This window comes from Gambusia affinis, linkage group LG03 (genome assembly GCF_019740435.1).
Source record: "Gambusia affinis linkage group LG03, SWU_Gaff_1.0, whole genome shotgun sequence".
NCBI lineage: Eukaryota > Metazoa > Chordata > Actinopteri > Cyprinodontiformes > Poeciliidae > Gambusia > Gambusia affinis.
In genome coordinates this window covers 24,199,480-24,329,164 of record NC_057870.1, presented here as the reverse complement: position 1 = coordinate 24,329,164, position 129,685 = coordinate 24,199,480, and the positions used below count along the sequence as shown (strand labels likewise).

Genomic DNA, 129,685 nt, shown 5'->3' with positions numbered 1-129,685 from the left:
ACTCATGTGGTCTGTTCCTTACATTCCCTGCTATGGTCTTTAAAACGTAACATCCCAACTGAGGTTTGTTTTCTTCATTTTTCAATTAAACGTGAATTTGCAGGGGTGTGTACACCTGGGAAGATTGATCACTTGATCAACCTGATCACTATTTTCTTGTAAAAAAAACAAAAGAAAACAAAACAAAAAAACCCATCTGTTTTGTTGTTGAATTCATTCTACTTTGGAATTGTGTTGATACAAACCTGCATGTTTCTGAGAACAGGTGGTCAGACTCGATGATGACCAACTAATCTGTTGCATTTGCTGAGAACAGATGCTGCAAGCAGGACCTCCGATATTTCTCCTGTTTGAATTTCTGACTGTTTTATGATAAGAAATCCCATCACTGCCTCCTGCAGCTGAGCAGTGACTTTCTTCAACAAACTGCGGAGAGACAGAGAAACCAATGTCAGCTGAAAAGAAGCCACTAAGCTAAGTACAGTACTGACTTAGTGTTGGCCAAATCAGAGGCAGCATACATAAAATAACTTAACCTTTGCTGAAAGATCACCAGAAAAAAATTTAAAAATAAGGTCAGGTATGCTCTTGTACTGTTTTTCTTCTTTTTATGTGTGGTCTTAAAAACTTAATGGGGCACTGGTCATCCTGCTTCCAGTGCTTCTCATCTCTTTTCCCAACTTTACTGCACTAACTGAGGGTGGGATGGTTTTTAAAAACTGCTGGAGGCTTGTGTATTTGGAAAAAAAGGTTTGCTCATCCATCTTGAATTGTTTTTATTTACTTTAACAAATGAGACTCTGCAATTCTGCCACAAAAAACAGTCCTCTGGAAGTCGTACAGAGCATCATTAAACCCAGCACTCTGCTTCGACTCAGCAGCTGCTGGTGTCAAAAGTTTGAGTTTAAACGTTTCCTAGAAACTTAGTCGTTATCAGCACTCTAAATAACACACACACACACCCACACACACAGACACACACTTACTTTCATAGGCTACCTTTTTGTCACTCTTTGCAAATGTTTGAGGGTTTCAGAACGTTGTGAAAACTTGTGTTCAAGAGCAGAGATCATAGAATAAATATCAACTGTGGATCTTCTAAATAAAATCTAGTGACAAGTAACACCCAAAAATATTTGATCTAAAATGGATTGTTTTTTTACTCATCATTTTTTCATCACTGATTATTCTGCCTTACAAACATATTAATATTACTCAAATTCTTTTACATTTTGTCACAAAATTTGTTTAAAGAGTTAGGTTAGATTATAAAACAATGTCCCAAGCTGTTTTTATTTCACAGCACTCTGTTCAATCATAATCCAGTAATACATAATAAACTTGCTCTGATAAGGAAAATGTTAAGGAGCAAAGAAATAAAGATGTAATTCAGGAGGCGCTGTACCGGATAGTTGTGGATGAAAACTTAGAGGATGACAAATATGTGGCTGGGCTGGAGGTTCACCTTTGACCCTAAACATCCAGCTGAACTAAAACACATTTATGAGTTGGAATTACCAAGTCAAAATCCAAATCTAACTATTATTCAAAATCTGACAAGATATAAAACATTGATGCCAATTCACAACAAATATTGTCTTAAGATACTTAAAAATTGAATAAAAAGAATCTGTCACGCAGACAGATTCAATATCAATTATGGACATTTTATTTCTGACTCTTCACAAGAACAAAACAACCACATGAAAAGACAACAAAGCAGAATGAATAAACATAAATAAAAAAAAATCTTCAAGACATCCCTCTGCCCATCATCACTCAGTTTCTATAAAAAGGAGTGGACAGAAATAAGCAGTTATATTATCCCACCGCTTTATTCATTTTATGTTCTATTCAAATGAAATGCCAGTTAAAACAATAACAATAAACATCTAATGAATTCCATTGCAAAGTAAATAAAAACAATAAAGCAGAACCAATAAATGGTGGATTTTAAATCATGTATACTCCTGTTAACATTCATTTCATGTCCTAATTCCTATATTAATAAAAAACAATCCCTCTATGCATTATTTTAAACTAATTTATGTTTCCACGCTGCTTTAGCTCAACATTTAAGCTTATTAAGACCTGTCCTAAAAAAAATGTCAATTCAGAAAGACTTTGGCTCTGAGGTGAAGAGCTGAATATAAATGCATGCCATATTTTATGTATTTCTATTTCTAAACAGTTTTGAAACTCTTATTATGCTCCAAAGCAAAATCAAATCCTTTGAAAATATTCTACTTTTATTTTACAAGCTTTTGTTTTTTCTCCTATTTTTAGAAGAAATTTGTCACCTTGAAGACAGAACAATATGCTGCTTACAACATAAGATGAAGTGCTTCTCTCAGCAGATCTCTCAGGGTGTAAGGGGTTTATGTGAAAAAACGAATCTACAACATAGAGTTTATTTTAGTTTCTCATCACAGTGATGATGTTTCTGACTCCTCTGGTTTTTAATTTATTTAATCTGGCCCATAAAACACATTCCTGTCTGCGAAAGAACCTCCTTGATGGATTTTCCTGAAGCATTGCATTGTCATCATATACAGCGCTGGTGTAGACACCTAAAATATTCATCAAGTCACAGTATAAGGGAGGCTAAAATACTCACTCTGCAGCCTGAAGAAAAGCCAAAACATACAGCCAGAGGCATTAAAAAAAGATCCTCTACAAAAAGAAGAACAAGGAGTCCCGATCAGAACATCGTGCTGTCTATTTGGGATTACAGAGTGAGATCAAAGAATAACCTACCTGCCAGGATTCTTAAGAAAGAAGACATGAGTAAGTGCATGTCATGACGGGGACAGCAGAAACAGAAGTATTAAAACCTCTGACATGACAGGAGAAATCTCACACCTCATTTACATGTTGTCTTTTACATGTGATCTGTATGATTTATAAGCCAGACCGCAGCTGGAGCTGCCTGAGCGCGGATCATGACGGGACTTTCAGACAGGTGTAAAAGCAATCTGTGCAGCGCGAACACACTCTGAGAAGAAAAGTAAAACTTAATCCCACAAGTTGAGAGGTCAACTCTCAACTCCCTCAATGCTCCCCAAATCGGAGAAACCAGACCAAAGCAAGTAAAGCAAAACTCACCATGAAAGTTGATCGGTTCGTTTCTGTAGAAAATGCAAACAGAAAAAAGACAACAAAAGAAAAAGTAACTTGATAAGAAAGCTGATATAGACACTGAGTCTTTGCTAGATCCAGTAAAGACTTGAGAGATGTATTATCTTGCAAGTAATTTTTATCTTGTCCTCCTTGGTAGTTTATGCAAATTCAAATAAAGGAACAGTTGGTAATGAACAGTGCTATGAAAAAGTATTTACACCATGCTGATTTCTTCTTTTAATGCTTATTTGTCATACTTATATGATTCAGATCATTAAACAAATGCATATATTGGAAAAATATAAATAGGGAAGAGTTTCCATAATTCTGCTATTAAATCTTAAGGTTTAACTGCGTGTCCAAGATTTGCATTAACCAGCCAGACAGACTCTAGATGTTTTCAAAAAGTATTCTTATTTTATTTTCAAAAATGTCAAAAATAAGTAAATACATGTTTCAAAAAATTAAAAATTGGTCTCCAAAATAAAGTTAACCAAATGTGTGTAAGTAGTCAACTACAGAGTCAGCCTACTAAAAATGACAATGACTGTTTAGATACTCCACTCTGATTTTGGCAAAAATTGAATCTAATTTTGAAACACACCCTGCATGAAATCAACCTCTGGACAAAATTTAGTTAAAGGAGCTGAACTCGTTTTATTTTTCTAGAAGCTTTTTAAAAATCTAGCAGAATCTCAGTGTCTATGTCATTATTTTAAAACTGATTATAGGATCAAAATGTTAATGATGATATTTTTGTTGAGTGGTGAAGGCCTGTCAGTCTGTCAGTAACTACTGTAATTGTGCTACTGCCACTTGCCAGGACGGAGAGAAGGATTTTGTCACCATCCTTCATTTCTCCTGATTCTGTCTGACTCTAAGATGGTTGCCTGTCCAAAGCTTTCTTCAGGTGATCCTGAAGAATTACATCTCAACTCTAGTTTGGCTTTTTATATATTCATTTCCTTCTCATGAAGCTCCACTTATGTGACTAAGCTTGGGCTCACTGTGCTGATGAAAAATAAAATCCCTCCTCATCTTCAGCCTTAAAGCAGACCCCTGAAGATTTAGATTTGAAATTGGCTATTAATTAAAACTTTTCCCGATACACCCATCATAAAAAAAAATAATAATAATTGTAATTTATTTCAGGTTTTGGGACGTTTTGGATGTTGATTTTGGAAGAACAATCTTGTGTGTCACAACCATAGTAATATGACAATTGCAGAGGATTATTGTCGCAGTTGGAAAATAACAGGGAAATCTTGCTGATCCTTCAGTGTTGCTGTTGGCGGCTTCCCTGGCCATTTTTTTTTTTATATTACTCTGGAGAAACTTGTGGTTTCTGTAGCATTACTATTGCCTCATATTTTATCCAACTATTGATGACTGCAATTACTGTGCCATAAATAATGCTGATGAAATTTATAAGCCTGACTGATAACTTTGAATAATAAAATCATTTTGACTGTACATTCTCTGCAAACTGTGGATTCAGCTAAAGGATGCAAATGTATGAAAATTCAATAAATGCTTGAACACCTTGTTGCAGATTTGTATTGTTTCAGTTAAACTCTGTGGGGAAAATGTCACTTTACATAACAAAACAATTTTTGTCACAAATCCCTGATCTTTTAATATGGGTTTGTAGACTTTCAAGTCACTCTAAACACGATGCAACAGACTGTGCCCTTCACTCCAGCCTCATGGGAACAGGAAAATGCATTTCTGTAAATTTATTAAATATTATTGAAAAGTTAATTTAAACTTTTATTTCTCTTGATGTTTTTGCTCACAGTTAATGACAATAAAACATGTAATAAGGGAATATTACATGAGAAAAAAATTAATCAGACAGCTGCAGCTGATCCAGAACGCTGCTGCATGCATTCTCACTAAAACCAGGAAGATAGAGCACATCACACCCTGTAGCTCTGAGAATAGACTTTAAAATACTTTTGTTAGTTTATAAATCACTGAACAGCTTAGAACCATAATACATTAAAGATCTGCTGTTACTGTAACAACTTTCCAAACCACTCAGGTCTTCTGGACTTAATGAAAAGTAAGTTTTTATCCTGCTTAAAGAATCTCATCAAATATTTCTTTAATTTCTCAAACGAGTCTCATCATATTCCAATTTACTGAAATGTTCCGGCAGATTTCATTTCAATAGAATAGATGTGTGTTGTTGTAAAGTAGGAAATAGCTACCTAAAATACTAAAGAAAATAATAAAAAGGTTAAAATAATCACCAGAGAGACAAGATTGAGCAGATATTTATGTGGGATTTCATTTTTTTTAAAAAACTCCATCTTTGTGTTAATCATAAAAGTAGTATTTTTTTATGTTCTGAAATTTTCAGTGTTAGGTTTTATGAATCATTTCAAGACATAAGAAGAAGGTTTTAAATCAAACATTATTAAACTTGATCTCTGAACAATTTGTATTCTGAGACAGCATTTACAAAAACTGCTTCACTAAGACCAGGCAGAAACAATTTGATACACACTGCTGATATTAGCGTTGTTCTCTTCAAAGAACACCGCTAGCTGGTACATCGCCCCCACCCAGCTCTGCCTCTCAGGTCTCAGGCAGGAGAAAGATTGGGGTTAGGAAGCCCCTCTCCTGGGACTGAAGGCATCCGCACCATGACGCATTCATGTTCCGCCATTTACCGGGTTCTGTATTCACCTCCTCTGCTTTCCCATTCACACAACTATCAGGTTGGACACACAAACCAACGCAGAACAGAAGCCTCCTCCTGGAGGAGATCAAAGATGCTACAAGTAAGTCCTCTGAGTCTGTGTTAATGGCTCTCTGATGCTGAAGTCCACAGTTTGACGTTAATGGTCAGAACAGGCCAGTCAGATGCCTCTGCAGGCCTCTGAAGACAAGTAGCTGTCTTGCGCATAAATTACTTTAAATTCCATTTTTTAAACCTCAACGCTTGCTTTATGTGTCATTGAGGAAGCCTTTAGGTGCTTTAAGTATTAAACTAATGGCTACTTTAATGTCTTTGCTGCTAAATTAGGGAATAATTTGTAAAAATGTCTGGAAAAGCAATTCATTTAGCCCAGCGTTTGAAGGTGGCGGGTGGCGATGAATTGTCCCCCAAAGAGTTAATTGATGGAGAGGAGAAAAACCTTTGGGGAGGGAAAAGTTCACTTTTCTACCTCTGTCCCGTTTGAAGGAGATGTGAGTTGGCAGGGCAGGAGAGGCTCGAAGATTAATGCCGCCAAAGGGGGCTCTGACAGCCTTTCCGCTGGCTGCGGCTCTCTTGGGTGGCCCGATTGGTCTTGGATGTCACTTTTGCTACTTAATCTTGTGTATGTGAACCGGACTGATTCAGAAGGCAGGGGGTGCTGAGGTTTTGGGGAGGTTGGGGGTGTGTCTTCTACACAACAACACGAAAGACAAACTGTGAAGAATGCGGGAATGTCACTTTAACGTTTAGCAGATGATGCTCTTGCTTTTTTGTCCTGTGCAGGTTAAAGGAGCTTTGTGAACGTTTCATTCAGTTTTTGTATATCTTCTGTTTTGCTGCTCATTTATAAAAAGTAATTTTACATTTTTATTTTACAAGCTTATCTAACCATTTATAAGCATACAAGAAACTGAATAATGTGGATTATTTTGCAATAATTAATTGTAGTTCTTGCACTAGCTTCCATTTAATAATGCTAATAATTTACTTGCATGTGCTACAAAGTATTCTGCATTCCAAAAAGTCAACTAAAACAGCATCATAAATGATACAAGAAATACAAAATCTATACTAAATCAATTAAAAAACAAAAATTGAAGACAAATGAAATACTAATAATTTCAGATAAATTCAAATATTTAAAGCCTTATTATAAAAGTAAGTTTTAACCAGTGACTTAAAAGAAGATGTCTAGGGTTCATTTCAGTTTTTCTTAATTGCCTCCATGTCTATTAACGGTCGGACGTCTGTATATTCATCAGATCTTCTCGTTCTGTTTCGTTTGCGGTTCTCGCTTCTGAAAACCCGGCTGAATCTCAGGGCAGATCGTTGTTTCTCAGAGGTGTTTCAGATCTACAGAAATTACTTCTGCAAATTAGGCAAGCTACTTCAGTGGAGGTTTTTAAATCCCAGTTGAAAACTCGTTTTTATTAGTGGACTTTTAAAGAAGTGGGTGACTAACATTGCATGACTTATTGTTTTTTTTTTTTATGGCTTTAAATTACGTTGTGGTCATTGAGCTGTGACCGCACTGAGCAGCACCTTAGAGAGCAGTTTGGTATTTACAATGGATTTTAATTTTGGGTATCAGACTGAAAATTTTTAAATCATGAATCATTTCAGCAATTATGCACTAATTTGGACAGGGTTGTACATTTGTAGCTTGTGGTTGCCGTGCTAAAACCACAACCTTGCAACTCATTAAGGCTTCTCTCCTAAATTTATATCCATTAACATCTTGAAACTAAACCTTGATTCAGTTTAACAACTCATTAAAAGTAATCAATGGATAAAATCAAATATACGATGTGGTCGAATATATTTAAATGACCAAAACCAGCACCCCATGCTCTGTGGGATTCCTGTGACCACACAGTTGTTGGTGAAAGGGTTCAAAGAGCAGACATATTTCTTCCTTCTGCTGATGGTTAATCTTATTAGAGGATGTTTAGGCTATGTCTTCAGCACTGGAGTAAACAGATGGGAAACGCTGCCACATGACACCAAATACTGGACCCGACTGCTGGCACCTCAGAACTAGCAGAGCAACCAGCAAAGCAGAAAAAACTAGCACTGGGATACATCAGTGGCTATCTAATGGGCACTGATGTATAAGCTATATGCTAAATGAACATTAGCATATTTTCTTCATATTGAATGTGTTCCAGAATAATACTTTTAATGAGGTAATTTAAAAAGCTGTATTCCTTCTTGTTTCTGAAAAAAAAAAAAAAAAAAACAACTTAAAAACCTATAGATAATACATGATGCATCATGACCAAATCCTAAACAAGCTAGCTCTTTAAGCCAAACTAAACACAACCTTTTGACATTTAACCCTAATCCCCAACACTTTAAACACTATTTCAGGCTGCGTCTCTAATCTCATTCGCGCTGCCTGACCTGTGTTTGCATCCACGGCTCGCCGCCGAGCGGAGCTGATTCATCTCAGCACCTTCTCCTATTCCCATTGTTTACTCTGATCTTATTTGTGACTGACTCTGCAGTTTCCTGTGTGAGTCAGGGAGCGTTCTGTCACTGCTGTGGGCGCAACGTTAAATATGCAGTCCCACCAAATATGGCCCCCGGCAGTTATCGGGGACTCCTGGCCTGCCAAAAAGTTTGGCAAAACACAGGTGTTCCCTCTCTGCGAATCGACCTTGTTTACTGCAGCGTCCACACAAGCCAGAGACTCACTTTTTCTTCCCCTTTTTTTGTTTTCACATGGAAGGTTTGTGTTTTTGAGAGCTGCAAGCTGCCCACATAGTGTCGTCACTGGAGCCGCTTTCCTCATAAACTGTTTAGATTCAATGAGCTAATCCACCTACAGAGCTTGGCCGGCTGCCATGCTGCACACCAAACAGGCCTAATATATAAAGGTTGGTCACACCGATGGAAACTGTTAAATGTTTACTACAAATCATCAGCTGAAAAATGGCCTCCCCTGCTTCAGCTTGTTTGTTTTTCAAAGGATCAGATCTGTTGTCTTTGCATCAACCTTCCAGACCAATCAGCTCTGCTGCGCATGAACCTAACATGGAGAAGCAGCATTTAGTTTTTCTCCTCTAATTTGAAACAAACCTCCAGAAAAGTGTAAAACTGCCGAAACACTAACTAAAAACCCATTTGTTTGGACCTGCCTTTGATTAATAAAACAGGAACATCATAAATTGTGAAAACTGTTTTTGAAACTGTTATCACATTCCCCTGTTTTGCCGCTGCAATTCGGTGTTCTGGTTTTTTATTGTGTTCTTTTTAATCTTGGAAAGCACTTGAATTACCCTGTTACTAAAATGTGCTGTGCAAATACAATTACCTTGCAAGTGTTCAAAAAATAGCACCTAATTATTAAAAGTGAGGTTGTGTTAAAAGATTTATAATCAGTCCTCGTCTTACCATTATTGGACTTGAATCCAGTGTAGCAGGATCTGAAGTGAAAGCTGACCTTTGTAAACTTCCATGTCCACATGTTTCCTGCAAAACAACTACATAAAATCCACTACAACAACCTGCCTAATTGTAGTCACCTAATTAGACAATAGAGTCCAGACATGGAAGACCAGCAATAAGTGAACAAACATCATCATGTAGACCAAGAAACACAGCAAACAAGTCAGGGATGAACTTAAAGACTAAAAGCAAAGACGGATCAGTAGGAGTGGGTGATGCAGACTTAAAGTTTTATTATATTTTGTGGAAATACTGTGAAGTGATGATAAGAACTACTTATTATGTTTTTATAGGTAACTATATGACTGTGACCGCATGGCCCAGAAATCATAGTGCCACAAACACAAATGCTGCTCTTGAAAAACATTTCCTTCTTGTGGACACTACTCACATAAAGAATTTTGATTTTCCATCACTAAGCTGCACATAATACACTGCATTTAATCATATTTTCAAATTTATTGATATTTATCAATCCTGTCATTAAATAAATGGTAGAATAAAATTGTGAAAGTAACAATCCCAACAACATGGGCAGTTTTAGGGGTTTTTAAACATTAATTGGGTTTTACAGTGACAACAATAAAACAGAATTCTTAGCATGATAAGAAATTTATCACAATAAACAATCCAATAAATGTCCTGCCCTCCAGGGCAGCTATTATTCATAAATGCCTAAAAGCTGGCTCCTTTGGAAGAGAGGTAAAACAAAAGCCATTGTTAAAGAAAAAAAAGCCACAAATCCTATATTCATGTAGGGCATCAGAATTTGTTTTGGTCACACCATGCCCAACATAAATCATGAAACATAGTGGTGGCAGAATCATGCTGTGGGAATGAGGCTGGTCAGAGCTGAATACAGGACAATCCTGGAAGAAAACCTAGCAGAAAAACACTAAACATACTGGGACAGCCACAACAAGAAGGTTCAGGTTAGGTGTTTGAATTGCGCGACACACCCTAAAAGCCACAACTCTTGCAACTTTACCTGCAATAAGAGGAAGTACTACCCATTAATAAATCAGGGGTCCAATCATTTATGAACCGATTCCATCCATCCATTATCTTCCACTTAATCCAGGGTCGGATCTCAGAGGCAACAGGCTAAACACAGAAGTCCAGACGTCCCTCTCCCAGGCCACTTGGGTCAGTTCCTACTGGAGAATCCCAAAGGAGAGAAACCCAGTTCCTCCAGTTAGAAACTAGGCTACTTTATCTTGATTTATCAATTCAATTAAATCAACTTCTGTTTATTTGAATGGAGCTACTTTGAAAATAAATATAATCTGAAGGCACTTTATAGGAAAAATCCTTATATACGTAATTATTTAATACAACCATACAGACATAGTGAGTCTGCTGATATGGAGAGTTTCACTTTATTGTTACCATCTCTTTGCACTCTGAAGTTGTATTTTACGAGTTCTCAGTCAGAAAACCAACATGAACGCCTCCTGAGTTCAAACTGGGAAAATCAGAGTTTTCTGAGCAACCAAAAGCTTTGTACAAATTTTGGCTGTACCAAAACATAATGTAGTGAAACTCGTCCTAATATGCTGTTTATTGTAACTTCAGATAGTTTGTATCTCATTTAAACCAAAGCTACACAGATTGATGTGAAATACATTCTTGTGATCATGTTAATTTTATGTTTCAAAGTATAAAATTGGATTATTCTTCTGTGATTGATGACTGGCACTGTTTACAAAAATTTGCTGTACAACAAATAGCAAATCTCTTTATTTTTCAACTTGCAACCAGTTGTTCTCCCCTCCTGGATTTACAGTTAGCTCCAGCTTCAGTTATCAAATAATCTGCACTGATACAACATGAACATGAGAAATCCCACAGAGATATTTCTGAAGTATCCCCTTAAAGCCAACTTCATGTCACCAAGTCTTTATATCTGTCATCTGCTCTGCATGAGAGCTTTAGCACGCTCTCCTCATGCGCTCATCCCATCTCCTGCACAGAGGGACAGAGCAAGGCGCAGCGGCGAGGCGTCACATCTGTGCATGTTCAGAGTTATGACAACCGAGTCACTTGTAATGAGCTGAGAGTGTGATGGCTATCAGTGGAGCAGGGAAAACAGTCTACACAGCTTGAATCAGATTCAATTCTCCTTACAGACCAGGGGGGCAGGAGGCAGGGATCACCTGATGGATGCAGGAGCTGCTGCAGGACAAGTGGCTGCTGGGAATGACTTTCATATGGAGCAATTTGAAAATCCAAATTTGCCTTAAATCATTCACAGTCCGCTGCCAATCTGTGGCGTTTTATGTATTCGTAAAGAGAAGAGCAGTAAACATGGGCTCAAACGGAGGTGTCATGCTGAGGGATTCGGGATGAGCTGAAGTAATGTGACAGTTAAAACATTAAAGCTGCTCCTTAAAATCCCAAACACTTCCCGTATGCAACAGATCCTTCAGTGGCCACCACTAATTGACCTTTGTAAGGAATGCAACACCTTCTCCTTGACTGACATTTGCTTTTAGCAGCTCCTGTGGGATGGATGGGGCGGTGTGCTGGTGGAAGGCGATAGCGACAGGGGGCGGCGGGAGATCCTCTGGAGATAAACCGCCCCCCTCACCCCCCACTCACATCCCTCACACAACAAAGAAAGTGAGTGATGTTTGTCATGAAAACCAAGAGCCGCGCTCCCCTCTTGTTTTGATGTGTGGGCCACCTGGGATGTGGGTCTCCATCAGCACTCGGGCCGAGCCGCAGGGGAAGAGAAAAGCAGAGATCCCGTCTCCAGGACAAACAATCTGAGTGACGAGACCGCCGGAAGTCACCAAAACAGACGAGGCATTCAAACACGCAGGAAAAACAAGATGCGCCGAGGTGGCTTCAGACAGGCGGCTTGTTTTCTTCTGGTCTTACATGTATATAGTTCAAATAAATTTAAATTGAAATGAATTTAATCACTTTAATTAGCTAAACAAGCCATTATTGTTGACTAAAGAACTGATCTCCTTATAAGCCTTTGTAAGAACTCAAGTATTGATTTAGTTCTTAAAACATCTTTTTAAAAACCACTACAAAGACAGCATTAAGGGAAATCATTTTTATGGTTAATTTAAAAGGATTCCATTTTGTTTCATCCGCTGAAAAATATTAATTTATATGAATCATTCACCAAACATGGTGAAACAAAATTAAATTAAAATCTGAATTACATTCAGGATTGAACATTTCACACGTTTCATTCAGATAATTTCCTCCAAAACAGACAAACAGTTCCAGGTATGAATGAAATATCACATTTTTATTTTAATAGTTAATTTGTACCTAGAATGATAAAACAAATGTACTGATTTCTAAAAAGCTATTGCAAGTTTGAATTTACTGAATAGCATTCCGACTGTTTGTGTGCGTTTCTTTAAAAAAATTAAATGAAAAATGACCAGCTCGGTCGGGGACTGCAGGTGGAATTTAGCACCAGAGCTACAGCCAGGTACAATCCATATTGTTGCTGTTTTAAATAAATAAATTGTAAAAATTTTTAATTTGTTGCAGATTTTCCTTAATCTACACTGTCAATATACAAAGAAGCTCAGAGATACAGTTTGCACACACCGCACTCCACACAAGTATTTGATTCTTTAGCAACATGTGCAGGATGTTTGACTACTCTTTCAACTAGAACTGTTTGTGCTCATTTAAATCAGTTGGTTATTTGGTGTAGACCTCACTTTTAGCCACCATTAAGTCCACTAATTTTCAACAGGGAGAGGCTTTGGAAAGATTTGTTCCAGACGCATCGCCTCATTTATCCATCCCACATTCAGTTCAGATGAGTGTTTGAGATTATTGTCAAAGTGGAACAATTGTGTCAGAGATTTTACCGGCTCAACCTCAGATAAAATGTTAGGACTGGGATGATCAAGAACAATCCCAGAACCACCAAGGCTTAAGCATGGTGTTAAGTGAAATATGCTGGAAAAACTGTTGTCAGTCTACCTAAACAGACAGGGTGGGATAAATAAAAAAAAGCTTCTGCACCAAAATTAGCATCTTTAAGCTCAACAGATGAGAACTGGATGTTTTCTTGATGAAAGCTTTGCGGTCAGACAGATTAATTGGAAGAGCCGATGTAAAGCGTTCAGAGTTATGCCAGAAGTTTGTTACTACAAAAACTGAAACTTGCCAAGAAAAATGTATCCAAATATTATTGGCATTGAATGTATACACAAATTTGAGCCTGTGCATCATTTAGATGTTTGAAAAAAAATAAAAGAAACGTCCACTAAAAACATCAGATTTTTGTTTTTGAAATGTCCTTTTGCTATATAATCTTTCCACCTTAGAAAGGAACAATTTAGAGAAACCATGAAAGTCCAAGCTTAGAAACACATCTTCTCCGGCAGCTGTTTCAGTTTTGCATCACCTTAGAATTTAAATAGTAATTTAATTAAGGCTGAAGAGTTTTGTTGTGTTTAAAATGCTTTATTAAAAGGTTAAAGTCAAGTTCAAAAGAATAAAACAGCTAATCCAGTGACTCACAAAATACCATCAAGGCAAAAATAACATTAAGCAAACACAAATTAGAGGTAATAATAGCGATGGCGTATCACGCACTCACTGTTTAGCAGGGCTGGAAGTTGTTAAAGACGCTATCAGGGCTAAGTCGTTCATTAGTTTTACAGCTTCAACCACAAACCTACAGGATTATCTCCTGTTGCATGTCTGAAAACACGAAAACAGATTGAAGACAGACAGAACATCCCACCTTCAGTGAGCTGGTAACTCATCTGGCTCAACTAATGACAGCAGCAACACTTTTAAGTTTCTTTAAGAGATGGACGACGTCTCCGCAAGGACAATGGTAATTGCAAATTGCAGTATTGTCCTTAAATATGTATATTAGGAGAATTGACTTTTAATATTTTCAGCATGAAAATTTAATCTGTTCAAAAGCACATTTATCTTTAACACTTTCCTTTGTTAATAAACCTGAGTAAAAGACTTTATGCAGCAATATGCATTTTTAGAAGAAAATAGTTAAAAAGTGAACATTTTCCTGCCAAATAGAGATTTTGCTGCAAAGTTTGAAAAGCAGTTTGTCCTTACTCTTGATTTAGAAAGTAAAAACTATAAACACTTAATAGTGGCAGTCTTATCTGAATGTGATTCATGTTTTAAGCTTCAGTACCATTGATTAGGTTCACATGTGCATGTTATTTCATAAGTAAAACTAGATGAGGGCAAAAACTAAACACAGGAATATGAATCGCTGGAGATGGCTGATTTCAAAAAAGTTTTTGTTAAGAACAAAAGTCAGGAAAGTCTTGAAACCAAGAGACAACACCTTAAAAGAACCCAGAGGTCTCGTCTGATTGTGGTCGGGTGTCTAGTGGGAGTGAAATGTGCACCAGAGCTCCTTTCTGTTCAGCATCACGGCCAGAGCGGTTTCTTGTTTTTTGTCTATTGGGAGCAGACCCTTGCTAAACGGTGAGCGTCCCACCGCCCTTCGTGGAGCATCGGCAGTGGGAGGCAGTGCAGGGGTGCCAGGCCCAGATGGATGTCAGGGTAGCATCTGCTGCACCTCCTGACGGGCTCTTATCGGCAGAAAAATGCCACCACACACACAAATAGACACACAGTGGATGGGAGAGGACAGAGAGAAGAGGGGTCGTCTTTGTAGAGTTTAAGAAAACATGGCTGCTTTTTGTTTGTCGTGTAAACAGAGATGGGTTCCCCGTTGGGTCACTTGTTTGCATTTCACAAAGCATCACAGCATCAGCTTAGGTCATTATTGTGCATGTGAAACACATTGGTTCTTCTTCTAATCTTAAAACATCAAACATCATCCCACATAATTGCTTTCTAAATTGTCTCTAAATTAGTCCGTTTTTGTTTTATAAGATGTTTTTGTCTATTACTCTTCACTGAGAAATGCTTTCATTTTGAGAAACCAGGATAGTCCATTTGCTTTTCTTTTTTTTTTTTTGTTCATTGAGTTACCATTACTCTTTTACTACAGAAACTTAATCTTACACTTAGAAAAATAAAACTTAACTCAGCCTTACAATTAAGTGGCTTTATTTCCAAGCAAAGAAATTGTATTTTTGGGAAATTGTTGGCGGCTTTTTTTTTCCCCACCTGCAATAATTCAGATAAAACAAATGTAATTTAACTGTTCTTATAAATTCTTTTTTACTTGTTAAAACAAAACTGGGAACCTTTCGTTAATGAGCTGTGTTTTCCTGTTTTCCTGCTGTATAACTGTGCCGTGACAGAGAGATCTATTTCTTTCCTCCTCTCTTGAGCAGGACTAGAGAACATGCTGTCCAAGTAACATGGATTCAAAAAGCTCTAGAAAAATAGCTTCTCATCTTACCTTGCACCTATATACAATCAAGGAAATAAATTTAAGAGTTTAAACCAGGATTTACACTGTCAGGAAACAGCAGCAACATCCTTTTTCCATTACAATCATGTGGAGTTTGCTAAACTCCACAAACTGAAAGCATACCATACCATATTTTATTTGTAAAACTAAAACCGGAGTCGTGATTTCTTGTTTACTTGTGCCATTTAAAATCTTGCTCCAGCATTTTGAGCAAGCTGTAAGCGTGCAAGAGGAGAACGGAAAATAGCAATTGAAAACATAAAAAAATTGCTATAAAATTGCGATCTAAATCGTAGTTAATTTGAATCAACTGTGTTTGGGATGTTTGTCTATGGTTTACATTTGAACATCCAACTTTGAGTCTTCGCCAGTGTAGAATTGGGACATCTGTCTCACTTCAGTGACATAAAATCTGGATGAAATGCAATGTGACTATCCGAGCATTAAGAAAACATCAGACACGCATCAGATTTTGGACCACATGCTGCATAAAAATGGCCTGGCTCATTAAAATAAAACAAAAAAAAATAATTAGATATTGGTACCATATGGGCAATAAAAGTTGGATTTTGGCCACTTTTACCTGCAATGTGAACATAATCAAAGACTAATCTCATAATAAATAAACAGATCATTTAGATTAAGTGTAAAACACAAGATGAATATGTGGAAAAACAGCTTCCTAAGAACACCACAACATTTTAAGTTGTGTCTGCCAGACAAAACTATTTTGGATTACAACTAGAATCACAGGAGTTCGATTTTAGCTTTACCTAAGCATTCCTTTTGTTGAGTTAAAAAGTCAGAATGTTGTTACAGGAAACAACCTACTAAACTATCACCTTATCATCAGCTGCTACATAAAGCCACAGATTCCCTAAAGCGTTAGACGGAGTGCAGCCCGGGTAAAATCCGGGCCACACTTGACTTCCTGTTGTTGCTAAGTGTGTGACCTGTACACACTGTGTACAAACAGTAGGGAAAAAAAAGCAGAGATGGTGACGTGTGAAGCTTGAAACCAGAGAGACGGATGATAAACCACGATGAAGGCGGCAGAACCACACAGTTTGGAGGTTTGATCTCAGCTACGCAAGTTCTGTTTGCTTCTTTGTGGTTTTCTGACTCACTCGTTCTCTTAATGGCCCTTCGGAGCACTTACTTCCCTTATACCGGTGCCAACAATTAGTTCTCTGTATCCTTCTGCCCTACAGGTAGCTGTTAATTACCACTCATGTTTGTCATTTGTAAAAATGAGCACGTAGAGACTTGAATGTTCCTTTAGATACTGTATCCAGCGCGATAAACAGCACATCTCAGGTATTTAGACTCGGTAGAAAAATCTAAACTGCTTCATCACACAGGAGAACATCTTCCTGAGGGTGTGTGCAACCAGACGGCATCGCTGAACACCACATCCAGACACCAGCAATTAGAACATGCAGAGCAGGTAAGAGCTGTGAGTGGGAGGAGAGGACTGGCTGCATGTTCTTCAGGCAAATAAACAAATATGTTGTACACACAGACGTCTTTTCTTCCCTTGTTGTGGGAGGGCGGCTTCACCGAGATCCAGGCTGCTGCCCTTCCCTCGGGCATCCTGGATGCCCACGTTGAGGGAGAGCAGCGAGACAGAAGAACGGAGAGAACCTGTGTGTGCAAAAGCCAAAAAAAAAAAGAAAAAAAGAGAAAGTGAAGAAAAAGAGATGGGTGGGGGTGAGATGAACGCAGCAGCCCATGGTTTGTCTCAGGGCTGCAACAGCTTCCAGAACCAATGTGCAGCAGACTGAAGAGAGGCACGTCTGCCCCACAGGCAGAGACTGGAAAACAGGATCAAAGAGTCGCCAGGGCAACCTGCTTGACACACATTGTATTAAAGCCACACGGTTAATTTGAAAGAGAGGGAAGAAGGGCAAAAGGAGAAGAAAGGGGGAGTTGAGGCGGGGGGACAAAGACGCAGCACAGTCGAGTATATTTATCAGGAACTCCTGTCTTACTCGGTTAACTTTACACTCAAAACTCTCTTCAGCTGCTCCACTTTGATCGCTTTTACCTTCGAACTTTGGCTCGAACTCCCCTGGTTCATCTGTCTTTTTCTGATTGTCGTTCAGCGTCTCAGGTTTCCACAGGACACCTCGGTTCACAAATCGGTGGGAAATATCTGCAGGAATTCACGTAAATGGGAAACTCAGGATATAATCTGTGCTGATCCAGGAAAAGAAAATATTCTTTTGTAAACATATCCAGATGTATAAAAACATTGAAATAAATTCTCCTTTTCCTGCAGTGGCATAATCACTCGCCAAAAATATGTGAGCACATTTATTAAACATTGTGTGTTTTTCTACAAATCCTTACTTTTTGTGATTAAGACTTTATTTATTAGGTTGATCATTTTGTCTAGAAACTTGTAATAATAAATCCATAACCTTTTCTTTCCTTTTGTCGATTCTTCAAGATGAGAAAAATAAGAGAACATGGGATTTAGATGAGGTGAAAGCTACTGAATCATCACTTGCATGAACTGTAATTCAACACCACACATAGATGATTTCAAGAAACTTTGACAATTCAGGCCCGTGAATTACATAAAGTGAGGGAAGATTGGATACTACTTGTTAAATATATTTGAAAATAATTTTCTACTATTGTGCCACTTGTCTCACATTTTGGCCATGTTGCGTTAATTCTGATTCATTCTTTTCCGTAGACATCCTTCATGTGTTTTTGGTTGAGGCATTAGACGTTTGGACAACTTTTTCCTCCGGATTTGGATGATGTAATTTTTGCTCCTGCTTTTTAACTTTCAGATGATTGTGGTGATGTGTAATCGTGGAAACAAGCCGTTGTTGCTTTTTTGTTTTACAACTGGTAGCAGCCAATGAACATCTAAAAAGGTCGACTAATACCCTAACCACAGCTCCAAATTTCTCAGAGGAGTCGATAAAAAAAGAGGTTTTGTGGATGCAGAACCAAAATCAGAAAGAAACGATCATGTTCGCGACTACAGGTCTCTGCCTGGATCAACAATATAGACAGACAGAGTTAAAGAGAAGTGGCAAAAGCAAATGAGGAGGATTAGCAGTGCTTGCTAACAACTAATGGTATCGTCCAGGACATGTTACCGTGCAATATTATCTCTGTTGCCCACAAACCGAGCTCTTGGTATGTCATGATGACACTCATGAGATTGTCGTACAGTCAGTCAGAGGCATCTCCAGATTCCCTGCAAGCCTAACTGCTTCTGGATATCCATCCCGCAGCATCAATATCCACAACTATTTGGAAGATATTTGGATGAATCCCTTTGGAATAAATGAAGTATTCATGAATTGAATTAAATTTTATGTATGGCATAGTTTATTTATGCAAAAATAACATTGGTGTTATTTATGTTTAGATATCATTGATTTTCTAAAATACCCTAAAGTTACTTTTAATTCTCCAGCTAACTTCCCCTGTAAAGTTTTCCAGACATTTTCAGTAACTTAGCAACCCTGCTCTTCACACCATATTGTCTACAATATACTTTCATAAAGCTACAGCCATCATGTTACAAAAGTAATTCCTGCACCACAATGTGAATGCTTTAATATATTGATGTTAATAGTCATTTATCGTGTTTCTGGAGTGTTCTCGTTAAGTGTCTCTCATGGGGTAATAACTCCAGGAAAATCTGGGTAGGCCAGAGTTGAAGCTGGTGTGGGGCAGCACATATTTCCACTGTTATATTATTAATAATAAATCTGACTTGTTATTTGGTTTGAAAAAGCAAGGAACATGTTTTTATGGGTACACACGGACTGCGCATGAGGCCCCTGGAACTGTGACAGAGCCTGAATCATTGTGAAGCATTTTACTCAGTAATCAGCTGCTCTGCTTTAACCACATTTCTTTATTTTTTTTATTTTAAACTTTGGGTTAAACTCCTCTCATTCATCTGAACTTTTCTGATTATTGTTTAGGGTATTGGATTTCCACAAGGCGGTTTGGTGAATTAATAAGAGGAACAGACAGAAAAACATCCATTCAGGTAACCAGGTGTTTCAGTCAGACTACTTCTAAAGGTGTTTATGAAGGAATAGGTCGATCATCTTTAAGCCCTTAAAGATCATATTTGTAAAGACAAGGGATATTAATTTTATAGTGTTTCTTCTGGAATACCTGTACATGTAAATGGTAGACTCAACACATTACTAATCCACATTAACAGCTCAAAATGCAACATTTGCTTTCAATTTGAAAAGTTTAATTTCAACCTTGGACACGATGCACAGCTGAATGCCCATATTTGTGATTCTGGTGAGCAGACAACGTGAGAAGTCTGACTGGTTTAATCCTTAGTTAAGAAATCAGTTATTTGCATTGAAGCAAACAATTTCACTCAGTTCTCCATTTAGGTACAAAAAAGGAATCAACATTGAAAAAAAAAAAAAAGAAAAAGAAAAAGAAAAAAAACACATGACGACTAAACAACCTGCTGATTTTTTTTATCGTTATTCTTGGAGATAACAATGAAGGCGACTCTTCCTAAATGATACGCCGTTCACTTTAAATGACATCTGAGATAAAAAAGCTCGTCGAGCGGCAACGGGAATGTTGAGCAGAGTCGGGTTAGAGCTGTTCGGGACGAGGTGGGGGTGTGCGCGCGATAAACAGCAGACGGGGGTCGGGGGTCGGGGGAAATGTCCAGACAGTTGGAAGGCATTAGGGTGCCGGACAGGGACTTGTCAGATGCAGCTGTTGCTGCGGCTGATTGATAGTTTGTATTGGAGCATGATGAGTCACCAGCTAGTGGTTGAGAGGTTATGTCAAATAGGAAAAGGAAAGGAAAGAAGACAGTACAAATAAAATAAAAACAAATCTGACATTGTTCAACACTATAAAGACACATAATTCATTACATTGCTCCCCGTTGTGGCTATAACCAGCTCAGTCAATCAACTTTCTTTCTTTGATTTGGTCTTTGATTTCAGACATACAGACATTTAAAAAACAAATCAGAATTCTGCTTTACGAGATTAACATACATAAACTATAAAATATAACCTAAATCGCATATTTATAAAAGCCCTCAGACTTCCTCCCAGCGTTGCTTTCAGTCACTCGGTTAGTAGTTTGTACTCGTGTGCGGTTACACTGTAAATTGCTTGTTTGCATCTACATAATACTCCATGAGATACTACACTACTCGGATTACAGGTAACTACCGTACAGAACACAGGGCTTTAGGAAATGCACCCCGTTCACACAACAGCAATGTGTTGTTGAAGAATCAAAGGGAGAAGCAGACTTTACAGCATACAGTACTTCTCAGTGGAAAAGAACGTCAACTGTGCTCTCTCAAACATCTTGCAAAGCAATTAGTGGAGATGCTAAACATATCAATCTGGGCTCCACTTAGTTTCATGTCTCTGTGTGTGTATGTGTGTGTGTGCTTCAGAGTGTGTGTTAGTGTTTAATGCTGACTACAGACTTTCTAAATGTCCTAAACGCCTTTGATCACATAACAATGGCACAAACAGTAGTAAACAAGGTTTCCATTGTTGGCAGGCTTCAGGGACTTTTCTCTGAGCCTGGGTGGCTCTAAGGGTGGCTCTCTTCTGTCAGTCTGCCGGGGTTCGACTGATGCCCCGGTTCACTATTCCGATGTGAAAACTGAGACCGCGGCAGAGGGAGGACAACATACAATATTCATCACAAAGAGTGGCCGACATCTGTTGAGTTTTCCTGTGTGTTTGTGTCTTGCTCAGGTGTGTGGACATGGGCACCAGCAGGATGTGGCGGCTGGCAGCCGCTGACATGCGTTAACATCATATCCTCGCCGGCTCTGTTTCCTTGTCCTCCAGCAGGCTGATGAGCTGACCAAAACTCTCCTTCATTGACTCCATGTTGTCAACAGTGCAGCCCTCCAGGATCCATCGCTTCCCTCTCGCCAGCGGCTCCAACTCAAAGTATTTCTTTATCTGCAGAGAAATGCAAGGAGATCAAATTACACTGATCTGTCGCATTTATTTAAAAAAGAAAGAAAGAAAAAAAAAAGCCAAATAACTGATTTTTGGGGCTGGAATTTTGTAATCGATTATTCGGATGATTTTTAATTTAACCACTTAACCTCATTTAATAAAACATAAAATATATGTAAAAATGCAGATAGACTAAATTCTTTGTTTTCTTAATAAGAAAATGAACATGTAATTGTGAAAAACACAATAAGATAGCAAAGAATGCATATAATGTTAAAAAATGCTTAAACTCTTTCTGCTTCACTTAACACCAATGAAGTGTAGGGCTGATTTGTAGACTATTTTTTTTAAATTAACCATGTAATAATTTTGCAGAATTTGAGCTCCTGTCGGGCATATATTTACATGTAATGAAGGGTTTTCATCTAAAATATAAAATATATTTTTTGTTCAGTTTTGGCTTAATTACAGCTCTGAGAGTGTTTTTTTCCAGTGGGTTTATTTTAGAGCTACGAAATGCCAATTAACAATTATTGGATGACTAAATTAGTTGCCGATTATTTCAATAATTGACTAATCACAATTAATATGACTGTGTCAGCCCTAAATTGATTTTGCAATTAAGAGACATTAAGAATAAGCTGCTCATTGTTTCACTATGTTTTTATAGACAAATAATATTTTTGTAAATAATCTTCTAATAAAATGCATCAGAGGTACTTACGTTAAAACACATATTTCATGTCAAAATTTAATATTTTTCCAGACTTGCATTTCCAAAGCTCTGAATTTTTTTTTTTTTTTTTTTTTTTAAATAAAGAATTCACTGACTCATTGATAAATAGATGGATGAATAGACGGATGGCTGGACAGAGGGTCATACAGATGAATTTTAGACACAGTAAAAAATGAATGCCATTATTGAAATATCAACATTTTTTACTTTTCCAAACTAGAAGAGCTGTCTAAGAAACAGGATCTACGGTGAACATCATCAATTTTCTTCCTAAATATTTTACTTGGTTAAAAACAAATAACACAAGATTCCAACAATATTTTCCACGTGTTCGCCATGCATTTTTCAAGCAGTTTTTTTAATATTCTGGACTTTCACAAACAAAAATAATATAATTTGTTGGATTTTAATGTTTGTCTGTTTCGCAAGTCAATAAAAGAGTACAATGCTTTCAATTTAGCAGTGCAGTAAAAGAACCATTTTTATTTATTTAATTGCATCTAGACTAACTACAATGAGATTGGAGTCTACACCACATTCAAGTTAAGAACCATGGTTTTAGCTTAATACTGTGATCTGAGAAGTTGCAAAATGGCCATTTTCCCATTTTTGAATGAGTGCACCGGGAGCATTTATCTGTATGTTCTTGGAACAGCAAAACGTTTGACAAATTTTAAAAAATGTAAGCTATGCTGTTACAAATTACACAGATGTAAAATATAAATCAATAAAAAAAAAATCAATTTGTTTTTTTACACATCCTTTTAAGTCATCCTTATTCAGCCCCAGAAAATTATAAAAGCAATTTCCAGATTATTGAAGACTGTACAGGGACCCTGGGGGTAGTAACTGGTATGCGGTTTAATAAAGTTGAGCAAAATAAAGTTTGAATAAGACATCTAGATCAATGTCATCTCATCTCAGTCAATTAGGAGTTAAAATCAGCTTTGATTTCTGCAGACGTGTCTTGACGACAGTGTAAACTAACAAATAAAACCAACACAGTCAAACAGATGAGGACTAAATGAAACAAAGCAGCCGCTTCATGTGAAAAATATTTGGCATGTTGGCTTGGCACTGCTCTGTGTAACGGTTGATTATAAAGTTCATATGTTGGCTTTTGGCAGCTCTTGACAGCAGGGGAGCAGGAAGGTTTGTGAAGGAAGCAGAACCAGCTGTTAGGTAAAAACAAATCTCTGGCTGTCCTAGACCTCCACTGATTGTCCTGCAGGTTGTTAGTGAATTTGACATTTTCAAGCTGAGAGTAAAGGAAGGTTTTTGCTCAAGCTATCTCCTCCTGTTTACCTGATGACAGGTGACAAAATGAGCAAAGAAAAATGTTTGCATCAGAGGAAAACCCCTAAAAACTAATCTGAACAATTTAGCACTATGTTCAACTTTTCATGCATATTTTTATAACTATTTAGATAATACAGTAGTTTTGTATAATAATGTAGCAAAAACTGTTGTTTTTTTTGCTTTTATTATCACACCTAAATGTTTTAGATCATGAAAGACTTTTAAATATATTTTTAAGATAATTCAAATAAAGCTGTTTTCAAATGATGAGGCCATGCAGTGTTTGCGAATCTGTAACATTGCTGTGGATAAATTCTGGTCTCTTTGCCAAACTGTTTTAATTCAGTTGCACTGAAGCGGATTTGACCATTAACATTCTGTTTAAGGTTATGCCATATAATCTTAACCACAGACTTTGACTAGGACCCTGCAAAACTTCAATTGTTTTCCCTGAGCCATTCATTGGCAGACTTCATGGTGTGCTTTGGATCATTGTTCTGCTGCATAACCCAAGCGGAATTGAACAACCATAAATTGCTGAATCTTTGTTCTATTGGTTACGCCAAAGTAGCCAGATTCTGTAGAGGCAAAGCAGCTGCAAACAACCATTCTACCTTAACAACATTTTGGACTGGTTTCATGATGTTCTTTATCTGACAGGCTGCATTAGTTTTATGGCAATGGATTGGTGCAAAGCTTGTCTAGTCAGTCCACAGAATATTTATCCCAAAACAGTCAGGATTTATTGTTAAACCATAAACTCCTGGGGTTCGTTGTAACCCCAGGTTTTAAAAAGATGACCTGTAAGAGTTGTCAGTACGCTCTGAGTAACTGTGGTGTGCTCGGCATTCCTGAGAAGGTCTCCCGCTGTCCACGTTTTCCCCATCTGTACATAATTTGTCTTTCCAATTTATACTTGGATTTGTTTTGATTTTTTTGAATATGATATGTTGCTTTTATAAAATCTTCTGGCCTAGTTCATGAACTCAGATGGATTGTATTTTAGTAATTGTTTTTAATGTACATACCTGGTTACAACAGGTCTGTACCTGTTGTAACTTCTAATGAAGTTGAACTCGATTTTTATAAGAAAAAATATATTAATCATAATAAATTTATAATTTAACAAGGGAGCAATCAATTCTCATAGTTTTTCAGGCTGTCTTGTTTATTGCTTTTTAAATAAAAATAATTTTCTGGAAACTGTTCTTTGAATGTTATGGCAAAATTGGTTTGATAATTTTAAATATTTAATTTGTACAAAAAAGTAAAAAAAAAAAATAAAAAAAAAAAATATCAACAAATCGAACTCTGAGAGGAGTAAATACTTTTTCAAAAGTATCACAAGCAGGTACTTTTGTTCCACAATAGAAAGTGGAAAACCTATACCAGAGGAAGAAATTACGAAAGGAAAAAAAAAAACAACACACCAGCATATTCAAAAAAACATTGATGGAAAAAGCCACAAACGAACATTACTACATTTTTTAAGACCTGCTACATAATATCTCCCTGTATTTAAGACTCTTTAAAACTGAAATTTATTTAAGATTCATAAAAAAAATGTTTTTCTCATTTTCACAAATTGAAAGTAAATAGAATTCAAATCTGGTCCTTTAAAGCAAGCAATAAAATTTGAGTTTTATTTGTTTTTTGTTCAGCAGCATTACATTTTAAATTGAAGGAAAAAAAAAACATTTTTAACAGCACATTCTTCTGAAAAGCAGATGTATACCAGCAGAATACAGCAAAGACCAGGAAATCCACACGGACACCCATCACACAGCCAAATGACTTTTCAACTTCAAGTGAAATTGCTTTTGTCTAGACTGTGCAGTGCTGTCTAGCTGTGCCATGGTGTGTGGCATGAAGAGGATGGGAAGGAGGAGGAAGGGGGATGTATTCTTTGTGTCTGCCTAAACCCAGCCAGCCGTGCCAGCGAGTGGGAGAGTGAGTGCCGTCTCTGCCCCCCTGAGCAGAGTCTGTGTTCGGGTGTAATGTGAGTTTAATGACAGATTAAGTCACCTCAGCCGCGTTTGGCTCAGAAACCTGGCTAGAAAGCTGAGTGGACCCAAACAGTGTTAACAAATCTGTCTGGGTAACTTGAGCTGCCGTAGTCCAGCCTGTAGCCCCAGACCTAGACTGCAGACGGTGTGGCTGGCTGCCTGTCTGGCTGGCTGGTTGGTTGGTTGGTTGGTTGACTCGTCTGCCTGTAGCCAAGGCCCTCTTCTGGAAGACACTGGCCTCTGCACTGACAGACAGTCAAAAGGCCAAGAGTGACCTCTGTGTGCAGACAGGCTGGAGCTTCTCTAACTTCCCCTGCTTGACTAATTGGCTGGCTGTATATACTTGGGAGTATCTGCCAGCCTTCTACAGAACACAACTAATGATACAGTACAACTCAAGAAGCTGGAGTGTTAAATAATTACTAGTTTAGTTTAAGCTTACCAAGAGTGACTTTGCAAGGGCAGGATTTCAATGAGAACCCAAAGATTTAAATTCTACAACAGACTGAGAGGACACGCTGTTAAAATCAAGTCTCAGTTTTTACGTGTCTGAAGGAACCCCATGACCTAACAGCCGGTGTCTACCCACTCCGAAAGTCAACAAGTATGGCCCAAACCAGTTTCCCCGAGATTAAGTCCTCCTAAGCACACTTATGCTTGCTTAAGGAATTGCGTGAGGCAGCAGGATGGGTAAGCCAAACAAGACCTGGGTTGCCAGATGGCTTCGAGGATGACCACTGGGTCATCCAATCTAGCTTCTTCTAGGTCATACAGTCCATGTAGGGCCTTACAATGCACATGGAAGAAAGAGATTTATTCATATATAAGTGTCCAAAACTTTAAACTACGCTGATTGTAACAAATTGATTTTAGACATTAAAGTCAAGAAAATCCTCACAGAAGGTAATATAAGAGAAACTACTTTATTAAGTGAATGTTTAGAACTGGCAAAAGGTTTGAGATTTGACATATTGTAATTCTGTCTTAACCTCTTTTACATCAGAAGACTAGTAAAGTTTGGCATTGCAGAAAAAAGTTATCCACAATGGTAAGCCAGGTAAAACTACAAGTTAGTGTCACAAACGCCTGACTTCAAAGAATGGGGTAGAGGTGCCAGGCAACCTGACAAAGTATGTATCTAGGGTATCTGCAGGACAGCAACTGAAATAAACCTGGCTGAGGACTCTGTAAGCTTCTTCAAGAAACATTTAAAACTGTCATCATAAATTTTACAAGAGTATTAAAATAGTCAACCCAGAAATGACCATGGTGGAAAACGGGTCTGTGGAAAATGTCTCGTCATTAGATATGCATTGTTTGGTTCGATAGTTTGTGACCCAGTAACTGCATGATTAGTCAGCTAAGCTTAAGCTCCAACTCTGGCAGGCATACCTCAGACTTCTTAAGATGGCAAAGGGGCATGTATGGCACGTGCTTTCAATGGCTCCATTACTTATGCCAGATTACTTCATGTGACGGCCGCAGTCGGCGTCATGCCAAGTGAAGAGGATATCCTGGCAGAATTAAAAGAGCTTTAATAGTTCTCTACAGAGCTCTATTCTGGCCATCTGACTAACTAAGCCAACCAGAGACAGGGGACAAAAAAAGAAGTCAACAGTCAAGAAGCTCATTTATAGATTCAGAGCTTAGATGATGATGTCTGCTGAATATACTTGGGAAAAATAGACAAATCTCAGACCAAGAATGTGTTGCAGAGCCCATATGTCTCTGTTCTTGATTCAGACAAACAAAAACAACTTTCCTGAAACTCTCCAATGTGTTCCAAACCCTGCTTCTCCGTGCATCCCAGAACCAACTTCAAGCATTAAATTATCACAGAGCACTTTACACAGCATGCCTCCAATTCCATAATATAATATGGTACAAAGAAAGTCTAACAAGCTTACTCATGGTTGCATTCACATCTACAGAGTATTCATAACTATATTACATGGTCAACTGTCAAGTATTGTGTTTTAAGTCAAAGTTTGATGTACACCTTTGTATGAAACTAAAAACTTCACAAAGATCTAAACATGTAACCATAACATCTCAGCATTTAGCAAAACCTGTACCTCAGTGGTTAGGCTACGTGTCTCCCTCAAGTCGAGGGTTTGAAGTATCTTGGATTCTTGGTCAGGTGTGGTGGTAAGATGAACATTAAGATGGATATGTGGAATGGGACCTTGTCTTGTACTAATGAGTGTGATGCTACTTTCTGTGTAACCACAGAGCTAAGTTGAAAAGCAAATAACTAATTTACTGGTCCAACTATGTTTCTTCTTCCATGTTATGAGATATGGATCAAGAACTAAGGAACGAATGGCTGAAACAACTGTCTTCCACTGGTGATTGGTCACAGCTTTAGAGACAAAAAAATCTTGTAGCTTCCTTTTAAAATGGAGTCATCTGAGGAGATTCAGGCATTTGATCAGCTATACTCCTGAAAACCTTCCTTTGGAGTTTCCCCAGTAAGAGGGGTCCCGTTTGGTCTGGAAAAACCTAATATTTACCATGAATGAATTAGCTGGAGATTGTAACTAGGAAGAGAGAGGTCTAAGTTTTTATCCAGAACTTGTTACCTTCTTAAACAGATTTTAGACAAAATGACAACCTGGCAAACTGTGGTGCCACAAGGTGTTTTCTTATGAAGCCAAAACCCTAATAACACTGGAAGGGCCATGTATGTTTCCTAGTTAGATTTGCAAAGATATTTGTGATGAGTAAATTTAGAGAGTATTGTGAACCCTCTGTATAACACGGTTCACTTTTCACTGCCTCGCAGATTTTTTTGTGTATTTTTTTTTTCACAGTGCATTGTGTTCTGTGTCCTGATTGGCTAAACAATCTCCGCGCTTCTTCTCTAACTGTGTGCCAATAACGTTATGGTATTGAAATATACGTAGTACAGCTTGGCAAATTTTGCCAAATATTTTTGCCCAGAAGAAAAAAGAGCGACAATAACTATGTTTTTCTCTCGAAAAAACACACCTGCACCACAGGCTTCAGAAGAAAAAGACACTAGAGAGCAGAGTGAGGCCGCAGCGTCACAATAGAATGACATTAACATGCCATGTTCAGGTTTGTACTCATAAAAGCTCCTAAAATGGTTCAGTGGTTTTCTGTCATGTTCACAAACTTGGGAAATCTAGAGTCAGTTCTTGCAGAGTGTAACAGTGAAGCCAGTTGGAACAGATGCATATTAGCTGGACAAACTCCTACGGCAGAAAGATATTGTGAAAGAGACCTCAATGACGTCTACTGTCAGCTCTTAATTTCTCATTTGGGAAAAGCTGTTTGCTGAGTTGAGCTCTGCTAGACGCCTTCTGTTCCAAATGCCTAGAAAACCTACCAGGGCTAAACTGAATTATAATAACCAAAAATCCCTTTCTTTTAAAATTACAAGATTATAAAAGGAATTTTAGAAAATGTTTAGTGGTAAGAATTTTCTTTTTCAAACTTATTTAGAAGTTAAAACTAAGTAGAAATGTGACAAACATTCAAGATGTAACTTAAACCGAACTTGCCTGACAAAGTGAAGTACGCCAAATGATCCTCTAAAGCTTGACACCAGAGATTCAAAGAAATTCAAGAATAAATGAGAAAGAATTGAGATTGATTGATTTGGAAAGGGTTGCAAAACCATTTCTAAAGCTTTAGGACTCCAGTGAACCACAGTGAAAGTCTTTATCACAGTGGTGGAACCTCCCAGGCGCGCCAACTAAATTAACCCAAGAGAGCTGCAACAACTCATTCAAGAGGTCACAAATGATTCCACCACAAGATCCAAAAAACTGCAGGCCTCACTCACCTCAGTTAAGGTCAGAGGTCATGCCTCCACCATAAGAGGCTAGGCAAAATGGCCTACATGTCAAAGTTGAGCAAAAAGAATATTACAGCCACATCTCAATTTTTCTAAAATGAATTTTGATTATCCCCAAGCCTTTGGGAAAACATTCTTTGGACTGAAGAGACAAAGTTGAACTCTTTGGAAGGTATGTGTTCTGTTCAGTCTGTTGTAATAGTAACATGGCTTTCAGAAAAAGAATATCATACAAACAGTAAAATGCAGTGATGGTCATCCTGCTCTTGAACACGTCCACACCCCTGAGCAAACACAGAACCATAAATTGTGCTGTCAACCAAATCATCCTGAAGGCCATTAATACAACATGCTGCAAAGATGAGTTGGACAAAACTCCTCCACAGCTGGAAAAGACTCCATGAAAGTTATCTCAAACGTTTGATTGCTGTTGTTGATGTTCAGATTGGCTGAACCAGTGATTGGATTTATGAGGTGATTAGTTTTTTCCACACAGAGCCATGTGTGTTTGCATTTTTCCTCTCCCTCAACAATAAACACCTTTAAAAATGCAGTTCATTTAAATCTGCATTTTGGATTTACTTGTGTTGTCTTTGTAAACTGATTTGATGTTCTGAAATACTAATGTGCGACAAACATGCAGAAAAAAAAAGGAAATTAAGAAGTGGGCAAAACCTTTTTATACACCACTCTATGTCCAGTGATCACTTGTTTCCCAAGCTTTACCATTGTGTCAAAGCCTCACAGTACTAGGAAGCTATATGACTGGGGAAGAAAGCATTAGAGGGTCTCTCCACAAGGGAAAGTGGGATACTCAAATATCCAAGACAATCAATTACACCATCCCCTGACATGCTGGCCCCTGTGAAGATATCAGTCACTTGGAAAGTGGCCCACATTGGCGGCTACATTGAAATGGAAGGGTAATATGAGATCCCCTCACCTTATAATAATGTTCTTTTGTTTGCTTTTCCGGCTAACCTAAAGAGTCTTAAAGACATCAGAGGGTCTGGAGGTCCCCAGGAGAGGAACACTTAGGAAGCTCGTGAAAAAACAAACACTGCACCACAAACTGACAGAGGTGTCAAATGAAACGACCTACTGGCCAGTAAGTAAAACCTAAAGCCTATTTAAGCATGAGTGTAACACCTTCAATTATGGACCAAAGGTTTTGCATCTTAGGGGATTACTGTCACAGGTCTTACTCAACATAGATCACCTGTTCAGTGAAAGTGTTCCCTTTGGTGGAGGTACTGAAAGAAAGAGCACCACCTTTTGGTGTTTTCTCTAGTTTACTTACCTCTGATTAACTACTCTCATCACACAGCTAGCATTAATCAATCACGACATAAAAAATCTCAAACATTAAACTTTTCTAATTCTTTTTTTTAATCTTAAAAATTGTACTTCAAATGATGAGCAAACGTGAAAAAACACTAACTTTATTTTATGTAACATGATTATAATGTTATTCTATTTAAAGAAGTCTCCAACAGTCTCCAATAAAGTCTTTAGTTGATCCAAAATTTTTCTACATGTGTTTTGATAAAAAGAAAACAATTGAAGGCTAGATCATATTTATCAGATTTCATCTCCCCTTTGGTGGCTTCTTGCAGAATCTAAAACAGAATTCAAGATTCTTGGCCTACGATAAGACATGCAATGCATTTGTAAATGAACAAGCATGACCAGAGGAAGAGCATAAGTTTCATTTTTCATTGGCTGTGGAAATCAACTTGGAAGGCCTTGGAAGTATGTAAAAAGAGTTGGGGCTGCCCTGTAAGCCAAGTCCCTGTGTCACAGTAAAAAAAAAAAAAATCAAAAAAATCTGAGGAGCTTTTAGGATTTACTATTCTGTTCCACACAGGTGAGACCACGGGTTCTCCCTTGGGTTAACCTTGGTGCAGGTTCAAAGTCATTCACTTGCAGAATACTTTGCTTCAAAGGGAAATGATGACTGCCAGATCAGAGCCGATCTCCAAGGTGCTGTAAATCAAGGATACACAAGAGACACCAACAGTTTTCTATAGCAAGCTAAGTGGAACAATGCTACTGCATTTATTCTCCACAATGATGTTATCTAATTTTGCATAGCAAAGAAAAAAATTATGTTCAGAAGATGAGTAAGAAAATAGATTTTCATCCCTTCAAGAAAATGGAAGGGATGATATACACCACTCTATGTGGTGTATATCATAAAAATAATTTAGTAAAATAATTTAGTCAAAATTATTTTAGTGAATTTTGACTAAAATAACACTTCAGCTTCTGCATATTCTAGACTTTAATAGAAGAAGGAAGCAAGTGATGCATAATAACTTGTCATCATCAACAGATTCCAATAACTTTTCTATTTTTCTTCTGCATATTTCTGTTTTTTAAATTAGCAGTTTTGATTAATCTAGTAGCAAACAAAAATATTTGTAATATGTAAAATTAATATTTAGTTAATAAATATTATTTACTAAATATTTGGAACTGAATTAAATTAAACATTTTTGTGTTTATTTTCCTTGATAAACTGTGCATTGATACTGCAAATGAGCTTTACATGAAATAGTTCACATCTATAATATAAGACAAAGCTAACTCACAAGTATATTTTCAGCAAGGAGCTTGTTTCAACTAAAATAATTCCTTAATATTGATAAAAACTACTAGTTCCACTTACAAATTATTTCACTAACAATATGACATTTTTTTCAGTGTTATCAGTGAAATAATCTGCCGGTGGAAGTAGTACTTTTTCTCGACATTAAGAAATTATTGACTTGAAACAAAGTTATATATCTTGTTAAATAGTTACTTGTAAGTTAATTTTGTGTTATTTTAAGTGTACTCAGATATTTGCACAAGAAACCAGATGGAAATGCTTGGTATAATTCCGTGTTCTTGCAATGCAAGTTTCTGTTTAGAGAGTTGGGGGCAATAGAGAAAGATTTCATCCATTCGCTGACTTAGGATGAGCAGATTCAGTGTCTTGGCATTGCTGCTTCACCATTATTTGACCCATTACAATAAAAGATTTAAGGGAGTGGGGCATGTGCACAGTCGGAAACAAGGTGCCCATATTTGCCCTGCCGTATTACACATAAAGTAACTCAATTTATTAAAGGCCAACAGCTCCATGACAAGGAACATCTGGTCTATGGGACTTGAACGGGTGAGTTGGCACTCTGCCCGCGCTCCCTGCTGTAGGGGCCAATGTGCCGGCACCTTCACTTGAGCCCGCCTTTTCTGTCCTCTTCTTTTCAAGGAGCCTGCCGTGCTGTGGCAGCCCACACAGAGGGCCCTCAAAACCCAGGAGGTCTGTCACAAGCCACCCCTCCTCCTCAGCCTCCACCCCTTTCACTCCAAGGCCCCCCCTTTCACGTTCCAGTCCTGACAGTCGACCAGCTTGAAAGCTGCAGCAGGCTCTTGCTTTAGCACACAGCACGCAGCATTACAATCAAAGTCCTGCTCTTCTGCAGAGATTTAACCGTGCATTGGGTTGGACTCCGTAAACACATTCACACAAAACCATCCACTATCACAATAATATACAATGAGGGTCTCAGAAGTTTAAAATCAACGCTTCTGGGCTCTTTGACCTTGTTTTCTGTAAAATACTTTCTTATATTAGGTAATTCCTATATATATGGATTAGATTTTTAAATATTAATTTATGGCATTTTGACGAATCCTTTGCAATATTACTATTGTGAATGCTGATCCTATGATAAGGATATTTTCTTGAGCCGCTCTATTTAAGTAGCTCTCATAGCTCATAACAGATATAATGAGAAGCTTCCTTGTCTTTGTTAATATGTATATTCCCTGATGTGTTTCCTTCCCAGGTTCCATGCTTTGCTCTGTTTTTGTTTGTGCTCTAAATTAACAAATGAATTACGTAATTTGTGCAGTGATATGTTGATCCAATTATGGGATTTTATATTGCGGTTCACAGTTCATCATGATTTGGGTGATGGAAGCTGACATTTTCTGACTTAGATGGAAAGATAGCATTACCAATACTTCATCTTTAATTGAATTAACAAGAAGTACGAACAACTTAATTCCATTATTTCCACAAATTGTGCAGGACAAAAAGGCAAAAAACTTCTAAAACTTTTCTTTTGTTAAAGTTTACAGATCTGAGGAGCTTTTTGAATATAAAAAGCAAACTGGAGAGGGTAATTGAAATTCAAAGTTTCCCCACGCCGCAGCGAATGTTTGAACTACTAATAAAACGTGACAGCCCTAATGGGTGATCCGAGCGATATAATGAAACCGCTGCCTTTGTTCATAACCCTCAGCCCATGATAAATTCCAGCACTTTCAGCAAAGTCCAATAACTGATGCGGTCTTTGTATATGTGCATGTGTATAGTTCTCTATGGTCTGAGAATGAAAGGCAGAGATTAAATGTTGGGTTTTTTTCAGCAAAATGTTAATATTTATAAATGAATAATTTGGTCCTATTAATTGCCACCAGAAGTTCACACAAATTTCTGTGGTCTTTATCAAGTCAAGGCTGCCATATATTAACTTTGTTTCGATCCGCCTCTTAGAGATAAAAGCAGCACAACTTTAGCTTCTTTAACTTCATTCTCCAAAACTCCAGGAACCTTTGGTAATAAGAAAATGAAGTTGAAATGACCTAACTTTGAATGGAGATAGGCACAACTCTTCCAGGATTCCTGAATTTGGAAGCCAGTGCTGTGGTATCCAACTTGAGGGGGAAAAACTGCCATTTTGAGTTGTGAAAAGAGTACATTTCAATAGATGAAAACCTGAATGGAAGAGAACCCCCGGAGATTCCCAGCGTTTGATCCATGTGAGTCAGCACTGGATCCTGGGGGTCAGATCACATGCTGAATAGGCTTTTCGGAAGTCTTGTTCTAGCTAGTGGCGGCCGGTCGTCCGACCCTGCTTGACCAGCAGACAAAGGGAAGGCCAGTATCCACAATTGGGGTGGGGGCGAGCTTTTCTCCTCCAGTGGAAAGTCCTGTCCTGAATAGGGTCTGGCAGGCTGAATTGCGTTCCACGTCGATTTTGAGAGTGAAGACCCGCTGGGGTCAGGGTTCAGCGGCATTTGACGGCGGCTATGGGAAAAGGCGTGCACAGTGCCCACACAACCTGCCAACTGCCCTCTCACCCAAAGTGCCCCTTAACCTCCCACGGGGACAGACCACTGGCCCAGGAATGACAGGACGAGAAAGGCTGTATGGGTGGGAAAAGGAAAGAAAGTAGAGATCAAGGTGGGCGGGAAGAGTCCACTGGCAGGATAGACAAAGATGTAAGAGAGATAAAACTTCAAAGAAATCAGGAGATTCTAAGTAACTTCACATATTGCGCTTCCAAGGTCTCACACATTCTCAAGAGGGTGATTATGCATCTTGACTGATTTTCCAACCCTTGCCTCCCAGGCCAGGATGGAGCAAACACTTGGTACAGGTCTGTGAGATCTCTTATGACACTAAGAGCATGCAGTTCTTTCTCGTAATCAATCACAGACTACACATGAAAACAGAAGTTGATAGGCACTGTGGAAGTGTCTGTCACAGGACCTTTTATTATCTATATTTACAAGCTGAACCATCTGAAGACACAATGTTCTTTTTCTCAGCTGTGTGTGGGGGGAGACTTAGGGAGAATGTGTAGAAATGCCAAACACAAAAAAATCCCACAAAACAGGTCGTCTTTTCTGTGTTTTCAGGTGCTTGATAAACGTCTTCAAAACCTTTGAACTTTTTAACATTTAGCTGTGTTGCAACCACAAAATTCAACATAATTTATTAGGTATTTATATGACTGATCAACATAAAAATGTCTTTCCTAAAGACCGACAGTTTTATTTATTCTTATTTGTAAACTTACTCAGGTTGGATTAAGAACATCTGAGAAGAGGGATTCTCAAGTCCTACTACACACTCCAAGAATGGCCCAGTCAAAGTCCAGGCATAAATACAACTGAAACATGAACATGCTCTGATCTAAGCCATTCCACCAAGTTTTCTACACCAAATTGCCAAGTTTTTAGATCCAACTCTCTATCAAATCCATTTTCACTTTACCTCCCGAAGAAAGGCGTTCCCACAGCATAATGCAGCCACCACCATGTTTCATCATTGGGATAGTTGAAAACATTCATTTTAACTGTAATAATTCAATTTTAGCCTCATAATTATTGCAGTTCAGAAATAAAAGCAGTTCAACTATATTATAAGTTTTGTTGTAAATTTCCATGTTGATAAACTGAAATTTGGGTTCATTTCTGCTTTTGACCAACGGGAATCTATCAAATATGTAAGAGAAACAGATTGCTGTGACAATAAACCACATCCAGCTATCACAAACAAACAAATAGATTCATCCACCTGAGTTGTGGATCTCTGCAGCTCATCCAGAATTACAACATGCCACTTGGCTGCTTCTTTTAGTAATTGTCTCCTTACCTGGCCAGCCAGGTTAGCCATAATTTTCCCATTTTGAGATGATGCAATCATGCATTATTGTGTTTTGGACATAAAATTGAAGTGTATATATATTTAATAGATTGAAGTATGTGATTATAAGGTCACAAATGTAAGAAAAAAAAAGGGCTGTGGAAAAGTTTAAAGTAATTCTGAGTCGGCACACAACCAGCATAATCCCCATTTAAAGAATGATGAGGACATGACCATTAAGCTGGACTCTGGGATCTCCAACATGCAAAATGCATAAACCATGAACTGCTGTGCTGAAACAAAACAGTAACAGTTCTGATAAATTACTCTCATGTGTGTGAAAAAAACCCCTAAACCTGTTGAATCTTTGACAAACCTAACCCTCGGGACTTCCCCCAAAAAAGGTTAGACAGTGCTCAGACAAACTGTTTTAGGTTACCTTATTAAATTATTCAACTTCACAAAGAGGAGCAACGCTCCAAGACTGAAGGGCAGACTGTCGCTTAAACAGCTTAATTGTTAAAGTCAAGTGTTCTGTTGGAAAACCAAGCTGTCAACACTGCCTTTAACAGGCAGAAGAGAGTCATCTAACTGCACATGGTGGGGCCACAGGCTCGCTGGAGACACCTCTTAAAAAACTATCACGCGCTGCTTTACACGGAATGTCTCACTTCGGGGTGCCATACAGTTCACCTAATCAACTGACAGCTGGCAACAGCAGACACGCTCACAAACGGTACCGGATATTCCACAGCTTGTGCATAATGACTACAAACATGTCAGCGTCTGATAAGATGCTTCATTTAGAGCACGTTGTAGAGTTTTAGAGAGCTTCTCAAACATGAAAGAGCTGCCCTGGAAACTAATTTCTACTTCCACCCGGTTCCAGTTGCTACTGTAAGTAATTATTTGTATTGTTCTGAAAAATAACACAAATCACATTCATAATAACCACCCAAAGTCCAAACAGGAAGTTAAAAATTACTCATAAAACTGAACATCAAAAGGAAGACAAGGAGCAGAATGGGAAGTTCACACTTGAACTAGGCACTTGTATTTTACATATTTAGAGGAAAGGAATGCCCATACTTAAAAAGCCAACACCTTGTAAAGAGGAAAAGAGGCCCTCGGTAAATTTCTTTAGCCTGTCAGGCATGAGATGTTTCACATAAATCCTATGAGTGCAAAAATATTTGTTTTTATTTGTTTTGAGGATTAAATTATTTACATATTTTTATTATAAAATAATAAACCTTCTACAATCACATTTTTAAAGAGGTGTATTTTATTTTTTTTGTGTTCATGGCTCAGCATTGGTGTAGTCTGAGCTCTAAAACTTTCAAACTTAGTATTAAAACAATTTTTGTTCACAAACGCCACCTATTACATATCAAACTATGTGGATTTTCATTAAATAATAAAAAATATATCATAAACTTGATAACAGCTAAGTAACAAAACTTCAAGAGCACTTTGATATAAATTCCTTATGCTTTGGAAATGATACAATTTTCACTTTTCTGTTTTGTGAATAGTTTTACATTGAATCCCTATCTTGAGATAAGAACTTTAGCTTAATGTCTTAATTATCTTATGACAACATATCACAGCTTGTTAACTTGTGTACTTAAACTAAGAAATAATGACAATTTAGCTGGTCAGGCTGAAACATTAACCACAGATCTATTTAATGTAGTTTTCCAGAAAATATCAGCCTATTAAAAATATATATTCAATACATGCACTCAACACTGTGTGAGTGCTACCTTTCCACAAATTAATAAATCAGTGAAAGTGATCATTCAAGCTTTCAAGTTCATCAGTGCATCCTAGGTTTTATGAGTCAAGAAAATTCGCTGGGATATCTGGTCATTACATCAAGTATCCACACATTTAGGAGTGTGGATATTTGCCAGGTTCTGCTAGAAACTTCACACTAGACCTCAAACAACTTGGATTCTTAGCCTCTCAGCTGTTTCTTCAGACTCCAACACCTTAATTTTTCAAATGAAATGCAAAATTCTGATATAATTTCTTGTTCAGAAATGGCTTTGCTCAAGAAATGTGACACATGTAGCCAATGTTCTTGATATGTCTGTGTACTGCCTCCTTAAGCACTTAATAAAGCCTCAGTCCAAACTTGTTTTTTGAACGAGCTAGGCTTGAAGATCCACTTAAACTTGAGTTTGTGTTGTTGTTTGTGCACCGTTTTTTCTGGCACAGTTTTTTTGTTCCACTTAACTTTCCATTATTATGCTTGTCTACAGCCCTTTGTAGCACAACCTATTTCTTTAGCAATATTCTTTGGCGGCTTAACCCAGAGGCTACCAATAACTCTCAGTAGAATGGGTAATATAATATTTAGTATTAAAAGACTATTGGTTTTATTGATTTTATGAAATATTTACATTTTCTGAGAAACTGAATTTTAGGTTTTCATTAGTTCTAAGTCACACTTGTCAAAATCATGAAAAATAACTGCTTCAAATGTCTCTTTGTAATGAATCAATAAAAGATTTAAGTTTCACTTTTCGAATTTGGCTACTGTACTGCAGTCATGGAGCCATTTAGTACTTGAGCTCAGCAAGGGCACATGCTCCTCGTCCACTTTTCATCTGTGGCCAGCAACTCACAAGTCTGGCGTTAGAGAAGGGAGCTGGGGGTGGGGAGGGCTGGTATGCTGACCAGCTTCAGTCTAGACGGCTCAATACGCAGTTGACTTTTTAAACCCGCTTGTCTGGAAAGAGAGCAGACGTGAGGTAAGGGGTGGGGGGTGAGCAGCAGCAGAGAAGTGGCAGTGGTGTATTTTGCCCGCCGTAGCCACTGGCAGGGTAGATTTGCTCCGAGTGAGAAAAAGAGAGGAAAGATAAGACGAAAAAAAAGGAGTGCATGAGCAAAAAAGATGGTATGAGAAAAAAATATAATAAAGAAAGGGAGAACAGGAGGAGGCAGGGTGTTGGAGAGAGCTATCGGAGTCACTGGCTGTGGCTCCATTGTCAAGGTCAGTGAGCTGCGGAGCCCCCTCCACGCCCCTGTCTGCTCTCTTCATCCCCTTTCCTCCAGCACAGCACCTCCATCATTCATCTAGCCAGTCGGCATACACAGAGGAAATATGATCTAAGTGATAGCAACACTATTCCACATACAGCTGAAACTAGATATTTGCATACACTGTATTTAAAGACACACCGCCTCCTTTTTCTCACTATGCGACCAAACTTTTCCTGCATTAGATAAAATCATTTATTCGTACCAGATTTAGAAACACTCAGGGATAGAATTGTGGGTTACATACACTGAAATTGAAATGCTTTTAAACGATTTGGAAAAGCTTAAAAACAGAAGTTATGGCTTTGTACACATTCAATAGCTTAACTTACAGCCTCCACGTTTTTAGAGGTTCAGGTATGTTACTGCTCAGTAAAGAAACAGGTTCAGTGTCTCAGAAATGACAAGGTAAGACTGTCATTATCCGAAAATAAATAAATCATGACGAAGCCATTACTTCGAAAGCAATACTAAAACACAGCATACAGCTTCCAAATGTACCCTGGGAACACTATTCCAGTATGGGGGTGGCAGGTTCATGTTGTTGGAGTTTTTAGCTGCAGGAGGAACTGGTGCACTTCACAAAATAATTAGCATCATGTGGAAAGGACTTTGTTTGCAAATATTTTATTAACATCTCAAGACAGCAGACAGGAATTAAAAGATTTTGCAGAAATGGGTCTTTTAAATGAGCAGTGACTAAATGGACCGCAAAATAAGTTACAAAGTGGGTTCGGGACAACAAAGTCAACGTTTTAGAGTGGCTATCAGAAAGCTCTGATCTCAATCATTTAGAAAAGCAGAGAGAAAATGGGTCACAATTGTGCCAAACTAATCTCAGAAGTTTGTGAAAGGATAAACAAAACATGGGACCTAAGTCAGTTTGAAAGAAAAATTCTACCACATACTATATGTCCACTTCTAAATTTACAATCTGTCAAAACATTGCACCTCTTGTTATTCTGTCATTTTGGAAATGTAAACAATTTTGGTAATCCTCACTAATCTTAAAGAGGACAAGCATAGGCTGATTTAATGACAGACATTGAGTGAAAAATGCCTTTTTAAATTATAAGTAAATATGTGGTTTCAACTGTAGATTTCATCTATTAATGGAAAGGATGATATCTGTATTTAATGGACAACCACATAGCTGTTTAATGAACAATTCTTTTACTTTAAAACACACCAGTGCTTACACACATTAATGCAAACACTGTGGTCTCTGAAGATGCCGTATTTATTTGAATGTTGCAGCTGGACTTCAGATTTATCTTCATTTGGCACCCTTAAGAAAGCCTTTATTAGGACTTTTGTAGAGTTTAAAATGCTTGTTTGAAATGCTTGTTGCAATTCAGTTGCAGCATTCATTAGTCACAGCCCTTGCCGGTCGAACCGAATAAAATTATTTGACAAAGCACAATGACCTCATCCTTACAAGACTGGCAACGAGCCTCTGTTGAATATTTCTTAATTATTTTTCTGCAGAGAAAAAAAGAAATATGACTCTGGCTCACTTTTACCTTTGCAGCATTATTATTTATTTCTGAAGGAAAAGCATTTAAAAAAACCTGCAGCATTCTGTTACTGATTGTCTGTAATTAAATTTAGATGAAAAGACGGAGGCAGGCCATACCTAACAGACCGCCCTTGCAGTGATTAAGCACCGACCACAGCTTATTCCGGCGATGAGGTATGTGAAAAACCAAAGGGCGAGCCAACACTACGCTGACACGCTGTGCAGCGTTAAGCATAGCATCGCTTTTGTCATGAGAATCAGTGATTAGATGAGCTGAGCAATCAGGCCCCCCTCTGGGCGCGTTAATATCACCAGACCTGCCTCGTTCCAAAAAGAATAAACGGAAACGGAAGTAGGAATAAGGACGCCCATCTTTATACCACAATGCTGTCGAGATAATCTATTACAAAAACACCACAGACTTGTGAAGTAAAGTTTTCCCTTTTAGAAAACTTCTAAGAGACATTCATAGTCACCACCCACCCCATCTTACGTCTCTGGACATAAAATTATTTGGTCATCAATAGCTTTGTGAACTGTCCAAACTTCAGCTCTTCAAAGTTCACATGTGATTACTTTTGAATTGGCAAATGGCTTCATATTTAACTCTGCAATACTTTTTTTCCAGAAAGGAGTTCAATGATTTTAAATTGCCCAGTTACTGTGACTGTAAAAACAAAAACATTGTTCTTCAAATCTTGTGGTTCATTCAGATGCAACTTTTCCAACCTAAGTGATGTTGCTTTATTCATTTTAAAGAGGAAAGGTTTCACTAAACAAGCCAGATTACTTCAGACCGTTTAATAATATTGTGATGAACTCTAACATCTGATATGTTAAGATGGTCTGTAAAACCTCTTGGGCTACCATTTCCCTGACTGACAACTATCCCAATAGTTTATTATTATTGCTTCAAATGTATTGGTAAAATGACTTTTACCTTTTTCACCACATTGAGTTAGACCTTTCTACTGTGCACCACAGCTTAAGAAATAAAGCTTGATTGACTGTTCATGTTAGTCTTTGGATTTTTTACATATGCCTGTATACTCCAACCAAGCAAACTGAAAAAAACAAACAAACAAAAATAAAAACAAACAAAACGCTTGCTTTACAGAGGTAGCCACTAAAATCCTAAAGAAACAGAGAGTGGATATTTAATTTTTCCACACTTATTGTCTCTATTTTGGCTTCAACTCTATTTTTCCCACCGGTTGGAATAAGTTATTGATGTTTTTGACCAGTCATCAAACATAAATTCTCAGAAAAGCAACAGACAGACTTGTTTTTTACCTTGAAACACCTGCAACCTGCAAATGAATCCTAATATCCCCATTCCACTCCCATGTGAGCAACTTAGAATTTTACCAGGCGCACATAAAGTTCTTTCATAAATCAAATAGACTTTAAAAGGACTATCGAGGCTGCCATACACAGCATTTGTTATAAAAAGGTTAACAGAGCAGAGAATGTGCCAAAACACAAGTGATATCCATCTTTCATCCTGATAATTATTCCAAATGAGTTGGCAATATTTGGACATTTCCACTCAGTAATGACGCAAGTGAACGGCAATGCAAGGGGTGATCTTAACAAGTTAGTTAGAGCCATTTGGTATTGCAGTTGCTCACACTCTGCTGCTTCCTTCTTGTGGCTCACTGACTGGCTCGTACCTGTGCCTCATCTTCAACACAGCCAATCAGCATCTACTGGGTAATTCAGAGGCACCAGCGTCAGAGGCCACAATGACACACAGGCACCATGTGCCAGACATTTGACGAAAGTTTCAGACACTGGGCGCCACATGAGTCACTGAGCACAGCCACCGCCCATGAGTGCCAGGACCTGTGAGTTCACCATGTGTGAAAATGTGACAGAGGACAGAGGACAGTGGTTGACTAGCCACTTCCGTCCTGGACGCTGCCCAATGCAGTTTGAACAAAAGTTAACATGGCATATTCCGAAAAGGCAAATGACTGCAGTGGACAATGAAAATAGAGAAACGCTTAGGGTAAATGATTAATCTAAAATTGGAATTTTGTGGACATAAATGACACTTTTGTCTTGACAATAATACTCTTTATTGCTCTGGGTTTAAGAATCACAGGGGCAAATTAATTTCTGTCCCAGGAATCTGTTAAATATGATTTGAGAAAATGATTTTAGTCGTTTAAAACCCTAACCTGCAGAAGACAAGTTAGTTTTGGCAGACCCAAAAATTAGTTCTGGAGCGTTTACAGTAATTACACAGTTTCAATAGGCTTTATAAATTGTACAAATCTGAATGTTTTAAGGTTAATACATCTTGAAGTTGGTTGGTCTTATGTTGAATTCAATGGAAAAATCAATGTAGACCAATCAACCTAGTCTGATTATAACTACAGGAGTCTGTGTCATTACGTATAAATCTAAACTACGGTACTGTATACACCAGATAAGAATAGAGAGTAAGACTCAACATATGGTTAATTTGCCAAGTTGTGCAGCAAAAGAATCTTAGAGCAATTCTGAACTGACCATTTTTTACAAACTAAATAATGGCCAAAATAAAAAGGTGAACTAGTTGTTACTTTAAAGTGACCATCTGGATGCAGGAACACAGAGTTCTTGTGTGGAGGGAGAACATGCTGCGTCTTGGAAAGATTTGTCATATTTCAAACAAAACATCAGTTGTTTTGCCAACTTTGTCTATTACTACAACAGATACTGATACATTCCAGCAATAAATCTTTTTATTATCAATACATTTATCCAAAGGTTTAGACCAGGGTTTCTCACATCCAGGCCTCAAGGGTCAATGTTCTGCAACTTTTAGATTTACCCTAGTCCAACAAAGCTAAATCAAATGGCTGAATTACCTCCTGAATACGTGGTGACGTCCTCTTGAGTCCTGCTAATAACCTGATTATTTGACTCGGGTGTGTTGAGGCAAAGACACATCTAAATGTTGCAGAACACTGGACACACTGCTACATTCCATTGGTCTAATCCTTAGACCAATGAAATGGTCATATCAGTGTCATATCATGTATGTATATCATATACACAGTGTATTGTATTACGGTACAATACACAGTGTATTCTACCGTGTATTGCTGGTAGAATACACGTCTTTATATGAACTTCTACCAGCAAACCAGAACATTAAGGGTTAGGGTTAGGTTAAAGCTTTTCCTTTCAGCTTTAATACCTTCTGGTAGAGGAACAGACAGCGTGTTAGTGATGTGACATGCCTCTACGCTGTGTTTTTAGACTGTGTCCTCGCCGTTAGGACCCTGATATAAAGTAATATTAATTCATGATTAATTTTAATTATTACTTGCTAATTAATTTAATATTAATTGACAATATTAATAATTCTTAATTATATTAAAATATTAATTTAATTAATATTAAAAACTAATTTAGTTAATATTTTTAATGCTCACATTTTGTAAAGTTTTTTTGTTTAACCAACTCAGTTGCACATTCCTCCAGACTGGAGTATTTGTATAACTATACAGTACTTACAATGAAATTTTATTGTATTTTTTACCCTGTTTTATTTTTTTGTTATATAATATCTTTGTCTGGGTCGTTTTGCTGTTGTCACTTTGTCGCTGTTGCACACAGATTATCCCATTGTGGGAGAATAAAAGACTCAATTCTAAAGAGAAAACACCTGGTGTGACTATTCTACCAAATTATATAGCCTCAAAAATAATGGAAAACCAAAGGAAGTAAAGCATAACTTATACTTTTTATTCATTTATTTCTTTCTGTGGATGAAGATGTATAATTAGAGAGGAATATGATCCACCAAGGGGGAAATCCCAAATAAAATGCAGGTGATTGTCATCGTGTCAGTGGAGATGTTTTTGGTTGGGAAATCAGTCCATGAAGTATTTAATTGAGGTGACGACATCTCTTTAAGAGCAGAAGCTACCGGTTAATGGTAACATTATATTTTGTTGTGCAACATTTACAGTATCTAATAGCAGAGGAAAAGGTGAGAGCCTTGAAAGAATACACGTCTGTAATTCTACCAGCAAATTAGCTATGAGTCATTAAGCTGAGCTATTCTCAGAGGAAAGTAAATATTTTTCAAAAAGAGATGGAAAAAGTCCAATCAATGAGGATATAGTAAGTTTTGCTGAGTGGGCACCTTGGTGGTACTGGAAGTTCTGAAATCTGACATTGGCTTATTTATTGTCTGGCTGCTTTGCGAAACCCTTCATTTTTCCTTTTTAAGACTCTGGGTGTGTTGTCTGCATGGAAATACTACAGGGCTATCACCTGCACCATTCAACCATAAGAGACACAACAATGCTGAAAATATATATGGCTCTGACGGATAATTTGTGGGTAAGAGACTCCAGTTGAGGTGTGAGTGTAGCTGTTTGGTGTGCATGTCAGGCACACAATAAAAATCCCTCAACACAGATTTATCACTTCAAAAGGCCTCAATTACAAGGGATTATCATGACCTTTCCGCTAAGCATCCCAGATTTCAGCGATAATTGTGAGAGGTGGAATGCCATCCTCTCTATTGTCAGGGACTGGCAGCTCATCTCCACAGGTGAGAAACGGATGCCAAGTTTCCACAGGCTAGGATTATCAAACAAAAAAGGAAACAATATAAATTTTAAATGGATGATACCCCTGTCTGCACAACAAACGTTTAAGTAGTCATTTAGAGGAAACAGGAAGGTCAAAAAAAGGCTTTAATTTTCTTGCTTCAAATTTGTGGGAAAATAGGATCATCGGGTCTTTTCCCAAAATATCAGAAAAGGACAATGCTTGTACTTTAAATCCACACCCACATTCGTAGAGAGATGGTCAGCATCAGACATCAAGGGGGAATTTATTTAATTCACTGACAGACAAACAACTATGTGGGACAGAGAAAATTCTCACAGAGGACGTCAACACTAAGAAGTGAAAATGCAGCAAAGAGTAGACTCTAAACCACCTCCCAGCAAGCGAGGGTCATTCTGGTCATGTCACATCAGAGACTATTACCACTTCCCCATTAGCTCCCATTAGGAATAAGGGGGCTTAGTCACATCCCTAGACATTTTGTTGATTCTCTGAGGACGACTGTTCCAACTCAAGCAGTAACGACCAAACTTTAAGACATTCTTCAACTCTACAAACCAGCACATCTTTAAGTTTTTCTTTCTTTTCATCTTCAGACACCAGGAAACGCACACACAGGCAGGTCATACACATTTTTAAAAAATCCCTAACATTACCATATTTCAGTGTTGAGTTATGTATTATTTGATAAAATCCAAATCATTCTTTTAACTGGTTTTTAAAGTCGTTTAAAAAAAATTAAACTCACTTTTTTTGCTCACCAAGAGCATTGTGCTGCCAAAAACATATTTAAAGCTTTACTAGGACAATTACAAAATTTGGAGTAAAGGCTGAGTGACCATCAGCGGTATATCCACAAACTCACAAGTTCACCGGATGCAAGAATTGTGCAGGTGATATCAAAGAACGGGTCCTATGTTAACATGTAACTCTCTCTGTTAAGATGTTTTTGATTGAAATAGCTTTTGATTTTAGTACATGTGACCACTTAATGCTGCACATTCAAAGAATGACCGTTTGCAGTTCTTTATAATCCATAAAATGTTTAGAAAATCTGTTGTGCATAATAATTGATTTATTTTAAATCGATTGTACTTTTACTATTATTAGTGACAGAAAGATTCCTCTCTCCTTTCCTACCAAAAATGACAAATAGTTTTGGTTGAATCAAAACAATTTATTATTTAATAAGGATATGAACAATTTTCAGCTTAAATCTACTTTGACTGCACAAATTGCTTTAATATCAATAACTTCAAGTCTATCACAGCTAAAGTTATCAGAAATATGAGCTGTACATGAGTTTAAAGAAATACAATGATTGAGCTATAATGATGAAAAAAATTTCATGTCAAGACACCAGCAAGACTACTGAACTGACGGGTATTTACCGGTAAGTCTTTTTTTGCCAAATTTGCAACTGATAACATTTTTCTTTTCTGTGCTATTCTGTTTTCAAAAACATGTTACATTGAATTTTCATGATAATTTATTTCAGAAATACATGTAAAACATTAGTTTCTTTTGTAAACTGATATTTTCTTACCATTTAAAACATTGCATTAAAGTCTCTTTCTGCAGCTTTTGATCTGGTATTAGATTGTGAAATAGGTGGATATTTGCATATAAGAGAAGCGCTGAGATTCAGGTGTAACGACCTGAGGGATCCCAGCATCTACCTTAATGTGCCCGTCCCATTGGACCGCGTTTTCAGGAATGTGCTCCAAAGCAGGTGTGTTAATAACTGTATCAAGCAAGCACCCATTCTACTGCAGTCTGCTTTGGATACCTGACGTTTGTGATGTCATGGCAGACAGAGAAGAGGAAGGAGGTGGGGAAGGGGAGGTAAGGTTTGTGAGGAGTTTTTTCACAGTTCGGCAAGTCCAGACAGAAAGGCAGAGCGAAAATAGCTCAAGGGGCAAACAAGGTAACCTTTTTCAAAAGACGCTTCAGGGGGTGTCTGCCAAGTCCCACACAATACTGTCTGCAGCCAATGTTGAATTGCAGTGCAGAACAAAATATGTTAGCATGTCTAGGTGCATATTAAGGCAGACCAAATCAACGGACGCCACACAGAGCTATTTCTTTTATTATAACTTCAGATATCTCAGCGGAAAAACTTCATTTTGCAGAAACACAAAAACGATATACCTGCAGCAACAATATTTATGCAGAGTACATAAAGTGCAAAACAGCTGAAACACTGAGTCCCTTTAAATCTGGACTGAAAACCCACCTGTTAAGAGTTACTAAATGAAACACTCATTAACATTTAGATGTGAAATGACAACTTGGCAAAATGTAATGTTTCAATTGTTGACTGTTCTAACATTTTTAGTTTTTCATAATGTAAAGTATTTTTAACTAAAATGTGCCATGCAAATAAGCTTGATTTATTAATTAATTAAATGACAGACTGATGAAGTGGAAGCACCATTACTAAATATCGCAAGAACAATATAACATACTGGTTTAAGGTCTGCAGGCCAATTTCATTCTACAAATCATGCTAAGCTTAAAAAGAACCTAAAGAGGGGGAGATGAGATAATTTAAGTTCTCAATACCTTAAGAGCATGTAAAGGTTGGTCTGTGCTGAATGTCATAACAGCATTAGGAAAAACTAGGAAACATACCCTGTCCTTTTGGGGTTCTGAATAAATGCAAGAGCGACACAAATAGGGGGCACTGCGGTCATGGACACTCATCTTGTTTACATGGCATCACGACTACAGAAAAAGTCGCAAGCAGCTTGAACATAACTATATTAAGACATCTGTCATGGTAACTGTTGACAAGAATAAGACCCAGAGAATTGCATTTCCCGGTTTGCTTGAAAGACGACCATATCCCTTCAAAGACATGGCTGTGATTTACAAGGGGCATAGGCAAAAGTATACAACAAGTCTGGACATGTTAGCAGGGAGATCCCTATTAAAAGGGCCTCTTGGTTCTAAAATTGGAAAGAGATGAAGTGCAAGGATCAAATTAAGTTGTTTACAAGATATATTCATATTTGAATATATAAAACTTTATAGAGCTGAAAAGTACACACTGAATCGTCATCTGAATGTAATTTTGATTTGAAGGTTTCAAAGGGATTTAAGACGAAACATTTACAAAATGAGTCAAACTTCACAAGAAATTAATTGCAGACTTGTTTTGACGGTCAAACATTTGTTTATGTGTCATAAATGATCCACGACAAAATAAAAAAGCTTAAAATGAAGCAAAACAAATAAAAACTCATTCATCATTTATGGAAACAAGAGAGCAGTACTAAAATCTTTTCTTTGAGTAGTAAGGCTGGGGTGCATCCTCTAAGACTTCCTTCATGTGCTCACACCTCATTCATGTCTAATGTAGCAGATAGAGCCGATTACTCCTTGATCTACATTCTTTCTGCTCAGCCAAGGAAGCCCTCCTAAGCCGACTCTCTGTTGTCCCGTTTGTCACACTCAGTACGCAACTTGCTTGTCTGAGTTAGGAAATTTTTATTTTATTGTAAATAGTAATAACAATAAAAAAATACAGATGCTCTAATCAGAACTTTGCAGTAAAATTTACTTTCCAATCTCTGAATTCAGTCAATTCTGATTTAAATAAGACAAAAATGCAGCCTTCAAAACATTTCTTTCTAGCTGTCTGCCATGACTATTTATATCGAAAGTATAGGAGCAGATGCTCAAGGCTTTAAAAGTCAAACCCAGTATCTGAGTTGTAAATAAGCCAACATAAGCTATAGTCTATGTTCAGTATAATACAAAATTTACAAAACAAAATTTAGCATTTTAAAGTAAAAAAAAAAAGTATTAAGAGTTGGTATATCGGCCTTAGCTTCTGTAATTAATGAAAAATATGCTAGCTTTGCTAAAACTGGATTTCCTGAAGACTTTAACAGAGCTGCTAACATGTAGAAATCCAGCCCATTTCCAAAAAGATGCTGATGACTCAAAGGATGAAACAGCTGTACTTCCTCCAGCCTTTCTGGTACCTGCTAAAAGTGTTGTTCCTTCTTGGAGCCAGAATGAAACCGTCTCAAAAAAGCACACATTGAAGAGTCGACATGTCAGTGCAACCTGGTAGCTCTATATAGTGTGTTCACTGAAGTAAAAATAATGGGATCCTTGACAAAACTTCTCTGATTTCCTAGTGGATTTTAAAAATAGACTAAAACAAGTCTCTGAAAACTTGAGTAATTAAAATAAAAAATAATTAATACAAATTAAACAAGATAGATGCATGAAAACGTTTTTGTGTGGTTGAGTCCTGAGCTTTTACTCTAACGTCTGTTTTTCCGAGTGAGCGACTCATCATCAAGGACTGTTTGAAGTAATGGCTACAACCGGATCTCTCAGACTGAGTGATCGCCATCAGAGACTTTTGTTTTCTTTAAGTCCTTCAACAGCAGTCTGAAGAGCTCCATGGTGGTTCCACACTGCGAGAAGAAGCTTGGACCCCGACCCTGTGTTTACATAATCTCACCCATCCGTCTCTCACTCAACAGTGATGGAGGACCACTGGGCAATGAGGCATTTACATTTCATCCATGGCCTGTTTGTCTCCAATGAGCAGTGGCGGTCTTGAGGCAAATAGCTGACAATATATTCATTGCTTGATTTTTTTGGCTCAGGTTAAAAATAACAGAAATGTAAAAAATGAAATAATAAAACATGGTAGTTTGGCAATGGCAAAGTGTAGAATAATGCATACGAAAATATAGAGGGTGATTTATTTTTCCCCTGGAACCATTTGGAGGTTCTTGAATGCTTTAAATACACTAAAGAACTTGCCAAAAAAGGCAATAAAATTTAACATGTCTTTTTTTTTTTTTTTTCCACTTTCCATAAACCTACTATTCTATAAAATGAATGCCGAGTTGAAGAGTTTAACTGTTTTATAGATCTTTCAATTAGTATAAATAAGGTTCAAAATTCTACAGCATAGGAAATCATAAATATCGATTTAAGTAAAAACAGTATTATTAAAACAAAAACACCACTGCACTTTAATCGAAAATACCAAATCTAAATTTCTCAACATTTTCCGCAGAAAAATATTTAGATAAACACATAAAACACAGATAAAAGAGGGGGAGGAAACATTCAGGCCCACAGGTTTGGCATCTACTAGGGCTGGCAGAGATGCAGTGAAAGATGGTTGAGTACATTCCCAGCCCTGGCAGAACAAATGGTGCTGTTGTTTGGGTTCAGGGGAGCTGGCCCTCAGAAAGGGCACCGCAGGAGGGAAGCAGAGGGGAGGGCAGGCTTGACAGGGACAGACGAGGACACTGGAGCTGGGTGGCCGGGTTGCATGGTTCACACAATTTCAGCTTCGACAAACAGAATGGAAAAGTTCTCCAGAGAGGAAAGATTCTGGGAAGAAGCCATATTTATCACACCATTAAATGATTGTAATCCTAGGATTTTTGGCAAAAGTAAACTGGAGGAATTCCGCTTTTGATGAAGTGTTTCTCTTTTCCTTTGCAAATAGACAGTTGAGCAGGAAGCCATAGGCGAAGATGAACTTTGCAATACACTAACTATCATTAGTTTAGCAATTCAGTGTGTGATTCAGAGCAGAGGCAGCAGTTATTGCTGGACATGGATCACCATCCATGTAGACCTGGGTCTCAAAAGCTATGGTCTCAATCCTGATATCTTAATCCTGATAAATCGATTTTTCAAATAATTGTTAACTAATTTAGTAATTGATTAATTGTTAGAGTATACAGATATTTTTTTTTGTAGAAAGTCATTCAATGAAATAACATATTCAGAGCAGTAATTAACTGTACAAAAATGAATTTAAAATAAAAAATAAAAACTTCTTTGTCTGTAAATATGTCCCCAGAACTCCTCAGGTGAAACAGTTTTAGCTTTGCCTGGTTTAAATTCAGTAAAAAAAAGCAGTAAAGTATCGGTGATACCATTCCTACAGCTAAAAGTCCTACAACTAAAGCAACATTTCCAGTGCCCCAACAATCCAATCTGTACACTTCTAGCCAGCCAGCTGAAGGAAGGGTGATTCAATTTTGCCTCTTGTAAAAATGATTCAAACAGCTGTATTAAAAACTGCTTTTCTGTTTTAGCTTTAAAAAATCTGTTAAATTATGTCCAACACCTTTTGTTTTAAATGCTTTTAATCCAGGCTATCAAGGATCGCATATCAGGTCTAGCTGCAGCAAGAGGATCGATTACAAAAACAGCCAATCAATATTGTCTTATTCCATTCATGTGGTTCAAAAAAGAAAAAAAGAAGAGACAGAGTCAACTTTAGGGTTTGTGCAGTTTCAATAAGTTGTATTGAATTAATCAAAGATATAAATCAGGTAAGAGAACATGTAATAACATTCTTCCTATAGGCATTCAAACAGTGGAAATGCATCATCAATATTGTTATTATCACTGCAAAAAAAAAAAAAGAAAAAAAAAAGATAACGTTCCGTTTGATGTGGTGAAGTTCAATAACTCCACGTTAAAATTTATTTTACAATAATACTGTTATAATATTCTTTCATGTTGTCATCCTCTTGGAGGGGGGTAATCCAGATCACAGGAAGCTGGGAAGGATTGTCTCATGTGGCAGAGACAGCCCAGGGGATTCATCTGTCAACTGTGGCTATTATCACACAAAACAAGCTGGAACAGTTATACTGCCCTACGCAACACTCTGAGCTGTCTCTGGCAATAATTTCAATGAGTTAGTCATAGTCATAATAAAGACAATGTTGTTCAGATCTAAACACCTCAAATGATTTAAATTTGCAATTACATTGGACTGATCAAGAAGTTCTTATCCTTATTTTATCATTATTCCTTGCACTTTGTCATAAGTGACTAAAGGTAGTCAAATTATCAGGGCTGTAATTTATTTTTTAATACCTTTGTTTGATTTTCATCCATAAGTGGGTCCCAATAAAAATGTCAACAGAATTTCTGTTGACCCCCCTGGGGGTCTCTGGGGTCTCCATGAGACGTGAAGAATGATCAAATGATCCAAACAGTATCCAGACATCACAACACAAATAATTTGAGTAAACACACATGGTGTGATGAATCAATGATTATACAAGTAGTGTAACCAGAGGCAGATCACATTTTCAACCCGTGGATTGTGTGGGGTCCATGTGTACTGGCCAACTGAAAACAACAACCATATGCAAGCGGACCACACTGAAATTCTGTTTAAACATTTTTAATTTTTCTCCAATCAAAATGTACATGAAAATACTAGTCTTTTTGAAGTTGAAAAAGATGTGGAGACAGGTAAAAGGCATTCAGATTCATAGAGCAGAAACCAATAGTCAGTATGGTACAGTAATCCCTGTAGCATGACACGTTATCTCGCTTGAAGAATGCTTCAGATAAAACTCCGGCTTTAATCATGACCAGGCGGCCTTGTGGCATTCAGACACCTGGTTTCCAAATCCTATCGGCAACATATCTTCATTTCTGGGAGAAATTTGTCAGAGCCATTAAGCATGTCTGCACACAGGTTGGCTAAATTTGTTTACCAGGTTTTCAGGCTATATGAGAGTACAAGAGTGCTGTTTCTGATTAAGAAGTGGATTACATCAGGACAAACTGCGATATTTGTTCAAGATGCTCAGCACAAAATCATCAACAGTATTTTCTGTAGCTTTGCTGGCATTAGTATGGTGCTGGCAGTAGAATTTTGCAGCTTTTGTTTAAGTGATTGCCATTAGCGATAAGTGCATAAATTTGGATGAGCTCCACTTGGGGCTTCAGAGAGACTTTAAAAAAAAAAACTGAAGCAAAAGCAGAAATGTTCCAAGTTGACCTCAGATGTACCAATCTCCAGGGATGAGTGGCTTCTCTCATGGTAAAACTGTAGTGATTCACAAATGCTGGAAAGCTATTTGACATGAAGCAAAACTTGAAGCCATGACTAAAATGTTGAAAAAAAAAAAAAGGATGTCCAACTTCGTCATTCATTTTATCATGAGTGTTTACTTAGCAGTTTAATCAAATTGACAAAAGTATGCAAATTGTGTGCTTAAATCTATTTGTACTTCTAAATGAATTATTTAACTGACATAAATAGCTTTCCTTGCCTCTGAATGAACTATTCAATTTATTATGTCAGATACTCTACAATTTTATACTTGTAATCAAATCATTTGATACCAATTTGATTAATTGCTTATTAGTATTTCCAACCCCTGGTTGAAAATACTGACCTTTTGTGTGATTTATTTAATTGTCCACAACTAAAGCTGTACTTAAGCTGTAATGACGTAGATAAGTTGGTAAATGATTTTCAGTCTAAAGTTTCAGATATCATTGATTCCATTGCCCCAATTAAAATCAAGGTTGTGTCTGGTAAGAAGAAATCTCCTTGGAGAAATGCACAAAAAGTTAGATCTGCAAGACAACTCTGCCGTAGGGCAGAACGAAAATGGCGTAAAACTCAACTTCACGTTCATTATGAGATCTATAAAGAAAAACTATGTTACTATCATTTAACACTCAAACATGCAAGACAGGCTTTCTTTGCAGATGTCATAAACAAAAACATTAACAATGCTCGAGCTTTATTTGCAACAGCTGACAGGCTCACAGACGTTACCACCTGAATTTCAGTCTATTGCCGCCTGCAACCAGTTTTCCAGTTTCATCTCAGAGAAAATTCAAAAAATCAGAGGATTAATCTGCACATCCACTATAAAGTCAGTACCAACGCTGTGCCCAAACAAAACAAATACAGGGAAAATTACCCAATTTCAACTACTTAATTATAAAACCCTAGAGGAAATTATAAGTCAACTCAGCTCCAGTTCCTGCTGTCTGGATGTCCTACCCACACATTTCTTTAAGAAAGTCCTGCCTGTTGTTGCTACTGATCTGATCCAAATAGTAAACTCATCGCTCTCATCAGGCGTTTTCCCCCAGGCTTTAAAAACAGCAGTAATCAAACCACTGATAAAAAAGAACAATCTAGACAAATCACTACTGCAGAATTACAGGCCGATCTCCAACCTCCCATTCATCAGCAAAGTTAATGAAAAAGCTGTGTGTAAACAATTAAATAGCTTCCTAACGAAGCTATTTGTTAGCTTCGTTAGCTATTCTTTGACTCCTTCCAGTCTGGTTTCCGTGCTCACCACAGCACAGAAACTGCCCTCCTAAAAGGGTTCAATGACATCCATATAAATACAGACTGTGGGAGAACCACAGTGCTGGTTCTGTTGGACCTCAGTGTTGACCACAACATATTACTGAATCGACTGGAGAGTTGGGTCGGACTCTCCAGTCCAGTGCTTACCTGGTTAGAATCTTACATAAAAAACAGGGATTTCTTTGTTTCAATTGGAAACTTCTCATCAAAGAGGTCAAAGGTCACATGTGGGTTACCCCAAGGTTCAACCCTGGGACCCTTCTTATTCAATATTTATATGCTCCCACTAGCTCAGGTTATAACAGGAAATAATATCAGCTACCATAACTATGCAGATGACACACAGCTCTACATTATGATGTCACCAGGTGACTCTGAACCCATCCAATCACTGAACAGATGCTTAGAACAGATAAATGTGTGGATGTCCCAAAACTTTATCCAGCTGAACAAAAACAAAACTGAAGTTATTATTTTTGGACCTATAGAGGAACGATCTAGACTGAGTGCACAGCTTCAGTTATTACAACTAAAAACCAGCGATCAGGCCCGAAACATTCAGAGCCACATAAAGACAGTTAAAAAGTCAGCCTTCTATCACCTGAAGAACATTTCCAGGATTAAAGGACTAATGTCTCAGCCAGATCTAGAGAAACTCATCCATGCATTCATCTTCAGTCGCATTGATTATTGCAACAGCGTCTTCACAGGTCTGTCCAACAAATCAATCAAACAGCTGCAGCTGATCCAGAATGCTGCTGCTCGTGTTCTCACTAAAACCAGGAAGATAGAGCACATAACACCAGTTTTAAAGTCCTTCACTGGCTCCCGGTAGCTCAAAGAATAGACTTTAAAATACTGTTGTTAGTTTAGAAATCACTGAATGGTTTAGCACCACAATACATTAAAGACCTGCTGCTGTTGTATCAACCTTCCAGACCTCTCAAGTCTTCTGGTTCTGGTCTGCTCTGCATCCCCAGAACCAGAACCAAACGAGGAGAAGCGGAATTTAGCATCTATACACCACAAATCTGGAACAAATTTCCAGAAAACAGCCGAAATGCTGACTTCCTTTAAATCTCAACTAAAATCCCACTTGTTTAAAGCTGTATTTGAAATGTAATCAATTACAAATTTATTGACGGAATCTGACTATGTTGTGTTTTTATTGTTGATTCTATGTTGCATTGTGTTTTTGTGTTTGATTTGATGTAAAGCACTTCGAAATGCCTTGCTGCTGAAATGTGCTATACAAATAAAATTTGATTTGATTTGATTTTGATTTAAATAAAGATTTAATCAAGATTTTTATTTGACACATGATTTACAATAATTGCAGCTGTTTGAGCCAAGTGACAATTATTAGCAGCCTTCTGCTGGTAAATATTATTGATGGAAAACATGTAAACACGTTACATTTCTGTAAACCCAGAGTCATTTACTTACAGAAGAGTTTCCTTTCTTTTTTATAAATTAAATGCAAAAAAAATATATAGTTCATCCTCCAAAAACCAAATGACAGTTAGATTTTGTCCTTTAAATACGAGTCATCATTTACCTGGATAAAATGTAACCTCTCCTTTTATCCACTTTGAGATATCAGAGAAGCTGTTAGTTTACAGAATGGGGTATTCCAATGTACAAATGAATTATTTCTTTAAAATGAGCAAACCGGGGGGTGCTGTGGTGGTGCACGATCTTTGCCGCATGTCTTGCCCCATCTCTTCGCCCTCCTTCCTGTCTGCCTACTGACGCAAAAATACGAGCCACTAGCCACTCTTCGGAGAAAAAAAAAGAAGAAAAAAAAGAAAGAGCAAACCAGCGGTAAAACTATGTTTGTAGTTCTCCAGCCTGTTATCAAATATTACTTTTAATATTATCAATATTACAATCCGGTAGACTTATTATTCAGAAACGTTCAAGTTTAGGTTGCATAATATCATATTTAAATAGAGCTTGTTTTGCTTTTCAGGCCTTGAATTTTTGGATTGGTCACCATGGAGCGAGGTGGGATGTAAACAAAAATACCTTCAAGTTTTCTTAGTTCAAACATATGTAAATAATTTTAGTTAAAATTCTTCTAGAAGAACAAGATTTTTAAGGCTTAAAACCAGATGAGGACCTTATTAAGCCCTTTTGACTATACGGTGATGCTTTATAACCCAATTATAAAGCATTTTAGTAGATGGGTTACAACTCTTCTTAATTACATGCATGTAAACTTCCAAAACATTTACTGCCCTCACTTTTAACCTCATAATCCTTAGATGTGTTCGATAGCTACATTAGATAAGGCAGTATTCCAGTTCACATAAAAGAAATTGCTTGCCGATGCAGATGAGCACCTCACACGCAGCTATCTCACTCTTCTCCTCGCTCCTGGCAGAGCATACCAGTTTCCACCTGGATGGTCTTCAACTATGTGCCAAGAGGATATCACAGCAGCTCCATATCCTCTGTGTGACAGTGTAATTCCCTCTGCCCTGCAGCAATGTCTGCAAAACTCAGACAGTTTACATGTTCATGTAGCGACATTGCACTGGAGAAGAGAGAATTGCCAAGTATTCGGTGCATTCATTTGGTTTCTGGCTCTGGTGAGTTTAACCCCGCCAACACGCAATAGTGCAAGTGTATAAAACTTAAAGGGCAGATCTTTTTCAATAATTCAAACAAAACAATGTTTTTAATGGCTGAAGTGTAAAATAACAATAAAAACTATATTCAAGACTTAAATTTGTGTAACTATTTTATACTAAAAAGCATGCCATATGTGGAAAAGTATCACGTTCCAGACAGAATTCACATATGTAAACACAGAAAAAAAAATGCATATAATAATGTCAAATTGGATTTCACACTTGATAATCATGTACAGAAAACTAGTCAAATTCATTTCAGTCACCAAGATCAAACATTTTAATTAAATCTCTTGAAAACGAGCCCAGTCCTTCAGATAACTGACAGTTCTATTGTTTTGTTTAAACTGAGATGAAATGTAACATGATTTCAGTCAAACACTGCAAAGTATACAAAGCCGCAAGATTATTAAGAATTGCAAAACCCCCTCTGGATATCTGCCTATTGAACAGACGGATAAAGAGAAACTAAAATAGATCTTGAACTGTTCATGTGTCTTAAAATCAAAATTAAGAAAAAATAAAAACAATGTTTGGCTAAAGTATCAACAGTCAGTGAAACCCATGCAACTGGCCAAATACTTCCATTACTTCTATGTGGATTTTTGCTTAGATTTATGACCTGAGCCCAACCTGAAATTCGGGCGTTGTCGGGCTAGAATTACTTCCTCGATGGTCGGGTTAGGCTGAGGCTTCTGTGAGTCATTTAATAAACAAGCAACCCATACAGTACAGAGAAAACCAGATAATTAAGCAAACAAAACATAACTGTGTGTGTGTGTTTAAGTATTGTTTATTTATCTCTTTCAGCAGTAGCAATAGTTATGGTTTTCTTCTTTTAATTTAAAGCAACTACATTGTGAGAAAGTTTTTTCTTTACCTTCTGAAAATACTGATACTGGAGGAGTATTTCCTCCAGGATATTACATATTGGTCCTAATTATTAACTTTACTTTTGAACTGAAATACTACTAAACAGATTAGAAATGGAAACGCCCATCAACTACTGAAAATAATTTTTGAATTCAAATTAACTGAATGACCAACTCAATATTTTACAGCCAGACTTTTACTTCCAGATTCCAAAACATTTTAAAAAATGAGAAAGTTTTTATTTCTTTGTAAATGCTATCAGACAGATAAAAGGACACAGTAATACATATGTTCACTGGTTTCTAAACCGATTCTCTGTCGCACTGTGCACCAAATGGCCCCATCCAGCCTGCCCTCTGAGTTAAGGCTATCAGACAACTAAAGCTGCAAAAGTAAAATGACCTAGTGACTGGTAAAGCTCTTCGGACAGTTTCTGTCTGGTTTCTGGGATCATCTATCACTTTGGAGTCTGGACTATAACACACCACTGTTACTTGGCTGCAAACTGAGTGAAGCTTAAACCTAAACCTTTACACCTAAGAGAGAATACTACTTAAAACAACAAACAGTGTCACATGAAGAAGCTCTGACCCCCCCAAAAAAGAGGCAAAAAACTCTAGTGAACAAGTCTGCATTTCACAATTTTAAAGGGGAACCTTTTAAAAAATGTATAAATTAAACTCAGAGTTTCTGAGAAGACCAGTAAGGCAGGGTTTCTCTTAGATCTCCATCTATTTCCACACAAACTTCATCACAATCCAGCCCTCCTGGCCTTTGGGTCAGCAGACGCACCGATTACCAACAAGTCCTTGACACAAGACAAATCTTAGTGCTTTCATCTGTGTCGGTGGGTTGTCCTTCAAAGCCTCGTTACAGGATTGGCGATTGCCAATTAGCACAATTAGCTTTTGGCAAGCCGCCGAGGGCATCACATGGCACTGGCTTTACGCTGATGTTACCTGACAAGCCGGCAGATCTATTATAGCGGCTATCACAAGCGAGGAGATGCTTGCAGAATGTATAAGGAAAATGAAGATTTTCAGAAAGCAGTTGATGGCTTAAAGTATTCAAGGAGTTTTTGTGAAATCACTAATGACAGAAGAAAACTTTGCATGATTAAGTTGCAGGACATTTTACTGACCCAGCGGTATTTAACTGAAATCAAAGAAGCAGATGCTACTAATTTAGGAGGGGAAACTCCGGTCTGAATGTCACTGAAAAGACAGATTATAATCTTAAGGAAGAGTTGGTCTTGTAATGGGCCTGCTAGGTTTAACTCATGGTTTCTATAAAAAGACATAGTCATATATCCTCCACTGTCATTTGCCTTTTTTAGTCAGGGTCCAGGCTGGTTTGTGAGGCTTGAAACCCTAATGTTTTATCCAGAATACCTGATTGAGGGGCTCCCATGTTAAAGTCTTTTGAAGAGATGAAAAACACTGTCAAATAAAGTGACTTTATTGGGGAAAATCTAACCCATAGGAGGATTCTCTGTATTTAAAAAATACTATGTGGGTATAGTACAGTAGGACAACATCTGGAAGTAGTTGTAGCATGAAGAAATGCTAATAGTGTGTAAAGCTGTAACTTCTAAGGATGTATCCAAAAACACTCTTTACATGGTTCCAAACATGAAGTAATGAAGTAGATTTTGTGAAAATTTTAGTTTTCAAAATACTGACCAGTGTGGACAGAGAATTCAATACTCTGTACACCATTTATCAGTAGCCCCATATTGTCCAATGATTATTTGCATATTTAATTTAAAAAATGCTCCAAACACCCTGCTATGTCAGTGACTTTAAACATTTGTTATGCTGAGGGGAGTGAATCTTTGTCAGTGCAATTGGCATGTGAATAGTACAGGAAATTGTAATACTACCAAGTTACTATTGCAACTTTTTGGTAGCATATCAGTCAAAGACGTTGTGCATATTTGTTATATTTGTGGTCTCTCTAGGCTGTGACAGAATATTTTGCTATAGCTAAGAAACTGTTTCTGCTAGTCTCACCTTTTTTGACCAAAACATCAGTTTCTGTAACCATCTACCAGTCTGACTGTGGTTAGAGGAACGTTGGCCTCAGTCCTCACCATCAGCTGTGAGATGCTTTAAGCATTTCTCATATGCACAGCCTATTTTAAACACCCCACACTGTCTCAAAAGTATAAATATCTTGAGTTTTGACTCAAGACTTCCTAATTCCAAATTTTCAACTAGTCCTTGGTGGATTTATTGGGATGTCATCCAATTACATTTCTAGCTATATGGTTCAAAGTTTATATAAGATTATTTTCCAAAGTTGCTTTAATTTAAGATTCAACTGCCCAACGAACATTATTCCATAGGTCCTGATTTTGGTCTATGTTCCCTTCAGTAAACTTTTGTTTAATCGTCAAGCTTTTCTTAGAGAGTTTTCCTTCTTGAACACCTCCCATAATGTAAGTGAAAACATGTACCTCCACATAAATAGTTGGGAGAGCTTGCTGTGCGTCCTTTTCAAGATTTTTAGGGACTTTTAATTAGCATCTTGCAATCTGCTTTCAAACAGAATATGCTTGGATAGCTGGACATGGGTATATTGGAGTTCAGAATCTCCAGCTTTAAACTATAATTCACACAATGGTATAGTTGATTTCAAAATTCTTCTAAGACCTCATTAAATATTTTACCAGCATAACAGCCCCAGTCCTCTCCAAGCACTTCACAATATGAAACAGACATATGAATGGGTAAGAATTGACGATGGAGTGAACTGACCAGAACCATCTGAGGCATTCATTGGCAAGCATATTGTTATATCCCTTTAACGGTTTTACAGACTTAAGAAAAGAGCACTGTATCTTTTATTTATCCATTAAAAGTATCAGTGAGATTGGAAACTTTTTCTTTAGAGAAGTGGCAAGATTATTTTCAAGCAACAAATAGTTTTTATGCACATGCTGATAAAAAAAATTGCTCAAATGCATGAAACCATGCATACATCTGAAAGGTGAGGATAATGAGGCCTAGAAAAGGAGTACAGTAAACAGCTGCAAACAGTATTTGGCTTTTAGAGGTTGCTCACTCTGAAAGTACAAAATGTTAAGCACATCTTAAGAAAAGCTATAACAAGCTCAAAATAAATTAAAAGCAGCTGTCCATCATTTTCTCAGCACTTATGTCACAGCTTGAAAAGGCTGCGTTCATACATGCCTGCCACACAGAGGTGGTTTAAGAAAAAAAGAGAAGAGTGAAAACCCTGCGGCCTGGATACAATTGGCGTGTGGATGAAAGAGAGCCAGACGATGGGCAGAGAGATAAGCAGAAGGGGAGGTCTAGGGCACTGATGTTCTTCCACAACAACCATTCTCATTTGAAGCCTTGTGTTTCCCTTAGCCCTCTCGCTTTTCTTCAGCCCGGTCAAGGTAATCTCTGTGCCTGGCTACAGTTTCTAAGGTAACACTACTCAAGATCAGTATCTCCTCTCAAAACAGGCAGCCAGGAAATGTTCCATCTGTCATGATCACAATTCACCCATTACAGTGGGTTTCTTCGTCACAACAAATTCAATTTTTATTGTTTCCTTCCCAGAGAATTCGTGGGAGTTAAGTATTTTCTTTAAGAAAAAAAAAACTTTCCAGCTGAAGACAGCGAAGAAGTAAACCGCAGGTTTTGTGTATAAAGTTATTCACTTGTGGTTTAGCCGGAGTGCAGCTGCATACCTGAGGGTGAGCTGGGAATCGACCACAAAGCAAAATGCTGTGTGTTTGAGGAGAAAAACTATTCTAGAAAAAGTCTATCAGTGTGAAGTTGTTTGATTTCCACGGGTGTGCACTTCCATCCAAAAATGAGGACATCCGCACAGCTGCTCATGGACAAGCATGTTGCAACACACCTTGTCTGACAACACTCAGGCATATCTGGAGGTCTTAAAGAGGAGACAAGTTAAAAGAGTGACTTAATTATCTGGCTTGAATATCAAAGACTCTCTAACAAAAACATCTCCATCTCTTCTACACAGGCTCTTCCTGCTGTCATGGTATATCTTCTCAAAAAACAGCCCAAAAAGGGAAAAGTTTGCAATCTACGTGAAAGTCTCTGATTAATCGCCAACTCAAACACCTTATCATTAGCTGTTATTGCACTGGGAATGATCAGATCCTGAGAAAGGAAATCATTATGACCATAATAACCTGTAATACACAACTGCAATTTGAAACAAAAACCAAATGGACGGTTTTCCTGATAAAATCAGACAAAAATTACATAGACATATGCAAACATATTTACAAGAATGATTTGATAAGTATTTTCCTCCATTACAAGTACTCGCAAGTAACTGATGATTTGCCTACAATCGGTTATCCTTGTTTTCCAAACCTCTCAGATTAACTGTAACCCAAACTGAAAAATAAAAGGAGGACAAAGCACAATGAACGGCACTTCACTACTGAATTTGTCTTATGCTAGTCCTGAAATTGATCCACTACATCTTCTATGTTGCAGCATAGAAGCATAGCCACTGACCAAAACATACAAATGAAAACAATAGTTTCACACAGGAAAATTACTTGATCTATAAGATGATCAGATAAATATTACATGTGATATATCAATGGGCAATAACATATTTTGGGCTACTCAAATCAAAATCATAACTTTTTTTGGGAGGGAGGTCACAGCCATCTGCCTGCATGAAGGTGAACATGATCAATTCTTAAGACAACAAACGGTGACAGTCTGACATTTTATTTCAGAACAAGCATCAACTTATTTAGCAAAGCAATACATAGAAACATGTATATTGAATCAGCCTCGGACCTTTTGCCCTGTGGTTGTTACCCAAAAGTGGATTTGTTCAGAGGTCGAACCCCAGTGTGGCGATATGCACTTAGTGTAGTAGTGCTACTGGCAGTATTGGTGAGTAGAATATGTGTGCAGTTTTATTTTGAAAAACCCATAAGTCTCTGTATTTGTCCTTCCGTGCAGTTGTATCGAATGAAGATATGGAGTGAAGGTGATTATAAAGGATGTATGTGAAACATGTGAGTTGATATGGAGGAGGGAGCATTCAATCTGTTGTTGTTGTACAGTAAAATATTACCATGCTGCCTATAAAGTCAAGGACAAAAATTCTCTTAGAAATCCAATGGTGTGGGTCTCCACTTTGTAGTTAAAATTTTCTACAGTGAGTGGGCTTTAAGTGTAAAACACGGCAAGACACAAGGGCACAAAGTACAAAGAAAGGATGCTAGGAAGCCATGAAGATAATAAAGATAAAGTCAGGAAGAACATAAAAAAAGAATTGAAAGAATCTTGGTAATAAGGAACAAATGGTGTAAATAAAGAAATTAAAGACAAAAAAGAAAAGGCTTTAGAGAGAAAAGAAATGAAGGAAACAAACAAAGAAGTACACAAGGAACAGGTAATTAAGAACAATGGGAGAGAAGAAGAATGAAAGTCACATTGAACAAAGGAAGGAAATAATATTTAGACGTCAGAGAGAAAATAAAGTGTGAAAATACAAATATTTTCCCCATATTCTTATTTTCTTTTCCCAGACCTGGAAAATACTGACATTCCAGCCCTTTCCAGACTGTGCAAAAAGCCAGACCTCTACTGTAGAGCAGATGTGTATAAAAGGTGCAGTCTGTCTGTCTTGTCACAACATTTAGTTAGACCCCAGGGAACAGACACAGCAGTTATTGTCTGAAGATAAAGATTGTATAGTAAAATGAACGTTAAACCTTCTTTATGGTCAGAGTTAGACATTTGCATGGTGGCAGAACATGCTCAAAGGAACTCTTAGTACTAAGAAACAAAGAAAAACAATCTTAAAATGTCTTTTTAAATGATCTTTGCAATCCTTCAAGCTATAAACCTAGGGAAAGCCAATCTCTAGGTTTATGCTTACAAATGGTATCTTGTTCACAAATGTACACAACCATGCATTATTCTGTGGAGTATATCCAGTCATTTCAGTCAGTTATGCAAAAACCCCAATTCTGTAACAGTCTGCATGTGGCGCCCACTAAGCAGGGACTGCAACAAGTCTGAAAGTTTCTCCTTTTTCACAAGTTTCTGCAAGGTTAAACACAGAGGTAGTAAATATTTAAAAATAGTCGATAGACATATAAATGGCTAAATAGTTACACATGAGCCCAAACTTTGTATTTAGAGTTGTATTTGGAATGTACTCCATCTATAGACTCTTCTTCTACCTACTACCAGGTGTTAAATACATGCAGATTTTATGTAAAGTTTAAAAAAAGGACTGCAGTTCCTATTCTCAAGCAAAGGCAAAAAAGAGAAAAAATGCCAAGAGGCCATTTCTCATGGCCAACAAGACAACTGCTATGCCAAGGTATAACCATGGATTAAGCTGGATGATGAGGAAAGGCAAAGGTTTGAACATATAAATTGGACCATTACAAATACAACAAAAAACTCAGATATTGCAGTAACAGTGCTGTAAGATAAACATATTTGATTTAATATTAAGTATTTTGCCGGGATCTCTACATTTGAAAACAGATGTGAAGTCACACATCCTCCAGGCTCACTGCACGTCTTCGCTCAAGTAGAAAAGCTTGCTAGCCTCCCACCCGAGTTTCTATGCAGCATCCCCACTCTCCTGATAGTTCCCAGTCAAGATACACCCCTGCAACCTCTACCTAAAAAAAAATCCTTGAAGAGGTCAACAGAGAGATTAAGGCCCTTCAAATGGGGTCATGGAGATCAATGATCAAACAGAGGGTGAGGAGCAGCCCACCATGCCCCTCCACTCCACCCACTTCATTTCAGAAAGCCTGATAATAGAGACAAAAAGGCTGGCTAAATATTACTTCCCCACATCATGATCCAGCCACCTTCTTAATCTCTGAAGGTGGCCTCGTTCTTAGCTGTCACTGACAGCTTTGGTGAGGGCAAGTCAGAACATGTCTACTGGGGTCAAATCTCAAATATTAAAAGGCTAAACTCAATTACATCAACAGACATATTATAGTTACTATGAAAATATGCCTCAGGTGTATATCCTTCACCACATTAAAAACAAATCAAACAATCAACAGATTTCACAAGAGTATTTAAGACTTAAAAGAAATGGTAAAACATAAGTAACTTAGCAAATGTTTACAGATTAAATATAAAAATGTAATAAGTTTTCTGCTTTGAGGATCCGAGATTAGAATAAAAGAAGGCGCAAACACTAAAAGTACAATATTATCAGATCTTTGATTCACATTTCTGTACACAAATGGATAATCAAGACCAACTGCTTATAAACACTCCACTGAGAGAGAGTCAGTAAAGAGAAACATCAGGGCTCAACTAGCACTCAGTCAAAAGTCAAATGACTGCAGTGGTTGCAGTTTTTTTTTTCTTTGCTTTTGGCTCATTGTCAACAGTGATGTAAAGACAAGAAGGTGAAGTGTAAGCAGTAATTTCTGCCAGTCATATTGAGCTCATTACTGCAGAAGAATATTTATTTGATTAATACTCATTTAATGTATTGTTTACAATGCAGCACTGGACAGTAAGAAAGTGAGTCAATGGCACAAGAAAACGTCAAGGAGACTTGGATTGGTTAAATTAGTTTGGAAGCATCTAAAAGACAAACATATAAATCCACCTCATGATACAAAACCTGTAGAAATTTTATTTTTATTTAATTTGCAGTAAACCTAGCCAAAAGTATGCAATAATAAAGCACAAAAAAACATTGACATGTCCAAGGATGCTACATTTCTTTATCTTTTTGCAAAAAAACAACTGTAAAAAGGAAATTTTGCTTATATTCACATATCCTGCTTATGATGGCACATTGCTGCAAGACTGTACAAGGAAAAGAAGCGAAATATACTACTGCAAAAGCTAACGTTTTCAGTATTCCTTATCGCCGTTCTAGAGAGTTTAGCAAATAAGCAGGAAGGCAAATGAATACTGCTCCTGGATTGGCTGCCTTGCAAAAGTCAGCTAATAGTGTGTCAAGAGCATTGCACCCAGGTACTTTGACTTCCCAAGTTGATTTTTCTATCATGTTTTTTTGGGGGAAAAAAACGTAAATAGTGAAACTTTTCACAAATACTGTGGAATTATGTGCCAGAATAGCAACCAGTTGAATCTGCAAATACTGAACCAAGAAAAGGTTGAGATCCACTGCAATCATCTATTACAATACCACTACAAAACAGAAATAAGTGTGTGTATAGCCAAGATACTTAGAGGTTTTCTGCAGACGCTCCACTATCAGACTACACTGCCCAGACTTTGACCTCTGTGCATGAAGGGCCCTGAAGCGACCATTATTCTTCACACTCTTCAACACTCTTCTGGTCATCCTCTCTTGGGACACTTGGGATATCCACTCACGTGGGAATCCAACGAACCCCATATAGTTTTTTTTTGTTTTTTTTCTGAACAGAGTCCAAAGTTGGTAATGCCTGAGATTCTATGCATTTTTCTGTCTGCAAAAAAAACAAAAAAACTCCAAGGGACAGTGTCTGTCATCAGTGTCTGAGCTTTACATTCTGTAGGTAACCAGTCGATTTCTAAACAGATAGCTTAAAACATTTGGATCTAGGCTCTTGTTACAATATATCATAAGTCCATTGTAACCAAATAAATTGTGAACAGAGAGATAAACTTAAAAAGTAAAATAAACAAAGTCTTCTTAAACTAAACCCATAAACCAAAACTTTGGTTAAACATATAACTCAATTTCAGAATACCAGCATTCTTTGGTGGGCATCTATCAGCAAACTACACCTAGACTTGGTAATATTTGCCCACTAGTTTTTGCAGAAGCTCTGCAAACCAAAACAATGATTAGGACAACTCTTGAGATTCAGTTATGGACTTAGTTTGGCTAGTCCAACACTAGGTTTTTTTTTGGAAACGAAGCAACTATTTAGTTGATTTGGATGTGTTTGGACTCATTATGTTGCTGAAAAATGAAATCCCTCTTCATCTTCAGCTAATTAATAGGCACCTAACAGTTCTGGGTCAGCCTTGACTGCTTTAAGGACATCTTTATTTATCCACCTTGATTAAAGGTGCCAAATTGAGTAACCCCAGATCATGATGCTGTCACTGAAATGTTTGATGGTGGCTATCCTGCTCTTTTGGTGATCAGTCTTGCTTTTGTTCCAAATGTGGCCCCAAATGTCTGTTTAACGAGACCATAATAGATTCACCCACAAGAATTCACAAAACTCAATCAAAGTCTGGATATTTTTTTTGGTAGGAAAACACACCATCTACTAAAAGCTGAAACTAAATTAAAAGAATAGATGCCACATTATAAGCAGAAAAGTTTGGAAATTGTCATTGTCACATTTTTAAACATTCTCTACATTTGAAGCAACTATCCTTTCAGGCAAGACTGTGAATTGTTATTAATCTAAATCACTATAGTGAGACCTAAATGTGAGAAAATACAAATAAAAGAAAGTCTTACCGTTTGAATAAAAGAAAGGGACTTAAAAGAGTGTTTAAAAGAGAATAAAACTAAGTACTAAAACAAAGAGCTAAATGGTTTGCAGCACGGCGTCCAGCCAAAGATGACTTAATCTGGTCAGTGCAGATGCTAAATTTCACTTCACCACTCATCAGATGTCAATTTAGGACATGCATGATGCTTTTCCCACCGTCTGTCACCCTTTCACCATGTGTGTGTCACATTCATACATCCACAGTATGGATGTGTGACAACAGATTGTAGATGAAGTCACATTCACTCTTTCTTCTCTGCCCAGCATTAGTATGGACCATATCTCCATTCATCTACCATGAGTTATACTGATTATATAAACTTGTAAAAGGCATTATACCACAAAACATTCTACATGGAGGCACTAAAGGCACAGAATAATAGAAAAAAACATTTATTTATGGGGAAAGTGCTTTACATTATAATTGGATGTCCCAGAGTCTTTGCTTCAAGCCCATGGCAGAATTTTGTGATGCAGATCTTGAAAAAAAACAAATGGTAGAATGTGCTCATGACTTGATTTGACTTCATTCAACAGACTTCAGCAGCAGCCAAAATAAAATATTTACTCCATCAGGAAATTCAATCACAGGATCAGCTGAAGGCACAGAACAAATATGAAACAAATGATACCAGCAGTGATGTGCCAACACACGCCTACATGAATGTAGATTTCTGCCCAACCTCCCACTGAGAGGACCAAAAAAGTGGTTAGTACAAAAGGTAAAAATGTATTTGATTTTTACACAAAATAAAGCAGAAAGCTGGAACAATTGTTTAAAGAACAATTAGATTACCACAAAGTTACTGTAACTGACTTAATTCTGCAAAAACTACTAATCACCTTTGTGCAAAACAAAGCTCATCAGTGTGAAGTGACACACGTCATGATGAATAAATAACATCAGATTCAGTTTTGGTACACTCAAAACAGATGTGCTGAAATTTCTACCAGGCACTGCTTTTCTTACAATGACAAGAAGCATAAATGGATTGTTAAGGACTGGACTGACTTACATTCTGTGTGTGTATGAGCGTGTGAGGGGGAGGGAGTAAAAGACTGATAGTGTAGAAAATGGAATAAAATGTGCATTAAATCATCTAAATCAATGTTTTGGTGTCTGTCTTCAGTCTGGGAATGAAGCTGTTCTTGTAGCTTTCAAGATTAGAAGTTACAGCTTGACCGTTTTTCCTCAGTGTACTGTGTGGTTGTTGTATTTTGACTCCCACATTTAACAATATGACTCAGTTCATTGTTTTTCCACCCATCACGGCGTGCATCATCACTTTCATTCTGTCTTCTATCTCTTCTTCAGATAACTCAAATGCCAACAGAAACGAAAAGACCTCTAACTCTGTTCACGACACCGATAGCATTTTCTAAAACAAGAGCCTCTCATGCGTGCAGTCCATTAGGCCCCCACCACACAAACAGACCTGCTTTGTTGAGGTGTTATATCAACAGGGTGACCTCCCCTCTATTCCTCCCCAGCTTCCTTGGGCCCCCCAACGGCAGGAGATTGATGTCAACAAGGAATTTTGGTCCCACGTTTTCTTCTGCCTCCTCCAGACCAAACGCTGCTCCTAAAAAACACTTGCTCCAGCACACAGGGCCCCAGTGAGACCCATTACCATCAACCTTACTGCCACCCTCTCCAAGCAACAGGTCTATACGAGCGCCAGAAACACCCCAAGTGAACAAGAAGCTCTGCAGAAAACTTCACCAGGAAAACCAACCATGTGTGCATGCTTGGGGAAATAAGCCGCCTTGTTCTATGAACAGAGTTGTTGCTTACGAGGGGAGGGTCAGCATGGTTGAGTCATCTGTGAACCGCGTCATTGCCAAAAGTGCTGCCAAAAGAATTCAGACCTGCTAAAATGTGACCTTGTTTCTTGGGTGGTGCTTGTCAAACATTCACAAGAAACAAGAACCTGCAAAGCAGCTGCTGGTTCTACTGATCTGCAGAGCTCGATAAGGAAGAAGTATTTGCAACAACAAAAATCACATTCATGTAGCCTCATCAGTGAACCGATTCCAAAATGCAATGAAAATGACATTCAGGAATCCAGTGATACAGAAAGTGGCTCCAAATATTTCAACTCACTTTTCAATACCATATAAAAATTTAAGTAGTGTTCATATTACAACGCCATTCTGTGTGTAGAAATGAAACTGTGGGTTGCAGTTTTTTTTTTTTTTTTTTTTTTTTAGTTTAAGGGATCTTCAGTTACCTGGACAGAGGCGTTTACACAACTTAGGCAAGCAGAATAGTCTTTCATCAAAGTCCAACAGGTTATAAAATTATTGAATTAACAGATTAGGCAAGAATATGTATAGGCCTAAATTACAAGATCAAAGTGTTGTAAACCATTAGAGGAATAGCAATTAAAAGCCTCTGTATGTCCTGGATATCACACTTGCATATTTCAGATTAACTGAATAAATGGAAATGCAAGTTCATAAAAGAGAAAATTGCAAAAAGTTTTTTAATACATTACTGGTGCCATTTGAAAAAGTAATTGGTGAATTTGGCCCGTCCTTCTTTGCATACTTATTTTAATTCAACAATATTGGACAATTCACAAGCACAAATTTACTTTTTAAGGCCATATACCACATCTTGACTACAATAAGTCCAGACTTTGACTAGGTCAATCCAAAACTGTGATTTTGCTACATTTTAGAGTCATTTAGAGATAGACTTGCTTTGGAATACTATCTTGCTAAATAACCCAAGTCGACTTTGCTTTAGATCTACCATTGATGTCAGTTTTTATGATCTTTTGGCCTACTTCATGTTGTCAGACAAGTCCTACTTAGGTAGTTTCTTGATTCTGCAAGTCTGGCTGTATTCGGGCATGGGTTTGGTGAGTGAAATGGAAAAAAAAAAAATTGGTAAAATGTGTTAATTATATTTCAAGAAATGCAACATTTGTTTGAACATCTTCCTTCAATAAAGAAAATAGTAATTTAAATACTTAATCTTTTATTTAGTCATCTATAGGCAAAGTAAAAGGATGGAGAGGAGATACTTTTTCACACTACTATGAAATCATTTTACACTGACAAAAGTTCTTGCTTTGTTTTCTACTATGCTTTATTGAAGTTACTAAACAAAGAGAAGAAACCGATCTGGAGACAATGATATCTTCTACAGTTTGTCAATTTTTTATTTTTTTTTCATATAAGAAAAGATCATCCATGACTCACTGAACATGAGGTTCTTTCAGTGACAAGGCATGAGTCAGAAGATAAAGTGTTCAACAGGAACAAAAGGTGTAATAACGACATTCATCCCATCCTTTCTTTAACAAAATGCTTGGGTTACGGCTGTTGTTGCTCTCCTCTTGGCCTATAAGTGACATCATGATAGAGACAGACAAGTGCTTTACATGGTCATTGGATGTGTGCAATTGATAATCACTAAACATCCTGAGATCAACATTCGGTTTTAATTCTAATAGGAGGTGGACTTAGTAGTAGCATCTATTATCAAAGATGAAGACTGTATTAAATTAGGCGTGACTCAACTTTCAGTTCAAACTTTTACGGGGCTTTTTCATGATGTGTTAATGTCATGAATTGCCAGCCTAACAGCCAATCCATCATGCATATGTAGACTCACATGTCAGCAGTGTTTGTGAACTGTTCTGAAAAGTCAATACTTTCTAAGACTAATGGAATAAAATGTGCCAGAGGAAACATCATGGTAAGACCAGTGGTTAATGTGGGGGGCTCAGACAGCATTATTTGACTACATTAACGTCGGACAACAAAAGAACAGTCTTGCTGAGCTTAAAGTAGGCAGCTGCTTTTTGAAATAGAACAAGATTGGGGGGTTTCCATAACTATTGTGGCTTTTGCTCAAGAACATAATGTCTATAATAATTACTTAAAGTCACATAAACTATATCAAGGGGATTAGCGTTTAGAGTCACAACAAAATCTAGAATTTAACCTCTCTCTCCTGTTTCCCATCGCAGATTTCACATTACTGTAAAACAGCTACACTGGTGGTCCAGACTGGGGAATACAGATGGCCTTCTCTCCAGGCATCCTTCAGAGCTATCCATCTAAAACATTCAATAGGCCTGCAGATGATGCTTGTGTGTAGATAGGTTTGCGTGGGGGAGTTTGTGAGAGTGCAGGAAAGTGAGGTTACAGACACATGTGTGAGCAACTGTTCAGGGAATGCTAGACATAACATCCAACAACAAAGGGCTCATTCTAAAAGGGAATTATTGGTAGAGCTTGATGGGAAAACAGAGAGGAGGGCAGAAAAAAAACACATACAACGCCTTACTCTTGGACTTTATCATATCTTATCACAAAAAAAGCACACATTTCAGAGTGTTTATTAGAATTGCATTTGATAAAGTGACACAAAGAAAGGCAAAGTCAGCTTTGAATTAAAGGAATTGACAAGAGGTTTTTAAAAGGTTTGCAAATGAAGATCTGAAAAGTGTCGTTTCAATTTTTGCTTTGGTCACCTGAACTACCTTATACAGCTGCAAATATTTCAGGATGTGTGTCTAAAAACTTTAAACACATATTCACACAAATAAACTTAAGTTTGGTCAGATCAGGTGGCGTCTCAATTTATTTTAGGTTTAGACTTTTGTTAGCCCATTAAACTATAGGATTTGATTTTGCCATTCCATTAAAGCTCCGGCTGTATGTTTAAGCTAGTTGTCCTGCTCCAAGGTGAACATCAGAGTCAGTTTTTTGGAAACTAACAGGACTGGCTTACATGTACACCAAAAGGTTCCCTGTGTACCTTGCAGCAAATTGCAAACATAATTTTTTTGGCTTTCATTTAACAACTTTTTTCTTGCTACTCTACCAAAAAGGCCAGATTTGAGGTGTTAATAACTAAAAGCTGTCCCATCGACAGATTATCTTGCCTGAGTTGTGGTTTTTGGCAGTACTTTGGGCCTCTTGGTAGATCCTCTGATTAGTCAAGCCAGCAGCATGGTTTTTAATTTTTCAAGTGATAAACTCCACAGTGCTGTGTTTCATTCAAAACTTGGAATACTGCTGTGTAACCTATCCCTGCTTTAAGCCTTCATGCCTGACATGTCTGGTTTGTTTACTCGGCTAAGGAACAGATTCTTTCTGAGGAAGAATGAGAGTAATGTCAGACATAATGTATTCAACTAGATATCACACTGTTGTTTCATTAAGAAATGTCTCCTTACTTTTGCTATTTAAGAAAAAGGGACACTACTTAAAAGGTTTCTATACTACAAAGTACATTTTTAAGAAAACACTCAAGGGGAAGAGGTGGAATGGGAGTTTGTAATTTGGCAGGTAGATGTTTTAATAGAGCATGTCTTTGAACTGTGTCTGAAGTGGAAATTAACAGTTGCAGAGCACTCAAAAGGTTACGTATTGTATAAAAAGCTATTGTAAAAATAGTACAAAACTGAGCATAAAACCTTGAAAATGTATTAATTTTGTTAATCTCTTGTCTATGCAGACAACAAATCCTTAGTGCAACAAGTTCCTGCACCTTCAAGCTTTGGTTTAAAAACATAATCAAGAAGAGAGGGAATTAAATTGATTATAATTATGCCACTAAACCTTAGGAGCTTTGGCAAACTTTTCAGTACCCACTGTCGTTTAAGAGACTAAACCTTACTCTGCTGTATTTAATAAGTGCCCCTAAAAAGGACGTGAAAGTTCTTGTTCAAGGCCTGACTGAGTGTAGACATGATATTTTTTCGATCTACAGATAACCTCAGAGAATTTTTTTGAAAACCTCTAATTACAGTGCCTTAAACGGATGCAACTTACCTTTGAGAGAGTCCAAAACACTTTGTTTAGCAGCTTAATACACAAGACAGGTAATCATATTTTCTCTAAAACAATCCAAATTTATTTTTCTGTGCCAACAAATTTAACATTAAGGCAACACTGCACATTGAACTTGTGCCAAAAGGCACCAAAAATGTGCAACGTTGATGTTACTCTGATATAACTTCCAAAATATGCATGATATAGTCTTCCTTTCGAATGTGTAGTATGGGGAGAATGTATATGTAAAAAACAAAATAAAGTTTGTGCATAGGAGAAGAACTAGCAGCAACAACAAGAAACAGTCCAGTTCACCTGATTTGGCGCTCTTGCTGCAGGTTTGTCCTGGTGATTGGCAAGGATGAGGAATGGCAGCGTGCAGAGTTGAGGGTGCTGCAGAGCAGAATGGAGCTCATTCCGCGCTGCCTCAAGGTCCTCGTCTGATGATGCGCTATCCAGTACGAAGATTACACCCTGTGACCCTTGGTAGTAACGACTCCAATATTTCTTGATGTTGTCAGCTCCTGTAGACACAGCGAAGATTGGTGAATCGGTGTGTTTACCAATCCCGATTCCTTGAGCAGCTGTGGGATCGCAGCTACTCAAGGTTACACTAATTCTGATAATGGACAAGAATTCACAAGTTTTCTAAATTATTAGGTCATATTTAAATGCTTATAAAAGAACAGGAACACTTCGATACTAACAGCTTAACATCTCAACACATTTTCACCTCTGTAGATGTCTTATTAAACTAAAGCAGTAAAAACTGTTTCAAAAACCAGCAGCAGTTCTCAGATCTGCTGCTGGTTTTTATTAAGTTCTAACCCCAAACTTCACACCAGGCGGTTGGTACAACCTTTCTTACATATACTGATAATAAAAGGTTAATGTTTTCAGGTCTTTTACAGTTAATTCTGTTAATTTTAACATTTTCCACAGTAGGTGTAATGTGCTGAACTCTGAACACCTAAATGTTTTATGTGGTTCTCTGACCTGGGATGTATTTAATAAAACAACTGAAATAAAAAAAAGAAAACAACAACTATTAACATTTTTAGAAAAACATCAAATATTAATGACCCATTGCAAACTTCACTGTCTTGAAGTTTTAAGGCAGAGCTGCCATCTGCATCCTGTCTTTTAACTTAGTGTAGTTAATTTTATTGAAAAATACAGACACATTGCACATGTATTCATACCAACTTAACTTTATTTTACGTTTTGTCACATTACATGCACAACCCTACATATTTTATTTGATTTGATGTAATACAACCCACACAGAGCAGTCTATAAGTGGGAACAAAAACACAAATGATTGTTTTCTGAATATTTCTAAAATAAGAATTTTAAGAGTCTTACCATAGATTCTAACTGCTCTGTGCTTGGACTGGGCCATACACATGTGTTTGCTTTAATTGGGGCCTGCCCATAGCAATGCATAAGGAGAGTAGTGGCTGACTTGCGAAGATATATCTTTATAGATATATCATCTATATATCTATATAGATGATATATCGATATATCATCTATATAGATATATAGATGATATATCGATATATCATCTGTATAGATGATATAGATGATCTATATAGATGATATATCGATATATCATCTATATAGCTATATAGATGATATATAGATATATCATCTATATATATATAATTGGGGCCTGCCCACAGCAAGCCAGTGCAATGGCATTAGCCTTTGACCTAATGATAATAAAAAGGACTACAAAACGCCATATCTGTAGTTCTAACTAACACTCAGTTAAAACAGAGCTTCCATTTAGAACTACTGGCTGTTTAGACCTGTAAATAAGGGATTTAACCCAAACACTGTTAGGCATTGGATTAGTGTGGGCATTTAATATGAAGCTTATGTTTATTTTTCAAAATAAAAGCCTTCATATTCCCCTCAGGTTAATGCACCGCCATAGGCAGTGCAACAATATTAGAATGCATTATATTCTTCTCTCAGGTCAGGGAACTGCTATGCAAGGCAGTTAATTAGCATTAGCCTTTTAGCTTAAATAAGCTATTACCTATTTTTCTATTACCTTGAATATTTTTACATCAAGTAATTGCTTTCATGAGCATATGACTGATTTAATCCAATGACTCTAATATATTGGATGAGTGTGGCCCTTTGAAATGAAGCTTAACAAAAATTTAAAAATTAAAGCCTTGACAATTTTTACATCATGTAATTGCTCTTTTTTGCTTTATGTGACTGGTTTATCCAAAGCACTCTTACACACTGGATTAGTGTGGGCATTTATAATGAAGCTTTCTGCAAATTTCAAAATAAAAGCCTCAATATGACCCTCAGGTCAGTGCACCGCCACAGGCGGTGCAATAATATCATTTTGCATTATCTGTTTCTCTCAGTTCATTAGCATTAGCCTTATAGCTTAAATAAGCTACTACCTATTTTTCTGTCTTATTAGCCATGTTTAGTATACTGAATGGAGTAAGTAAATTACAGAGAACATTCTAATGATACCCCACATGTTACTGAAAGTATTTATGCTTACATTAGCATTTTGGCTAACTTAACACTAATTTCAACATACTAAATGGTGAAGGTGCATGTTAGTCAACATGCTTGTGACTCTCCAAGGGCTATTGACTACCATTCAGCTTTCTTTAGCATTGATGCTAATTTTTAGCATCAGAACGCTGGGTCCAAACCGACGGGCACACTTTGGCAGGCCCCAGTTAAATTTCTTCAGGAATTTTCCAGTTTAAGCTGTTCTTTTGTATCTCTTCATCTCCCCCAAAACAATAATTCCTCTTGGCTGCATTTGGCATCATCTGCTTGCCAACCTTTCCCAGTTTAAGAGGTGTTGGTAGGTTTGTAGTTGTGTTGCATTTTCTGAATTTTCTGGTTAAGGAATCAGTACTACTAAAAGCTAGGATCAAAATTCAATCCCACTTTAAACTTCTACACTGATTTCTCCTTGACTTTTCTGCTCTGTTACTTCATCTTTCTGATGACGTTGGTCACTATTATGCTCTAAAAGACCAAAAAACAAACAAACAAACACTGAGGCCTCAGATTTATACTGAGATTAAATTGCACATATAAAAAACTATTATCTCATTAGGAGTAAAATGTATGTGCTGGATTTTTTAGGGGCTTTAGAAAGAAAATACAAATACAGGTCACACTTTTCAGATTTTAAAAAACATTTATGATATTGTTTATTTCAGCTTCACTGTTATGCACCCTTTCTAAATATAGAAAAGTGAAATCAGCAATTATCATGTGACAAAATGTGAAAAATCTCAAAGGATATAAATACTTTCACAAACACTACATGTTCAAGTAAATGAAATTTGATCTAGCTCCAATTAAGATACATAGTTTTTAATTAAAAATGCTCAATCTGGATCTAATAAATTGAGTTAGCAAAGGCAGAGTTATATAGACAAGGAGAGCAAGATGTCCTGCAACAGATGGTATGGCCCCCGCCGAGCCCTATTCTCAACATCATGGAGTCAATCTGGGATTATAAAAGGAGACAGAAGCAACCGAGACAGTCTAAATCCACAGGAGAACTGTGGCAAGTCCTCTGAGGTCTTTAACACGACCTTCCAACAAAGCACCAAAAAGTTTTTATCTCAAGTTTTTCCAGCTTTTCTTTTATGGAAAATTCCAGTCATATAGGAACCATATGGCTGTATGTACAGTTAGACTTGTTACCACACCCTTTGTTTCTTCTTTGACTTGTTATATCAGCAGTCATATGCAGGTGTCCATCTTTAAAACTGTTAGTCATCAGAAAATCAGCAAAGAAAAGTTGCAGTCACAATAGGTTATGGCCAAATTAGGAGATTAAACTCTTTCAAAGCAGATATTCTTGCTTGTTAAAACAAGTGATAAATCCAGGTCCAGTAAAATCATAAGAGAAAACATGTTTTGATATTGTTCAAAGCGAGTAAAGCTATTCATGCAAATCCCAAAGTCTATATCATTAACTTTATAAGGCTTTTTAAGACTTTGTTTTTACAAATCTCAGGGAATACAATACTGTTCATCACAAAGCTTAACATAAAAAAAAAAAGTTTAAAATGAAAAATAAATGCCTTTCACTCTTTACCTGTAACCCGCACTACTTCTCTATTACCAAGAAAACGCTTATAACAGCCTATTTTAAGAATTCAAACACCAAATATATATTAATATGCATTAATATGAACAAAGGAAACCGTGTTGGCAGAATGTGATGCACAGTTTTATTGTATTTAAAGTGCTGAATATATTTGGACAACTTAATAAAGGACCAGGACAGAGAGCTCACCCAGATTTGGGGAAATCCCCAAGATATATTTTATACATATTGGTCAGGTTTGTGCATCAAATTATTAACCATGCCTCCTGGTTCTGTAATCTCAGCACCATGCTCTGAAATACTCCAACGGTCCTTTGTATGAAATCACCTGAATCTATAGCAGTTCCACTGAAAAACACATAGAGCCACTTAATGAACAGAAAAATCAAAATGAGCCAAAAGTCTATTTGTCATGGCAATGAAACAAAGATAAAGGGATTTTTTAAATATAATTCCGTACAACTGAATTCCTTTTTGAAAATATCCAAGTCACCCTCATGGTTTCTAGAACAGTTACTGATGATTAAGATGAGGTTACTGATTTCGTCAAAGGTTAAACATGTAGTTTAAATTAGCAACAACTGTGAATCTGACACATACTACAAATATTGGAGCAGCTTTTTGCAATAATGTTATTGCATACACTAGCAATAAATTACATATATAACAATTTGTAATTTTATTTCAAAATTTAATTGAAAAAACAGCAATAACTGAGTGCTGATAGCCATTACTTTTTCAGATCCAAGTTAAACTAATGGGAACCATGTTTTGCACGGTCATGTCCTCAGTGGCACTCACTCTCTGAGCACTGGAAGAGCTTTCCCCTCAAATCTGTTGTAAGTAACCAAAGCCAGCTGCTGATCTTCAGCACATTTCTATCAACTTTCAAAGCAAAATGAGACTCGTGAAAATCTAAAACACACAGCAAAGTTTTTGCTAACTAGTTTAGCTGCCTGATTGTTTTCTGCTAAAATCATTGCTTTTCTCACAAGAAAATACTTTCTTTCTTTTGTGTTGACTGGATCTAAAAGCTTGATGCGTAGTCTTAGAAATTGTCCCATCACATTGCACACGCAAGTATGAGCCCTATCAGAGGAATGCACCATATTTGGACAAAACAATCCTACTCCGTTTGCTGAGGTTACTTCCTTTATAATCTTGTGAACTGTTGTTTTGTCTTTTAGTTGCTCATAGTATTCTAACTGCCAAGAAATGACGAGCTGTGAGGCTGTCAAATGTTTAAACATCACACAGTCCTCTCACTGACATTTACCTCCCTTCCCTTCATGCTCGCCCCTCCCTTCTCCGTTTCCTCCCCCAGTCAATCCACTCACACCTCTCACTGGAGTGAAAAGCTATCAGACAAAGTGGCACTTGAGAGATTGTCTAGGAAGTTTCGTCTTTGCCTGGAAATGGTGGAATGTCTGTCATGCTTCTGGATCTTGTTGGCAGCTTCTGCCACCTATTGGTCTGACAGGGAGGATTTCTGAGGATGATGTCATGCCACAGCATCCTTTTAATCAAACAGGCACATCATTAGTAAGACCTTTCATCTTTTGGGCAATTTCTTTTTTTTTTTCTTTCAGTAATAGGAATCTGACTACTGCTTGAAAATGCATTTAAAGTGGAGGTTTTTATTTTAAGTGGAAGAAAATGCCAAAAATGCCACTGGAGAAGTGAGAACGGCATACTTCTTATTGGCTGTTTGAAGAAGCGAACCATGAAATGAAAGACTCATCATCTCATTCGTCTCATGACAGCACAAATTAAATAATGAGCGGCTCTCCAGTGATAAATTAACTGAGACAAGAACTACGTTGGAAGAATTACATGAACAAATAGGAAAAACACAAACAATCATCTGGCCACTGAAAGAACTGCACCCCATGAGGTGAAGTCGTTAGGTATGTGTGTGTTTCAAAGAGCGGTTTTCAACAGCCTTTGCACTCGTCTTGACTTGATATATTATGCTGCTGGGTTAAAATGTGGGCGCAAGGGGCAATAGTACAAGATGATGGCTGGCAAAAGCAAGAGCGCCTTACCTTTTAGTAAAGACTAAGTAAGATAAAACATGTGTTGTGGCTCCATTATATAACTGTGCAAGGAGGGGGTGCCTTTTAGCCAAAAAACATTGATGAATTTCATTATCTCACGATGGATTTGATCCATATGTGAGTTCTAAAAAATTTATAAACAATGATGTGTCAGCTATATTTTTTAAAAACTAAAAAAAAATAATACCTCTTCTTTTGTCTTACTGAAATATCCAACCCAGTGTTCATTGTCTTAAAAATGAAAAACTTTCCATTTCATTTCAGTTTTTTGTGATTTCTTGCAAAGAAAACCACAGATTTTCTGGTGCTAAATTAGAAATATTTGCAAGATTTTTTTCCCCTCACTAAACCACTTCCAAAATCTTTATAAGAAAAAGTCAATTGTAGACTTCCTTTGTTGGTCCAGTAAAGTATTGCAAGGTGTGCAAAAATAATTTTCCATCACTGCAGTGGAGAACTAAAGGTTACTACTGCTTTGCTCGTGCTTTTGCATGACAATAAATGTAACATTTTGTTTTTAGCCATATTGATCATGGAGTGTAACTGTCCATAACTCTTCAACTTGCAGTCAGATCCTGGATAGTGAGATGTACTCAATTCAGGTTAGAGATGTTACTAACATGGGACTTTTTTTTTTCCAATTGATCTGTGTGCAAAGTTCAATATGTGTGCTTCTCTGCACCAAATGGTCTAGTGTATGGATTGTAGTCCATCAAAATAACATATGGTATTCAGATTTTTGACGATTTTTGTGAAAAGATTCCAATGAAGTCCCAAGCATGGATTAGTGGGAAAAAATGTGGGTTGATTTTCGCAAAATTTTGCGAGTGCAAATACAAAATCACAAAAAATGGGCTGTCTGAGTAGTTTATTTAAATAGATAAAAGGTAAAAAAAACAAAAAAAAACAAGACACCATTTGGTTTGCAGCTGGCTCCCTTCATGCTGTCGCTCCCGAGGTTGAAACATTTGTTGCCAGCAAGCATGGGTTGCTTAGTGGTATCAAGGTTGGAAAAATTAATGGTTCAAAAACCAAGTTTTTTTCATTATATTATTCCTTTTAATTTAAGATTTGGTTTCACTGACCTGTCACTCAAGGAAGCCAAATTTAGAATTGAGGATTTAGTGTCAAGCAACACCTCTGCCCTTTCCCGGTTTTTCACACCTGAGAAGATCTCAGAGCACAGAATAAACCAAAGAGCACTACTGAGACTGTTTGTAAGGGAGGGAAAAAATGCAGTTGTCATAGTTTTCAGGCAGTTGACCAGCAGTGTGCAGCAACATGTTGGTGGGGCTGTGTGCTGGTTAATCTTAAACATTTTCTAGAATATAATGAAAAAAGGACTTTAGACAGTTGGGAACCATTTTGAAGATTCTGAAAACATTACTTTTTAAAACTTTGCTGAACTCTGAAAGTCATTTCAAGCTGGCATGCTGGCAGCTGATTTTTAGATTCATAATTAGATTTACTAAGTCAATACACTGCCTCCAAGTGCTAGTTTTTTGCAGGTTTTACTTTAATAAGTATGCTGCAAATACCTTTAGATTTATATCGTCAAAAGCTAAATGCTAAAAAAAAACTACTGCAGGAACTTTAATGAAAAACAGATATGCTTCCCACAGAACAAGAAAAATGGATGAAAAGCTGGTAACCTTTAGTGAGAATTTGGAATAAAACAAAGTTTGCTTGTAAAATGAAGAGAAACCACCTCAACTGTAGATTCAGATGTCAAGTTGATTTAGAGTAAACGTTTCCTGAATGGAGCTTAGCTCAGATCATACCTCAGTCCTTCTCATCCATGCACATAACTGCCAACAACTGTTTATGCAAACAATTTGGCTGTTTATTCGCTGCTTGTCATTCAAACCCCAACTCTGCAAAGTTGAGCCATTTTTATCACGTGTAACCATGACTGCTACAGCTGTTCATAGTTAGGTAATGTGACCGGCTGGAAGTGTAATGATACTTCACCACATTATTGATATTTATAAAACATGTTACCCAGTTCCATTTAACACTTTTCCTGTTAAGCCAGTGTGAACAGAAAATTAAAAGCACATTTACACGTTTTCCGTGATTTAAACTTTAAACCTTGCAGACGCAACATCAAAACTGAATGTTCCCCCGTTTCCGGATGTTACAGAAATCTGACCACCGAGAGCCAGTTTGACAAATCCCTCCCAAGATACTAATAGTAATAGTAGTATCTGTCTGGCATCATTTGGTCAGCATCAACAGGGTGAACTACATCAAAGACGACGATATCATTGAAAGAGGCCCCGAAACTGAGATCAGTTTCGTTCAAATCCTCAGAACTGTGAAATTCAGAACAGCAACTTTAGTCATCGGTTTTAAACCAATGTGGCAATTTACAAATTACTTTACAGTTGGAAAAGCTTCCCTGCTAGGCATATGAGCCCACACTGTCAGGATACATGATAGTGTTACAGAGTCACATTTGATCTGTGATGACTACCTTGCACTGGTTTTGTTTAAAGACGGGGTTGCATACTTTCATCGCCTGCTGTTAGTTACAGGGAGCTGATGGATCGTCTGTCATCTCACTGCATCCTCCTCATCTCTTCCTGTGTTCTTTGTGGTTAGATTTGCAGTGGCAAGTTAAGTCTTAACATATTCTGACTCTGTATGCTGCACCAGCCCTGAATGCATTCTTCACTGACATCAGACATGCATGTGTTCATCCAAAAATACAATCAAATAACAGGCTTAAAATGACATGGCGAAGCTATTTTGTTCTACCTACAAATGTTTTCTTAAACAACCAGGTGCAAATATTGTGTGGTTTATTTAAACAAGAGCGCAACTCCCAACCACAGCACAAAAGAACAACAGCAGTGAGTTGTGATTATTAGGACCACGTTATCAGCTGTCACTGCGTGACATGAATGCACACTGTGAAATTGCCCGTCTAGACTTGACGTCATATCACTATCCCCATACACACACACTCACACCAGAGGTGCCCTTCCCACCTAATCCCTATACCTGACACCAGCCGAGTAACAAATGCTTGTGGGACAAAAGATCAGCAGATTCAAATTCTCAGTGTGAAACCAATGAAACAATCACATTAAACTTCCATGAAATAAACACAATGAAAGATGCATGGTACATCATTTAAAAATGAGAAAGCTAAGGGTTTTTTTTACATTTTAATCAGCATTTTTGAAAAAAACAAATGTCTTTTATGAATGCCAATGTTCATAGAATGCATATAATGTTAAAATACATAAGCACACAACCTTACACTGAGAAAAATAAAGACCTCCACCTTTCAATTATGTACATTTATTTAGCCCTGGTATTTTAAAATCATTAGTACTACAATTATAATCCATGTAAAATATAATAATAAAAAAGTAACCAAATAATTTTTGCTTAATATTTTACTTTGTCAGGTCAGTATCTATAAACGTCTAATTTGCAATGCATTACTTTCTTTTTCTATAAAGTCGTCTTAGCCACTCTTCATAGGATTTAACATACTATTCAAGTAAGACAGTTGAGTTTACAGTGTAAAATTAAGAAATGGTGGCAAGAAGACAGTTATTCATCAGCATATGTACATATCTCCAGTTAGAGCAGTTAATAAGGAGTATAGTTGCTCTGATCAAAGAATTATGACCTCCATGGCTGCCATTCTTTCTGAACCTGTTTGGTTCAAGAGCATCAAACGTTAATACGTCCTTGCCTCCCTAGCTGCTCTTCTTCTGCAACATATATGTTTATATTTGACCCACAAACTCTTAATTTATTGTCTGCAGATTGATTTCTCAAAATATTGTCTGATTCTTATGACAAATGTATTTTAAATCCAGCTTAAGTGAAAATGTGAATAAAGATTGTTAAGTTATTATTTTGAAGTTGTGTAAAATATTCACATTGTGAAATTTTTGCAATATAATAAATTCATTTTATTTACTAAGCAATTTATATTTGTTTCTTATTGTTGGATCGTCACCTACGGGTATAAATGGATAACTATATTAGAGCAAAATGTATAATTCTGTTATGATGCTTCCAATATGTGTTCACTTTAAAACATGTATGCTGGTACATCATATCTGGGTTCGCACATACATGTAAACAAATGGTTCTTTGCAGAGCTAAACACTTAAACAGAGTATTTTAATAGTCTTTCAACCATCAGATTAGATTGGATTTACCATCATAGAAGCTATGAAGAGTCTAAAAACTCCAAGACAAGTCAAAACAGATGTAGAGCCCGATTAAAGTCTTTATGTCACAGATCCGGGGTTGCAATGCCAGCCATTAATTTGTAGTGTAATAGGAAGGGAAAAGTAGAGAGAAAAGTAGAAGATCTGTAGCAAAGAAGTCAGTATTGGAAATCAACAAAAAAAAATCAAAAAACCAACTGCTTTGAAGTTGTTGGGGTTTTTTTAAATATCAAAAATGTATGTTTACCTTTTTACTTTGCATGTTGTATATTATAGGTTTTGAAAGGGAATTAGGAAAAACATTGTAGCAAATTGCAAGTTCGGTCTAAGTCATGCTTTTGGATTGTGTCCACTATTTTATTCTATCTAAAACAAAAAATATATATAGAATGGGTGTGACAAAGTAAAAAAAAAACACTCTGCTTTAAAACTCAGCTTTTCCGTACCTGAGAAACCCCTCTTTCCTCTAAGTGGGTCAGGAAAAAAAAAAACACATTGAGGAATACTTTAGTATGAACTTCTTTTCCTACACTCACTGAAATGCAAAATAACCTGCCAGGTCGCTTGCTTTACAGGATTATTGTAGTACACCGAGAATTGAGCATCAAAATGTACAAAAACACGTCAGTTTAATCAGAAAACAGTCTGAGGAGCTCATTGTGAAAACTTTTTGAACATTATGCAACAGCGCCAACACTCTCCACTTTACATTTACGTCACGTACAAACGAAAAAAGAAGTGTGTGCAAAAGATGTCAACATTTATCTTCACACTGAAACTAAACCCAGATTCAGCTCCAAATAAACAGTAGCCGGTTAAGCGGTCATACTCATGTGCTTGCTTCTACTCTCTCCAATGCACACACAGCAACATAAATCCCTGAAATTTTTGTGCTCAGTGTTATTTACATGAGGAGGAGCAGAACCGTGGATATTCAGCAGGGGGCTGGCAAACAGAAAAAGAGAACTGATTTCATCTTTCTTTGCTGTGGTGGCAGCCCATACCATCAACTCTAAATCAGAACTGTCATCCGTGGAATGAGTGTTTTGCCAACCACAGTAATGTTACCACCACCAGACTAGGCTCAACCCAATCCAGTAAAACTCCTTTTGAAAACCGCCTAATGTGCTCTGTCCAAATTTGGTAGCATCCTTGTTGGTGGTCCCTGCAGTGTCTCTTTGTGTATATGCGAGTCTGAGTTTCACCCTTTCTATTCAGGAGGCTAGTTCAAGTTGAGTCTTATATAAATAGCCACTGCACCTGTCATACCGTGAAAACAACACTGTTTTTTAAAACTCTGAACCAAACTAACTAATCTAATTTATCTTACAGCTCTTGTGCTTTTCAGAGAGACCGAACTCTCTTCAGGTTTCTTTGAAAAACTGCATTTGTTTTGGTCATGTATTTGAACCTGGATCTTCGCTTGTTAAACAGTTTCTGTGAATGCTGTACATTTCCAGGAATAACAGCGTGCAGATTGTACAACCACTTCAGAAAACCCTAACAAGGTGGGATGCATGTGCACACGTGCCTGTTCAGAATGATCACAGCCTAGATAAGCATTATGAGATCTTCAATCGCTTGTGTCCTGCTGAGCAAATTTTCTTGTTTCATCAAAGGTTTTTGCCAATGGATTTGAGTCCTGATGGATTCTAGAAGGCTGGCTTAATACTACCATCTTTAGCGTTGCAAACCTTCTCAAAAGCCTTGAATACTCTGCCAAAGTAATGGTTGTGTTTAAAGTGACTGATGAAATTTGAAATGTTTTGTGTTGTGCTGTTTTTCTCCTCATTTGTGTATCAAATGTGGAAATTTCTTTCCGCAATTGATACACAAAGCCAGCATATTGTCTTCCTCCAAAACCTTAGAGAAGTTTCAAACTGTACAGTCTTTGTGTTTTCTGTTTACTGGGAAGCTGGACTGCATTCACATGGTGATGGGAGTTCCCAGTTTGGGAGTCATTCTGACCTTTTATGTTTATATTTCTGTTGTTTGTGTGTAACAACACGGGGTACTTGTTATATTATGTTTTAAAAAAAACTATGACCAAGTTGTTTTCTGACTTAAGGAAATTTTGAAATGATTTATTTCCTGTCAGAAATGTTTGTTCTGCAATCATATTGATGCTCCTTTCATACAGGAGTGGGAGCCCTTGATTAAAAAAACTACAAAATCACCCACACCAGTGAACATGTTATCAGTGCTATTCATTATGATATTGGACAGGTAAGAATGATGTCATAATTTCTTGATATAAGCCCAATAATTACTGTACAGCCTTACTTTAAAGTCAGTAAAAGAGAATGTGTTCCTTACCTCCAAGTTCTTTTACATTTAAGATGGCATTTGGAAATGGCACTGCCTTGATGCTGAAACCTGGAAACAGAAAACATATAAAGGTAATTTAAGATTTCCTACAGAAGAATTTTGCTACATTATTTAAAAATAAATATTAATAATAGAAACTCCCAATATAATCAAATTGGCTGAGAAGGCTGAGTGTAGAGTTTTCTAATTCAAAATGGTTTTCTCACAGACGAAAAAAAAACAACATATCTGAGTCATAAACAAGAACCCCATTTTTGGTGGTCCAGAGAAAAAAAGAGAGATTAAAAGCTAAGCAGAAAAGCATTATGTTGGGTTTATTGGAGAACAGAGTTAATATCTAAAGCATTTCTCTGAGTTATGTGGTCCTTCTTTGTGGGTGTGAATGGGAAACAGAAGAACCCAGTGAAGAAACTTAGACAAGAAATAGATTTAACTTGACTCTTTTCAAAACAACTCAAACACATGGAGGCAGAGATCCGGGAAATGGAAGACTATGATTTTCTACAAAGCTAAATTTATTGCCAAGTTTCATTTCAGAGCAAATTACAACAGAGAGAAATATTTGAGTGAAAAGTGAGCAAAGCCACAGGAGATTTCCTTCTTCATGTTTCTGCTTTTGTAAACGTTGGCAGATGCAGGAGGCAATGACAGCCAACTCTTCTTTGAGAAACGTACACTGAAATGTCTCTTCGCTAAGGTAGATAATTACCATACTTGATCTGGTGCGGGGTACCAAGCAGGAGGCACAGACAAAGGTTCAAACCCCCAGAAAAGCAGAGACTTATGGTTATAAGCTGCACATTTGGGAGCTGCTTTATGTTTAACTTCAACGGGACAGACTAAATTTAAGATGGGACTTCTGCAACAGCTCAACGTGGCTGCTGTCAAAGACACAGGGAGGTGGGAGGGAACTTTGTTGTTCTTAAGAGACTGCATTGCATATAAGGAAAGCGACATTCACTACCAGGAAAATTATGTGTACTAAGACAAGATCCTCCTGTCCTCCTAGATGCACAAACAACACCAGCCTCCAAGGTGACTGAAGGAAAGAAGCAAAGCTTGGGCTGGTGGCATCCTGGCATACACTCCTGGAACAAACACTGGAAACGTTCTTTCCCTTGATGGAAAGCTCTGTCATCTGTTAAAAGGGAAATACATTTCCTACAAGCATCTCCCCACCCAAACAATACAATCTTTATATTATATCAGTGCACTATGATGTGCGCTTAGCACATACCTGTTGTAGGAACGATGTTGTCAGTGCTCTCACCGCAGAGCCGCGAGAGCAGGCTGGTCTTCCCAGCTCCTGTCAGGCCAATGCACACCACATCATATTCTGGTCTAGATGGTGGGGGTCCTTTACAGCACAGTGCCCGAAAACACTGAAATAAAGTACAGAAATCAAAGAATGTGAAGCAGGCAGTACACACTGAGGGGATAGAGAGGTGCTGGTCTTATTGAGAGGAATAAATATCGTCAGTCATGTCTCTTTACCATTTCATCCTTTTTGATATTGGGTGATTTTGTGATACTTTTCTGGCTATAAAAAGTTGTAGCTTCCTCCCTTTCATAATCTACCAGCAGTACCAATTCTGACATCAGTTAATTGTAAGTTATTAAAGAATTAACTATGATGAAGAACTAATAAGCATCAATGACTGGAAAGATTAGTAGCACTGATTTTTGTTAATCAAAAAATTCTTCAAAAGAGAAATGAAAGGGAGGACATTTGAAGAACTTCCAGTGCAATGAGGAGCAGCTGACAGTGAATCAGGAACAGGTTCTGGTATGTTTGTTTCTCTGGTTGCTAACTGTTGTATCTCAGGCCCCCTCCACTCCAGCTCCCTCCCCTCAACAAAACTAAGACTGACACATAACTCCGGCCCCTTAATTTAATCTCAATCAAAAACTAGATTTATAAATTGCCATATCTTAGATCATTTTGTAATGCAGAAGAAGTTGGGAAGGTTTTTATTTGTGCATATAGCAACTGCACAAACAAAAAGGGTTTCAAAGTGTGGGGCTTCACAGTGCTGTTGGGTCAGACAGTGGTGTTCAGAGCATGATGGCTTAGCTAGGAGGCTAACTATTATTAGCAAGACATGATGGTAGCAATGTTTTGTGTAGCAGCATGTTCACTGAAGGAGGTGGTAGTACCATGCTTCTGAAATTCTCAACAGAAAACTAAATAGAAATTCCAACTTTTGATAAAATTTGAGGAGGTAACACAAAAAATGAGAGCTCTACCATTTTAAAATCTGTTAGTGTGGTACTTCTAAAAATGTGTATTTGCTTAAGCTGTATGTGGTTATTTATGTAAGAAATAACTACCAATACTTAGCTTCAGATAATATGACTACCCTAATTACAAATTAGATTTTTTTTATAATACTAGTAATGTGTTGTTCAGATATCACCAGGTGACTGAGCCAATCCAATCACTGGACAGACACTAAGAACAAATCAATCCATGGATGCGCCAAAACTTTTTCCACTAGAAGCTACTGATCAGGAACAAAATCAATGATGAACTCAGACACAAATCTTCAGAGATGCTTAAAGACAATTGCAAAGTTGTCCTTTCACCTGAAGAACATTTCTAGGTTTAGAGGACAAATGTCCCAGAAGGATCTAGAGAAACTCATCCATATGTTTATTCACAAGTTTTCCCCCAAAAATAAATCAGACAGCAGCAGCTGATCCACAATTTCACTAAAACTAGAAAAATATAGCAAATCACCCCAATTATAAAGTCCTTCTCTGACCTCCAGTAGCTCAGAGAATAGACTTGGGAGAAAATAGTTTTTATTATTAATAAATAACCAAATGGATCAGCACCAAAATACATTATAGCGCTGTTGTCGTTACATCAACCTTGAAGACCACTCAAGTATTTTGGGTCAAGTCTACTCTACCTCCCCAGAGTCAGAACCAAAAATGGAAAAGCACAATTCAGTTTTTATGCTCCTCAAATCTGGATCAAAACTTCCAGAAAACTGAAAAACAGCCAAAACACTGAGTTCATTTAAATAAAATCTTAAAACTCTCCTGGTTTTGATTAATAATAACTGGGTCATTAATCAATATTTTTAGTGTGTATTTGCTAAATAATGGAATTTTACAATATTCCATTTATTTTCTGCTTGTTTATTGCTTGTTTCATAATTGGTTAATGTATGATGTTCCTATGGTGTAAAGCACTTTGAACTACCCTGTTGCTGAAATGTGTTAATAACTTGACAATTTTGTCAAGGGCAGTTAAATTAAATGTTCACATGATACCAAAAAGTCATAATGAAAAATATTTACTTAATTTGTATAGTTTATTATAACCTGGTGATATACAAACTGCTTTAAAATTATTAGAAATTGTTTAACACATCACTGTGCAGAGATGTTTCTGAACGCAATGATCTTCTCACATTTTTCCTATGGAGTTACTGTCTGGTCTCAGACTATTCAAACTATAGTCAAACCATTAGCAAGTCTCCATAATCGGGCTTTGAAGGTTCTATATCAAAAGCCAATCAGATTCCAGACATATTATCATTGTCAAATTTTGGCTAAATTCAGCATTTTGGACTTTCCTGATTTTATAAATGATAATCTTTTAAAATTGATTTTTAAGTGTTTAAATGGATATGCACCTACACCATTAAGCAATTGCATACAGAAACTGCAGGGCATTAGCAGATCTACTAGAGCAGCTTCAGATGGAAATTGTAAGGTCCCTTTTTGAAGAACCCCTTTTGCTGAAAGTGCTCTGTCCATGAGAGGATCTGCAGATTGGAACTCGCCTCCTATTTATTTAAAGTCCGTTACCAGTTTTAGTACGTTCAAGAAACAAACAAAATTCTGGTTATGTCAAAAACAGAACTGTACCCATTTTTGATGTTTTATGTTTCACTGTTTGTAGATGTTGTCAACATTATGCTGTGCTACTTTAAATGATTATCAATTTAACTTTCAGAGGTACTTTTTAAAAGCCCATCTAGGGACAAGTGCTGCAAATTAGCTGTTGCTATTGCACAATGATGCAAACATGGGACTGCTGGTTTGTTCAGTTTTCTTGTGTATATAAAAAAATATACACAAGAACAAACCAACCATTAGGACAGATGCAGCGAAGAGGTGACCCAACATGTTTTCGTCTGCATTTTGCACCCTGTCTGACTGGGCCATTACGGTCACTGAGGGCAGACCCTGTCACTCCATGAATCACAGCCTGGGACAGAGTCCCCTGCTGTGAGACATTAGGGAGCAAACGCAGTGAGAACCGTGAATGAGATCCTTAAACTTGTGTGTGAAGAGATCAGTATCCAAAACTAAAGAGAGATCTCTTTTATTAGCAAGACAGGAACTGGTCTGGACAAGGCAGAGCAGACACACACACACCCACACACGCACACACACGCACACGCACGCACAGCACCCCATCCATCTTATATATCACATTTCAGGTGGAACATCAACACGGGTTTTTTTACTGCTCATGTCAGCAGATGACCCTGTTCTACCAAAGACTGTAACAAGAAGAAAAACCCGTAAGGGCATATGAACTTCTGTGCACGCAAAAGCTGATGTGATGGTACTTGTGTAGTAGTATTAAGGATAATTTTACCATAAATTTGCTAACATCTGTTTATCCATCTCCAGGGCCACATAGGGGCTCTTGTCTATGACCAGCAGTGACTATAAATTAGGCAAATATCGAAAAAAAAAACTTACCATGCACATCTTTACTTTGCTTGATCAGTATGATATTTTGGAAAATGCACAATCTCGATTTCAGATAAATGTGGTATGCAGAAGGTGGCAACAGATCAACAGCAACCATGTTCCAACCCTCGGTTCTCCATCATACCCCCCAAAATATCAGCACCCACCAGGGTCAGTTTTCAGGGCTGCTGTTTGATGGGGATGTGGGGAATCTGCTTCAGCAGAACCAGACGTCGGCGGAGGAACCCGACCCCCCGACTCCTCTGTGAACCCACGAGTCTGCTTAAACAGGAAACATTCTCCTGTTCCAGAAAACGGGTAAGATCAGAAACACACGCATGTCAGATGGGCGAGCACATGTACAAGCTTGGTTTAATTAGGTCCTTCTACTCTGTTCGTTGCTCACCTCTTGGTGTCACCCCCTTTTTTGCAGCTACATGTTACAGGCTTCTGTGGAAGATTAAATCAACTTCTCTGGTGTCAATTCTGTGAGCCAAAAGTTGACGTTAATGTGGAAAAAGGTGGTAGGTGTATAGTAATCTATATGACTTATTAATCCACCCTCCTTTGAGTGTAAATCACAACAAAGGCAACAAAGAAGGTTGCGGCCTTACTGGCTGCGTGGGAGGAAACAGAGAGGATTTCACAACAGTAACTAAAGGAGCTTCCAGGGCCTGACCCTGGGGTCCTCATGAACACAGTGGCCCCTGTGAGAGAAAGAGATGGCAGCTCCCACCTCTGGCCTTCTTTGACAGCACAAGATTGACGAGGAGAGCTGCTCAAAAGCCTCAAAGGGGAAAAATAAATATGTCGAAAGGCTTTTGCTTACCTCAAGGCTTGCCCCTGCCCCGTCACCCCCACAGTTGATGATTTGAGAGGCAGTGTGCTGTGTCACTGAGACAGAGAGCTCAAATCAGTCTGGCCTGTAACTACCCCCATAAATCTCCAAGTCATCCAGACAAACAGCTGAGATTATATGCAATGTGTACACTGCCGTGAAAAAGTACACAAGCCCCTGAAGCTTTCAGAATTTTTTGTCCTTTCACAACCACCAATGGATTTCATTCAGTCAAAAAACTTTCAGAAGCTTTGAAGCTTTGTTAGGTAAGAAGAGGATTTATCAGAGAAGCAGCCAAGAGGTAAATTTTAACAATAGAGGAAGTGCAGAGATCCCCAGGTCATACCTCTCATTTTGGGACAAAGTCCTAAAATTTAATTTGCATTGCCAAAAGTAAATGATTTTGCATAACTGAAAATCACGTGCCTTTACTGAAGCTATAATCAAACCCTTCTAAGAGCAAGAGAGTGCAATAAGAGAGCATTTTAGCTGCAGCCATGCAGCTAAAACAACTCCACATATAAAAAGTCTGCCATCCCTAGACATTATTGATTAGCTGCCTCTTATGGATTTGTTTCATCCGTACTTCCCTGAAAGACCTGCTGAGACATTACCTCACTGTTGTGGAAGCTTATTCGCTGGACTTAATGAAAATGAGAATCATATTGTTTAGGCCAAAAGCAAAGTGTTTTCTACTCCTTTATATTCTGAATGAAATTGATGCATGGCTGGCAAAAGAAAAATGAGCTCTTGGGTTCCAAGACGTTTAATGGGTGATATAACTGAGCTTTCTGGCAATGAATCAGAGATCAAGCAGACGCTGATTTTATTAAGACATGGCAATGCTTCAACAATGGAGAACCTACCTAAAAAAAGAAAGACACAGATGGCATGAACACTGTTGTTACATGTCTTTTGGCTACCATGGTGGAGTCCTGTGAACTCAAGTCTGTCAATACAAAAGCGGCTAACGTACATTATTCCACAAATATTTCCAAAGTAAATCAATTTAAGAACTTTAGAAACAGGGTTCACATGAAGTCAATTAATTGCCATCCATCATCATGAAAATTCACTGGCTGCAGTTGGACAGGCTCTTTCAGAGAAAACCACTCTGTATTTTTAGAGGTAATAAATGTGGGTTAGAGGGAAACCACAATCACCAGAGCAGCAGTCTAGTTCATGTTTCACTCTCATATTCTGTGGCTGGAATCGAGACACCACAGGACAGGAATATAGGCAGAGGCATGATGACAGCATGTTCCAAACTGAGGAACTCCTAACAAGCCCCCAGATTGTGTGGACTGTGTTTTCCCTGCCTCTGTTGAAGCGCGACATCTACTAATACTGCTGGAAACCACAGGAAACCTCCTATTTAAAAAACAAAAAAACTAAACAAAAGCAAAGCACTTCAGACATTTAGAATCATTCACTAATAAGTTTATTCAGATGTTTGGCAAACCTTATCCAAACTAATCAAAATATCAATCCATATTTTCTGGATGAGTATGATTTTATACTTTGAGTTGTAGGAGTTGGCATTTAACTAAAAAGCCACATCAGAAGATCTGTGATTCCAAATGACCTTTGAATATGAACAATAACAATAATAAGACAACTATGAGAAGGAGAAACTGAAATTTTGGTAAACAATTTTACTTGTTATTGCATGGTTTTAAGCAGCGAACACTAGGTTTGCTTGATTGGCTCTGAGTGGCTATTGGTACGTCTAAGTTTTTCTGCTCTTCCTTACATGATCTCTTACATAAATGTGGTTTGGTTATTGGCTGACAGGTTGGTAGGGTGATAACCAGCATGGTAGACCTAACCCAGCCACACAGGTTGGGTTGGGTCCTTGATTGACCTTCTGTCTGGGTGGGTGGTGCTTGGTCAGTTAGTTGGATGACTGATTAGCTAATTGACTGATTGGTAATTTGGTAAGCTGATTGAGTTAGCTACATAGTTAACCAATTAACCAGTCAGTTATATGGATACACTTTGATGTCTATTAATTGTTATAACGCAAACTAGCCCTGCGACAGACTGGCGACCTGTCCAGGGTGTACCCCGCCTCTCGTCCTGGAACATAGCTGGAGATTGGCACCAGCAACCCTCCCGACCCCACTAAGGGACAAGGGTGAACAGAAGATGGATGGATGGATGGATGGATAACGCAAACTACTACCCTATTTCCAAAAATTACACTTTTTCTGTCAGTGTTTGCTGCATATAGAATGTTAAAATAAAACAAAGTTTACACAAATAAGTTTCAATAGACATTAGAAAGAAAAATAAAATCAGTAGGTCAGACAATAAAAACAAAGCTTTACTCATAACAGATCTGTAGATCCAGAGTTTTCTGAATAAAGATAATAAAATTTCCAATAATAATGATGTGCATCAATCCATAAAAAGTTGAATCATTCATAGGAATTTCTTTCACACATTCAAGGAAGATGTCACATGTGTTGATAAGCTTAAATTGGTTGCATTTAGTTCTCACTGTGGAAACAAAGCTATCAAATCCAAACAACTTCATAAGAACCAAAGGCAATCCCTAAGAACACAACAAAAAGCAAATAGATGTTTCCTTGCTGGACGTGCCTTCCTGACAACAAAGGAATGAAGACATTAAAAAAAATAAATAAAAGAGGACATCTAAGACACTGGCCCGAGTACACATGGCCACTACAGCCAGACAGACACAGGACACTGATGGGCAAGCAGGCCGTTTTTATTTTTCCAGACCAAGTGTCGGGACAACACTTGCGTGCAGGGCTCACTCTTGACCTTTGCAAATGACAGTCCTTTATATGGGCCTCCCAGCGGAGGAGCAGCGCTAACAGCTATGTGTGTAATACACACCATCCACAGTCATAACACGGGTGTGCGGAGGAGGACATACAGGAAAGTAGGCTATCAGGGATGAAGGAAAACGTTGAAGGGGGGAAAGGGGGCAGGAGAGGTAGAGAGAGAGCAAGACGGAAAGAGGGGGGAGGATGGATGGCAACATTCATTCATCCTCAGTCACCCCCCAACAACCTCCCACCCCTTTCAGTTGTTGTTGTTATTTGCCGCTTTGAAGCCAGTTCGGGGTAGGGGGAGTGAATGGTGGGACACAGTATGGTTACAGTGAGTGAAGGGGGTGGGAGTTGGGGGGTAGGGGGGACTATGCATGCCATTCTCGTTAAGGGGTGAGAGAGGCATGGTAGATACTCTGGACTCTTCCCATGTTTTCAACCAGACTGCATCTCTGCCATACATTTTATTGTCATCAGCAGATCTGCAGGTTTGGTTTCTAAAATCCTCAATGCATTTTTTTATAAACCACTGTTACGATCATTGGCCACCTGAAAGGAGAATTTCCCTGAGGGTGGAGGAAAAAAATTACACAGAGGGCATTGTGCTTGTTACTGCAGGCACGACAGACTGTTTTCTTAACATCCCGACAGCAGAATAAATGACACAAAAAGTGGATTTGGCATTGATAAACTCCCGACGTGCCTTCAACTGTAGCTGCAGGTGATGAAACCCAAGATTTACTTTGATTCAACTAAACAAAACAAAATGAAAAAAAAACAAAAAAAACAAAAAAAACATTAGGGAGACCAAACAGGTGGCATTCATTACCCAGAACATCAAAAATAGATCACCTCCACAAATGCACAAATACATAAAGCATATTCATAATTTTATAATGTAGTGATATCTCTGACTGCAGCAACTCCAACACCCGTCTGGTACAGCAGGCAGAATCTAACCCAAGGTCCATAATGTGTGCTTGTCTGTGTGGAGTAAAGGGAAAACCCAGCTTTAAAACTGCTTTGCAGGCACATCATCCTTTCATTCTAAAGCAAGATGCCCTCCCACCCCCGACCCCCTCCACACACACACATACACTCCCTCCTTCCCTATCAACCCCTGCAAACCAATTCATTCATCCCACTTCTGTCTGTCTGGCCCTCATTTCAGAGCTCCAACACTTTTGCCCTGACGCTAAGGTGTCTGGACAAGGAGACAAGCTTGAACACACACAAGCACACGCACACATACCGCCCTAAAGTGAAGTTAGAGCGCCCCCAGCTTTTTGACGAAACACACTGCATCAACTAAACTGAAGAGAGAAAAGCAATGTTTTATCATAATAAAAAGTGGGAGAAAATAAGACATATTATGGCATTTTCTTTGTACTATTTCTTTCTTTATACACTGAATACAAAATTTCCAGAAAATAAAAGAAAAGTACAATAGGAATTAATTTTAGACAAGAGAACTAAAAAAAAACAATTGCCACTTCTATCAAATAAATATATCATCACCATATCAATATGGATAAAAAAAGTTGTTGTGACTGACAATCTAAAATCTTCATCTCATTTTAAATGTCAAAAAAAGACGTTTATATTGTGGATAATTCAACCAACAGGATGGAGCTTCCTGTTTCTATAAGCGGTCCCAGGGTTAGCCCTCTCCTATCTCGGCCAACATGGTAGCTTGTGACCCTGTGTGGCTGATGAGGAGGCCAGATCAAAGGCAGAGAGGGAGCCTTGGAAAAACACTTGGGCTGAGAATGGACGGGATATCTGTCAGGAAGCCTTTCCCACTGGGCTCACAAGTGCTAGAGCCCAGAGATCGGGTTACCACCCCGAAAATGCCGACTTGAAAGTGGGGCTACGCTCTAATCCACATACATCGGAATATGTCTGTCCCCTACTTGCACTCCACCACCAATCATATATTCCTCTCCTTCCCCCTTGTGCTCCTCCAACGCTGCCCATCTTTGAGCCACTGCCAAACCACAACAAAGTAGCTCGTCCACAAGTCCTCTCTGCACCCTGCTCCCAAACCCTTCACCCCCCCACCCTCAGAAAAAGAAAAACGCTCATGCTTCATCACAGAGGATTAACAGGAAACCCTGACACAACCTATTGTGGAGGAGATACAGGGGGCTTGGGTGGCTTTGCCACCCCAAGAGGGTCTTTATCTATTCCCTTCCACAGGGTTTGAGATGTTTTTAGAAATGGGTCCTAGAGGACTTCATGCCCTGAGCTTCCTTACCAACAGCACAGTCCTAAACACACAAGCACCTCTATAACTTTGAGCTCCACAGACAAGGGACAGATGCTGGCAGTAGCATGTCGTGTCTAAGAAAAGAAGGATGCAGAGATAAAGATGCTGGAGAAGCGGATGGTGCATTTTTGAAGTCTGTAAGATAATGGGAGTATTTGAGACAAGGACAGTGCGTGTGTGTGTGTGTGTGGGGGTGTGCATGGGTGGGTGTGTGTTGGTGTGCATACGTGTGTGTGCGCATGTGTGTGGCAGTGGGGTGGGGGCGGCTGTCAGTGCTGTAAATCTGGACGTCAATAACAGGAAGACTGTTGCAGGACCATTACCATAAATCTGACAAACGCCGAGTTGATGGGAGGCTGTATCTGTCTGGTAAGGGACCAGTCTAGACGCTCCTATTGAGGGGTCCAGCAGTGTAGCCTTGTTAGTTTGCTGCACCATCTGGATGTGGCAGTAAGTGCCCGCTGCTACAGTTCACACACATTCGCACACCCTTCTCAATACCACAGCAATAGTGGTATTTCTGGGTCTTTGCCCAGACTTTTTATAGCCCAGTGTAAGAATTTTCAAAAAGCTATTATGTAAAATAAAATTCCTGTAAATCTTTTGGAATTTGGTCAACACAGCTGTGGAAAAACTAGATGTATCGAACAAGGGTGTCAAATTTCGGTCTTCAAGAATCCATGTCCTTAAAAAAATGAATGATTAATTGATGGTTCTTTACCAGACATCTGCAAAGTTTGCTGTTGAAGATATAATTTGGCCATTACTACAGCTGCATCTGAGCATTGGGTTTCCAACTCCAGGTATTGAAATATGCAACACTGTAAACTAATGATATCTAAATATAATATCAGAAATAAATAATCTCCTAAAAAAAATAAAAATTAGGTTTCTTAAAGAATCCCAGACCCGATCATAGTGTTTTTAAATGACCACCATTAGTGTCTGTCAAAATTCATCTCCTGATATCTGTTTTATATTTTCTTTCTGTTATTTGTCTGGCTATGCCTTGCCTTGTTTGATCATGTTTGTTAAAAACCAATTTTTGAAGACATGTAGACTATTTTTATGTACACATCTAACAAATCCAAGTAATAGGCTGTCGAATATATTTGAAAATCTAACAAATCTGGGATTTCCCTTAACAATCTATGTGATTTGAATCCCTTACAATGACATTCATTGAATGAGAGACTGAATTGACTGCTGGAGCTCCCTCTGTCATGTGACTCGCCCTACCTATCCTGAAATAACATCAGCTGTCCCTGGTGAACGATGCAACGAGCAGCTGAAAACCAAGTAATTAAATTCAATGATCTTCAAAGCAAGGTGTGTATCATATAAAGCATGAATCCTGAAAATGAAGTCTGTTTAAGAGTATTTCTCTCATGTAAGAAAGAGGGGTGGCTTTTGTTATATTGACAGATTTGCTGAATAAACATTTTTGTCAGACACACACATCCATATAAGGACATCTACACTACTTTTATATCATTTGTCAGGCAACATTTTGGATACTTGAATAATAAAAAAAAAAAACAATGAGTGCATGACAGATGAGATGTGTATGATTCAAAACTTTCCATTTCCCATAAAAAAACTATTTCACAGTAGTTTTGTGGGTTTGCACTGCCTTTGATCATCTCTACTTCAAAATCACAACTTAAATAAAACTTAAACTAGTTCAGGCTCCTCATGATGCTAATGTAAGATTTATGAAACCTTATATTAAATTTCGGGAAACAAGAATGGGAGCTTTTTGCTGTATCAATACACAATCACAAACAACATTTATAAAAGTAAAATTTGGATGTAAATATACTGCTCTGATCAGAAATTATTTAAAACAGTTCAGAATTTGTGAAATCTTTACTCCGTTTGCTAGAGAAAGTTTTCCCACACATACTGCTGCGAAATCTAGTCTTATTCTCATACATTTCATGCGTCAACTTGTCCCATGAGTTGGATGTAACAATTAAATAGCAAATAGATAGTCTTGTCAATGTTTGTATAATTAGCTTACATTTATTTCACCAGAGAATGTCTGACAGACACAGTGAATTATAATCCTAACTATGCTTTCAAAAAAACAATTTTACTAAAATATTACAGCAATTTAATATAAGACTACAAAATCTTGTTGCCCTTCAAAAATTTGGTCAAGATTATGGCAAATAAAGTAACCATACACAAAAACATAGTATTAAATACAAAAAAAATTTTAAACTGCAAAGTGAGATGACATGTGATAGCAGAATGACAAGTTGTCTTCTGTAACATATTAACCATAACTTAAGCAGCCATGAGCCACATAAGGTCTCCAAATTTTGCATATCTACAAGGATAAGAACTGATCATGACATAATATAAGAAACAGGATAATGCTACAGAGGCCGATTTGGTATCCAAAAAGAGAATAAATAATATGGATCAAAGAAATGTACAAAACTGTGCAGTGTCAGATGTTTTTAAGTATCTCACTTTGAAGTTTATTCAGATTCAAAACTGCTGTCAGAGGCTTAAATATGTTCTTCTTATACAACAGAGTTTGCATAACAAAATAACTTTTTCTTGCAACAAAGCCATATGAGTTCACCTGAAGATAAACTGGGTCTGATCCAAGACTTCAACCAGAACTATGTGGGTTCTACATTGACTCCACTTCAGTGAGGCCATGAGGGGGTCAAAGCAAAGCCTGGGGGCTTTTATGATGGTTTATTACTTTCCCTATTATTTTTTTTTTTTTACAGAATTGCTCAAGTGTACCCTCATCAACAAAGTTCATAACCTTCTTTCTCCCACACTATTGTGACTGAAATGTTAATTGTCCAAAAAAAAAAGAAAACCAAAGAGAAGCAATACTGTTTGCCAATGTATGAAAGTAAGTCATACAGATGGAGGTCACTGGACAGTAGGCTAAATATTAAGCAGGTTTAAATGTGCATGAAAAAGAGAAAGCAATCAAAGCAAAAAGCAGATCCACTTACATTCAGCACAAATTCAGAGGCCAGATCCTGTCAAAAAAAAGCAACTACAACAGCCCTTTTTGTCTTGACCAGTACATGTATCTAAACTAGAACCTACTGTGTTTTCTGACATTTCCTGGAAGATTACTACAGACAGAAAATAAGAACAGCAGCATTAAGGGACCCACACCTGAGGATGTTTGAGAGCTCTAAGTTGCCGTACAACAGATATTAGCACCTACTACAGAATTGCTACCTTGTTGCAGCAATTTCTCACAAACCACTTAACACAACTCACCTGGACGTGCAGGTGTTTGAACCATAGAGGGACACTAATGGCTCAATTTATACTTAAGCTCATAATTGTTTATATCACTGGCAAAGTAAGATTTTAGATCATTTTCATTCAAACAAGAAGCCTGTTGTTGAAACTAAATGAGAGGTTTCTCTTAAACATTATAATGTTACAAAAAAGAACGCCAGTTTATAATATCTGCATTAATGGATTATGTGTCTTTTTATTTTGAAAAAGGGCCATTGCTAAGACAATATATACTTTTTCCTCTGTATAATAGAAAAATCTTTGTGCATGTTTCCACTGGTATTTTTGATAACTTATCTTTGGTGATGAGCTCTAAGTCTTTGAGGTTGGAAGGCCTCCTTCCTAATACCCTGTTCTTTAGATACCTCCACAGATAGCCAGACAGATTTTAGTCAGGACTCTGATTGAGCTCCTCCAAAAGCTTAATATTGCTCCTGCTAAAAAGAAAAATGTTGGTTAAATTAAAAGACAAATTGAGACCTAATTCTGTCAGGCATATAAATAGTTTTGGGCTTAACTGTACCTGCATTAAAATATTTTCCCAGTTAGTCAGTTGGACCTTGAACAGGAACAAATAAATAAATAAAATAAGATTCTGATGTCACGGCAGGACAATGTACCTAGTTTAGCCTTGGTTAATTGACTTAATTCCATAGCCATGATCCCAATTATAAATGCAACTTTCAGATCAGGAGCCAATCAGAAAACACATATAACTTGACGATGTGACATGACTTCATACTCAATAAATTACCTGTCATATTCTCACATTTCTATCCACCAAATGTGTTTTCAGTACATCAGCATGCACAGCAAGATAGATAAGCACAGCAGCAGCTTACGAGAAAGCAGAAATCCGAGGTAATGAAAAGGCATCTGTACTCAGACAGGGAGATCTTTACTCAATGAGACAGCCAGAGGGTAGATAAGATGGCAAATAGAACTGAGGGGTTCAGGGAGTACCCCTTGGGAATGTTAAAATGTATACATTTTAAAATTAGGACAGGCAATTTGCTTGCTTACATTAACATGTGGCTGCAGCAAAAACTTTCATGGGGACAGTGTAGGGCAAAAAGATGTTTTGCTGCACACATACAAGGGATCAAAGCTTGAGGGGCCCCCTTTTGAAGGCCCTGAAACTAGTGTGCATGAACCAAAGCGGGAGAGTGTGAGGGGCCTCATCTCACAGACATAATAAGGATAAGTGGGTGGGGAGGGTACTGTCTCACTTGCATCATTTGTAGCCCATTTTCATACCGAATGAATCTACTGACAGCTAACTAAATAGAAAACAAAAACAACTCTCTTTCCTCTGAAACATGTAATGAAGGATCTCCTCATCTGATATAAGACAAAAATGAAAAGTAAATTATAAAAATCTTCCAAACCATAAATCTGTTTCTTTAGATCGCATAAAGATATGGGCTGATTAGAAAAGAACGAGGCCATATTATTTGCAAAAAAAAAAAGATAAATGTATATATATATATATATATATATATATATATATATATATATATATATATATATATATATATATATATATATATATATATATATATATAATTGTTTTTTTTTTCCTAAGCTGATTGTCCATATTACTGACTAAAGTCAAGTTTTTTAGTTTTTGGGGGGGTTTTTTTACCAGTAGGGGCTTTTATTAATAGTTATATTAGAATATATATTAGAAGATTTTCCATTTCTTTTTGGATACGTTTGCTTTTGAACTCCAGTACACTAGAGTGCTGTTATTAATTAGCAGAGTTCAGTAAGGAATCTGTATAGTGTTGAATAAAAGAGGAAAATCAAAAAAACAATTAAAATACAGCGAGCTAAGAACAAATAAAATTAAATTTAAATAAACTAGAGATCCAACAGGACATTAATATAGCAGACTCCATGAGAGGAAAATCTTGCAAAAATGGTAGAAAGTTTGGAAAGAGTTAACTGGGTCACACATCAGTCATATTGACCACTACCTTGTTCTGATTCCATTGTGCTTGTGCTCTTCCAGAATACTGTATTCAAGCTTTAGTTATTTACCAGAAAGTGTTGTTCATTTCAGTAGAGCTTTCTTCAGAATCTCAGGTCATTCAGTCCCAAAGCATTTTCCACTGAGACAGACTTGAAAGAATTAAGGCACATTTGTTAGACATTAACCAGACACACAGTTTTAACCTTTGCTGAAGAACCTTCAGCTTCATTCCCAGGGACTGGCTGAGAAAAAGGGTCAATCTCTTTAATAGGCCTTCATTAAGCACAGTTAGTTGTCAACAGTTAATTATGGAAATTAGGAGACCGCTCTTGTAGGTTTCTTTCATTGTGGCCTCACGCAAAAAAAACATGCCGTACTGCGAGACCATAAACACTGTCCACAGCCCATCCCACATGTCAGTCTAGCACTCCTCCCCTCCTCACTCATTTAAAGATCCAAATTGGAGGTTTATGGTTCTGATACTTAAACGGAGTCCCATGAAACCCCTGAGCAGAAGGTATCATGAAGTTGCTAAAATGTGAAGAACAAATCAGCAATAAAACAACCAATAACAATGACAACTCACTTCTCAATATTAAAACCTCTGTGTGAAAGGTTTAAGGCCTTGGAAATCATTGGGAATTATTAATTCCCAATGAATTAATAATTCATTGGGAATTATTAATTCAACCAACCAACAATGGTTGGTTGATTGTTTGTAGCATAAAACACGCACACACACACACACGCACACACACACAAACGCACACAAAAAGACAGGTCAGAGATAAAAATTCTGGAAATATTTAAAGCCGAGTTATCGTAGGTTAAAAGACAATATCCACTTGGCGCTCTCCAACCAATATTCCAAAATGTGGAAAGAGGAGGGCGCAACCTCCTTTGTTCGCTTACACAGAAGGCATTGATGAAAGTTACAGCCAAGAAGCAGTGGTGGCAGAATCTGTCAATAGAAAAAAATGACTTTTACTCCACTAAGCTGACCTTTATGAGAAAGTGGCAAGAGGAAAACATAATTTTTTTTTTTTGTCTCACTTCTTGGTTTTATTGACTGGAGTAAGAACAGAAAATGCGGAGAGAGAAAATAAAGGAAGACATGCAGCAAAGATCCCACTGACAGGAATCGAACCACGGGTGGCTGCGTTCAGCACTAATAGCCTGCATACATGGGGCGCCCACGAAATGTCTACATCACGCACTGCCCCGAGGAAACCACTGTTTACAATAAGCTAAGAACTCATGTTTGCAATTTACAACAAGGTGCTCTGGATCAAATGAGACCTTTTTGGTCTACGTGCAAAACACCATATGTGGTGGAAAACTAATACTACATACAACCCTGAATACACTATTCCTTCTATAAATCAAACCATAATTTGAATATTTAGGCAGCTTGGGGCAACTTCAAACCTACCAAATCATCACTATAAACTCTAAGGCCGGGTGAGGTGAGAGTTAATCAGAGATGCACCTTATCATAACTCTGAAGGAGCTGCAGGGATCCATACAGACCATTTCTTTAGCTTTTAAGTTGCAAAAAAATTTAAAAACAGTGAATTAATTCTCTACTTTACTTTTTTGATATGTCACATAAAATTACAACAAAGTTCATTAAAGTTTTCGGTTTGTAACGTGACAAAATGTCTAAAAACTTTCCAGGGAAAGGAATACTTTGGAAAACTTGTATACCTTGTACTGTATTACACTATCAAACTTTATCTCCTTCTCCTTTTGAAGGGCTGGGAGGATAAGATGTGACCTCAGCCCTCAAATGAACTGAGAACTGTTGGCGAGACTCCCTGAAATGAACCAAGAACTATTAACGAGCCTCCACACCCTTGTTTGTTCTTTTCATAGCATTTTCTCATTTAAATTAGCATATCAAAATGGTTATGTAATTTTAAAACAACCACCAGATTGTGATCCCGGCTGGTTTTACTCTGTCACCATGTGACACGATTTTCATATTTTCTTTTGATTCAAGAAAGACTATCTTTCAACAAGCCCACAGACCCTCAGCAGTTTATACCTCAGTAGATCCCCAAAAGCCAAATTGAGCAATGTTGCTCGCATGACTGGTTTTCATTTAGATATACAAGTGGGAGTCTTGCACAACAAAAAAAAACAAAAAAAAAATATGATTCATACGTACTTCACATAATGTGCAGGTCTTTTCCATATGAAACTAGCATAGGATGAGAAAGGATGCCCAGAAGACATGGTGCCAGTATTGTGTTATACACGTGACCATGTGTAAGCAATAAAATCAAAATCTAAAAGAAAGAAATTGTCTCACTGTGTATTTTATCCTATATCTGGATTCAAGACTGTGTTTTTTTTCCTTCCCTCCAGGGGGTCTTTTGTGGGCTCTAGTGCCCCTTATTTGAAAGTAGGCCGACAGGAAAGGGGGAAGAAGAGGGGAAAAGACATGCAGCAAATGTCGACGGGTCCAGGAATCGAACCCGTGACGGCCGCATCGAGGACTCAAGGCCTCCATACGTGGGTTGCGCTATTCCCTACGCCACCACAGCACGCCCAAGACTGTGTTTTAAATGAAACATCTCCATCACACTGATGGGTGCAGGCCTTGCCTTTCTACGGCATGTAAAGATTTAAGTCAATCCCAATCCTCTATGCATCTGATAGTGCTTCAGTACAGCCACGCTACCACAAAATCCTACACAAATATTGTGGCAATGTCCAAATAACAAATTTTTTCATTCCAACACAATGTAGACACTTCTTCTGCGCCAATAAAGATTAAATCGCCATGATATGACGGGTGCTTGAAGAGGCTGAAAAAGCAGCATTAAGGTTTCCAAATAACTTAAATGTTCTGCCAAATAATTATTTCACCAGTTAACGGAACTCAGACTGTATATAGAGGACTGAAATTTCAACCCAAGATGGTCAGGTGAGCATTATTTATGTAGGAGAAAAAAACAAATGTTATAATGTGGCAAAAAGTAGTATTCAGTTTTACAGTGTTAATCAAAATGTAGATTAAATATAAGCAACACTACATCATAAATAAATACACATAAACATGGCAGCACTTGATGTTTCACAAAAGCATTTCTTCACATTTTTACCAAAATACAAACCACTTATTCAATAAGGCATGTTAAGCTTTGATGGGAGTTTAAGTAATCATTTGTCCTAAACGTTGGCTTCAGTTACAAGACAAGATTGAGCTTGCTACAACTTTATTCACCTGAGACTTTGACAAAAAAGATAACATTCATCATTTTGACTGAGCACAGAATATTAGATTGTAGCAGCAACTACAAGGTTACACTGAATTACATTCATGTATGTGAGGTCATTTAGCCTTTGGCAACATTTTATTTATTTTTAAGAGTAAAATTAAAGATGTGTTGTTTGGCACAGTGGTCTGCCTAGTGTTACGTCTAGGGGTGGCCAGATCATAACATGAAGGATCCATCCTCTTCAGATCCCAAGCAGCCAACACACACAAAGTTGAACATTTTATGATGTTATTTATTTTAAAAAGTTCTTGATTAAGATGTTGCAAATGGAGCATATGGCTTCAGAGTGAGCTATAATGTAGAAAACAACAAACAAAAGGAAACTATCAGAATATTAATCAAAATCACCTCTGGGAGGCCACCAATTTTACATCTCCATCGTCTTCTAGGAACCAATCAGAGACAGGCACCTGCACATATTTACATAATTAAGTTGCTGACGCCAGTCGTAAGACTAGCCTCAGTTGAACCAGCCATACGCTTTACGTCCTGCTGAAAACAAAAACAAAAATACTATGTCAGCAGCACTTTCTGAGGGCTGCAGGAAATGCAAAGCAGATTGTTACCGGGAAAAATCTGATGAACTTTTGCTTCTTCTGATTAGCTCAATATTTGAATTTACATCAATACAAAAATGTGGATCATAAGATATACACTTACACGCCTCTAATCCCCTTCAGAACTTTACCTCCAAAGTTTTGTGAGTTTTGCCTCAAAGCTGATGCACTGAAGCAGAGTCAACACCACAAACACATGTGAAGCTAATGCTTTCTTAACAGCCAAATTTATGTGTATGTGAAACATAAAGAAGATTGAAAAAGCTGAGAGGATATTAGTGTGTGGACTACAACTATGCAAAATGTATGACTAAATCCCACACAGGCAGCGCATGACTAAAGCAAATAGACTCCACATGTCGCTTCTACTTCAAAGGGAACAAAAGAAAATCACATCATACAACCAAAGATTTTCACGTTACATGGACTATCAATATATCGAAACACCAATTTACATCAAGGTCTGCTGCTTATAAAAAGGAAATACTTTAGTACTTTAAGATCCAATAAGGTTATTAGCTATTTTGCATGTGGTTCAAAATTGATCCGAGTAATCTTACACATACTATGAATAAAGATGTTTAATATTTTAAATCTGAAAGAAATATGTGTATATGTACATATAGAGATATTTTTACAGCTCATATAAAAATCTATAAATGCATGCTTCAGGGAAATGACTACATAAATAATATAACTGCAAATTAATACCATGTGAGACTTGAAACAGCTCAATGTGATCTTCAGATTATGATCTAAAAACTTAGCAAAAGACACTAGAGTAAAATAATGGAAAAAAGACATGTGACCACACACACACACACACACCCACGCACGCACCCACCCACACACACACATGGTGTCAGAGTTGAGTCTGATGGACAGATGTTGTGCGTATGGAAATATTGCGCAAAGCAGCTTTCATAAATGACTAAGCACAGAGGGAAACATTTACTTAGTCAAAAACAGGAAAGAACAGTTAGAGGCCGACTGTGCCATGATCCATCACAGACAAACAGAAAGCTGACAAACAGCGCCAACCTGGTTCATACATAGCCTATGCCCTTCCTGAGGCCTGCTTTCACAAAGAGAAACTATCTATCTAGATGTGTATAAACTATATCTGGACATCAAAAAGTCAAGCAGGGTCTGGAAACAAAAGGGCCCAAGGTAAACTTTCAAAAGGTCAGACAGGACAGACTTAAGGCATTCCTAATTTACATCAATGATGAATCTAAAACTATTTTTTTTATTTGGTTTTTGATCAAATAAGGTTTTTTTTATTTGTTTACTCAACTTTTATGCAGTTCCATTTTTTCCCTTAATACTTTACTGTAAATATTAAATATTTCAATAGCAATAATCAGAATAGTCTTTATGGAGAGATGTGGATGGTGTGGCTTGTAAAAACAAGAATAAATCATGCATCACTTCCAGAAGGAATAGTTTATTTCTGAAGATATTACTGTAATCCTCTTTAGCAATAAATGAACATATGAGCTGGAAAGTAAAACGATGATTAAATGGCTCCCCCCAGAGGACAAAGAAGTAAAGTTTTCTGAATAATTCTTGGCTCACAAGAGGAAATACTACTGATAATTACTTATGTTTCTAAATTGCAACATTGTGTGCAAATCTGATACAGATGAAAACTAAAAAAGGCTGGATATTTACTGCTTCACATTACCCAATGCAGCAGCTTTCCGGAAAGGCTGCTTTCAAATTCCTCTGGAGAAAGGAGAAAGAATGATAGTGCCAAAACTGATTATGTTTATAAACAATCATCCCCCAAGAGAAACAAAAAATACTATCCACAGCTGTAAAATTTGTTAATTTGATCGGTGGTTTTGCTGCCTAAATGTGAGTAAGTAATTTATCAGGTGCACATATTACATTTCTTGCTTCGGGCTTTGAAGCAGAAGAATTTCCTGTTTTCTCTCTGTTTTCCGTCATTAGAGACTGGAAATTACTGAGAATTTTCAAGTATGAATAAAACATTTCATGGTTTTAAAAAGCACACAGAACTTAGTAGAAAAGCAGATGATAACAGATGGATAAACAGCTACACAAAGTTAAAAACAAAAGGAAAGATTTATCAGTGCATTGACAACTTCTATAACTACTCTATATTAAAAATGTATGAGGTATGTCAGCTATTCCGACTTTTGTGAGGGAGAGTATTCTTATTATAAAATTAGTGATCATGAGACACAATGATCACTAATCATCATCTATCATCATCTCTCATTATTTGTTGTTTTATAAAAAAAAACAACCAAACAACAAAACACAACACTCTTGAGTTTTTCTGTGAGAGGGAAGTCCTCAGTCAGGACAATATGAACAGGACACAGGGACATGCAATTGTGCAGATGGCTGTTCCAGATTCTTCTCTCTCTTTCTGGACTATTTTAAAGAACTATAACGTGAGGAGGCTACATTATAATGCATTATACAAGCAAAACAACTTTAATCAGGTCTTACATGTTTTATGTTTTCTTATTTGTTTACCTATAAGTGTACTATAGAGGGCAGAGTTTCCAAGCTTGGATATTCAAAGTGAATTAGTTTACCAAGAAAATGTAGCAAACAATTTAAATCCATATTTAACTTGAGGTAGAACAAAAACAATAAAACAGTGCACGCACCACTTTACTACACTAAGACATAAAATAATTATGTTTAACATTGTGTTAATGGAGCTACACAGTGGCGGTTTTGTTACTGTTCCTTTGCAAAAAGAAGCTGTGACATTTGAATCTGGGCTGGGTTGAGTTCTTTCGTAAGGTTGAAAATATTCAAACAATCTTCCCTTGTTAAAACATGCATTTTCCAGCTACTCCAATTACCAGATGCAGATGTTACAGATATTGGACACAAGATCAAAAATGTATAATTTTTGGACAGTTTTATTCTACGCAAATCTACCTAAATTTCAGTATTTTAATCTATACACCAAAGTTTTGCTGAAAATGGCAGCAAAACTGGATTTAAAAAAATATATATTATTGATAGCATTATTGTTTTACATAGGATAGAATAATAGAGTCCAAATGTTCTGCTAAAAGTCATACAAGTCTTTTTTTAATAGGGAGTTAAATATGCACATCTTTAGGACATGATGCACAGCAACCAGAGCAGCAACTGGCTCACCCTTTCATCTGCTTGCTGTACTTGACAAAGTTTACTCCACTCAAAACTTCACTAATGTTTGTGATCCGTTCACTATTATATAGTCAGTTGGTTTTGATAATCCAAAGCAGTGTCTGCTTAATTTCAGCAGAGGGCGCCACTATACTTTCTTTAAATTAGTGGTGTCCAAAGTCAGTTGCCGGCATCCTACACGTTTTAGTTCTCTCCCTGGTTTAACGCACTTGGATTAAATGATGGCTCATTAGAAGGCCTAAGAAAAACATTGACATGCTGAAAAGGTTGTTACTATCACCAGGGGAAGAACTAAAACATGCAGGATGCTGGCCCTTGAGGACTAAGTTTAGACACCACTGTTTTAAATAATCAGCTGGCATAAAGAAGCCTAAAGCATCTGAGGTCAAAAATGTCAGTGCATGTTCAATAAAGTTTATAAATCTCCACTAATCTTAAACAATATGAGTTTTTGATATTAATAAGCATGCCTGACCTGAAAACTTAACCTGAATCTGCAGAGTTTCTTCCGTTTAAGGACAATAAAGCTTTTAGATTATGAGAAAATTTAATCGGACAGTGGTTCCCACAGATTTTGTGGGCCCCCCTATGGATAACAATAAAATCCCCCCCAAAAAAGAAAAAAAAAAAAACTGGGCACACACATCGTTCAACCAGACATAAACCTATACACATATTTTATTTTTAAACTTCACTGAAGTTTATTTCACACTTCAGGTTGCAACAAAACACACTACAAACCATCTTTACAGTGAAACACTTCAGTCTAACTGTTATTTTTTTCATTCATCCTTACTACTTCCCGGGCCCCCCCTGCAATGGCACTGCCCCACCCACACTTTGGGAACCACTGATCTAAGATAAGAAACTCTTGTGGGACAAAAATGGTTTCAACATAAATAAATTGGAATGACCTAGATAGTTTCAGTCTCCTATACTTTACCTATATTTTATCCCTTCTTTTCTAAATTGTGACCTAAATGATTTGTTTTTATGAAGATCTTAGAGGAGAAAATATGTTTAGTTTATTTATAATAAACATTTTAAGAAAATGGTCTAATAGGGCCAACCACAGCACTGAGCCTATTAGTGGAGGTTTTGAATGGTTTGCATCTTCACACGTTTAAAAATGTTTAAAAAGAAAACATTTGTCTTGATTTTACTGGATCTCAAAACCGCATTCAAGACTGTTAACATTCTGAACTAAAGACTGGAAAGGTGTGGAATTGTCTGGTTCTGTACTAAACATGTTTGGGGTATGGGCTCTATTCTCAGGTGAATTTTATCCTGCACCAATGTTATTCCTCTAGTTCAGAATATAAGGCACTACATCTTTTAAAATACCAATGCTAATGACCTACAACTTTATTCTTTTGTGTCACCATACTTCCAAGTATTACCACAATAAAGAGGTTCCTGTTAAAACAGGACACACACAAAAGAAAATCTACATTCTTTAATTTTTATGTTAGATTATTGCAATGAGCCTCTGGAGTTTTTTCAAAACCAGAATGTGTTTATACCAGTCCTTAAATCAATACAATAACATTCTGTTTGTCAAATGAAATAATTTAAAATCTTATTGATGGTCTATAAAGCACTGAACAATCACGGGCCTGAATACACCAGTTGATTCTGTGCTCTTCATCCGTAGAAGCAAAATTCTAAGATTTGCAGAAACTGTTGGCTTCTTAAAAACTGGAGTGAAAAAATTACAGTTCACTGCAGCTTACTTATAAAAGTCAATGTCTGTCATTCAAGCCAGGCAAATATTCCTGCCTTGCATGCTTTATGTTTTGAATCTTTAAAAATACTGCTTTCAGGTAAATGTGATTTAAATCATTGATGCCCAGATGGTAAAACACAGCTGTCTCCATCTCTTCGTGCTGCCCCTGCATGACAACAAAAATATCTGCATTTGATGAAAAAGGAAGCCGAATGTGTCGCTCTCTCACCATTCGTATCAAAACAGATTACATTTTTGAGTGGATCAGGCCTCGGTGGACAGGATTGGCTCAATCACAAGGAATGCACAACATTTTCATTTCTCAGCCATGACAGCCAGCAAGTAGAGAACCTCTGGCTCCATATTTTAGGAATTTAATAGCATTTGAAAAATGTTTGAATGAACAAGCTGAAATGGATTTTGTTATTGTGGTATAGCAGATACAGATTTCAGAGCTTGAACTTCAAGACAAAAGGAACAAGTATGATTCAGCACAAAAATTGCTAAATTTACTTACAAAAACACTTGACATTAGTTGCAAAAGTAGGCAGTTAGTAAAACATGCTCTCCAATCAACATAACCAATTAAAAGCAGGTTAATCTTATATATTCTTAAGTTTTTTTAACTACTATTCAGACCTACTTTCAGTATTATTTTATACTATTGTTAATGGTCTGAAGAGAGACTGCCTTAATAAAAATATGATGTTTCTCTGGCAAATCTGTGTCTGCAATTAAAGCACAGATGTTCCCTGTCACTACAGGCTTATTAGGGAGGATTGTTGCAATATTAATTAATACATACAAATTATTGGTTTTCCTAAGTTAGAAATTCTTTTTTATATATATCCAGTTGACCATAAGTAAATCTACATGATTGGACTGAATTGACAGTACACTCTGCATATGATCTGTTCCTTAGCATGAGATTTGCAGTGAATCAGGGGAATAAAAATTAACACAATCAAATTGAATTAAGCATATGATGCTTTTTGAAAGTTTCAAGATGCCTTTCACTTCAGTGTGTGTGAGTTGCAGTTTTGAGTCATCTGTATTTATTTTAAAAAGTGTAGAGTTTAATCTTTTTAGAAATGGAACAAAAGAAAAGTTTGGCAACACTTTTTTTCCCTTAATATTTTTTTTATCTAGATCTAGCAATCCCAGATTTTTCAATTTGTTACAATGGGAATCATTTGCGCACACACTCTTATGTCAGGTGCTTGAAAAAATGAAGATGTTTATACAGACATATTTTTACAGTGGACTGAACAGCAGTGCAACTCTCCATTGAAAGGATGATGTTACACCATCACTTATTTGACTGTCAAATATTTGATGTCTTTTCTTTTCTTTTCTAGCAAGAAAAGAAAAGACGTATTTTTGTTACATTATTTATCAGTTTAGCAGAGCAGCGTGGCATTCTAGCTTAATGGCCTAAAAGCCATAATTTAACCATTTCAGATGAGAGCGTCAATGTATTATTAAATAAATAATGACAAAAACACCTGAAACCGCAAGTTGAAATGTGAGGAACATGAGGAAGAAGTTATAAGCAAGACTGATAAAGTAGTGCAAGCTCAAACACCCACAATCATAGCAACTTATTTCTCTCTGTCAATGCGTTACCATAATTTACAACTCCTTTTGGTTTAACAAAAAAAGTTTTATACTAATGGAGCAAAACAAAAAGGCAAATAAACATTGAACACACTGCAATTTTAAGAAAAAAATGATAAGGCATGCAAATAAAAATCATGTAATCTTTTATTTCTGAGGACACAAAAGTCAATTAATGGAGAAGACATTGACATTTACAGGAGAGTTACAAAGCTGTTTTTAAAGCTTTGAATCTTCAGAGAACCATACCAAACCAAATGGAGAAAATGCAGAATAATGAAGCAAAAGGACTACAAAAATGACTCTAAGCATGCATCAACAACTCATCCAGAAGGGCACAAAAGAAACACTGAAACGCAAGAGTCTGGGCAAGAGACTCAATCCATAGGAGAGTTCCAACGTGAAAACCGAAGCTGATCAAAACAAGAACTAAGCCAAGCCCAAATGCCTGCCTCATATCAGACAAATACATCTTGTTGAGGTCTGAGACTTTTAGGATGATATTCTATGAACCAAGACAAAAAAATTACAAAAACATAAAAAACCAGAAGAGACAAAATTGGAATTTTATGGAAGGTGTTTTTGGTTACATCAGGTGTTAAACCAGCGTTTCTCAATTCCGGTCTTCAGGCCCCCCCGCCCTGCATATTTTAGGTGTTTCCCTTCTGCCACACATCTGGATTGAACATGTGGGTGATTAACAGGCTTCTGCAGCACTTGATGGTCATGCAGTCATTTGAATCAGCTGCTCTGAAATAGATGTACATCTAAACAGGGGTCTCAAACTCCAGGCCTTGAGGGCCGCAGTCCTGCAACTTTTAGATGTGCCTTTGCTGCAGCACACATGAATAGAATAAAGGCTCTGGAGAACTGGTCTACACAAGGTGGAGGTAATTAAGCCATTTCATTCCAGTGTTTTGTACCTGTGGCACATCTAAAAACTGCAGGACTGCGGCCCTCGAGGCCTGGAGTTTGAGACCCCTGATCTAAAACATGCAGAGCAGGGGGGCTTGAGGAATGGAATTGAGAAGCACTGTGTTAAACCAACACAATTTCTGCGGAAAAAAAAAAAAAAAAACACCATACGACAGACAAACTCCCTCGGGCAATACCAATGAAATATGCTTTGTAGCAGAAAATCTCAGCTATCTATTAGAAAGCGTAAGCAGAAGGACAATGATCCAAAGCACGCTAGAGGATCCACTTATGAATGGCCTCAGATAAAAAAAGAAAATAGTCCATTCATGTTTGAAAACTCGAAAATACATCCTCTCTTTCTGACAACTAAATGTTGCATCACTCAGATTTTCTTTGGCATTAAAATTAAGATTTTTTTGAGTGGGATGGGTGAATGAGGAGCACATTCACAAGCATAAATGACAGTGCTTAAATGACAGACCATGAGGTCCTGTTTGGACCTTTTCTACTTTTTAGTTAGCACCTGGAAGGGGCAAAGTTGATCATTTTTCTCAAATATTATCTGTCACATACGAATGTGTCACAACATAGTTTTAAAAAAATAGTTTTGTTGGGGTTTTTTTAAATAAAAGTTACATCCTGCAGCTTTAAGAAGGTAGGCAGATTAGTCAAGAATGCAGTAGTCATTACCTGTGTTGCTTTAAATCTGTTTTGCAACTCATTTACTATAATTGATTCAATTAAACACAAAATCTGATGCTCCTTGATATAAATACTCAATATTGTTTACAACAAAAGCACACTATTTTGAAATGGAAAACCAATCTTATTGTTCTAGCCATGGTCTAAACAGAAGGATAATGTAGCATCACCCTTCTCTGTCAGCTAGTGAATTTCCAACAGAAACTTTCTCTTTCTTCTTTCCTTGGCGACCACAGCCAAACACGTTCTCAGAATGGCTTCGGACAAACAAAACAAATTGCTGAAGAGTGGCAGCCGGGAAGTAGTGAACAGTACTCGACAGTCACTAGGGTGGCCTTCCATGGCCTCTTAGTCATCATTTCACTGCATGTTTATTTTGAAATGTGGGATATTCGTGGCCCAGGATGGCGCAAAGGCTGCTCCCATCCTGTCTTTCAGAAAAGACGGAAGCAGGTTGGATGTGTATGCTGCTCACACGCTAGAAGAAAGGTTTATTTACTGTGTGAAAACTTTACGGTGACATAACAGGCACCAGAAAAAAACAATAACATATATATGAGTCCCAAGGGCTATAAAATAACTTTAAATTAAATTAATTAAGTTAAGTTGAATTAATATTTGTGGTAAAGAGTAACAGTCTATCAGAGTTCCTAGAAGCTCATGGATGAGCATTAGGATTTCCTTTAGAAGTTTTCACTGGAAACTTTTGGTCAAATGTTATATTTGGCATTAAGCTTTTTGTCAAGAAAAAGATGGTGGGGCTGTTTGGAAAACTACAAATGGCTCTCAAATTTCTAAAAACAGACATTTGAAATTTACTGAAGACACTTTATTGAATTTAAACATACAATCAAGTGTTAGTTGATTGGTTCAATACATATTGAAACTATCTTTTGCTTAATTAACTAATAACAAAAAGTTGTTGGAAAAAAAAAAGACTGTTATAGCCCAATGAAAGTCAAGAACACACAGATCAGTGTGATATATATATTAGAAACTGCCTGGCCAGATAAAAATGTGCACCTGGATTTAACTAAGCACATCGGTACAAACCTCCAATTGGATAATTAGTGCATGGGCAATTATCTTTCAGCTAGCAACAAGTTATGTAATCCCAACTGATGCAATGAATAGCTTCTCATTTCTTAAACAAACATGTTGAAACACATCCTGTGGTCATGGAGAAGCTGTTAGTCTGTTTAAGAAGGATCAAAACATTGGCATCAAGAAAAGAAAACATCAAAGGAGATTACAGAAACGACTAAACGTGTATTGCTAAGTGTTCAACACATTATCTCTCAGTTTTTGAGAAAGCAATGTGGTCAAAAAAAAATCCTGAATGATTGTGATCTGTAATAGTTTGATTTGATTTGATTGTACATTTAAAGAAAGACAATAAAGCATTTCCAAACACACACAATGTGAAAGGAACTCAAGGGATTGGGACTGAACTACTGCGTAGCTTTAAGAAAACCACTAATGGTTGAGGCTAACTGGAGAAAATGTTTTCAATATGTAAGTGACCATAAAGATTGGTCTCTGGAGAAATGGAAGAAGGTCACAGAGTCTGATGAGTCCAGAGTTATCCTCTACCAGAGAGATGGAGACATCAGCTAAAGAAGAAAAGCAGATGAAGTGATGCACCCATCATAAGGTCTATCTGAATATTCTGAATGAATTAAGTTCCCACTGCAAGTGTCTCAGTTTTCATTGAGAACAAAGGAGTACAAGTGAATATTAAAAGTGCTGCAGACTATGCAAACAGGCACTTCAAATTCACTTCTTTATTATTTATTGACTTCACAGAAAAGTGGCTGAATTATGAACACCATAACCTAACACTACACAAGCAGAAACTATTCTGATGTTTTCTTATCAGTAAGAATAACACACAAGCCGAGTAGAATAGTGTTGAACTGCACCACAGTGGTCTTGTCACAAGCCTAAAGGACAGCTTGTGGACAAAAGCAGTGAGGACATTTGGCAATATGACAAAAGCAACAATCAGCTGGGAAAAAGTGTAGCAACGAGGAAATATGAATTTCCATAAAATGTATTTTTTTCACAGAGTAAGAAGGATTTACTGGTGATAAGTTGCATTTCTGAAAAACACATTACATACCAGACTGGAACGCTTTGATTTAATGATCTAATATCTTATTCTTGAGAAGAGAAAGCAGATGAAGGTGTAACCTGTCTGATAAGAGCTGCACAATCTGTCAAGATAAAAGTCTCCTTACAACATGTAACCAAACAACAAGGACAGCCAAAACAATTAATCAAAATAAGTCAGACAGAACATACAGACACATTTACCTCTATTTATTAGTTTATGCAAATGATTATAAATGTATAATATCATGTCTAACATTTTTGAAGGAAATATATTTAGGGTTATTATTAATTTGTATTAGTAGTGAATGATTTGGACTATGTCTTTTTTTCAAAATCTGCATCTTTTAATGTGGCCCAATCTGGAAACCAATTCAAGAAAACTGCAGAGTGCCATTTTCGGCATTTTCACTTAAAATAGGTCATGCTTACTCATGCCTTGAGACTCTTGAAGGTTTGGCCAGCCCCTCAGGGTTAAAGCCAGCACTTTCCAGTCCATTAATGACATAATGAGAGGAACACAAAGAGCCTAATCACAATCACATAGCTTGCTAATAGTTAAAAGACCAAAAGGGTAACAAGTTCCTGTAACGTCTACACGTGGACGTTTTGATCATGTTCCATTGCACATCATGTGATAGTTTGGGTTTTTATTAGCTGAAAGCCATTAACAGCCAAATTACAAGTTGTCGTAGCACATTTAAGCCACAGGGAGATTCAAACCCCCTGTTGAAAATATAAAATTAAAGATCTGAAACATTTTAATTTGTGTGCAACTCATATGTATAATATGAGTTTCATTTTGTGAAATGAGTAAAAAATTGTTTTCAACAATAATTTATTGAAGCTGTAATTGTAGTACAGCTCCATTATCCATCAACAAATGTCCAAGACACTTGAAATTTTTATTTCTTAAATGTTATTTCTTAATTAATAACCATAAGTTTTATCCTGTATACTTTACCTTGATGCACTACAAATGCGCATTAAGCTGAAAATCTAATGGAAGAGTTCTCTTCATCCTCAGTATTAATGAACACCAAAAGGAAGTAGGGGCCAGTGTCTGTGTGTTTGTTTATACAAGTGTGATGTTTCTTTAATCCATCAGAGAAACAAGTTAAATATTAAAGGCCGGATAAACAGCTGGTCTGGATGCTGTGATGGTGATTCAGCAGAGGTTTAAATCTTAGTGAAGAGACGTCAGACATCACTTTGCTTCTGAGTGAAATGTCAGCCTGCAGTTTAGTTCCCCACATGTTTCTGCAACAAAATTTTTACTTAAATCTGAAATCAAGAGTATGAGAACACTCCAGATTGTTATTGCTGATTAAACAGCAACAAAGCTTGTAGAAACACCTTTAACAGCAATACCTCCCGGCAATCCCCCTTCATAACTGCATAGTTTCTCACGTCACAGAGGAGAAATATTTGCCCGCATTTCTTTACAAGATATTTTGCGTTCATTGAACCTTAGTTATTGCAAAGAGTTAGTTTGTAATTTTATTTGTAGGAAAAAAGATGTCACATCACCATATTGTCATCACCATTGTATCATCATTAACTGATCAGAAAGGAAAGCCACACTTGAGTGTTAACTGATGAAGTGCACTATTACGATGCAACGCCACATGTGCAGTAGGTTTCAGACCAAAAGCAAATTTCAGAGTCCAAGTTCCCCAAAAAAGCTGTCAAATAACATTAGAAGGAGTTTAAATTACACTAAAGCTTTAAAAACTACATCAGTAATTTGTGCTGCTTTAAATTCCTTTAAACAGGACAGTGTTTGTGGCTTTCACCATTCATATGATGCTTGCATGGCTAAAATAATGAGTCACGGTTGAGATTTTAAACCGAACAAGTGCTACCCGTGTAACATTCCCACTCCACAATTTGGGTTTGTTGATGTAGACCAAAACATTTCACATATTTAAAGGAATAAAAATCAAACCTCGCAATATGTTATTTGAGTCATCAGCTGTAGCTAAAATACGCCTGTTTGATTTGAAACTTGTTGCATACTGCACTCTCACTGGACAATGCCAATACAAGTATATTACGCTTACACAAGTCTTACTAGTAAAGTACAGCAAAAACTCTGACAATAATTTCCACCATGGCCCACTTAGGAAAATATTAATAGATCCAGAGGCACCTACAACACTGCCTGAGGACAGCTGCTATGAGCCGCTACAGAAAGCAGTTTATAATTGCGCTCACCTTCACCTTTCTTATGTTAAATTATAGGCAACAACCGCTTGAATGAAATCCTCTGTCAGGGGCCAAGCAGCAGTGAAGCAGCAGACACTTTTATCTGATCAGTCCCCATTTCAAAACACAACAAGATTAAACCATGCTAAAACTGGACGGGGTTAAATCCACCTCACATGAAAAAAATAAAACACATCCGTGTTGCTTTAAAAGTGAGAAGAAAGCCACACATTTTTTTGCATTTTCTTACCGTATAAAGCCCAATCCTGCACAAGGCAAGGGAAAGCTGCATGTGCTCCGACATTGTGCTCGACAACAAGCGTAACCCCCGGCAACCAGCAAGCCTCGGGAATAAGTGAATGGACGGAGGAGGATCAGGAGTAGCTGAACACAACAACAGTGTCAGACCGACAGCATGAGTCGCAGCTCTTCCCTATCTTGCAGTCAGCTGTCAATAGCCGCACTCCGGTTCTTTGTTTAAATCCCAACATTCACACTGCCTTGTTTTGCAAGTGTTAGATGAGGAGGACCTTGTGTTTACCCGCCATGCTCATTCATAGAAAGATAAGAAACTATTACCACAGGGATCAACAGACAGACGCAAGCTTAAGACTGAGTGCATCTCTTTTTCTCTCACTCTCCACAGAGATTAAGGACTCAGCGGCAACTAGAGATCCAGAATAAGACTGCAAATTGGATTAGTCACCATTACCCACCCACACACAATGTCCGCACTGCAAGCAGAGCTACAGCAGGTATGAAAATCATTGCTTTCTGCATGGAGAAGGATGAAAAGACTGACCACTTGAGCTTCCTGTGGTCGCAGGGATTTCAGCAAATGCTGTGGGACGTTTTGTCGAATGCCTTTATGAGAACTGTGAGTCATGTTTGAATAGCTTGTTTGTCATCTCAGCCATCTAGTAGGGGTTGGCATTGCCTCCTGCTGACAGGTATAATATACAATTTAAAATTAGCTAGCATTGGGGTAGTGGGTGGACTAAAACACCGGCAGGTTGCTAAACTATTGCAGATTTAATTCAAAATTTAATTTGGTAAGAAACAAGATTTTTAAGGTGTGTAAATGTTAAACTTGAACAGCTTTGTTGGTCTGCTTCATTTGTCTCAAATTGGGGGGGGGGACTGTGTCCTTCAACCTTCACGTTTAATGCTCGTCACTCCTGCAGCAGGACACCTGATATAGTGTCAAAATGTACATCTGATGTCCTGCATCACGTGTACATTTTGAAAAATTACATTTGATGTGTTAGATGGTGAACTTTTATTTTCTTAAAATTTAAAAAACGACACTAAATCCTTCATATACACAAGGACCTCAGGGCAATGGCCTAGGACAAGTTTATTTTTTAAGTTTAAAAGGTTTCAAAAAATATGCTTGAATCCAGGATTTCAACGTAGAGTAGTTTTTTTTTTTTCCAGTTCAGTCTTCTTACGTTCGACAAGATGACTACTTAAGCTTCTTTAACAGTGAATGTATAAATAACAAGAACTTCCTTCTATTTATTTTGTAATACTGGCGACGTCACAATTTAAATTGAACATATGTGCTTACTTTTCATTTTATGGGAGTCTATTATGATGGAAAGATGTCATCAAAAATATACTTGTGATTTTTGGACAAAAATAATAAGATTATATTACTAGAACAATGTCAATAGATTAATTGGAAAAAGTGGCAGCCCTTATTTAGAAACTACAACACCAAGGGGATAAAACTATAGTGGACATTTCCTTTGGAGTGCACATCTATAATTTAAAAAAGTCTATTGTACATCAGTTTTATACATCGAGTGACATGTATTCAGTTCAAATACAGCAAAATCATCATCAGAGAATATGTTCAGGGACTCAAACATCTTATATGTTCTAGACCATTTTGAAAAATATATTCTAAATATTATCTGTAAAATAATAAAATCTTTAAAATAAATACACAACACTGCAGGTCAGAACTAAATAAAATAACTCTTGAGCAGAAAGAAACTACAACTGAAAAGCAATAAAATACGAAAGGTTCATTGCTGCCTCTTTAAAGGCATTAGTCCATAAACTTCCACAAATGTGAATATCACCAGGGACGTAAAGGGCCTGCATTCATCCTTGATCATCATAGGAAGCATCATTACCTAGAATATCACAGATATTCAAATGAACTAAACCATTCACATTGCTGAAATGCCATATTGCTTACAACAGAAAAAGGAATTTGGCAGTGCTACACTGGGAGAAGCAGGGCTGTGCAACACTGTCAAGTAGAGGACAAAGATAACATCTGCTGCTGCCAGCAGGATGGGAGTATGGCTAACAAACCTGTTCTTAGCTCTGCTCTACCTGTTTTCACCTTGCACAATAAAAATTAGACATAACTGACCGTGTTTGTTGATCTTAGTGAGGACCAAAAAACATCATATCATTTTTGAACCCCACTAAATACAGTTACAGGTCAATTAATTAGAATATCATACTAAGTTGATTTACTTCAATAATTCAATTTGACAGGAAAAACTCACATTATATAGATTAATTATATACAGATTGTAATATAAAAGGATTTTCTGCCTGGTTTAGGTCAGGGCAGGTTGCTGGCAAATCCAGCAGTGACAGTGTGGTCATTAAAGCTGGTATTGACAGTGTGGGCAGGAGCTGTGTCCTGCTGTGTCCAGCAGGAAAAACCAACCAGCATCTCCACAAAGCTTGGGAAGCATGAAGTCCTCTACACTGTCCTGGTAGTTGTGGACTGTGGACTTGATAAAACCTCTATGGACAACCATCAGCAAGTGACATGGCACACCGTATCATCACACTGGACGTTATTCTCATACTCTGCATTTTAGTCGGAAAGCAGGTCCCCAAACGTTACTCTATTCTGAAAAGACGACTTTGAAAGAGTGACCAACAGTAAGGTATTTTTGCCATAAGCCCAAGGACATTTCTTTAAGTGGCAGCTCTGGAAGCTCTGCGTCTAGCCACAGTGCACACCTTGTAAATCTCTCTAAACTGCTAAATTGGCTATGCTTTAGACTCATGGTGGTGGTAATTCCTAATGTTTGTGTCCTTTTTCTAACAAACTTTTTATCTCCACTCATCTTTCTATTGCTATGCATGGATACACCACTGAACAGTCAGCTTCTTTTAGAAATGGTCTTTTGTGGCCTAACCTCCTTCTGAAGGGTGTCACTGACTGTCTGCAGAAGAACTGTCTGGTCATCAGTCTTCACTATGACTGCGTTCTTCACATTTCATATCCTTTTGCAACGTATTATTGTAATTTGCAAAGAAAGACCATTTATGATTGTATCTTATAAATGTTTATTATTTGACACTACAGATGCAAAACATAAAATAAGTACTGAGTAGCTGATACAGAAAGACAAAACATGGCTTTTACCCACAAGTTAAAATTTAAATCTAGGCCTATAGAATATCGAACTCAGAATGTCTTATCTTACAAGATATTCATAACGTCACATTTGTGTGGCTTTTAGTTACATAAAGTGCATTTTATGCTCGACTCTTGACTCCTTTTACAGCGGTTTAACATGCAGCTACCTTTTAAGGTCATTCCTCTCAGTGTTGCAGCTGTTCGTTTATCCTGATCCTGACCGAGACGAATGAAGGTGTGGACCAGTATTTGAGCAGATGAAGCAGCTCCGTTAGGTTTTTCCATTGTTACCATGGCTTCAAGTTAATGCTTGCCAATCGTTGTCAGTGAGTCTTTCACATAGTTCAAATTCCACAACAGGAACTTTCAGGTTGTTGAGACAGAACAGGTAACATCTTAGAGGCTGACTTCCTTACAGACTGGTCTAGAATATGATAGACGTTAAGTCTGAAGGTGTAGCAGATCCCCCACCAGCATTTACTTGATTTATACATTTAATATGAGCCACAATATTTCAAAACGTGAAGCTACTCACACAAAAAGTCATATATTAGAATTTAGTTTAAAAATAAATAAAAACAAGTTCAAACACAAAGTAGCACGACTAAGGTTTTAAAAAGCTACGAATTAAAAACTGTTAATAGTTTCTGACATTAAGTTGTTTTCTGACCATATGAAATAGAATAACAAAACACTGTCGTATCTGTTGATGCACACTGCTGACCAGCTGGCTGAAGGAAGCATACTACACTTTTCCCTCACCTGCAAGATGAATTCAGCTGTTTATAATTACTTTGAGTGACTGAAATCCACTAGAGTGCCATATCACTCTTATTAAGGTAAAGTTATTTTAAAATGTATTTGCATCCTTCTACACTCTAAAGAGGTGAACAGTAAAAATGGTCAAGGTTGTACATTATTTATATACTTAGCATGTGTTTTCTCAATATTTTTAATTAAATCTGTGCACCCAATTCAAAATATTTACAGATTAAAAACTTTTTAAACATGCATTACTTTAGCTGCAGTAGTATTTGTTGTGCAGACACTGAAACAGACTACACAAATTAATAAACAGAATATATTTTGTCCCCAGAAAGCATCTTGTCTAAGTCAGTGAAAATCAGGTTAGGTCTCAGGAGGTGGTAACACAGGGCAGCAGTAAGTTGGTAAGGCTGTACTATGGCAACAGCTCATGGGATCAAATCCCTATCTCAGTGCTGCAGTTTTTGAATGTTCTTTTTGACACAATGCTGAGCATGCAAAAGTCAATTTAACATGCACCACACCCCCGTTGAAAGAATCTGGCCCAGATCAGATGTCAGCTACTGTCATAATTCAAACTACAGTGATTTGCCCATAATTTAATAGAACATAATAATCCCCATCACAAAAACAAAACAAGGCCTCAATAAAATTACTAAAAGGACTGAACAGTAAGAACTTATTAAATCTGAGAAGGATATAGTTGTGGTTCAAAGCTTTGCACCACATCTTCAGAGTCGCACAGCAGGAACTCAACAGCCCGACTGACGCCTGTTGAGTGCCTGACCTTAGAGGACAGCCAAGCACTCGATACCAAAAGTCCAGAGTTACAGCTGTGCTTTCCACACAAAACTAAAACTACCATGGAAAATCCTAAAACCCCTCAAACATGCAGGCTGCAAAAAATATATCTTTCCTGTTAATGATAAGAGTAAGAAGGTGCATCAAAATGAAGGTTACACCCATCTTGAACATCATACTAATTTAGAGCTTTTAAAGAAACATTTCAACTGTTCTTTTCTCAATATGGACTGAACACAAAACAAAATGCAATGAATTTCAAAATGGTTTTGGGCACAGTAGACAGAATTCACTGAGAAATTAACGTATTTTCGGCACTATAGAACACACCTTATTATAAGCCGCACCTACAAAGTTTTTTTTTTAAACTGGAAACGTACATATATAAGCTTCACTGGGCTATAAGCCGCTGATATCGCCACCGCTCTCGATTTTTCCAATATCAGATCAATAAATCTTATATTAAGGATGCAGCCCTCCGTCTCCAACACCGAACCATGAATTCGTTCACGCCGAGCTTACGTGCAGCGGCTCCATTTCCCTTCTGTACTGCCAGATCGATAGCCCTCAACTTAAAAGCGGCATCATATGAACTTCTTTGTGTGGTTTCCATGATGAGGGGGTATGAGTTTGAAGAAATTTCTCCGTCGTGCCTGGTGTTAGCATGTGCTTGTTCCAAATACATATTGGCGCTTTCTTCTTTGATTTTCAATTTTGACTTCTAATGATTCACTTCCTGCTAAAGACCCCCGTGGCAGTTGAAGAAAAATCCACAGGAAAGCCGTACCAGGGCTATAAGTCGCATGGTTCAAAGCATGGAGAAAAGTAGCGGCTTATAGTCCAAAAGATACACATATGGGTTAGAGTACCATAACCCATATGGTGTGGGTTAGAGTACACAATATATGTGTACTCTAACCCACATATGGTCAAAATTATACATGCACTTGGATTGGTGTCTTTTAGAGAGTTAAAGAAAAGCCAAACTTTTTGGTGCCATAAACAGGGGCCAAGCATAACTTTGGAAAATTTTGGACCCTCACTTAAATTACTGGGTTTACTACTAGCTTGTACAAAATTTTCATAGGTTTTTTATAAAGATGGATCTACATCGATGTCGGCCATTTCTGGTCATTTTTTAACATACTGGTCATATTGGTCCCATAACTAAAACTGGGACAATATTAAGATATAATAAATCATATCAATTTTGTGGCTGTTTGTGTGTGTTAAGGGAGGGACAGGGACTTGGCCATGTGTTATTTGTTTGACAATGTTACAGAGATAGTGATGCAGTGCAGCACTGTGGGTGATTAAGCTGAAGAAAGCTAAAAGAAAAGTGTGGTCATCTTTTCACATGGTTTCACATATTATAGGTATTAAAGGAATAAATGTGGAGTCTGTTCTTACAGAAAACCAACCAGTTTATTTTATTCATTTCCTGTCACACGGGGCTGTTTTGACATCACTGGCTTGTTGGTTTACCCTTATGTGTCAATATTTTTCCATCCATGCTTGTCAGAGTTTACATTATAACCTAAGTTAACTATGAACACACTCCTTTTGTTGCAGAGAAAATTAGTACCTGTGATGCAAGACATTGCAGCAGTTTTGGTCATGGTTAAGGACAAAAAAAAGTTCCAATAAAGCCAAAGTTCAAAGTTTCTTTTAGGTCTCACGTCTTGGGAGGCCCATTTATAAACAAGCTGATAACACTGGGTGGGCGAGTTCCTCTGCACTCCACAGTGTCACTCAGTCCCCACCAGTGGAATGACAGCACAATGTACTGGTAAACTTTTTATAAATCCCAAAGGAAGGCTTTTCAGTTCCACCAGCTTCCTCTTTATTGTTGCTTTTTTGTTTTTTGCGGGTTTTATTCCCCAGCAGCACCCATCCCATCTGCACAATGTGGGCAAAGGGCCCAAAGACCACTAATCTTCCAGCCAAAAGCTGGAGCCAAAAGCCTGGAGGGAAGTTACTGTTTTGCACAGGACAGCTATAAGCATACAAATGGCTTGTATTTGAAAATAACCTTGTCAAAAACAGGACGCAGATTCATCCTCAGCAACAGAGGTGTTCAAAGGGTGTACCGGTAGCTGTTTGACATCTTACGCTATTTTGCATACAAACACGCTGGAGTGTGGGTCAACCAGTTAGACCTATTCCCAAAGTACTGATGGAGGAGGGAAGCTAAGAGCTTTACTTGACAACTAATAACAGCTAATGCTAGTTATGAGTAGTACAATAGTAACACACTTACAGCAAACTGTTGCTAGACCTGGACTTGTCAGCTGCAAAGATACTGGAAGCAGCAGCTTGCTTAATCGCTGTAAGCAACAAAAACAGCCTTTTTGTTCGTTTACTCACCAGATAATCCATGTACTATCGCTGACCAGTCACAGCAGCACGACCTAGCTTCGTAATAATCCCGTTTTTGCTTGAGTGAGTCCAAATTTTTGAGGGTTTTAGCAGGCGTCTCTTTGTATTCCCCGCCTTCCTTCCGACAGCAATGGCTAGAAGACTAAAAACGAGCTTTTGGGGGGTTTAAAAAGTGTTTTGTTAAAAAAAAAATCGTCTCCTTCCCTTCTATAAGAGAAGTTCCATTGCAGAAGCAGCAACTCGGTTTGTTTCACAAAGAGGGGAACCCCGCTGTGTTTGGCTGGTCTTTGTCTGAACAAACAGCTCCCTTTCCACCGGCTGCTTTCCAGCTTTATCACACAATAATATCAGTAGAGACAGTGTTTGGTTGAGGAAACTAACGAAAGCGTTCACGTTACGTCACGCACGTCGTCCTTTCTCTTTACGCACGCAGCGCGATCACGTGATCAAACACATGGAGGCTATTTTCGTTGCTCAATCTGAGGAGGGACGATCAAATCCGACGTTTCATTGATAACAAATCCGTTATTAAAACCTTAACATTTCGATAGAGGAAATTAAATAGGGTTTGGATCTTAGTGTTATGAATAATTTATTGACAAAGCTGTGGGACATTACACTCAGAGCAATAAAAGTTGATCTCTAAGTTTATATTACTACAAAACTAAAACAAACAAAAAAGTGCTATTACTAGCAATTATAATAATGAGAACAAAAAATAAGAAAGGGGGAAGACGAACGCCAATGACAATATGGTTTGAGTAGATGGTATTGCTGCCCTGTGATTGGTCGTTGTTTTTGGTGTTAAAAAGCAAGTAAATACTGTACTTAATGAAGCGACTGGACAGTGTTTTTCTATATATAATGTATGAAGAATGAGTGAGAGCATCCACTCTTTCTTCCTTTACCTCACCTAAACTATATTTTTGGCAGATTTTTAAACTGGGTTACACTTGAACATTGCTTCAATTCATTTTACAGACCAATGAGTTACTTTTCACATGCTTAAGCAACTAATATAAAGTATTTTCTATAATCTGCCTAGTCTGCAATGACGTGATCATGTCTCCAAATTATATGCAGTGACAGAGGGGTCACACTTATTTTTGGGTTTGTAAGCGGTCATAATCTTCTAAGGGATATATTTAGCTGAATTTGACTGGCTCAAATTGGAACAGGAGCCATGAGAAATCCTGCCAGTTAGATGGAAACACAGGGCTAGACACTTAATATCAGGCAAACTCCTAAAGACAGCCTCTTATTTGCTTTAGCTTCACAATGGGAGCTCAGCATGCTTTCCTTTTTGATAAAGCTTTGTGAAATCCTGCTGGTTAGTACCTGTGAAATATTGACTTTGATCCTTAAATTATATAAACTCTTTTATTGCCATGATTTTCTTTTATGATCAATGGCATGTTGTCTTATCTTTCACATTTTCAGGAGAGCCCAAGAGACTTAGACCCCAGGAAAACAGAAAGATATCCCTTAAATACATTAATTGAACATAGAAGTAACACTGAGATTCTGAAAAAAACGATTTTATCGGCATTGTTGTGGATGCCAAAATTATGGGACTGTGGATTTTCTAAATTGCAATTTTTTTTCAATAGAGTTTTTTTTCTTTTTGGTAATATGTTCAAATTAAAGATGGCATGTTTAATTATTTCTGAATGCAAGAATATGCTACTGCCATGGAAGATTTATTTATTAAATTTTTTTTTAGACAATGTTAAAGGAATTCATAAGAATGTTTTTATCAAATGTAATGTAACTTTAGTACCCAAAGCCTTCCTTAATGTTTTATTTTTGCTGACGACTTTGTTTGCTAATTGTAGCTGTACTAAATTTTTATTTTTCATGACAACCATTATTCTTGAGCACAGTCTTTCAGAAAAGTTTTGTTTTCATTTTCTGTTGGATTTTAGTTTATGTTTATTCAGTTCTTTACCAAAATGATTGTTACAGTGGAGTTCTATGCTCTGTTGAAGCCAGATCACGACTGTCTATGTTCCAGTGTGTTTGTGTCTTCCATCCAAATATTTGTAATAATAAGAAGTTACTCCCCATTTCTTTGAAGACTTCGCTTTTACAAAGTGTACTTCTGCTGGAAATATTTTTAGATTAGCCTCATTTCATATTTCTATTGTTAATATGGAAGGGACAAAATAAATAGAAATATGAATGTGTATGCAAAAGATTTCAAACCTACTGGATGTGTATACTGGCGTCCTTATTAGCTCTGATCTGAACTCCCATCATCTTCAAAAGTGTCCACAGAGTTCATGACAATGAACAGAAAACTTCAGTCCACAAAAATGTCAGATAATTATGCAGGAAGATGCCATTTTCCTCTGGTTACATAAGGCTGAAAATCACAGGCTTTCTCAGGCAGTGCAGTGTGATATAATTCCTGATCCCTGAAGAGTGCACTGTTCTTTAATATTTCATAGGACTTTCTATAAATGAAATCTCTGTGAAATAGGTCAAGTGGAAAGTGAACTGGGTGACATGCATTCACATCTGAAAGCTACAGGCTTCCCTTAGAAGGAGAACATACACTGAAGCATGAGCTTTAGCATCTACAGTGCTTTGAGTCACTACACTGAGAAGTCTGTTTCCCTTAGGCAATGAGGATCAGTCAAATGTGGCATGGGAGACCTCTGGTGGCCACGAGGAGTATGATGGTTGAGCAAACTGAATAACGAATGTATTTGAAGGCGGTTTTGTTTCAGTATAACCTTCTTGATTGAAATAACTACTCTACATACGTATTAAAATGTAAAATTTCACATTAAATAGTGAGCTGACACTTTAGTGAAAACAGTAAAACCCGAGACCATAATTCACACAAAAGACTTTGTTTAGATGTTCAAAAATCTTTAAAATCATAATACAAAAGTATATCTTAGGAATTCTAATTTTGCCATGAATAAAAGTATCCACTAGGGGGAAGCACCTACCAAAGTGAAAAACATTAGTTGTTTCCTTAACAGTTGTTTATGTTGTAGAAGGAAAAATTAGCTATTGCACTGTGAAACAGAAGTATGGTTATTCATACTATTCCATTCATCCGTCCATCCATACATTCTGGACGGACCCGACAGGCTTCTAGTCCATTACATAGACAACACAGAAATAATGAACACAGTTAACTTTGCACGTACACACTCATTCTTACAATCAGTAACAAGTTGTCAAATAACATGACACTGTTCCGGTGGATGGAAAATTGAATGAGAAAAAACCCTACTGTTCCATGTGAGAGGAGTGTGGAAATTCCACTCTAATATCCCCACACAAGGTTGAGATTTACATCTTTCTTGGTTGAATGAGAAGTGTATTTTTAGAAGGATGACTCCTGACTCATTAATGTAATTGGAAAATACTTAAAAATAGACTTTCAGTCAGGTGAGTTGCTAACTGAAACTCACCTGACTGTTGCTGAGTCAGCAACTCACCTGATTGCACAAATGGATAGATGAAAGAAAAATTGCTTTGTCATTGTGATGTCTGTCATTCCTTTGAGCTGATGAATGATGACACAAGGTTGGGAACAATCCAAGTTAACTTGTGCCTTGGTAAATATCAAATAGCTACATCAGCTAGTCATTATTTGACTGACAGCACTTTTGAACTCAAGACTGAAATAGAATAACATTTTGTGTTATATCAGGTTGAAGTAAGACCTAAAAGACTTACCAAATTATTTCTTTACTATAATTTTAATTAAAAGAGTTGTGGAAGAAAGGAACTGGAAGATACCAACGAGTGATTGTCCAAGTCCTATTGTAGTTCTACACAGCAAGGCCCTGTTTTAATATTAATTCAACAAGTAAACATTGACTACAATTGAGAAACATCTACTGAAAGTTCCTTGATACTGTTTCAGTTACAACATAAATAAATTATCGGTGATTAGAAGAACGGGAAACCAGTAATATATTTCACACCCTCATCAAAATTGGATAATAAGTATTTAGAAAAATTTTGTCATATCCAATTTGCCGTAACTGATTAAAACATGAATTCTGCTTTCTCTCATGAAATCCTGAAGGAGAACATCCGGCTATCAGTTTGGAAAATTAATCTCAAGCGCTTTTGGATTACGCAGCAGGACAAATTTTCCAAAGCACACAAGAAAGTGCAAAAAAAAAAAAAGAAAAGAAATGAAAAGAAAAAAACAGATTAAGTGAACTAATGAAGATTCTGAAGTGGTCTAGTCAAGGGTTAGGCTATTATATCACTGAGATGATGTAGGATGAGATAAGACATGCTCAAAACCTTTCAACAGAAGGCTAAAATTTCTCCACAGCACTACAAAAGAAGAGCTAGGAAATAAATACAGCAGCCATATCATGCAAAAACGAAGAAGTTTCTCGTTACAAGTTTTACATCACATTATAGTAAGATTTGTCTAATTAAAATCAAAATATATTCATGTTTAAACACGAGAGAATGTAACAGAAAAATTGCAGGATTTCGTTATTATTTTCCTACATTAGGATTT

At 37.4% G+C, this 129,685-nt stretch overlaps 1 protein-coding gene across 3 annotated transcripts; it reads right to left on the bottom strand.

Annotated features, from left to right (window-relative positions):
• Nucleotides 1-19,413: 19,413 nt before the first annotated feature.
• On the bottom strand, nucleotides 19,414-125,620 carry LOC122828408 (ADP-ribosylation factor-like protein 15). 3 transcript variants are annotated; one of them, XM_044111941.1, is made up of 5 exons: nucleotides 118,084-118,533; nucleotides 86,889-87,033; nucleotides 85,640-85,699; nucleotides 73,263-73,471; nucleotides 19,414-21,592 (listed from the first exon to the last, which is right to left on the bottom strand). In XM_044111941.1, exons 1-5 carry the CDS (start codon nucleotides 118,135-118,137, stop codon nucleotides 21,440-21,442), a joined length of 621 nt encoding a protein of 206 aa, XP_043967876.1. In that variant the 5' UTR covers nucleotides 118,138-118,533; the 3' UTR covers nucleotides 19,414-21,439. The 3 variants fall into 3 exon arrangements, with proteins under 3 accessions (XP_043967876.1, XP_043967877.1, XP_043967878.1); XM_044111942.1 differs by lacking the exon at nucleotides 118,084-118,533 and adding an exon at nucleotides 125,167-125,620 and having other exon boundaries at nucleotides 19,419-21,592; XM_044111943.1 differs by lacking the exon at nucleotides 19,414-21,592 and adding an exon at nucleotides 67,639-70,503 and having other exon boundaries at nucleotides 118,084-118,543.
• Between the last annotated feature and the right edge of the window lie 4,065 nt (nucleotides 125,621-129,685).

Excerpts from the sequence above, each read along its gene's own strand:
- LOC122828408 (XM_044111941.1), bottom strand. The coding sequence starts at position 118,137 with ATGTCGGAGCACATGCAGCTTTCCCTTGCCTTGTGCAGGATTGGGCTT. Across the intron at positions 87,034-118,083 it reads GCAGGATTGGGCTTTATACG|TGTTTTCGGGCACTGTGCTG; the intron begins GTAAGAAAATGC and ends ACTTTATTTCAG. Across the intron at positions 85,700-86,888 it reads CAACATCGTTCCTACAACAG|GTTTCAGCATCAAGGCAGTG; the intron begins GTATGTGCTAAG and ends TTCTGTTTCCAG.